General features: G+C 42.5%; 15 protein-coding genes across 23 annotated transcripts in view; 4 read left to right on the forward strand and 11 right to left on the reverse strand.

Moving 5' to 3' along the window:
- erap1b (endoplasmic reticulum aminopeptidase 1b) overlaps nt 1-1,439 on the forward strand; it is a 6,094-nt gene extending 4,655 nt beyond the window's left edge. The window contains 4 exon segments of the mRNA XM_046842147.1: nt 1-101; nt 166-306; nt 611-692; nt 770-1,439. The exon segment at nt 1-101 is cut by the window's left edge and continues 61 nt beyond it. Coding sequence (XP_046698103.1) covers nt 1-101; nt 166-306; nt 611-692; nt 770-955 — 510 coding nt within the window. The 3' untranslated portion in view covers nt 956-1,439.
- Nucleotides 1,440-7,604: 6,165 nt separating this feature from the next.
- On the reverse strand, nt 7,605-12,036 carry gtf2h2 (general transcription factor IIH, polypeptide 2). The gene is made up of 15 exons (XM_046842456.1): nt 11,786-12,036; nt 11,106-11,183; nt 10,992-11,028; nt 10,614-10,700; nt 10,480-10,530; nt 10,335-10,389; nt 10,024-10,129; nt 9,288-9,378; nt 9,119-9,206; nt 8,873-8,980; nt 8,698-8,761; nt 8,438-8,544; nt 8,243-8,345; nt 8,092-8,131; nt 7,605-7,999 (listed from the first exon to the last, which is right to left on the reverse strand). The coding sequence occupies exons 1-15, from the start codon at nt 11,842-11,844 to the stop codon at nt 7,889-7,891; spliced, it is 1,185 nt and encodes a 394-aa protein (XP_046698412.1). The 5' UTR covers nt 11,845-12,036; the 3' UTR covers nt 7,605-7,888.
- A 500-nt stretch (nt 12,037-12,536) lies between these two features.
- On the reverse strand, nt 12,537-20,725 carry oclnb (occludin b). The gene is made up of 9 exons (XM_046841399.1): nt 20,626-20,725; nt 20,068-20,137; nt 19,328-19,982; nt 19,076-19,240; nt 17,950-18,068; nt 15,950-16,054; nt 14,269-14,440; nt 13,687-13,728; nt 12,537-13,590 (listed from the first exon to the last, which is right to left on the reverse strand). Exons 2-9 carry the CDS (start codon nt 20,103-20,105, stop codon nt 13,492-13,494), a joined length of 1,395 nt encoding a protein of 464 aa, XP_046697355.1. The 5' UTR covers nt 20,106-20,137; nt 20,626-20,725; the 3' UTR covers nt 12,537-13,491.
- A 2,515-nt stretch (nt 20,726-23,240) lies between these two features.
- Nucleotides 23,241-29,563, reverse strand: marveld2b (MARVEL domain containing 2b). 3 transcript variants are annotated; one of them, XM_046841396.1, is made up of 7 exons: nt 28,647-29,563; nt 27,062-28,269; nt 26,938-26,970; nt 26,683-26,855; nt 26,115-26,286; nt 24,422-24,472; nt 23,241-24,159 (listed from the first exon to the last, which is right to left on the reverse strand). In XM_046841396.1, the coding sequence occupies exons 2-7, from the start codon at nt 28,232-28,234 to the stop codon at nt 24,040-24,042; spliced, it is 1,722 nt and encodes a 573-aa protein (XP_046697352.1). In that variant the 5' UTR covers nt 28,235-28,269; nt 28,647-29,563; the 3' UTR covers nt 23,241-24,039. The 3 variants fall into 3 exon arrangements, with proteins under 3 accessions (XP_046697352.1, XP_046697353.1, XP_046697354.1); XM_046841397.1 differs by lacking the exon at nt 28,647-29,563 and adding an exon at nt 28,522-28,640; XM_046841398.1 differs by lacking the exon at nt 28,647-29,563 and adding an exon at nt 28,527-28,593.
- Nucleotides 29,564-29,698: 135 nt separating this feature from the next.
- ak6 (adenylate kinase 6) lies at nt 29,699-31,817 on the reverse strand. The gene is made up of 5 exons (XM_046841400.1): nt 31,606-31,817; nt 30,690-30,782; nt 30,542-30,600; nt 30,310-30,455; nt 29,699-30,211 (listed from the first exon to the last, which is right to left on the reverse strand). The coding sequence occupies exons 1-5, from the start codon at nt 31,640-31,642 to the stop codon at nt 30,022-30,024; spliced, it is 525 nt and encodes a 174-aa protein (XP_046697356.1). The 5' UTR covers nt 31,643-31,817; the 3' UTR covers nt 29,699-30,021.
- A 207-nt stretch (nt 31,818-32,024) lies between these two features.
- On the forward strand, nt 32,025-37,368 carry rad17 (RAD17 checkpoint clamp loader component). The gene is made up of 17 exons (XM_046841395.1): nt 32,025-32,174; nt 32,646-32,731; nt 33,425-33,676; nt 33,759-33,842; nt 33,925-34,084; nt 34,160-34,299; nt 34,413-34,465; nt 34,540-34,665; nt 34,758-34,827; nt 34,907-35,024; nt 35,133-35,324; nt 35,399-35,484; nt 35,571-35,717; nt 35,938-36,084; nt 36,179-36,299; nt 36,448-36,505; nt 36,759-37,368. Exons 2-17 carry the CDS (start codon nt 32,690-32,692, stop codon nt 37,009-37,011), a joined length of 2,049 nt encoding a protein of 682 aa, XP_046697351.1. The 5' UTR covers nt 32,025-32,174; nt 32,646-32,689; the 3' UTR covers nt 37,012-37,368.
- A 1,421-nt stretch (nt 37,369-38,789) lies between these two features.
- ccdc125 (coiled-coil domain containing 125) lies at nt 38,790-45,438 on the forward strand. Its single transcript, XM_046842023.1, has 12 exons — nt 38,790-39,242; nt 39,902-40,013; nt 40,397-40,693; nt 40,939-40,997; nt 41,819-41,905; nt 42,038-42,115; nt 42,196-42,281; nt 42,372-42,454; nt 42,542-42,654; nt 44,148-44,255; nt 44,329-44,670; nt 44,843-45,438. Exons 3-12 carry the CDS (start codon nt 40,426-40,428, stop codon nt 45,116-45,118), a joined length of 1,500 nt encoding a protein of 499 aa, XP_046697979.1. The 5' UTR covers nt 38,790-39,242; nt 39,902-40,013; nt 40,397-40,425; the 3' UTR covers nt 45,119-45,438.
- A 619-nt stretch (nt 45,439-46,057) lies between these two features.
- fam151b (family with sequence similarity 151 member B) lies at nt 46,058-49,735 on the forward strand. 2 transcript variants are annotated; one of them, XM_046842024.1, is made up of 6 exons: nt 46,058-46,254; nt 46,428-46,562; nt 46,652-46,811; nt 48,106-48,320; nt 48,505-48,640; nt 49,290-49,735. In XM_046842024.1, the coding sequence occupies exons 1-6, from the start codon at nt 46,137-46,139 to the stop codon at nt 49,447-49,449; spliced, it is 924 nt and encodes a 307-aa protein (XP_046697980.1). In that variant the 5' UTR covers nt 46,058-46,136; the 3' UTR covers nt 49,450-49,735. The 2 variants fall into 2 exon arrangements, with proteins under 2 accessions (XP_046697980.1, XP_046697981.1); XM_046842025.1 differs by having other exon boundaries at nt 46,431-46,562.
- Nucleotides 49,736-49,776: 41 nt separating this feature from the next.
- Nucleotides 49,777-54,338, reverse strand: ankrd34bb (ankyrin repeat domain 34Bb). 3 transcript variants are annotated; one of them, XM_046842021.1, is made up of 3 exons: nt 54,085-54,338; nt 51,582-51,863; nt 49,777-51,403 (listed from the first exon to the last, which is right to left on the reverse strand). In XM_046842021.1, exons 2-3 carry the CDS (start codon nt 51,782-51,784, stop codon nt 49,909-49,911), a joined length of 1,698 nt encoding a protein of 565 aa, XP_046697977.1. In that variant the 5' UTR covers nt 51,785-51,863; nt 54,085-54,338; the 3' UTR covers nt 49,777-49,908. The 3 variants fall into 3 exon arrangements, with proteins under 3 accessions (XP_046697977.1, XP_046697976.1, XP_046697978.1); XM_046842020.1 differs by having other exon boundaries at nt 54,074-54,338; XM_046842022.1 differs by having other exon boundaries at nt 51,582-51,791; nt 54,085-54,097.
- A 1,116-nt stretch (nt 54,339-55,454) lies between these two features.
- On the reverse strand, nt 55,455-60,335 carry dhfr (dihydrofolate reductase). Of its 3 annotated transcripts, none has more exons than XM_046841792.1 (7): nt 60,094-60,335; nt 58,995-59,044; nt 58,576-58,687; nt 58,356-58,482; nt 57,379-57,494; nt 56,411-56,455; nt 55,455-56,219 (listed from the first exon to the last, which is right to left on the reverse strand). In XM_046841792.1, exons 1-7 carry the CDS (start codon nt 60,183-60,185, stop codon nt 56,075-56,077), a joined length of 687 nt encoding a protein of 228 aa, XP_046697748.1. In that variant the 5' UTR covers nt 60,186-60,335; the 3' UTR covers nt 55,455-56,074. The 3 variants fall into 3 exon arrangements, with proteins under 3 accessions (XP_046697748.1, XP_046697749.1, XP_046697750.1); XM_046841793.1 differs by having other exon boundaries at nt 58,576-58,681; nt 60,094-60,334; XM_046841794.1 differs by having other exon boundaries at nt 56,079-56,455; nt 60,094-60,333.
- Nucleotides 60,336-60,725: 390 nt separating this feature from the next.
- LOC124380825 (perforin-1-like) lies at nt 60,726-62,196 on the reverse strand. Its single transcript, XM_046842094.1, has 2 exons — nt 62,099-62,196; nt 60,726-61,211 (listed from the first exon to the last, which is right to left on the reverse strand). The coding sequence occupies exon 2, from the start codon at nt 61,201-61,203 to the stop codon at nt 60,799-60,801; it is 405 nt and encodes a 134-aa protein (XP_046698050.1). The 5' UTR covers nt 61,204-61,211; nt 62,099-62,196; the 3' UTR covers nt 60,726-60,798.
- Nucleotides 62,197-65,786: 3,590 nt separating this feature from the next.
- Nucleotides 65,787-68,787, reverse strand: si:ch211-214j8.12 (uncharacterized protein LOC100000539 homolog). 2 transcript variants are annotated; one of them, XM_046842180.1, is made up of 5 exons: nt 68,554-68,787; nt 68,041-68,326; nt 67,796-67,959; nt 66,419-67,434; nt 65,787-66,336 (listed from the first exon to the last, which is right to left on the reverse strand). In XM_046842180.1, exons 2-5 carry the CDS (start codon nt 68,300-68,302, stop codon nt 65,970-65,972), a joined length of 1,809 nt encoding a protein of 602 aa, XP_046698136.1. In that variant the 5' UTR covers nt 68,303-68,326; nt 68,554-68,787; the 3' UTR covers nt 65,787-65,969. The 2 variants fall into 2 exon arrangements, with proteins under 2 accessions (XP_046698136.1, XP_046698135.1); XM_046842179.1 differs by having other exon boundaries at nt 67,796-67,962; nt 68,554-68,786.
- Nucleotides 68,788-69,814: 1,027 nt separating this feature from the next.
- On the reverse strand, nt 69,815-82,122 carry LOC124380963 (major histocompatibility complex class I-related gene protein-like). Its single transcript, XM_046842320.1, has 5 exons — nt 82,057-82,122; nt 80,243-80,494; nt 71,644-71,913; nt 70,492-70,740; nt 69,815-70,247 (listed from the first exon to the last, which is right to left on the reverse strand). Exons 1-5 carry the CDS (start codon nt 82,115-82,117, stop codon nt 70,018-70,020), a joined length of 1,062 nt encoding a protein of 353 aa, XP_046698276.1. The 5' UTR covers nt 82,118-82,122; the 3' UTR covers nt 69,815-70,017.
- Nucleotides 82,123-86,317: 4,195 nt separating this feature from the next.
- LOC124380981 (class I histocompatibility antigen, F10 alpha chain-like) lies at nt 86,318-89,232 on the reverse strand (the record flags this gene model as incomplete). Its single annotated transcript, XM_046842352.1, has 4 exons — nt 89,166-89,232; nt 87,688-87,946; nt 86,952-87,212; nt 86,318-86,361 (listed from the first exon to the last, which is right to left on the reverse strand). Coding segments are annotated over exons 1-4 (621 nt in total), but the record flags the coding sequence as incomplete, so codon positions are not given.
- A 7,161-nt stretch (nt 89,233-96,393) lies between these two features.
- LOC124380968 (class I histocompatibility antigen, F10 alpha chain-like) lies at nt 96,394-101,924 on the reverse strand. The gene is made up of 4 exons (XM_046842332.1): nt 101,833-101,924; nt 99,310-99,567; nt 98,562-98,831; nt 96,394-98,015 (listed from the first exon to the last, which is right to left on the reverse strand). The coding sequence occupies exons 1-4, from the start codon at nt 101,891-101,893 to the stop codon at nt 97,636-97,638; spliced, it is 969 nt and encodes a 322-aa protein (XP_046698288.1). The 5' UTR covers nt 101,894-101,924; the 3' UTR covers nt 96,394-97,635.
- Nucleotides 101,925-103,367: the final 1,443 nt, after the last annotated feature.

Raw genomic sequence — 103,367 nt, forward strand, 5'->3', positions numbered from 1 at the left:
AACTTCCTGTTTGAGAAGTATCGTGAATCGCTCTACACTTCTCTGAAGAGCCGGATCAAGTCGGCTCTTACCATCACGGCCCTCGATCACAAACTGAAATGGTGAGATTTTAGTTCATCTAATCTTTATCTGCTACAACATCTCTAATAATAATCATCTCCGCAGGATGATGGAGCAGAGTTTGGAGGGTTCGGTGATGAAGACGCAGGACCTGCCGTACGTCGTGGTGTCCATCAATAGGAACCCTAAAGGCTACAAACATGCCTGGGATTTCCTGAGGGCAAACTGGCACTCACTGGTGAAGAAGTGAGTAGAGCTTATTGTAGCTCAAACAGGAGGTTCTTACAGCCAGTATGGAAATGCAGTTCAGCCAGTTAGAGTCTGAACTCTACTCTTTGTATATGTTCCTCTAGAAGGTATACCTCCTTTGTTCCTCTAGATTTTGAGGTGAGGGCATTTCAGGTCATTTTAGAGGAGCATTAGTGAGGCCAGGTACTGATCTTGGGTTCACTCAGTGCTCAGGTCAGGTCTTCATGGAGCAGGTGGTCACTATACGCCCACAGATATAAAAGGTCAAACACGGTATAATGTATTCACTCGTGTGTTTCAGGTTCGACCTCGGCTCCCACTCCATAGCGCACATGGTGACGGGGGTGACGGGGCAGTACTCCACCAGAGAGAAGCTACAGGAGGTACGGATAAGAACGTGAATCTCAGTTCTGTTTATTTGTAAGACACTGAACATGATCTCACTTCGGGGCTCCTGCAGATTCGCAGCTTCTTCAGTTCTCTGAGCGCAGAGACGGGCGCCGAGCTGAGGTGCATCCAGCAGGCACTGGAGAACGTGGAGGAGAACATCCGCTGGATGGATAAGAACCTGCCGCTGCTGCAGGCCTGGCTGGATAAGAACCATCCGGTAGCACGGAAGAGCCCCAATTTACACACGGACCTGTGAAGATCCAAAATCAGCAGCACCTGATCACTGAAACAGATAAGAAAAGAAATTAGTCAAAAGTGTGTGTGTGAGTGATTTGGTGGAATACTTGGTGGTGTGTGAGGGTGGGGGGACCTCAGGGGTTCCCCCTATAAATAAATCAAACTGATTGGGCCTTATTTTTATTTCTTTGCACTGATTTGGATCAATATGTTCATTTCATTTGAGATTCTATTTATTTTCAGATCACATACAACGGCAATAAAATGAACACATTTTTGCAGCTGTTTCTGGAAAAAGTACAGACTCCCCTCTGCTCATTGAGCACTCATCTTTATTTAACATAAAATAAAAAGAAGAGTAGTTTTGCACTAAATTTGTACCTTTTTTTTTTTTTTAAGACGTCCCGCTCTCGGTCGAGGCTGCTGTACTACTGCTTTGTGTTTTACTGTACAAATGTTTTGATCGATTTACATAAACGTTGAAATAAAACTTCGAAATTGGACTCCGTCTCCACTGGTAGTAACACTACTATCTCCTCCTGTCCATCATCAAACTCCTCCCCTCACAACACACACACACACACACACACACACACACACACACACACTCATCCAGCAAACACCCCGGAGGAAACAACCAACACCTGCCTACCTACCAGTGATGGACAAAGCATCATTACTCCACGTGTGGAACTGGAGGAGCCACAGAATCTGTACTGAATAATACACTCACTGTCCACTTTATTAGGGACACCTGTTCATTTATGCACATTCAGCAGCCCGACGTCTAAAATCATACTGATACTGGAGAAGAGCTTCAGCCAACCACCAGAATGAAGGAAAAATCTGATCTCTGTGACTTTTAACCCAGTGTTTTCCAGGGTCCTCGATGGAGTTATTTTCAGAAACCTGCTGATCTCCTGCTGGGATTTTCATACAACAGTCTCTAGAGCGAACAAAGAAACGTACACAAAAACATCTTCACCGAGAGCCGGCGGAGGAGAACGATCAGTGAAGAATATGCAGGAGCAGCTGGAGTATATATGTGTGTATATATTGTGCTGTTGTGTTGTGAAGTGCATTAATGTGTGATGTGGATGAACTTAACAAGCTGATTCCACTCATCTGTCGTCTGTAAATAAGAACGAAATGGTGCTCTGGTCAGCTGCTTTGGTGGATCCATTACTTCATCCATCACATTGGTTCGTTAGTGAAAATATCATGCTGCAGTTTTATCAAAATAAGGAACATAGCATGGAAACAGCCACTAGGGGGCCTCAGAGCTTTTTTTAAATTTTTTTATCATGTTTAAATCGATATTAGAGGTGATCAGCTGATCAACATCTCCATGTGTGTGTCTGAGTACATCATGAATATCGTCTCCATGGTGTAAACACTCAAAGCTGCATCTGGTATCTAAGCGACACAGAGACACGCGGGAGCTTCATTCAGATCTTCCTTCAGCGGAAGTGTTTCATACATCGGAGACTTTCAGGAATCACGTGCACCGGGAGCTTGAGCACCGCCAACGTGGGTCCGGGTTCCTAAACATCCAGAGGGAACCGGTGAGAACCAGCACTGATCAGGAACTCCAGAACCTCAGAGTCTTCAAAAAAATACTCCTTCTGTACATTTAAACACAAGCTTCTGCTCTTCTCCTGCTTTTCTATAGCCTTCTCCTGATCTTCTCTGAATCTTACTGTTCTCCTGTCCTTGTTCTGCTGTTCTCCTGCTCTTCCAGTTCAGTGTTATGTTTATTGATGTAACAGTGGAAATTGTCCCAAAGCAGCTTTATAGAAATAAACAAATGACAATTCAATTATTTTTTTATTTGTTCATTAGTTTCTATACATTTATCCATAATAAGTAAAACTCTTCTTCTTTTCTCCTCTTAGTCTCCACTCCCCTCTGTCTCTCTCGTCCAGGCCCTGAGTGTTTGACATGTTGGAAAGTGAAAAGTGTTCTCCTGGACCTGCTCACTATGATGGAATTCTTACCTGGTTACTGCACCATATGTAGATCTGCTCTCGTCTGTAGCCTCTCTTGAACTGTAATGGTGTGGGTGGAGCTACCCATACAGTAGCTCCACCCACACCATAGCACCAGCCACAGTGGTGCTCACACAAAATATTGACACTTTGGACACGTTTTTTACATGTTCACTTAGGGTGTACTTACTTTTGTTGACAGCTATTTAGACGATAAAATCTGTATGTTATTTTCAGAGAACAGTAAATCTGTACAAGCTGCACAATGACTAAAATGTGTGTGTGTGTGTGTGTACACAGTAAACGCAGACCCCTAGCCCTGGCAGCTGGAGTGTTTCCCCAGTCGAGGTAAGAATGTTGTGTGTGACGGCACGGACGTGTCTGATTCCAGAGTGCTCCCTTCAGCTCTTCACTGTGTGTAGTAGAGTCTCGGCTCCTCATCAGAAGAACTTCAATCAATAGCTGCATCTGGAGATCTCACCTGCTTTACATCTCGCCAGCCTTCACGTGTCCTGATTCAGCAACTCTGATTCTTTTCTTGTGTAACTGATTGTGTGTCATCTTCAGTCTGATTTCTTAAATTCATCCAATTGTGTGGGTATAACACCACTACATTATCTTCCTCTCCTGCTCCAGTGTACAAATGTGTTCTCTCTTTTCTGTGCTTAATGATTGTGATGTACGAGTGAGGGAACCGGGGGGGGGCAATTAAACTTAGACTTCACTATAATTTATTGATCCTGTGAGGGAAATTATTGCGTTACAGCGGCGGCAGGTTACACAAACAGTAGTGGGGGGACTTATAACTAAATACTATATTAAAAGATGCTACGTAAGAGTGCGCAACTGACCGTTCAAAAAGAAAGAACATGATTGGATGGTGCAGAATGTGAGTCTAAATGGACTGAATAATGGATATGTGTATAGGTTGCTATTAACATCGGATACATAGAGGCGAGTCGTTGTACAGTTCGATGGCATACAGTGGGAATGATTTCCTCAAGCGTTCTTTGTGACAGCGAAGCTGAATCAGTCTGTGGGAGAATGAACTCTGCTGCCTCTCTGTGGCATCATGTAGTGGGTAGATTGGATTTTCCATGAGGAGTTAAAGACTGGTGGAACACGACCGCACTTATCAGTACTACTGTTATTGCTTTAGAACAGAACACTTTATTCGTCACAAAAATTACAGCACAGAAAGTCTAGTTTGTATATCCCAGCTAGTTCTAAAGCTGGGGTTAGAACGCAGAGGGTGAAGGACCCCAGTGCGGCAGCCTGATGATTCCGAGGCTTGAACCCCCGACCTTCTGATCAGTAACCCAGAGGCTTATCCACTGAGCTATAACTCCTCTGTGCTCATGCTTCAGAACTGAGGAATGTTCCAGATCAGGGTAAACATATATTTTGTATGAATGTGGAGTTTAGAACCTGTATAAGGTCATCAGTGTTTAAAAAACTGCAGCTATTCAAATATTCAGGGAATATTACATTTCATTCTGATGGCTCTAGATTTGGGATTTATTAGAAGCTTTTGGAGCGTTTCATTTTAGAAAATAAGCCCGGTCAAGAAAGGAAGTGTTTCACGCAGGACTTGGTGGCTCAGTGGTAAGAGCCAGGCCTCTCATGTGTGAGGTTCTCGGTTTGAATCCGACACTGTCTGTGTGCCGTCATTGTCTGTCTGTCTGTGTGAAAGGTAAGTAAGTAGTAGGTGGGAGTAATTGGTAGAATATATGAGAAGTGTGAAAAAGGTAAGTAAATGACACAGTAGGTGGGGCAGGAGTGTAGATGGGGTAAGAGTAGATGAGAGGGAGGGACAGGTGAGAGAAGAAGGGGTGGGGGATGGGAGAGTAGATGAGGGAGAGGGATGGGAGAGTAGATGAGGGACAGGAGGAGTGGGTGGGAAGGAGGCCTGAGTTAGGGGTAAGATGAGGAGAAGGTAAGGGGCAGGAGTGGAAGGTAAGAGGAAGAGTAGATGAAAGAGTGGGTGGGAAGGGGTCCTGTCCTCAGAAGCAGAAGGCCTGAACTTAATAAAAAGGGATGACAGGACCCCTGAGAATGGAGAGAGGGACAGGAGAGTAGATGAGATAGGGATGGGAAAGGAGAGTAGATGAGAGGGAGGGACGGACGGGAGAGGGAGTGGGGACGGACGGGAGAGGGAGTGGGGACGGACGGGAGAGGGAGTGGGGACGGACGGAGAGGGAGTGGGGACGGACGGAGAGGGAGTGGGGACGGACGGAGAGGAGGAAAAAACACACAACACCCTCCTATCCTCTTCTCTCCTCCCACATCGACCCCCTCCTTCTCAACCCCACATCTACCCCTCCTTCTCAACCCCTTACCCCTCCTTCTCAACCCCACATCTACCCCCTATTCTCAACCCCACATCTACCCCTCCTTCTCAACCCCTTACCCCACATCTACCCCTCCTTCTCAACCCCACATCTACCCCTCCTTCTCAACCCCACATCTACCCCTCCTTCTCTCCCTTACCCCACATCTACCCCTCCTATTCTCTCCCTCACCCCACATCTACCCCTCCTTCTCTCCCTTACCCCACATCTACCCCTCCTTCTCAACCCCTTACCCCTCCTTCTCAACCCCATCGACCCCTCCTTCTCAACCCCACATCTACCCCCTATTCTCTCCCTCAACCCCACATCTACCCCTCCTTCTCTCCCTTACCCCACATCTACCCCCACCTATTCTCTCCCTTACCCCACATCTACTCTCAACCATCCTATTCTCTTCCCTCACCCCACATCTACTCTCAGCCCTCCTACTCTCTCCCTTACCCCACATCTACTCTCAACCCTCCTATTCTCTTCCCTCACCCCACATCTACTCTCAACCCTCCTATTCTCTTCCCTCACCCCACACCCACTCTCAGCCCTCCTACTCTACCCCTCCTATTCTCTCCCTTACCCCACATCTACTCTCAGCCCTCCTACTCTACCCCTGCCCCTCCTATTCTCTCCCTTACCCCACATCTACCCCCTCCTTCTCAACCCCACATCTACTCTTAACCTCCTACTCTACCCCTGCCCCTCCTATTCTCTTCCCTTACCCCACATCTACTCTCAACCCTCCTACTCTGTCATTTACTTACCTTTTTCACACTCCTCATATATTCTACCAATTACTCCCACCTACTACTTACTTACCTTTCACACAGACACAGACAGACAGACAATGACGGCACACAGACAGTGTCGGATTCAAACCGAGAACCTCACACATGAGAGGCCTGGCTCTTACCACTGAGCCACCAAGTCCTGCATGGAACACTTCCTTTCTGGACCGGGCTTATTTTCTAAAATGAAACCCTCCAAACGCTTCTAATAAATCCCAAATCTAGAGCCATCAGAATGAAATGTAATATTCCCTGAATATTTGAATAGCTGCAGTTTTTTAAACACTGATGACCTTATACAGGTTCCAAACTCCACATTCATACAAAATATATGTTTACCCTGATCTGGAACATTCCTCAGTTCTGAAGCATGAGCACAGAGGAGTTGTAGCTCAGTGGTTAAGCCTCTGTGTTACTGATCAGAAGGTCGGGGGTTCAAGCCTCGGTATCACCAGGCTGCCGTGCTCGGGTCCTTCACCCTCTGCGTTCTAACCCCAGCTTTAGAACTAGCTGGGATATACAAACTAGACTTTCTGTGCTGTAATTTTTGTGACGAATAAAGTGTTCTGTTCTAAAGCAATAACAGTAGTACTGATAAGTGCGGTTGTGTTCCACCAGTCTTTAACTCCTCATGGAAAATCCAATCTACCCACTACATGATGCCACAGAGAGGCAGCAGAGTTCATTCTCCCACAGACTGATTCAGCTTCGCTGTCACAAAGAGCGCTTCAGGAAATCATTCCCACTGTATGCCATCGAACTGTACAACGACTCGCCTCTATGTATCCGATGTTAATAGCAACCTATACACATATCCATTTTCAGTCCATTTAGACTCACATTCTGCACCATCCAATCATGTTCTTTCTTTTTGAACGGTCAGTTGCGCACTCTTACGTAGCATCTTTTAATATAGTATTTAGTTATAAGTCCCCCCACTACTGTTTGTGTAACCTGCCGCCGCTGTAACGCAATAATTTCCCTCACAGGTTAAATAAATTATAGTGAAGTCTAAGTTTAATTGCCCCCCTCGTCCTCTCATCCCCACTCGTACATCACAATCATTACTCACAGAAAAGTAATGGCACCCCAGGCTGCGTGGGACAGTTTATCATACAACTAGCTCACTAACAGGCTCGTTTTTTTTAGTGTCCAACAAGAGATCAGGTCGTTATCTATCAGTACTGTTACCATACACACCCTCACACTATCATCAGAGTCTCTCTCCCCTCTATCATGGACATCCCTTTCACCTGAACTACAAAAGCAAAACAGCTCCATGAAGATCTTCAGTTGACTGATGAATGTTTTATTCTAATCTAATGATTGGTTGTTCACACGCCTTTGTCCATATAGTGCACATCTACACAATGTAAAAGGAATAACACGCTATTTAATAAATATAAAATATAATCTAAATATAAAAAAAATCTTGATTGACAGGAAAGACAAAATAAGTCCCTCCCACTCAGAGCCACTCTGTATCTCTTTGAGATCTCGAAACTGCAGTCTAGACACACACACACACACCATGAACATCATACCATACATCCTGTTCTCAAATGCTGTTTATTACCCAACACACCTAATCCTGACAATCAGGATCTTGAAGAGTGTGTGACGTGTGTGTGTGTGTGTGTGTGTGACGTGTGTGTGTTTAAGGTGATGGGTAAAACCTGCCTGGCCTTCATTTAGTGTAAGGACCATGTGGTGTTTCACTGTGTTCTCTCTCTCTCTCACACACACACGATCAGGATTCAGTTCGTACAGCAGAAGATAGAACTTATATAATAAGTAACAGCAGGTTCTGTGAGCGTGGTGGAGGAACTTGTCCTCAGGACGCTCCCTGTCTCTGGATGCAGCACGGACAACAGTGCAGCGTGTCGTGAATGAAGATGTCGCACTCCACGCAGAACACGCTCACGCACACCGGACACGTGAACACCTGCAGGCAGAGAGAGAGAGTGAGAGAGAGTGTGTGATGAAAGAAAAAGATGCATCTGATAAAAAAAACATGTACAAACATGAAAAACTCACACTTTTGTCCTTCAGCTCTCCTTGACAGGCCTGGCAGAACCTGAGCGGGGAGGAAAGTGTGTTTTACTGTGCGCTCGAATAAAAAATAAGCACATCAACATCATCATGTAAATCTAAACACACACACACACACACACACACACACACACACCTGTCCCCTGTGTGCTCCTCCAGGGGGCGCTCCTGAAACGCTTCCAGAGGAAACAGGTGGTGGAAGGAGCGAGCCAGGTGAGGGGCGGAGACCAGGGTCAGACCTGAGAATCGCACACACGCAAACACACACCTTCAGAGACATGTGAGGATGATGTGTGTGTGTGTGTGTGAGAAATCTTAGGTCAGGCCGTACCACACACTTTACACTCCACGGGCAGCTCTGTGTATTTGGCTCTGCACTGGGGGCAATAATAACCACCGAGACTGAGGCCTGGTCCTTCATCTGAGCTCTCCAGGTGCCTGAGAGTGAGAGCGCGCACACACACACACACACACACACACACACACACACCTAAATATGACGTTTACTGCTCCCACACTCTCGTGTCTACTGCGGTATTACTGAGGACGTTTCTCATTGGTTCAGGATGTGACCATGTGACCAGCACTTACGACATGCTGAAGGACGGCTTGGAGTCCTGATCAGATGCAGAAGCGATGATGTGCTGAGGGAAACCTGGAGAGCACACAGAAATACGCTGTCATGCACATCTTAACAGCGACTTCTCATCCACAGACCCTCAGTGTGTTATGGTGCTTTAATGCTCGTGTTGACACGTGCGCTTACCCATGCGGATGAGCGAGCACTCCGAGGATGAGCTGGCGGGAGGAGGGTTCACGTGGAACGTCAGCAGCTCCTTGAAATGGCTCTCGTCCAGGATCACGTTGTAGATTCCTGTTAAACGTCATCAACGATACGGACAATCAATGTAACCACGGCATGTTCTCCGAGCTCCGCCTTTAATCCTGACTTTATTACACCACACTGAGCACTCAAACTGGGTCAGGAGAGAGGATCAACACACACACACACCTCCGGTTTCCCTAGTCAGAACGGTACACACCCGAACCTCAGCAGACAGTCCGATCACAGACACTCGGATCTTAAGGGATTTCAGCGTCTGTTTAAAAACATTTTTTTATTAGAATACTGAGTGTATGTGTGTGTTTTGCTTTAAAGGTAAACATTCCTGCTGTTGTACCTTGATGAGGTCGTAAATGTTGGCCGGATCGCAGGTGGTCAGACTGCTGAAGATGACCAGAATCTCTCGGCTGGTGTGTCCTGGCATGTGTCTGAACACACACACACACACACACACACACACACACACACACACACACACCAGAGCAATAATTCAACTTTTCATAAACATCACAGGTACGACACAGTGAGGAGATAAAGTACTCCTAAAATCTATGCCCCATCCCCCTACTTTTAGACGTATTTTGAAATGAATTTTGAGGACGTTTTACTCGTATCATATCAGTATTTGATAATGAAGGTCGGCTTTCAAACTAAAAATGTCCCTCGGTTATTAACAGAGGTCGAGGCACCAATAGTTGGAACTGTCGGCTATCTGCAAAAATCCATACCGATAGTTTTTCCGGCTGCCGGTCCTCTGTCATTACGAGAGCGGCCTCTGGCGAACTGCCGAAATCACGTGCTGTTTGTTTTTTAGTGCTAGACTGTGTGCTGCACAGAGAGCGCTATATTAGCTTTATTATTTATTCATTATAGAATTTTTGATGAATATATATATATTTTTTTATCCAGTAACCCCCCAAATTAAAGAAAAGAAAAATGATGAAATTAGAAGAAAGTCTAGGGACCCCTGGAGTAATCTGGTGGTGTGTGTGATCTGAAAGTAACCTGTAATGAAGCACTAAGATGACGTGAGTGTAACGTGTGAGAGTGTAACGTGTGAATTCTCCACCCACTTGAGGGTCTGCATGGCGATGCTGAGGGCGTTGTACAGAGACGGCTCGCCCACACACCCCGAGTCCACAGCTTTCTTCAACGCCGCCGTGTGCTTCTTAGGATTTCCTGGATAAAGTTACAGTTTTCATTTCAGTCGGAATATTTCAGCCTGCATTACTTTATAAATAAATATAATGATCACCATCATTATTATATTTAATACAAGTAGTAATGAAGCAGTTATTTAAATGATGATGATGATGATTATTATTCTTGTTTCTCCACCGCGTCTCACATCCTGGGAGACAGAGTGAGAATCCCGGAGATTCACCTGCGAGCTCAGTGAGTTTCTCGGCTCTTTTGTTCTTGGTGGTGATGATTCCGATCTGCAGGAGACAAAAAACGGCGTGATGAACAGCAGCAAACTCAGGGACCGATATCATTTCTACAGCGTTAAAATAAACACTGACACGTACCTGACTGATGGGGTTCTGATCGAAGTATTCTTCAACAAAATACTCCATGAGCTGAGGAGGACACCAGAGTGTGAGTATGTGTGTGTGTGTGTGTGTGTGTATGTGAGTGAGAGAGAGAGACAGTCAGTCATCACCTTCAGTGTAGATGTGAGTCGGTTGGGCTTCAGGTCCTGATCCTCCATCGTCCGAGATGAGTCGATCACCACGTAAAGGTGACGCATCTGTGGAGTGAAGATTACAGAGAATAGTCAGAAGAGGAAGAGGAAGGAGAAGAAGGAGGAGAGGAAGAAAAGGGATAAGCAGAAAAAGAAGGCGGTGAAGAAAAAGAAGTATGAGAAAGAGAAGATGATGGAGAAGAAGAAGAAAAAGCAGGGGAAAAAAGAAAATTGAGAGGAAGTAGAAAAAGACAAAGAAGGAAAAAAGGGAGAAGGAGATGATGATGATGAAGACGAAGGAGGAGGTGTAGGAGGAGGAGAGGATGAAGAAGGAGAATATTGGTGATGGGGTCTCACCATTCCAAGTCGGACCTGCCCATGACTCTCGAACACCCTACAACATGATGATATTGAACATCAGTCCACGTGCAGATACGTGATATTTATTATCACACACACACACACACACACCTCTTCCTTTTGGCCTCGAACAGAATGTCCTCTACACTGGCTTTCAGAGAGCCGGACTCGTCCTCCTTCAGCACCTCCCTGAGGACCAAAAGAAAAACTTCCATTTACTCAGGAACAGTAGACCTGAGACAGAGATGCACTTCTGGGATTCGATGGGATGAGAAACTACAACATCCCGGTGCTCCATATACCCGAACACATTATGGGACGAACCCAAAGAACCCACAGAGGAGCATGTTATTGGATTCGACGTTTGCTTCAGGATTCTCAGACACTTCAATCCTACTGTTTATGCAGTTATACACTGATGACCAGGAGGTTGTGGGTTCAGATCCCAGAGCACTCACAACCTCAATCTGGTGCCTGTCTCGTGTACTGTAGCTCCGAAACACGAATAAACACTACCGGGATTATAAACACTACAGGGATTATAAACACCACAGGGATTATAAACACCACAGGGATTATAAACACCACAGGGATTATAAACACCACAGGGATTATAAACACTACAGGTTGTTTTATGAACATTAATTCAATCCTACATGCTTTTTTTTTTACAGCATTTGAGGGATTCAATAAACCAAACCGAAACTTTTATACTGAATTAAAAAGTTGCTCAGGATTCAACCGAAATCTGTTTCTATGTTTTTTTGTTTTTGTTTACTTTATTTACTCACCATGTCCGTTCATAACCTCCTTCCCAACGCTTCGTTCTCTCCGGTTCCTCATCCATCATTACACACAAAACTACTTTCCCCGCTTTCTGCTCACAAACTTAAACATTCAAGTACAAAAATCCTACACGGAGCTCAAAATCTTTAGTTTATCAAATTACCAAAAAGCACAATTTTAAATATTGAATTTATTAGCAAAAACGTAACTAGCGCTTCTTTAGGGAAAACCGTGTGTGCAACTCCATAATCCGTCCCCTCAGAAATCAAGCACGCCGTATTTTCAGTTCCGGTTATACGAGGTGGAATAAAAAAAATTTCTAGACTAGTTTTGTAATACGCCACAAGGTGGCAGCACAAGGCTGCACGCACAGTCACAGGGAGCACCGGCCGTCATAATTTAGTGGGCCAAAAGACTATTCTGACACACGTGCTTAAAGATCCAACGTAAAAACTGGTCAAATCTGCCACAGAGACGTGAAAGATGATTTGTTAAGTTTTCGTTCGAGGTGTTTTGAGTCCTTTATGTCGAGGATCATCAACGGTGACAAAACTCGGGTGTACAAGTACGACCCTTCCCCACATTGTGCATTGTAAATTTGTCCCCAGGGGGCGGATCATCAATAGCGAGTTCTACTGTCAGGTTTTAAGGCGTCTGAGGGGGGACATCCGGCGAAAGCAAACGGACCTGTGGCGCGCTAGTCCCGGAAAAAATTCATACCACCTCGTAATTTACTGTATATTCAGAATTTCATGTTTATTATTAATCATAATTATTAGTTTTATTACAATTTCATATGCACCAAACACGACAGAACACAAAGTAAAACTTCATAACGTGTAAAAAAAAAAAAACGGAAATAATACATTATTCATCAGTTGTTCAATACAGAATGGACATGCAAAAGTATTTACCTGAAGAGTCAAATTATGCAAAAAATTATATTAATAATAATAATTATAATAATAATAATAATAATAATAATAATGCATAACAAATCAAAAATGTCACACAAATGTTGTTGAATTTCAGGATGTATTTTTAGTATGTAAGTATGTTGAAAAAAAATAATATTACAATATTACATAATGATTCAATATAAAGAATAATACAATAAAAAAAGACAAAATTATTTACATAAAAGAACTCGAATGTGTTATAAAATACAGTAAGCAAAAAGATATTTTTTTCTTTATCGTGTCATAAGATTTCATTTTTTTCCACATTTTTTCCACACACACTCACACACATACACGCACACACACACACACACACACACACACACACACACACACACACACACACACACACACATGTGAAACACTTTATATTTGGTTTTCCTGATGATTAAATTGGTCTCAATCTAAAAGTGCTTCCTGGATTTGATGTCCTAGTTGGAGGTATAGTCCTGTGGCTGAGATGCACATTTTTGGTCCTCAGCCAGAATTCAGTGGAAAAAAAAAAAAAAAAAGGTGGCAGGGTTCACAAGTCCTGATAAAAAACATCGAGATACTGAACAATCTGGATTCTGCTTCAGCTTCACATTTCTCCCATCACAGGTCACCACAGAGCGAAGAAAACGCAACACAGGAGAAATGGAGGATGTCTCAAAAAAAGACGACTCAGAGACCTGAACAGGAAGACAAACAAACCAATGGAAAGCTTCACACTTTAAAAACAAAAAAAAAACATAAGGTTTCCTCCGAGCTGCTCACGATCTCCGGTCATAATCGTTCACCCTTTTCTTGAGCAGCGAGAGTTTGTCTTTCAGCTGTTTGCATCTCTTCTTCTTCACCTGATAATCCGACGACTGCGAGGGACACAGCGTGAGATGTCGTGAGATGTTTTGCTTTGTTTTTAAAAAAGAAAGTGAGAAAAAAAATTGGAAAAAAAGAGGATTTCTTACCCGTTTCAAGCCTTTCAGTCGTGTGTACACTTCCATGGCATCCTGACAGGGACGAGAAAAGGAATTAATGGAGAGCCATTCGTTTGAAAGACGTCAAGATTCCCGTCAGCTTCGAATACACTGTTTTGTCGAAAATATTTGGACACCTGACTTTCCCACCCGCCAATTGTGGAACGTTTTTTTTTCTATTCTGTGTAATTTTTCCTTCACTTGAACTACGAGAGCCAAAACCTGAACTAGTTCCATGTAGATCTGCTTTCCATAGGTGTGTGGAAGCTCTTGAGTGGCCCTGCTATTGAGCTCTAAACCTATTAAACACTTTTTGGGATGAATTAGAACCACACCCCAGACCTCCTCACCTACATCAGTACCTGACTTGTACACCCTTGCAGCTGATTGAGCACAAAATCTCCAAATCTAGTGAGACATCGCATCTTCCCAGAAGACTGGAGATTATAACAGGAAATGGTGGCCACAAAGGTTTTGTCCATACAGTATTTATAGTATTTGCACTTGTGTATTCAGTAATAAACACACAATATGCAGTCACTATAACTGAACTTCTCTATTTTTTTTTCTCACCAGGAACTGTGGGCTTCCCTCCTGAAGGCCATCGAGCTCCCGGTCCACGTCGGCCAGGCCCTGGTTGATGTCGTCGAGCTCGGCCTGAAGACGCTTGTACTCCATCATGTCGCGGTCAAACTGTCGCTTGTAGTCCGCCCGCTCGCTTTCTTTAACGATGGGAGGGAACTCGCTGTGTTCAAGCGAAAAAGAATGAGTTACACAACAATGTCACCGTAGAAGCCATTAGTCTCGCTGCAGTGTCTCGGATTGGTTTTGTGATTCAAACCGAATCAGATTCGAGGATTCAACAGTTTTCCAACTATCTCAAAATTTGAGCTATTAATAAAACACCATTTGGCTGAAATACAGTCCCTTATTTACAGTCGAACCAGTGCACCGGTGTATACAGCAAAGTGCTGAAGCCAGGAAGATGTTGTGGTTGATAAGGTTTTTAAAAAAAAAGAGCTGAATGCAACCACTAGTATTCCTCTCGTGATCACACGATCACACGACGATCAAACCTTTTCCTAAAAGGCGGCTGAGCAGCGACTTGGAACTACGTTAAACCCTGGAAGGCGGCATAGGTGCCTGCATCAGCCTGGGTTCAGGTAGATCTTAGCCTGGATTTGAAAGCCTTGAACTGCATGAAGAACAAGAACACTATAAAAGCTATAAACATCCTGGCATCTGGGAACCTAGAATACTAGGTTCCCAGATGCCAGATATTCTCTTTCATATAGCTTTCCGCAACACCAGTACTGGTTCTCAAACATGATTGCATCATCATCGCAGTTCGTCCTTTCGAAGGTGCGGCTCGAAACTCGCCACATAAATAAACACGATTTTAGACCCGGAAGCCAAACTACTCATGTGTTAACCACGTTCGCATCTTTACGTCCAGGGCAGTGGTAACTCAGGGTTTAAGGCTCTGGGTTACTGAGCAGAAGGTCAAGCATTCAAGCCCCAAGCTGCTACTCTTGGGCCCTTGAGCAAAGCTTTTAACCCTCTGTGTTCCAGGGGGCGCTCTTTAATGTCTGACCCGTAACATTGCAGAAATATGTGCAGAAAGAATTTCACATTTACAATTTTATTTGCTTGATTGGGGTCTGGATTTGTTTTGATGGTGGTATATAAAACCATACAAGTGTGACAGAATTTTTGAATTTTTCTCCCATTGTCTCCCATAGTTATAGTTATCGCCATCTAATTCACTTCTAACTGTAACAAATGTTAAAAACAAAAAAATAGAAAAACTAAAATCTCAGTCGTTACGTTTTCAGTGCAATATGCACTGAATGCCATGTTCTAAAGAAGTTCTTCTCCACGTACAAAAAACACACAAACACGATTGTTTAGGAACACAAATAACGGTAATGAGGTAAGCGTCAGGTGACAACTTTGTTTGTTGTCAGCCATCTATCATGGTCACGGTGGCACCAAAATCCTCAGCCAATGATTAAACACCAATAGAAAAGAATTCTTCTCTGACAAATTATTGTAACAGCCCAAATGTACCAATCCAACTACTCAAGGGCCTCAATCAAGGGCCCAGGAGAGGCCTCTTGGTTTTGGGATTTGAGCTCACAACCTTCTCATTGAAAAAGTCCAGCAATGAGCTACAATTTCCACTCCTACAGCACAACCATAAACAATACATGTTTTTTTTTCCCCATGCGTGTGAAGCGTGTTTTTAACTTACCTTTCGTAGTCACCCTCCTCCAGCTCGTCAGCTGATTCTCCTCCAGTGTCGTAGTCTCTCGATCGGCCCTTCATCACGATCGTCGTGCTGGTCGTGTCAGAGCCCCTGTCATAGAGAAGAACCAGACATGTTTAAATAAATAAAGAAAAAAAAATTGCACACAGATGAGGTCAGACATAAACAAAAACACCAGGGTTGAAAACATTTAAAAGCGTTTTGTCTATTCACTGGCTGTAGGTTCCATGTCTGTGTTTAAACTGGTTAGAAATATGTACTTTTTTAAACCTTTGTGGACACCTGACCATAAGATTTCACATTTAGTCTCCTGTGAAAATGTTCCACTAGATTTTGTGGTGATTTGCTACTCATTCAGTCAGTCAGATACTGATGTAGGTGAGATAAGGAGACCTCGGGTGGTGTTCCAATTTATCCCAAAGAGGTTTAATAGGGTTGAGGTCAGAGCTCTATAACAGGAGATCTTCCAACCAGTTTCAAACCATAAAAAACAGATCGAAATGGAGCTGGGTTTGAGGGCATTATCATGCTGAAACAGGTTTGGGTCTCCTAGATCAAATGAAGGAAAATTTAATCTTATACATGTGTGTGCCACATCGAGTGTAACGTATGAGCAGGTGTAATCTTCGGGTAACATTCTTTCGCTTTTAGCGTGACATAACATTCTTCCAGTCGTATTATCTCGGTGACTTTTTACATACTTTCCATGAACCTTTAATTACCGTCTGCTCCATTCACAGCTGAGTCGTAATTTCTAGGTAAGGACTAGTATTCAATTCTCCATTTCTCCATTCTGATTGGTCACAAGTTGTTTTGTCCGCTCTGACACTAGAACAGCTTCCAACCACTGGCTTAGATCAAAATCCTTGTCCTAATACGTTTCTATAGCAAAAGCTTATTGACATAATCAACGAGGAAATAACGCGCTATATGAATAATGTGGTATATAATCAGCGACGTCGCCTAATTTTCGAATCCAAGAACGTTTTCAGTTTAGGACGTCAGGACGTTTTACACCACAGTGAAATTTTCAGGGTGGGCAAGAGACGCATTCACCTTCAGAAACACATTCAGAAAAACATTGACCGCCAATAAATGTTTGAAAAACCGGTTTCTGACAGGCCACATGGCTTGCTTCTTGTGGAGCAGGGTATTCGGGTTCGAAGGATGAACAAAACTTTTGAAGACTTTCCACATTCCACTGCTTGCGTTAGGCTGTGCGGTAACAGGTCCCAATCCTCCTTGATACCAAGACTGTTACTTTTTCTTAAGTGCATTATTCGAACAACACCTGACCATAACACTGGTACTTTTTTGCACATCCCATTCCACATTTAGTCCCCATTTTCCTGCGTAACCTTCACTTTTCTAGATCTATGTCCTCTAGGTTTTTTTTTTTTGTGGATATTTGTTCTCATTCAGTAACAAGGGTGTTAGTAAATTCAGGTTCTGATGAATTGCTGAGGAAGTCTGGTTTGCAGTCAGAGCTCACATTCATCATGTTCAGTAGGGTTTGAGATCTATAGCAGGCCAATTAAGATCTTCCACACACTTCCACACACACAAGTATATCTTCATGGACACGGCATTTTTTTTTTTTTCCACACAGTGAATACTTAATGAGATATAGTGATTAGATCAAAGGAGAATACTTATTCAGGGTGGAGTTAAGTTTGTTTTGAGACCAGAATGCTGGGGGGGGGAGGTACATCTTTACCTGTAGAATACTATTTGTACTTCCAACTTCATGTTGGCATTGACTTCAGTCCACATTCATCCCTCCAGATAACACCTAGCTGATCAATCATAAATACAATTTCTCCAATACCATGTTGTTCACAATATTTTCACCCAGGTCAGCTGTGTGCAAAAACTAATTTGCCCAACATGAAATTGGAAAGGAAATGGGGGGGGGGGGATTTTAAACTTTTTTAAGTGGTAACTCACTCCTCCATCAATCTTCTATCCTTCATGTGCACACTCACCCAGGCAGATAGAGCGGTTTCCCAACGTCCAGGGAACGGTCAAGATAATTCCGTGAACTTCCAACATAGTCATTATGCTCGTTTAAGTAAGTCTCTGGATCCCCGGACACATCAGTGACCTGCGAACAAAAATTTTTACAGATTACAACACTCCAAAAACCTTTCCTTCCAACAACCTTCTAACAAACTTCTAACAACCCTCCAAACACCTTCCCTCCATTGACCCTTTAACAACCTTCCAAAAACTTTCCCTCCAGCAACTTTCCAACAACCCTACAACATCCATCCAAAAACATTTAACAACCCTCCAACAACCCTCCAACAACCTCCAACCTGCCAAAAACCTTCAACAACCCTCCAACAACTTCTAACCTGCCAAAAACCTTCAACAACCCTCCAATGACCTTTCAACAACCTTCCAACAACCAGTAACCCGGATTTGGTGTGTTTACTAAACAGGGGCCACTCTTTAGAGAATTCCTAGAATATTTTAAAGAATATTCCGGCAACTATCAAAACATCATTATATCAAGAATTACATTGCCAACACAAGGCAAACTACTAAATACAGAACCCTGTTTATAAGGTCTCGTTTGTTGGGCGTTCCTCTGTCACTATTGATTCTGTTTTCTGTTGTTGTCATCATTTCTCTCTCTCGCTCTCTCTCTCGCTCGCTCTCTCTCTCTCTCTCTCTCTCTCTGTATTTTTCTCGATGGTAAACAAAATGCAAGAACATTAAGCCCTGGTAGAACCGGTTCCTCCAGTTCCTATCTGTAGATACCAGGACAAAAAGAAGGAGGACGAAACTGCCCCAGCTTGTGCTGACATCAAAGTCCTCTCAGGCCCAAGTGCTGCCTCGAATGTCTAACGCAAATATGAAAGGAATTCAAAAGAAAAAAGAAGGAAAAGTCCAATAGTTTAATAATTAACACAGATACGTCTGATTAAACTTGATTTACTTCAAACAATAGGCGCTTTCACTGATTGTAAGTTAAGATGTAGCTAAGGCATTCAGGTATCTTGGCCACACCCAGAAGCTTTACCCATGATGCCTTGTATATCAGATTCTTGAATAAGATTTGCTTTGGTTGTTTACCGCCGCAAAGCCTTAAAGCGTTCGACTCACCCATTTTTCAACTCCATGAGACAAGCCGTCATTGAGAGATCGGGGTTCCTCCCAAAGCACGCGGTGTGGCCCATATCGGTTCATCTGGGAACGGGTTCTAATAGCAAACACCATCATAATGATGAGCCCGATGCCCACCAGGAAGCCCAAAACGATAGCAATGGCCTGGAAAAAAGAACGCAAGACTCAAAAGTAAGGAATGCGCCTTTTCAGGGGCTGTCATGACCTCTGGTACAACTGACGACTGCTCACCTCCTGAGGTTCCACAACACAATAGTGGTACATGTACTGGTTGATGAAGAGGCCCGTGGCCTGCTGTTGATTCTGGTACTGGGAACACAGCTGCCAGATCATGTTGTACATCATGGACCCGGTGCCCTGTGCCGTGGGGTTGACAGCCACCAGGTACACCACGCTGCCGATGAGCATGAACAAAGCCAGGATGGCACAAATTATAATGCTCGCCAGGTAGAACCTGGGGGATTTGGCTGTGCTCTGCCTCGAAATCACCAGTATAAAGATGATGAGCATGGCAAAGAACGTGATAGCGGAGATGCCAATAATGAAGCCTTTGCCCGTTGTAGGGTCCATGTAGTATCCGCCACCACCGTAGCCGTAGGACCCACCTCCAATGCCGCCTCCGTACATGTTGTATCCTCCTCCTCCATAGGAGGAGCCCCCCATCCCGCCCATGCCCATGCCCATTCCTAAGCCCCCGAGTCCCATGTTATCCATGTCATAGTCCCAAGCCAGCGTTGATGCCACACACGCGAACACTGCCACACACATGATGATGATGATGATGCTCAGGATCTTAATCACGCCAGGCGGCGAACCCCAGCTGTAGAAGTGGAGCAGCTTATCGTCCGGGTAGTGCGAGAACGTGTGTTGAGACATCCGGTGAGGACTGGAACAAAAATGAGAAACCCAATCACTCATGCCTTCTACGTATACATTTCCAAATCCCGAATCTATTTATAAACACAACTTACGTCCTCTTACTGCTGCTGCTGTATTTATGTGAAGGCATGATGGGTGTCTTCTGGTGGACGTGTGGAATTCCTGTTACCACAACAAAATTATTTCAGACAACAAACAGCAACACATGAGTTTACTCCCTCAAACACTGTTCTGGACTTCAGATTTTTGAATCGTATCCAGGCTAGAGTTATGAGCCGTTGGAGAGCCCTGAGGGATGTGTTTTACATTCACCGCCGCAGAGTTTTGCATGAACGATGATGATTCTTCGCGACAAGGCACAGAGAATGTGGATGCTCCTTTGAAAGTGTTTAAAGGAATAAGATCCAGATAGACTAATTCACGCCCTCAAGTGCTCATAAATAGACTTTCACAAAGAGAAAGAGAAAAACAGAACATAAGGGAGGCTTGTGCCTTTAAACAAATATAATACACACAATCCTCAGATACATATTTGTTTTTTTTTACATTTTTCAGTATTTACATTTTATAGAATATAGATGATAGAGTGTAATCACCGTGGATAAATCCGACATCACAACCAAACAGAGCAACGTAATGCGATTACTCACCTGTTCACCTGAGACAAGCTCTCTCCCTCTCTCTTTCTCTCTCTCTCCCTCTCTCTTTCTCTCTCTCCTTCTCTCTCCTGCTGCTGCTGTGAGACAGGTGAGCAGTGTGCAATAGGTATGTACAGGTACACAATCAAGCCACGCCCACTCGGGGACGGCCGCATCCCTCTCTCCGCAAAGGGCGTACACTCTCGCGCATGCTAATTTCATCTCCTTTGTGTTGTGCAAAATTCACGGCCTCCCCTGTATATTTTTCCCCACATTACAAATGATTATCAAATGATTTACTAAAATTGACTTTTGAACACATTTGAATGAGAATAAACAGTATACAATTATTGTAGGCCCTCGTATCTCTGAAGAAAATTAAACACTCCGATCGACTGATTTCATGAAAAGTTTTGATAGAAGCGTTTTGATTAGATCGGACAAGATTGCGCAAGTTACTGTAGAAGGCAGAGTAAAAATATTTACATATGTACAGGTTGATGCGAATAAATAATGAGAAACTAATGAATATGAAATGAATAATATGATAAATAAATAGTACACAGAAAGGGGCTTTCCTTAGACTCTACTACTGTCCCAAATGGTCCAAATCACAAAATGATTTATGCCGTTAAACATATTCTTTCAGTTTTCTCCTGTTTTTTGTTTGTTTGTTTTTTATGGTTTCAGGGTTTGACATCGATCTTTAATTTTTCTCCCTGTGTCTGTTTTGGTTTCCTCTGGTTTCCTCCTACTGTTCAGAAAATGCTTGATTGTTATGCCAAATTTCCTCTATAGGTGTGTGTGTGTGTGTGTGTGTGTGTGTGTGTGTGTGTGTGTGTGTGTGTGCGAAGCTCAGTATTCCCGGGATTGGATCGGGTGTCACTTCAATCCTGACCAGAACATGTGAATGTGTTGTGAGGTTTTCATTTCCCTTTGTCAGAGTGTTTGGGTTACATTTTTTTTCATGGTCCAGATGGCTGATTACAATGAGGTAGAAACTAATGTACTTCCTCTTGTGTTCACGGCCATTTACCACTATAACACACACACTTCGAAACACACTGCATCCACAACTTCGGCTTTAAAGTCTAATAGAAGATATTTAGAGCAAAAACAAACGTGTGTATCAAACATTTGAAGCTCTGATGGATCATTATGAAGGATGTCTACTAATATAAAGTACATTACTGTATAAATCACATTTCCAGATGAACGATACATATATTAGGCTTTCTATATAATACTTCAGTTTCATTTATGATCAAAACTTTATTCATGAGGTATCAAGAGCATTGTAGAAGCCATGTTCCCATCCTCTCTCACACTCTCTTTTTTTCTATCACTCTCTCTCCTATCTCTCCTTGAAACTAGTTGTGGGTAGTAAGGTGAAACTGGTGGCTACAAACCTGTCAGACCAGTCAATACACACACACACACACACACACACACACACACACACACACACATCTCAAATTCCTTCATCACAACTCTGGCATTCTCAACACATCATAACACACCACACACCGAGAGCATGAGTACGCTGACAGGGTTGTTTTTAAGATTAAAGAAACTAAGAGAGAAACTTCTCTGTTGTATCATGCAACATATATGGGAGATTCTGCTCATCGAAGATGGAAAATATTTCCGACCTGAAGACATTCGCATGTTTTTCTTTCTAAAAACTTGATATCCTTCTTTAGTGGAATTTTTTTGATTTTTGAGGTCAAAAACATCCAGAATTTTAGGACGTACAGGTACTCCAGCCTCAGAATTTGAAGGATCTAAGGGAGATTAGTCAGTAGACGAGAACCTGAACCATCACAAATCGCTTGGGTCCTGATGAGATTTTTTTTTCCCTTACAGATCAGCGATATCTTTTCACAGTGGGTGGATAGATAGACAGAGAGACAGAAATACAGACTATATGGTCAAACTCTATGGGACATGACTTATCCAGCCATGTGTGATTTTTCCTTAAACTGTAACCACACAAGTTGGAAACACACAATTCTATAAAACATCTTCAAATGCATTAGCATAATTGAATTTTTTTTCCTCCGCATGAAGTAGGAGACCCAAACCTGTTCCAGCAAGACAAAGTGAACAAAGCCAGCTCCATGAATATTTAGATGCTAGCTCTTGGGTGGTCTGCTATAGAGCTCTGAACCTCATTCCTATTGAACACCTTTGGGATGAATGGGAACGCTGACCGTCCCTCAGGCCTCCTGCGCCCTCACCTACATCAGTACCTGACTTTACCAACACCCTCATGGCTGATTGAGCACAAATTTCCACAGAATTCAGTGGAACATCCTCAGCAAATATGGACTGAATGTGGGATGGTCAAAAAAAAGTGTCCACAAACTTATATAAGTAATGGGAGTTATAGCACTGTTTTATTTATTTATTTATATTAATACTTTATTTTAAAAAAATCTCCTTCAGGGTTAAAGCATCACCCATTCATATTGGTTATTTGGATTCGCTGAAATTTAAGACGGAAATTTTCTTTTGAAACGTCGGAAGTGAAAAGTATGTGGTGAAAGTTTCGAGAAAAAAACCTGAAAGTTTCAGAGATGATTTGTATAAATAAATAATGATAAAAAAAAAATACCACACACAAATAAGATTCTGCATTTTTACTCTCCTGACATAAAAATGTACAAAAAAAAATTATAATTGATAAACGTCTAAAATCACCTCAGTGCCAACATTATGGTGAAAAGTGAAAAGAAAAAAAAAAAGAAAAAGAAATTAATGATGTAGAAAACATTTTTTGGCTCAAAGGAAACAATTGAACATGAATCTAAAATGGAAACAAATCTTCAATCGTAATAAACAATTACAACACGTTCACATTTTTCAGAACCGGCAGCTACCGCGGGAAAAAAAGCGATGAAACAAATGAAAACATTGCTAACATTCTAACAAAACACGGTGATTTTTAGAAGCACGATTTCACGCTAAGCCACGCCCATTTTCATAATCGTACGCTTTATAAAAAACATTGAGAGCAAAAAAAAGTGTAAAATTACAGTTTTTTTATGGCAGCTATTTACATAAGATTGGACAAAAGTATTGGGACACCTGACTAGCATGTATGTGAATCGGCGATCACAAACTTTTGTATGAATTGTGAAAGTCGGAAAAAAAAATCATTCCGCAAAAGACCTTGTATAAAACGTTCTTCAAAACTTCTCTTCCGCTCCAGACGGGTGTCTACGCAGTCGTTCCATCTTTGGCATGGAAATAAAAATCGTTTTTAATGTTTTTCCTTCAAAAAAAAAAAAAAAAACAACTTTGTAAAGCGTTATGGTGTTCTGGATCTCCATGACCAGTCCTCGTGTTTAATATTGTTTTTTTAAATGGAAGTGAAGCATCGGGTTTCACACACTGATGATGCTGTAGAGCAGAGCGACGAGTTTAGTGGTAGCCATCGTTCCATTCCATCACTTTGTCGTATTCCTGGATCTTCAGCTTGATGTGCGAGAGTTTGCTCTTCAGGTACTCGCATCGTTCCTTCTTCTCCAGGAACGTGGGGTCCTGTGAGCGCCCATGCACATGCACACAAACACATGTATGTAAATTTCTGATTTCTATCAACAGTACGAGTTCCTGATACTTGGCGTCGGTTTTCCAAAACATACAAAATGGAACATTTGCGCCCTGCGCAAAATCTCAACCTTAGAGTGTAAAGTAGTGCAGATGATCTGAAGCAGAAGGATTCAGAAAATCTAAAGCTCCAGAATCATTCGAAATACCAAATATCCTATAGACACGCTGCGTAACAGTGAAATAGACTTACGTTCTTTTTCCTCTGGTACTCCTGCACAAGTTGACTGATCCGCTCTTGTTCCTGTGGGAGTGGAAACAAAGGTCACTAAAGGAAGCAAAAATAACAGAAGAGCGCTTGAGCTGCAGCCGAATCTCTCGTACGGATCGAGGAAGTAAAGCGCTCGTCGCTTGATGAGAAACGGCGCCTCCGTGACCGGAGATCATCGTGTTTGATTTGGAGGTCATCAATGGAAAGTTCATATCCTGTAGCAGATCTCACACTGTTAGAAATTGCTGTTAATTTATGGCAGAATTTCAACAGTATAATAACGTTATGTTCGAAAGCAGTAGATTATTGTTTTATTGTTGTTGTAAAATGATGTAGACACAATATAATGGCATTTTGCTGTATTTATTACTCAGAGAAAATAAAACATTACTATACAGTATTTTTGTAAACTGCAGTGAGCACGCGGGGACTTTTATCCGTCTTCATAACATTAACAGGTGAGTTCCCTTTTGTTTGCGCGACAAAATTCATTACATTTGCTATGGCAGCTAACATGTATGGTGGATATTGGAAGTTAATCGATGTTCTATTTGCTTATTTTCAGTGATTAATACGCCAAATGCATCACTGTGTTGTGCAGCTGGATTTCAGAATCGGGTTGTATTATTCCCAATAATCCTTCTTTAAAGTTAATTTTTCAAACTTCATTGCACTGAAATCACATTGTCTTTGTAATTTCTTTCCGAAATAAAAACTGTTCTTTATACAAGAATATACTTTGCTATATGTTCTCTGTGAGTAATCATTTCCTCTCCACACTAGTTTTAAACACAAGTTGTTTTTCAGGGGGTTATTCGGGATAAATCTGGAAAAGAGCACCAGCCCGTAGGAGTATCAAAGCGGACGTGTCTCCAGTCTACGTAAAAAATTTTTAGATTTTAAGTGGGACTTTATATAAGTAATACACACCACAGACACACACAAACATCACATACACACACATGCATATTCACTCAAAAATACTGTATATACTTGGGTGTTTTCTGTCATTCACTTCGTCTTTCTTTCCAGAGTATTTTTTTTTTTACATTTAGATGTATTTCTATACATGTAATAAGCTTTGGGCTTTTGGTTGACCATTGTTTTTATTTTATACAAATGTTCTGTAAATAAGAATCTGTGTTATTTTCTTTAATGTTATTTAGGATTTATACTAAGACAGTTTAATAAAGAAAAGATGTTTTAAAACAACTCTTTAAAGCTGATTCACTTCTGTTAAAGAGTACATTTATACATGGTAGTAATGTGGTGTTTTGTAGTTAAACTGGGGCAATTTTTTTAATCACAAGGTTTAAAAAAAACTGCTAATTATATTTTCAGAAATATACTTTAATGTATAAACAGTGTTATGTTGTATTTGCAAAAACAGTAACCAACTGTAAAGACGCTGGTAATTTTACAGTAAGTTGCTGGCAACCGTGATGCCAGTTCTTTACTGTTTTTTAACGGAATATATTTTAACAGTGCAGGTCAGAAATCCAGTTGCTAAATGGCATGAATGTAAATAAACCGAAAACAGCCTGAATGCAAAGTTTAGGATAAACATTAAGGTTGATAAACTCGTCGTAGCAGAACAAGAAAAGGAAAACCTAAAAACCAGGTCCAGGATCGAAACGCGAATCAGGTCGGGTTTTGGAACACGAGAGTTAATTACCATTTGACTGGACGGCTGCGGCGGCAGACTCTTAATCAGACTGTCCATCTCATCAAACTTCTTGGCCAGCAGCTGAACCTCGGCATGGAGCTCCTTATACTCGGCGTACTGATCGTTAAACACAGCCTTGTACTGGTCCCGCTCCTCATCGGTGCGGATGGTGGAGTATTTCCTGTATGGGGGAAACAAATCATCAAAATGTGGATGGAGAAACTGCTACACGTTCCTTAGAGGGACTCCGAAGACATGACCAGCATCATGCAAACTCAAAAATATTAAGACTTGAGTATATACAGGTGTGTAAAAGTACCAAGAACAGGCACTTCCTTCAATACAACCTCATAAATCATCGTCGACATAAAACTCAGAACAAGAGATGCAACAAGAGAACCAATGCTGCAGGGAAATCTAGCTAGGAATAAAAATGGCAGGTTTTACCCATTGATAACTAAGAAATGCCAGTTTCAGTTAACCATAAACACATCTATCCATCTTTTTCTCCATCAAATATTTAGCTACCCATAACCAACTTGTTAAATGCGCAACTGACGGTTCGTTTGGAACTCACGCCACGTAGTCTGCGATCACCACCGGTTTAGGGATGTGCCCTGCTGGGATGTGACCCCTCAGGTACTCCGGCTCAATCGCAACCGGCAGAGCATTCATATCCCCCCCACCATCAGGGGAAGCCATCGCATGAGACTTAAAGATCGGTCCTGATACGCTCGATCCGGCTCCAATCTGGGGATGAAGTGGATTAGTGCCTATGAATTTAACCGTTTCAATTGTAAACGAGATACTTTTAGACCGTGAAAGTATTTACCATCGACAGCGGTAATGACGCGTCAGTCTGACCCTAAACAGAAAAATTGAAGAAATGCCATCAGACTTCATAAGTTAATTAACTGAATATTGCTCGAGAAGCTCATTCCACCCAACTGGTTTACCTCTTGCGCCAGGGCCTCTCGGCGAAGTCGTGCCCTTTCATGCCTCCACATTTTGAGACACACCCCGGCCCCCACAAAATACAGCAGCATAGTGATGAAAAGGAAGATGATGGCGGCCGTCTGTCCCGCTTCGGTTCGACAAAAGGCGGCGCTGGGGCCGTTGTTGAAAAACGGCGAGTAGCAGAGGCCACCGCGTACCGTGTCATTCACGTAGACTATCGCCGAACACATATACAAGATCCCCAGAACTATGTTTATGACACACTCCGTCACCGGCCACCAGTTGGAGTCGAGCAAGATGGTGCGGTAGTACATGGTCATCCCCAGCACGAGGAGAATGACCGTGACAATCCAGGCCAATCCGGCCACCACAAGGATGAAAGGTGTCTTTGGTCCCCTGTAGTTGTATCCGTAGTTACCATACATCCCGCCCATGGATCCTCCGTAACCGGCCCCGAAGCCGGCCTGATTGTAGCCAAACATGTTATACCACTCGTTATCCTTGTGCACGTACGCGCACACGCATGCGAAAACGGCAGCGCCAAGGAGGAGCTCGGCGCAGCCGAGGATGCGCAACAATCCCGCCCACGACTTCATATATGCGTAGCGCAGGTGATAATCCTCCACCTTCTCGCTATACGTCATGGCTGTACGTGCCGATTGACCAGACACCGATTCGATCGGCTCACCCAGCAGCGCCATCTGCTCCTTACGTGAGGCATAGCTACCCCCGGAGCCCCCGTACGGATCAGTGTAGGAGCTGGCCGCATTCGGGGAAGGCGGTCGAGAATGCGGGGGCGAACATGGTACACCGTTGCTCGTGCTGTTCACGATTTCCGATGGCGGCGGTGGAAACGAGTTGGTTTTGCTGCTCCGGAAGCTGCCCCCACGAAAGAAGTTCTTCACAGAGTCAGGGATGAACCGCCGCACTGGTTTAATGTCCATCGCTTCGTCTGTTTGCTCCTCGACTTCGTTCGGGTCGAATCCCGGCCCCACCGGCAGCTCGTAGGGAAGAGGAGGAGGTGGCAAAGGATCGGCGCTGATCGCCGACACCCCACCAACGAGGGGGTACGGGAAGTCCTGCTCCCGAGCCAGGGACCCCAATGGCACTTGGTCATAGTGAGGGCCTCGGACGTGATCAAACCGCCCTGCTGACCCGTACGCTGACGACATCGGTTTCGCTTTTGTTTTTTTCTGTATCTCAGTTCCTTAAGATTGAAAAGAAGAAAATATCAGATTTAATAGTAAATACAGAGCCCAAAATCTATCAAAAAACAACTTTCAGGCTTAAGAAGGAGTCGATTAAACGTTCTTTCAATCAAATAACTGTATTTTACAGCTAAGGGACAGGACTCGGGACAGGACTCAGGACATGACTCAGGACATGTCTGCGTCCTGGAGTGAATGAGAAACTACCGGAAAAGCAACGAGACCAAAAAGAAAGAAAAAAATCCAGATACTTTACGATGAAGAAACGTTTCTCACGAATCTCATTTCAGCTTCTATTCCAGCACAATGTTTACTCATATCCGTGTTTGTTGAAAAAGAAAACGATATAAATAACAACAACAGCGCGCGCGCTTACCTTTAGGGTCGAACACTCCTCCTTCTACCTGGTGGGCAGGTGAAATCGGGCCGCGTCACGTGACCGAAACCGGTGATGTCATTGGCGGTGTTTAAACAAGATGTCGTGCAAGAAGAGCAAAAAAATGTAAATTATTCATAATTATTTATAATATTTTGCGGATTTGCGCGTCATATCTCACGTGTGCGCTTTTACCTCACGAAACACGTTGACGAAATAATTCTACATCCGTTTATTCATGTGTATGTGTATTGCGGTAGTGTGTGATTTGGGACGCGGCCGCGCAGAGCAATGGCCTCCTTTTTGGAAAGGTTCTCTCACACACACACACACACCTACACCTTTAGCACATATAAAACACGTCTACAATAAACTTTTGATTGTTTATTAGAGATATTTGGGTTATTTTTTGCTCCAAGCTGCAGTTAGGCTGTAAAAGTGGCTGTGTCCCAATCCCCACTTACGTACACTTGATGTCCTTCAGTAAAAACACCTACACTATATGGACAGAAGAATTGGAACACCTGACTTTCCCAGCCTCTTATTTACATGACGTCTTTGGATACAGGAGCATGAGGTTTTCCTTTCACTGGAAGTAGAAGACCCAAAGTGCACAAAGCCAGCTCCATGAAGATCTGCTCTACATGGGGTTGAAGTGTGTGGAAGATGTCCTGCTCAAGAACTTTACCCCTCAACCCTACTAAACCCCGCCTCACCTCCATCAGTACCTGACTTTACTTACACCATCATAGATGAATCTCACACAAATCTCCACAAACTCTAGTGGAACATCTTCCCAGAAGAGAGGAGCTTATTCTTGAGGGTTGACACGTGGTTGTGGTGAAGAGGTTTTGTGTAGGATTCCATCACTGGGATTTTGATGCTGCCAGATTTGTGGAGTGTGTCTAACAGCAGATCATCTTTTCCTCCGTACTCAGCATTATTTTTTTTTACCGATACCCCCCACGTGACCAAATGTCACCTCAAAACGTGGAGATATAAATTCAAAAATAAAAATGATTTCTCGAATCCTAAAAGCACAAACACACAAGTATTATGGAATCGATTTATTCTGAAAAAATAGAGGTCCTGCAGAACACTCTAGAACCCTGTTGGGTTCTTCGGCACGCCGGGAATCCTCAGATCGTCTACGCGTAACCGTACAGCGTTGGGTTTCTGAGACTTTGAAACGCCTTTTTTTTTATTGAAGTGTGTACTGTGTCTCACTACATGATGGTTTGTTTCATCTCAGCAGTTTTTCCCTTCCTGGTGCTCGATCGCGGCTCTGAGTCACACCGGTTTAATGGAATAATTGTGTGTGTGAAGGTGCATCAGTGTGTGTATATATGTGTGTGTGTGTCTAATAGTGCGTCGATCAGTTGTTGTCCTTCATCCATTGCTCGATCCACTGCGATATCTGCTCCAGGTTCCTCTCCAGGTCATCGGGGTCGTTGCTGGGCAGCTGGTGCACAATCTCCTCTTTGTACGCCTCCATGGCTTCCTCGTAAATGGTCTGGAAGATCTCGCACTGAACGTTGTCCTGCAGCTTCTTGCCCGTGTAGCCCCTGTACGAGAAAGAAAAAGAGACACGGAATAAGGAGGACGCAAGAATCATCACGAGCCGATATGCGTAAGTTTTCTGTTCCGCGGCAACGCCTCTGACCTGCTCTCGAGGCGGTTATAGAGGTTGGTGTTGTCCGTGCGGAGGACGAACACGATGTGAAACCAGCGCTCGGGGAAGAAGTCGCAGCCGTGGTAGTCTACGATCACGCCTCCCTCAGTCATCCTGTCCTCCAGCTCATCTACAACCTGGTGGAACAAACGACTCGAAGTTAAAGGAACCCGAAGCAGCCGAAGCGCGTCTCCGCTGCGTACGTATGTGTCCATGTACTCACGCGGTCTTCGTCCAGAATAGGACACTGGTATTCGTCGTCAAAGCCATCGAACAGCTCACCTGAGATCACAATCAAATGATCATCACCATGGACATTATTCTTTAAAATCGCTCCGCACGTTTATATCATACCAGTGACATCAGCTCACCTTCCTTAGCCAGATCTCCAATGTTCACATACGCCAGTCCGGTCCTCTGTGCCAGCTCCTTGCCAAGCGTGGTCTTCCCTACGCCCGGCGTTCCTGAAAACACACTCGATTCAAAAACAATGCAAAACTCTTCTGCTACAAATGGCCGGTAAAATAAATCAAACGTGACACCATGTTGCTTTACTCCCTCCAACCTATTCACTACTTCGATTTACTTTCGAGATCTTTCACTTTTTCCCTTTGAGCCAGATCTTCATCTTTATCTTCAGGAAGTATGATCATGTTGTGTCTCGTGAGAAACTCACTGGACTCCCAATGTACACAGGACCATGTCTTTCTGCACACTGACTTATGAAGGGCGGTGCTCCCTGTGACTGTGCAGGCTGCTGCCATCTGTTGGCGTGTTACGGAACTACTCTTGAAACTTAGTCTTTAGATCAGAAGGTCATGAGCTCAAATCCCAGCCTTACCCAGTAGTATGAATCGAGACAAATGTAAGGCAATTGTCATAAATGTAAACATAAAGGTGATTATTGTGGGATTAGAACCAACACAATCGAGGCAACTGAAGCCTGATTTGTCAAGAATAATAATAATAATAATAATAATAATAATAATAATAAGATGGACATCAAGATTGTGTGTTATTATGGTTTTGGATGTTTCCATGAATCCATGCCTGGATCCCTGATTCTAATAAAAAGCTCCTTCGACATCACAATCCTGGATCCCTGATTCTTATACATGCCATTTAATTTGCTACTACTTATAATAATTTTTCCTATAACTTTAACATTATATGTATTATAGTGTCTACATGCTGTAACACATCTCTATAATCAATAAAATGACAAAAACTCTAAAACCATTTCCACACCAATGGAAGCACATTGAGTTGATGTATCTGAAAGCTCACCGGTAAGGAGGATGTTTGGTCTCTTCATGATCCTCATCGCACGATTTCTACTTCACTAATCTTCAGATTTCTTCAGCAACAAGGCCAGTCTTGAGAACTTGCGAATACTGATAAAAGAACACGCAGGTTTTAGAGATTTCACATTATATACTCGACTCCTGGATCAAAACAAAAAACGTGCGCCGCAATGTGCTCAGTTACGTCATCAACCCGCGACCGATTCGGCGAGAGAACATTTATTTATTTTTCGTTATCATATTAAGATAATTTTTTATTATTCTAAATAATAAAAATAACGAATAAATAATAATAGATTGCATAATAAGAAAAATAAAAGCTATATTAAATTGTTTTTAATGATAGCCAATCATCATTTAGAAGGGTGGCAATGTCAGCCAATCACAGCACAGGAGGCGGGTCTTATGACCAAAAACCCCCTATAGATAGGCGGACCGTTGGAACTTTAAAGGGATATACAACTCATAGGTATATAACAATATATTAATGTTGACGTCATCAAAAGAGCACAAAAGAGTTAAGGCTTTTATTCAGCGCCGGAAATGACTGCGGTGAGTTCTTATTAGGTGTAAACTTTCATTTAACACGATTAGCTTAGCGTCACTAACCAGCATGCTAACTCAAACAGGCTAACGGTCAACAGCAGGGGACCAGAAAATGTCCTCAATGTGTGGAGAAAAAGGGCATAAAATCATTTCTAGAGCAGGTTACAAGATAAAATACGTTTTTAAAGCACGCATTTTGTGCACATATCTCTTGTTTGTTCATTTGCCTGGTAATGGAAACGAAACCTGTGGCTGTATTCCAAATTTCGTTTTATTCCCTATGTAGGAGCCCTAACGAGTGAACACTCAGTATTTTCTGTACACTCCGTATAGTCCACTATATTATACTCAGAGCGCTGTTTGGTACTCGGCCCACTGATGCTCAGTGTAATGCACGATTTTCCTGTCAGTTTTTGTTGTTATGAAGGACTGAAATGATTAATTCTATCTTGTGTATCTTTAATATATATTTTGCAGTTTCAGACTGATTGAGCCGCCTGTGTGAATGGGAAGAGCTGATAATGTCAAAACTTTCTTTAGGAAGAAAGACGTCCTCTGGAAAAGTGAGTCAAACTGCTGCTTCTTCATCAGCAATCATTATCATGAATCACGTGTTCGATCACTTTAGCAAAAATATTCACGATATTATAGATATGCATTGCTGACGCATCCTGTTCTAGCGTTCTGCCCGTCCAATCAGGTTTCTAGAATGGATATGCCCCGCCCCCTGGCCTGTGTCTTGCTCTACAGCAGCAGCTCAGCAAAACAGCTATTAAATCCACATGAATATATATGAGCTTGTGCAATTTGCTACAGACGCAGATTGACTAGTGATGGAGAACGTTATTGGACACCTGCTAGATGGCCCCTGGTGTCACCAATCTGATTGGCTAAAGCTACAGCTTCATTGGTATAGATTTGAAGCTCCAGGCGCCCCCAGTGGTGATTCTGAAGGATCAAGACAGATGTTAGCGGACACTACAGAAACAGCTACATAATAAAGATAATAGACTATTGGTAATAATTGAATGCAAAGTTGGCCCTGACCGGGCAATTATCACTAGAACTCCAGAATCCACGTGGTGCGCCATGTTTATCAAGATCACTTATTTGCTGTCAGGTTTGTTTCAAATGGGCTGGAGGTGCAGCTCGGCGCATCTCAGATGCTATCGGCTGTGGGATAAGTCACTCAAGCCGAAAGAAACGAGATTCTATGACGACTTTGATAAGATTTCCTTGCATTTCATCGTCTTTAGTTAAGCAGCTGGGTCCAACCATCCTTCGGTGATTTTTTCGCCGGCTCCGGCTTGAACAGCGTCCCGTCGTCGAAGGGACTTTCCGGAGAAAGCAAGTCCAAAGCGCGATCCTCGAGCACGGACGTCGGCGGCAAGAAGCCAAAGAAGAGAAAGGGGGAGCCTCAGAGTTCTAAACCTGAGCCTGGCATCTTCTCAAACAGACAAGGATCGCAGGATGAACCCTGGGTGGACGTGCATTCGCCCCAGACACAGGTGAGGAAACCACATGAGTACATGGAATATAGATCACGTGTGTGTATAACAAGAGTCACTGAGGTTTCTTTCCTGCACTCAGGCTGAACTGGCAGTCCACAAGAAGAAAGTGGAGGAAGTGGAGACTTGGTTGAAGGATCATTTGGACACAAAGAGTGGTAACAAGGTGTGAATGGGTTTTTTTGGGGTTCATCTTTATATATGAAGAAATATCTAAAAAAAAAAAAACACTCTACGGTTCTGCGCAGGGCGGATCGGTTCTGGTACTGACCGGCCCGTCCGGCTGCGGGAAAACGGCCACGCTTCATGTCCTGGCTAAAGACTCATCCTGTCACATCCAAGAATGGACGAACCCGACTACGGCGGAGTACAGGACGGACGAGTCGTTCAGGGACAGCTTCGATCCAGGTGTGTGTGTGTGTGTGTGTGTGTGTGTGTGTGATTTTGCGAGCGTGATTTTGTGACGTGACATTCCGCTTTCAGCCTCCAGGTTTAACAGCTTCCACAGCAGCTCACAAACGGCAGCATTCCAGGAGTTTCTGCTCCGAGCCAACAAATACAACCGGCTGCAGATGAGCGGAGACGATGCAGGGGCTCCGGAGAGGAAGATCGTCCTCGTAGAGGTGCAGTGGCTCAATACAAGGCCATGTCTGATCTTTTTGGGCTTTGGGGCACCTGCTTTGAGCCCCCAGACCGCTTTCCCGTTATTTATCCTGGTCTACTTGTGCCCCCGCAGGACTTTCCAAACCAGTTCTACAGACAGCCAGGATGCTTGCACGATATCCTCAGGTATGTCGTTTTATAAGCAGTCTGAGATGAAAAAAACAACAACAGACAAACGAGGCTGTGTGTGTTTCCTGCAGGCGTTACAGGCGGACAGGGAGGTGCCCCCTGGTCTTCATCGTCTCCGACAGCCTGAGCGGAGACACCAGTTCCAGACTTCTCTTCCCCAAAGATGTGCAAGAGGAGCTGAGCATCCATAGCATTAGGTTTATATTCTATCTATCCATCCTTCCTTTTTGAAATCCATCCACCCATCCATCTAAGAATCAGAAGGGCTGCTTTTGTTTTTTTCCCCCAGTTTTAACCCAGTAGCCCCCACCAGCATGATGAAGGTTCTGAGCAGGATCGCGACTCTGGAAGCGAGCAAGGTAACGACCGATAAACCCTCTGACTCATTTCTTCACCGCCCACTTTCGTCTGCTTTTGCTCACACAGTTTCGTTTTCAGAGCGCTGGGAGGAACTCGGTACCCGATAAGGCGACGCTTGAGCAGCTGTGCTCCGGAAGTTCGGGAGACGTCCGGAGCGCCATCAACAGCCTGCAGTTCTTCTCGTACACCGGCGCAGGTTCTAATGCGAAATGTTTTGTTAGTTTGTTTAGTAAAAGCTTCGGAGTGAACCCTGAGTTATAATAGTAATTTTTGACGATCTTCTTTTCCGATCGTTGTTTTCCAGACTTCTCGCTGGAACAGAGCCTCTGGGCATCTAAGAAGGGGAAATCTTCCACAGCCGCATCCAAACCCAGATCCAAAGGCAGGGGCCGGCCCGCGAAAGCCAGCACCGCCCTGGAGGAGAGCCCCGCGATCGGCGGGAAAGACGCATCCCTCTTCCTGTTCCGGGCGCTCGGGAAAATCCTCTACTGCAAGCGTCAGTCTTTCAGTTTCATTTCTACTGCACCGAGTTCTGAATTTCATTTAGAGTGACGTCGGTTATAATTTCAGGAGAAAGCTACGAAGAAGGTGACGTTCCTGAGCTCCCAGCTCATCTTTCTGAGCACCAGAGGGATAAACTGCTGGTTGATCCTGAGGTACACAGAGAATAGGAACCTCCGAACCACTGTGAGAAAACAGTGCGATTCTGATGCGTCTCTCTTTCTCTCTCGTCTCTCATTAGCTTGTTATCGAGCGCTCTCACATGTCAGGCGAGTTCTTTAACCTCTACCTGCACCAGAACTACGTGGACTTTTTCTCAGACGTGGAGGACGTGGCACGGGCCAGCGAGTATCTCTCAGACGCTGACTTCCTGACAGCCGAATGGACTGTGAGTTCAAATCTGACAAGGAATTTTCAGGATGCACCATATTGGGAGAGATCTGCCACTCTTTAATTTTCCCCCAAATTTCTAATGAATTCCCCAAAATTCCCATCAATTCCTGGTGTGATGCTAAAAATAAAACTTTCCAGAACTTAAAATACCAGACGTTTTCCACCCATTCTTGACCCCAGACACAATATATAATAAGCACCCTGTTTCTTCACAGTCCAGGTCCACCATGCTGGGGTACGGATCCTCAGTGGCCACCAGAGGGCTGATCCACTCGAACGCCGCCCGCGCTCAGGCTGCCCACCAGTCGTCCGTCGGCTTTAAGCCACTTCACAAGCCGCACTGGCTGCATATCAATAAGACGGTAATGAAGAAAGGCAGCGCGCTCGTTCTCCGTTCGCTAACGAACGAACGCCACGCATCTCATTATTATGGTTTGTTTTGTTTTCCGGTTCAAGTTCCGAGAGAACTACCTGACGGCCCAGTCGCTCTTCATCAGCTTCTGTCTGACTCCTGTGAGCCTCGTGACAGAGTTAGTGCCCTACTTGGCCAAGCTCAGCAACCCTATGAGGAATCAGGGTAACACACACACACACACACACACACACATTATATCCTGGATGCCATTGTAAGAATCAGACTGAACAATACTAAAAGCAAGTCTCGTAAGAACAAAGTGCATTCGTATACAGGAAGTATACCATTGTTAATCTTTTTCCTCCTTCAGCTCAGATAACCTTTATCCAGGATGTTGGCCATCTGTCCCTCAGGAGATTCCCCGGCAGGTAAGTAAACGAAGTGACTGTGAACACTTGAAATGACTGGGATCACTGGAAGGTCCAGAGTAGATGGAGATGGGGGCATGCGGAGACTGAAAGGTGACCCAGGATGGGGTGGAGATGGGGATAAGGTCTGTGAGGAGATGGACATGGCTTAGAGAGCTGGACTGGAGATAGGGATAAGTGCAGAGATATTGTTTGATATGAACACAAAATTCCAGGGTCTGTAACAGATAAATCCATGTCGGGTTTCTTTCAGATTGCAGCTTGAAGCACTTGGTGATAAAGACCCCGGTCTGCTGGACCTGGACAGCGATCACGAGGACACAGGAACTAAGAGCACTGAACCTAGCACTCAAAACCCTCTGTCGGGAGAAACCATTGCTGTTCCCACCCTCCCAAACAGCCAGGAGCCAGGGGGTGACCTCCCCGCCAGCCAGCCCCAACCAACCACCTCTCAGGCTTTATTGGATGAGGAGGACCTTCTAATAGAGGAGTATGACAGTGACTGATGGAGGGAAAAAAAGTCACTCCTGTTTTTCTCCACATCCTGCACCATAGTTGCCTTGAGAAGATCCGGTTTAGGTTTCACTGCCCTCTTTTTGCGGATGGTTTTATAATGTGAATAATGAGGTGGTTTAATATTTATTTGGTTCCGCACAAACCATTGTGTTTGTGTGTACGTCTGTACTTCTTGGTTCCTATCAGACTCATAGGGACATACAGGAAGTGAGTGTTGTTATTTGTTTTGAATGAAAAAGCATTTGGACTTTGCTGTAATTCTTTTTCAGTATACAGAATAATATAATTCTGATGTGTCCTTTAATACGTGCCACACTGGAGTAGGCAATAAAATTTATGTTTTGCAACTGTGGGGTCTGGTTTCGGGGAAGCACATTACAAACGTGTTTTTGTTTATGAATTTCATCCGTCCAGCTGCTGCATAAACACATGTAGAACGCATCACAGACAGTAGAATCTTTAATCATAACTCGCACTACAGCCGGCCGAAATACGGTCTGTCCAATACCAACATGCGCTTAGCCCCCTAGTGGCTGTCCAGGAACTTTCTCTGTCACTAAATTGTTTGTTCAATTGACACCCTAACTATAAAAGAACAGGTCTTGAATTGTGTAGTAAACAAAAAAAACATGTTAAACAAACCAGAATGTTATATTTGTCTTCATCTCATCAGAATTATGAGATCATCACCTGGGATGGTTTTCCAACAATTTTGTGGAGTTTCCAGAGGTATCGAGTGCTTGTTGGCTGCTTTTCTTTCACTCTCCATTACAAATTACAAACCATCTCAACTGGATTTAGATCAGGTGATGGTGGAGGCCAGGTCATCAGATGCAGCACTCCAGCAATCTCCTTTTCGAACAAATAGCTCTTAGAACTGTGTTCCGGGTCATTGTCATGTTGGAAAACAGATTATAGTCCTAAGTGCAAAACATATGAGTTGCCATGTCACTGCAAAAATGCTGTAGTAGTCACGCTGGTTAAATGTGACTTCAATTTGGAGTAAATCACCAACAGGGTTACCTGTAAATCACCTCCACCTCCATGCTTCACAGTGGGAACCATACATTCAGGAACCCCAAAATAATTTCCACTGATCTCAAGTACATTGCTTTTGTAACGTGGACTAAGCAAGTCTCATCTGCTTTCTATTCTTCAATTCAATTCAATCATTCAAATCAACCACAAAGTCAAGACTCATGCAGTCTCCTCCCAATCGTGGATGTTAAAATTTACAGTTTCTGGGGCTGATCATATGAATAAACTTATCCTCTGAAGCAGAGGTAGCTCTTGGTCTTCCATTCCTGGGACAATCGGAATTTTCAATTCAATAATTCAAATCAACCACAAAGTCAAGACTCACGCAGTCTCTTCCAAACCGTGGATGTTGAAATTTGTCAGACATGAACTCCGGAAGCATTTATGTACATCGGCGGTTTCTTGGGCTGATTATATGAATAAACTTATCCTCTGCAGCAGAGGTAGCTCTTAGTCTTCGTTTCCTGGGACGGTCTTTATGAAAGCCTGTTTAATCATAGCGTCTGGCGGTGTTGCAGACTGCATATGGAGATACATCAAAAGTTTTTTTCTTTCCATTTCCTACATGTTCTTTCAGTGTTCTCTATTATGTACAATGTTGAAAATAATAAAAATAAAGAACAAAAGACACTGAAGGTGAGTGTGTCCAAAACTTTGACTAGTACCTTGTGTGTGTATATGTGTGTGTGTGTGTGTGTGTGTGTGTGTGTGTGTGTTGGCACTCACAAAAAAGATTCGACTCAAACAACCGACTCCTTCGTGAAGGACACATCACCTCTGGAAGTCTTAATGGACGTCTTCAGAAACAGGAACATCTTAGAGAAAAGCACCAGGAGGACTGAGTTATAGTGTAGTTATAGTATAGTGTATGTTGTGTAGTTTGTGTTTTATCGTTTGAGAAGGAAATGTTTAAAGCAGGGGAAAAAAAACTCCTGTAGATCCGCTTTACTCAGATCCTGGTGTTAACAGTCGGGCTGGAAGTGTGTGTGTGAGAGAGAGAGAGGGAGAAAGAGCGACACACCCGTGTGTGTGTGTGTGTGTGTATGTGTGTGTGATCGCAGTGGTGTGTGGATGTGGACATCCTGTAAGCTTCACAGAACAAACACTACTTCTGTTCCATGCTTTTATTTCCGCCATCGTCCATTTTTTTGCTCTGCTGCTCGGACAGGTGTTCGGACGACAGGTGAGTCCCGCGATGTTCCTCGCGCGCGCACACACACACACGCTTTGATCGCACTTTTCTGACCAGGTGGCTCTTAAAGCAGCTGCTCAGTCGCCATTCTCCTCCATACCCTTCACCATGATCCTGTAAACCTTCTTACAGGAACCTCCACATCATCTACAAGTCATTCTTGAGTTTCTCAATTCCATCTACGGCCAAAAGAATTAAAAGAGTGCACACTGGAACCGTGTATCTTCTCTGAAGGAACCATAAGAAGGTCCTGTATTATACACAGTACCAGGAGAACCGTGTATCCGAGTTACTAATAAATCATCCTGTAACTAATAAAACACTCCATGTTGTAGGTTGTGGAGTAATAATTAACGACGGTAAAGGGTGGGATGAATAGAGCTTCAGGTACCACCCCCAGAGCTTGTTACGTTACAGATCATAACATAAACCACAGCAATTTTTTTTACTAACATTTTAGGAAATAACGCCGCCGCTTTCCCTCCAATCCAATGCACTCCCTGTCGCTTGAAGCTTTTGTTTTAACCAATCAGATCGCGAACACCGGGGCCATCTAGCAGGTGTCCAACAACATCTGCAATTTCATGTTGGTAGTTTTTTTTTTAAGTTGTGATGATTTAATAGCTGTTTATTTCTTCCACAATGACTAGCGGAGGAGACGAAATCGATCCGGTCGCACTTACGAAGACATTCACAAGACGGACTTTTCAAGAAAAGAAAGCTGGACCTCGTGAGGAAACGTCGGCCAGACAATTCAAAACGGTTGTTAAGCTTTTTTTCATGAAGCATTTCTACTTTTGTGTTTTGCGTTGCATTTCAAATTTTCCACCAGCAAAAAACCGGGGTCATTTTATGAGGTTAATCTTGATTCTGCTTGAGCTGGTGTACACGGATGGAGCAGACGTGGCTACAGTGAAAAGAGACATGTTAAATTGTGTCCATTGGTTTACTTGTTTTAGTAATAAGAGGTGCATTAATATAAAACTGATTTGGTAGTTGTAAAACTGCCAGAACTGCTGTTCCAGAAAACCAGTCAACGCTCTGACCAATCAGAATCCAGAATTCCGTCGCCTCAACTCAATTGCCAGAAGTCGTTTTTTTGCGCGTCTGTGAACGTAATCTGGTTTATTGATCTCGTTCTACAGGGCGGTGATTAGAGGTCAGGCTGGATACAATGCAGGCAAGTCAAGAACAAGCGAGCAACACTGATCAGGTCTCAGAAGACGACATGGCCGAGGGAGATCTCGGGGACGGGAGTCAGTCACGGAACAGGAGCAAAGGGGACTTCTCGGATGTGCTACTACCCCAGGCTAGAGGCTCGAAACGGGGCAGTGAGTGCAGCGGTGGATCTTTCTCCTGGACGTCGTGCAGTGCGATGTACACGGCTTTCAGAAACGAGCTGGAGGCAGAGAGGATCTCTCGGTGGAGGGCCAGAGACTCAGGTCAGTGTGAATCACCTGAAAACACTGTATCTCTCCATAGAAATGACCATTTCAGGGGTTTCTTGCTTAATTATTTGTGTTGAATTAAGTATCCAGAAGGTAAACGTTCATGCAGTTCTCCCATTACTTGATCATAAACTAAATGCTGAAATCTGAGACAGTCCTGAGCTACTGCAGTTTGTTGACTTTGGTGCTCTTTTTGCGAGCACGTTGATGTTTCTCACATTCTAATGTTACTCCACCAGAGAGCAGCGGTGGTGAGTCCAGCGAGGAGCTACAGAGGAGACTGCAGGAAGTCACTGAGGTGCAATAACACTATCACAATGAAGATCTAAAGCTGATTTCCCTCAATAAACTCTGCAAAGCAGAATCCAATGCTTCCAAGCCGACCGTTTGGGTTTCATACATCTGGCAACCGTCTAGTCAATAGAACAGAACCTGAACCCTGGAAACATTTGATATTATTTGCGTCTCCGTTGTTAGCAGGTACACGGACAATTTGCTGAGCACCGAGTGTGTGTTCAGGTGGTGAATGTGGATCGTGTAGATAAACGATGAGGGAAATCAGTGATTGTTTGAAGTACACGTAGTTCAGTTTGATTATTTGCTCTGTCTGAAATTGGGAAACGTACCGAACCGCTAGGGGAAGTTTTAAAGGACCTGGGGATCAGATGTATTACCCACAATGCTCTGCAGGCACTCATGTTTCACAAGAGAACAGAACAGGTTTAACATCTAAAAAAAAGTGTGAGAAAATAGAACACAAGGACTGTTTTTTGTATCGGACGTCTTTAGATGTGGTGGCATTCAATTTTCACTTTCACTGGACCCAAAACCTGTTCCAGCATGACAATGCTCCTGTGCACCAAACCAGCTTCCCAAAGTTCTGCTTTCCATGGTCTAGAAGTATATAGAAGTTCTCCTGCATTAGCGCTCTGACCCTCAACCCTATTGAACATGGATGTGTGTGAACACTGACGAAAGTTTGAAAGTCGAGGTCAAAGACGAAATATGGAATAGGATGGTGAAAGAAATTCATAGAAACCATATGTTTAGATGTCAGTGAAATGATGGATGGATTGATGGATGGGTGGATGGCGCATCTTATCATGTGCTGTTTTGTAGGAAATGGAGCTGTTGAGGACCGAATTGGAAGTGACACATCGACACCTCGAAGGCAAACACGAAGCTCTGAGAATCCTGCAAGGCCAAGTAACACACACACACACACACACACACACACACTCTATTCATTGTACACTGTATCCTGACTATATTATATGCATTTCTTCCATTCAGTTTTTCATTCATTAATTTCTTTCTTTCTTTTTCTTCCCCTAAAAGGCGATATTAGATAAAGCCACCAGTCACACCAAGATCTTACTGCAGAAGAGTGAAGAGCGGAACAAGGCTCTAGAAAAGGTGACTCCAACAAATATCACATTATTATATATTCTTAGATCTAAGCATCTGATCTGATCTTGATGCTCTCCGATGTGCAGGAAGTGAACGCCCTGCAGTGGGAGATCACCTTCAACCAGGTGCGGTTTAAGAACGTGGAGCAGGCCTGGGAGCTCAAATACAACCGGTACGATCTCGCTTTAAAAGTGACGGAGAGGTAGAGGAAACCTGTTGGAATAAGTATGGAAAATAATACTAAAACAGAAGCGTGTTACAGCGTGTGTGCAGAGAACCAAGCGTTGAGGAAAGCCCTGGATGAGAGGCTGGAACAGTTCCAGGAGCTGCACAGAGAGAACGCGTGTGAGTACAGAGAAGCTCTGACGCTGATGTCGCTCAATATAACCACGTTTGAAATTGAATGAGTGTGTGTGTGTGTGTGTTTACTAGCATTGAGTCAGCAGTGTCTGGAGCTCCTGGGCTTACTAAGCTCTCGGGAAAGAAGAGACTTCCAGAAGACGCAGCCACCCTGCAGCCAACGCAGAGAGGGATCTGCACTGGAGGTACCATGAGGGATGAGTGGAAAGACAGAGAGCAACCTCGATTTATGGATGGATGAATGGATGGGTGCAAGGATTTCAAGATGGAGATATGTCTGGATAGAAACCTGGTGGATGGATGGATATAGGTGAATCAATAGAATTATGGATGTTGGATAGACTGGTGAAAATCTAGAAGCACCATAATGGTCAGATTTCAGGACGAAGGGATGTTGATAAAGGTATATAATGGTATATGGATTCAATAGGACACATTTGTTGAACAGATGTTTGGATGGATAGATAAATAGGTAGATGGATCTCATTTTGACATGGATTTTGAGATGGAAAGACAGTTGTGTGCCATAGATAAATCATTGGAAGTATTAATGATAGAAAGGTTAGAAAGATGGACATTTATCAACATATACAGATATCTAGAATGATTGGGGGCTAAAGCATGACTGAATTATAAATAGAGTGAGTGGATGGATGGATGGATGGATGGATGGATGGATGGATGGATGGACTGATAAGGATTTCAACTGAATGATGATTAAATGATGATAAAAAATATAATGAATTTAAGCATGACTGGAAATTTGAAGGTATACAGTGGTTGATAGACAAACGGACAGATGGATGGATGGATGGATGAATGGATGGATGGATGGATGGCAGGATGGATGGATGGATGGAAGGATGGATAAAAGAATAGGTAGATGAATCCCATTTGACATGCATTTTGAGATGGACAGATAGACTAGCCTTTGATCTATAATATGAAGTATAAAAGATGGAAAGGTAAAAGTTTATAGATTTCAAGATGAATTGTTGTACATCTGTCTTCTGTGTATGTGTACAGATAACTAAAGTATATGATTGGGGCTCTGGGATGGATAGATGGATGGATGGATGGATGGATGGATGGATGGATGGATGGATGGATGGATGGATGGATGGATGGAGGGTGATTTGTTTGGGTAGAAACCCAATGAATAGATGGATATAAGTGGATGGATGGAATTATGGATTCTGCATAAACTGGTGCAAACCTAGAAGCACCATAATAGATGAACGTATATAATGGGTAATGGATTCAGTAGGACACATATGATGGATAGACAGAAAGTGAGTGATAATTAGATGATGAAAGATGGATAGACAACAGTCATCTACTGGTTATGTATACAGACATCTAGAATGATGGGGGATAAAGAATGAATGAATCCTAGTAATGTAAATAGATGGATGGATGGAGGAATGCTGGATAGACAGGAAGTAAGTAATAATTAGATGATAATAAAAATATAATAAATAGAAGCAGGACTGGACATTGGAAGTTTAAATGGATGGATGGGTAGACGGATGGATGGGTGGATAGGAAGATGAATTGTCCATCTTCCTTCTGATTTGTCGTTCCATTCTTTTATCCTTCCACCCAGAGGAATGATGGATGCTTAGACAGATAGAGTAAAAGTGATGAAGGTGTAGGAGGTGTATGTTGTGTTTTCCAGCTGGCCGTGTACGGGGCGTGTAAGTGCAGCTCCGGTGCAGGAGAGCCGTGTTCCTGCGCTAAGAGCTCAGCTGCGAGCCGAAAGCAGGTCCTTCAGCTTAAACAAGAGGTGTGTAGAAGTTAGTCGAGAGAGTTTGTGTTTTTGTCTACATGTTAAAGTGTCTGTATATATATGTGTGTAGCTGGAGCTGCAGAGGAGAAGGAAGGACGAAGCGTATGTGATGGTGGATGCATTCAGGATTGCGTTCGAGCAGCAGCTGAGGAGAGGGAGCGAGAAAGTGCTGCAATTGGCAGAAAGTGACGTACACACACCGGACAGAGGTGTGTTTACTTACACACACTTCTCATCTAATATTAATGGTGTACTCATTTTTGTAATATCACCGTCTAACGTACCGTCGTGTGATCGCAGGGAAGCAGGGCTCGGCTGGCGTGACTCGGGCCCTCAAGAGGTTTCTGCCGTCTCTCCGAGAAGGAAAGGTCCTGAGCAACCGAGAGAAACCCTGCAGCTGCTGCTCGACCTGGTGTGTATTCCATCCAACACACTCTGTATTTGATCTGCATAATGATGTGGGATATTTACACACACACAGCATGTTCAGTTGGGAGTGTAGATAAGGCAGGAAGAAAACATCGAGAGAGCGACTCATTTCTCCATGCAAACACGAAACAGCAGACGTTTATCTTGTGTTTCAGCTCAGCGATAAAGAAGAGGCTTTGGCCCACCAGAGGAAGGTCAGCTTTATGTTAGCACGGAGCTACGAGGACCTGGAGAAGCGTCTTCAGGCACAGCTCAAGGAGTCGGATGTCTCGCACCAAGGGGGCGACCCGAGACCACAGTCGGAGGAATCCAAATCCACGGCGGACTCCGGTCATCCGTCATGTCTGTGCGATGACACACCGGTGGTCACGGATGAGCAGGAGGAAAAGACAAAAGCGGAGGATTCGCAAAATGAAGACGAGGACGATTAAACAGGGCGTTATACCACATTGTTTACAGAGTTCAGAAGTTTCTCCAAAGACTGAGTTTTAATTATTTTTATGAAAAATTAGACTGAATCAGCTTTTTGTTTCATCGTCATCACACCAAATCACAGGCCTGATCCAGGAGTTAATATCGAGCTAGAAACACTTCACATTGTGTTGTCTTGTTTTGCACATTTATCCAGTTTGTATTTGGCTTCACTTCACAATCGAAACATATTTGGATCCAAATGAAGTTCAAGTGGTTTTTGTGAGTCCAAAGCAGATTTACAGAGAGATAAAGAGGTTATAAAGTATGAATTTATATGTTTATGACTTATAATTTTATCCCCAATGAGTGAACCGGTGGTGACTTTGATTAGGAAAAACACCAAGATGGTACGAGGAAGAAACCTCGAGAGGAACCAGACTTCAGAACCTCATCTTCACATGGACAACAAATATCTGTGTTATTACAGCTGTATAAATCTAAATAGGCCCCAATATCGAACCGGAAATATATTTTAGACTTATTAAACAGATGACTGTTTTAAACTGAATATTAAGAATCTACTGTGGACATGTTTGGGGGAAATATGACTTGATTGGGTTTGTTGTGGTTTTCTGAGCCCTCTGAGGGTCTAAATAATATCAAATCAATATTATTTTATTTCTATAAAATGCAGGTAGGTGTGAGTATTAAATAAAACCTAGTATTTAAGTATAAACACCACAAAATACTTTAGTGTGGTAATGGAGATATAATTCATCCTGTGTGCTGAAACACAGACCCACACAGAACTCAAAAGCCCTTTTTAATGAGTTAAATGCGCTCTGCAACACTGAATGAACTTTATAAAATATATATATTGAATTAATATTATGATTTTTATGTTTTTAAGTTTCAAAAATCATTCGGTGGACCAAAAGCGGAACGAGGTGCCGCAAACCGGAAGTGCGTGCGCTCCTTTTCCGTCCGGGCGGAAACGCAGATGTTTTGCACCTGATTTGTGTTTTGAGCAACTTTATGGGATCAAAGCGACGCGATTTGCGCCTTATTTTTTGTCTATTATCGTCTCTCATCGTTGCAGTTACGTTATGGACCTTGAGCTTTATGGGCTCTGAAACTCCATCAAGCAACACAGGTATCTGGAGCTCAGTTCCAAAATCTCAGCCACTACTTTTGGTTGTGAAATTTACAGTTACACCAATATAGGTGTCTATTCCATTGATAATCATCTCATTATTACTAATCATTGCTTGAATCTGTTAAATTGATAATGTATGCACTGGTTTTGATGTAAACCATCTTCTCCAGCAGCTGCAGGACCCATGCCTGATCAAACCCTGGCCTACTTCCTACAGAAAGGCTCTATAAAAGAGCCCAATGCTGCAGATATCCAGTGGTACCATGCAGCCAACAGCAAGCACAAGATCACAGAAGCCCTCAGAGGTCAGAGTGTAAACACGTTGCTTATTTTCCACATACCTCTATCCAATAAGATCTTGTTTGGATTCCTGATCTGTGCACTCCTACGTTAGACAGGACACAGATGATCGAAGCCGACGTGCTGCTCCGGGGCCGTGACCCGAAGGAACCCGTGATGGCACACCCACCACACGATGACAGTGACATCACGCTGCGAGAGTGGCTGGAAATGGTGGGGAACTCGGACAAAGGGATCAAATTGGACTTTAAAAGGTTGGGAAGGTTTCAAAAAAGTTGGGGGGTGAATATTTTTTGCTCCTTTTTCATCCTTTACTTTTCTCAAAGCCGAGCAGAGGTGTGAGCTGTGGATCATTTGGTACCAGGTAAGTGTGTGAATGAGAGGGGGGGGCAGTGGAGGGGTGTGGTTGCAGGGAGAAGAGGTGGAGAAGTTCAGGTACCTGGGGTCAACAGTGCAAAGTAATGGAGAGTGTGTTAGAGAAGTGAAGAAAAGAGTGCAGGCAGGGTGGAGTGGGTGGAGAAGAGTGAAAGCAGGAGTGATTTGTGATAGAAGAGTGGGAGTGAAAGGGAAAGTTTATAGGACTGTGGTGAGACCTGAGATGTTGTATGGATTAGAGACAGTGGCATTGAGTAAAAGACAGGAGGTGGAGCTGGAAGTAGCAGAGCTGAAGATGTTGAGGTTTATATTGGGCGTGACGATGGACAGGGTTAGAAATGAGTTTATTAGAGGGACAGCGCATGGAGGATGTTTTGGAGACAAGGTGAGGGAGGCAAGATTGAGATGGTATGGACATGGGGTATATCAGTAGGAGAATGCTGAGGATGGAGCAACCAGGAAGGAGGCAAAGAGGAAGATCAAGGAGGAGGTTTATGGATGTGGTGAGGGAAGACATGCAGGTAGTTGGGTTAAAAGAGGCAGATGTAGAGGACAGGGGCGGTGTGGAGACGGATGATCCGCTGTGGAGACCCCTAATGGGAGAAGCTGAAAGAAGTTGTTTATATTTTACAGTAGTAATTTGTTTATTATTTGTTTATTTGTTAAATATTATCACAGTGAATACATTACCTATTAATTAAATTATTGCTTTAATTTGTTAAATTATCAGAGTACAGTATGGAACCCCCGAACCGATGACTCCTGCGTAGGCTAGGCCATGTCTTGACTTTCGATATTTTCAAGTTACAATGATGTAATTGTAACGCATCTCCTTCGTCACTCAGAGCCCACCTGCAGCACGTATATAAGAGTCAGTGGCATAATTGTCTTGCGTGAAACTGGGAAACGAGCACTAATGTAAACCATCCTCACACAGAGGAAGGGCACATGGTGACTGGGTTGTTTACTGACTGGCTTAAGTCCACCAGGGAACCTTCTGTTTTTCTACTGTGTATCAACTAAAATCCAGGTGTGGTTAATGCTACAGCGCCTCCTTGAGGATACACAATACTTTGACTGGGTGTCTGGCGATGTAATTAGCCCCACCAGGACTACATTTATGGCATGTGGCAGATGATCCCTTATACAAAACCCTTGCTTTGTTCATTGTAGCCTGGATGCAGTGGTGGAGTCAATGGCCCTTCTGGACAAGGTTCGTCATCGACTAAAGGGGCCTGTGTGGCTCAATGCAGACATCCTGCCAGGGCCTGGAGGCACGGCCACACCTTTGGACGCTCAGGCCTTTTTACAAGCAGTGGCCACGAAAGAAGGAGACACGCTTTCTTTAGGATGGACCACTGGATGGTCTCCGAATAAAGACAACCCAGGTAACACACAACTTTTTCCCAGTGGCAGGTCTTCTTGGTTCGAAATAAAGAGTAGTATATAACAATTATCTACAATTATGATGTCGGTCTATTCTAGGAAATGTTTCTTTTCATTTATGTAAGGAGGCCTTAATCGACTTATTTTTGATGCCAGTTGCACTTGACATTGAGTTTTATGTCCAAGGTTACAGCTGGGAGATGGTTCAGCAGATGGAGGAGGTGTGCAAGAACCTGACTCAGCAGGTGACATTCCCAGTACGAGCCGCTCTTTTACCTCAGTCCTTCTTTCAATTCCAGTGGCTCCTGCGACAGTCAGACAGGTGGGACTCGTCATTTCAATCTCAACAGCACATCAGTATTCACCATACCAAAGACAATTAAGGCTACATCTGCAGCCTGTTTGCTTCTTAAGGGCTTGTTAGTGCTGAACTATTGATTGCCGGTTTGATTGGATTCGTGTTGTGTAACAAAAACAGTTGATCAGAATGCCGGTGCCACATGTTTGGTGTAATTTGGTGCCGGGCCCCCCAGGTATACTTGTTTGTCACTATAACAGAAGCACTCGACTGAGTCGAAAGGTGCATTGGAAAACTGAAGTGCGGGATCTCAGAGAGAGGGAGGCTTGTTTTTTATCTCCCTTGTTTTGTTTTTTTAGGTCTAGTGCACTTTAGTGGTCTGGTTTCTGTCCTCGAACAGTGACTGTGCAACTTAATGCTGTCCTTGACTGCAACAGCACTTGGAATATTTGTCATTGAATACTTTATTAAGAATACTTTCTTCTTTTTATACTTTATTTCATAATGTTGATGGAGACAGAGTAAGCAAAATCATTGCCGTTGCCTTAGTTACACTACTTTTTCACTACCTGACCATGTCCAACAATGAAGCCTATTGCACACAGGCTTTGAGGTACTAATTTCTTTTTCGTCTTGCTTAAATAAATTACACTCATTTCCATCTCTCTTTCAGATACACTCTGACCATTTGGACAGGTCAGAGTGATGTGCTGAATGTGGAGGATCTGTTACCCTACAGGCAAAGTTTCAGCAAGTCCAGGATCTACTATGACCTCTTAGAAAATCAGATTTCAAAGTTTAAAAGCTTACCCGGGTACACACTGTCACAATAATAATGCAGCTCTGAGATATTCTCCATCAAACTGGGTGCAGGAAGTGGGAAATGTGTGTTGGAGTTTATTCATGCCTCTATGATGATGATGATGATGTGTCTACAAAAAAACAGAAATAGTATACACACTATTATATAGTGACACGTTTTGGTGGGCTAAAGCCAAGAACCAAGTCAAGGGCATTGGTTTTGAACTTTTAGGGCTCCACACAATGATGGCACGTGTCTACAAGACCGACTTGAGCTGTAAAGTGTAGTAAAACGTGTAATAAATGAATATTTACTAATGTTTTTTATTTATAGCGTCTTTATTTTTTTTTTCGGCTCCTCTTTTCCTCCTATATGATGTTTAACAGAGAACACAGAAAAACGATTTTGTCCAATGTCTGACAAATCTGAAGAAATATCGACACACTATTTCCTTTATGTGACTTGATACAATATCGTACATTAGTGCACTTCATTGTCCGTAAATTTCCCCAAAGTTGGCCAGCCGTTTAATCTGCTCCGTTTGCATCGAGTGTCTTCTCAGCAGAGTCTTTTTGGTCTTCTGGTCTCGGGGAAGGCTCGGGGCACAGGGGACAAATTGCCTTTGAGCGGGAGCAACAGGTTTGTTTATTGTTCCGACTGCAGAGGCAGGACCAGGTTTGGTTCCCCGATCAGCGCTCGTGTTGGTGATAACTTTTATATCTGGAATGGGCGCATGTGGGTTTAGTGGCGGCAGGTAGCCCGGGCGCGTCTGTGCAATATGATCCAGCAAAAGAGCCCCAGATCCTCTGCGCTCCATCATCGCTGGGCTTCTCCTGTGGACTATGCTTTCCAGAGACTCCCTCGAGCCAGACAGGGTGGAGGATCGGCTGTAAACCAGCTTACGCTTTTCTGCCCCCCCTCCTCCCCCCAGTGTGCTGGCTTTGCCCACCTCTTCAGAGTGCTTACTCTGAAACTGAGGAAGTTGGGAATCTGAGCTGTAGTGGTCCATCCCGATGTTGCGTCGGCGCACCACATCCTGCAGGCTGGACACAGCTAGGTTGGGCAAGCAGTCCTGGTCTTTATCCATAGGAATGGTTTCGCTGCCTGCAGCTTCTTTGAGCAGGTTCTGGTGTGAGGCGGAATGTGGCAGTGAAACGCCATCATAAGACATTTTCCTGCTCAGCCACTTCATCTCCTTTTTTGGTTCTTTCTCAGATTCAGTTGTTTTGTCAAATGCTCTAAGCAGACCAGTGGAATCCATGCTTTGATGCCGTGCAACTGGCGGTGCCCGTTGAGACAAACGACGCTGGCCGTTAAAGCCAAAAGAGAGCTCTTCTTCTGGGGTGATGTCTAGGAGTTCCTCTGTAAAGGAAGAGGCCTTGCTCTGCTGCAGCAACAGAGATGGTGGGATCTTAAGAAATGGCTCAGAGTGTAGCCTTTGAAGGTGAAGAAGTTTGGCTATGCTGGCTGCTCTCAGTGGACTCGGGTCCCTTGTAGGTGACCCTGCCCTTGAATTAGAAGCAGTTGCAGGGGTAGAACCCAATGCTTGGTTTTCTGCCAGGTGTAAAAGGGCATTTTGTGACTTGCTCATGACATAAGAAGGGGAGAGTTTAATTTCAGAAGGCGACATGCACATGCTAGGGACACAATGCAACCGATCCTCCAAATCTGGCAGTGGAGGGACATTCAGATACTGTTTGGTCATTTGTCGGCCGGAGGGGAGTTTATCTGTAGTAATTATGATGACCTCTTTGCCTTTGGCCTTACAGGCATCTAGTAACACTCGCAGAGCTTCCTTGTCACCGGCATTTACCGCATACACCAATGCGGAGGTACCCGAGTGGTCCTCTAAACTCAGGTCTGCACCACTGGACAGGAGCTGGGACAAAATCTCCTCCCCGGCTCGCTCCACACAGGCGTGCATTAGAGCTGTCTTACCCGATTTGTCCTGGATATTTGGGTCGGCACCATTCTCAAGCAGATACCTACAGAAACAAAGGAATTACCATTTAATTGCGGGAAATCCTACGTAAACGGCAAAGAAATAATTTTTTTATATCCGGTCTAAACATTACTACGACCCCAGTCATGCCGAGACTCAGTGGTCAGTTCAGCGGTTTGCAAATGCCAAGTCAAACAGTCAGAGACATAAACAATATGTACCTGACTATCTTGTGTTTCGGAACACTCTGAGCATCCGTATGGTGAGTCTTGCAGGCGATCATGAGCGGTGTCTCTCCACGCTCATTGCTCTCGTTAATATAAGCCCCGCCTTCCAGGAGCAGCCGTGTCAGCCGCAAACGGCAAAGGTATACGGCCTTCAGGAGGGAGTTGCCGTCGGTCCACACCTCTGTTGAATCCTCCATGATGCTTCTTCAGACAGACAGATGGCTCTATTGTTTAAGGACTCATGGACAAATTGTAAGGTGTCTGAGCTTTGGAGAGCTGCGAGTGGACGACAGTACAGAGAGTCAGGAATGTAGTTCTGATATTGATGTATGTAATATTCTATTAAATACATTGTTCACCAGTGGCATTTTGCTAGCGCTTTATTGCCTCTAAACAAGCACTGAAAAGCTTCAATCACCAAAATGCAGCAGGAAAATAATGTCAAAGATTCAAGCTTTCTCAGTTATCTAACCCCTTTACATGTCTCTAGATTACTCCATTGGTCCAAGGTTGTTGCTTTATTCTCCTCAACATCTGAAAGTGAATATGTTCTGCCTTAAAAAAAACATAAGCAATGATGGAAAAAAACAGGTAGATAGAAGCAAGTAATGCCCTGAACAACCCTGCACCAGTTTAGATTGCACCAGGCATGATCAGACTGTATTTGCTAAGCCCCCCCAAAAAAGAAGAGGAGGGGGGATCAGGAGAGAAAGCATGCCGAGTCGCTGAAAGGATTAAACTTCTCCTTTGGTTCACTGATGGAGTCTATTGTGTTTATGACCTTGTCCTCAAATCTAAAAGTGCAACGCCGAAGCCTTCGCCTTTTTTTTTTTGCTGAAGAGACGGAGAAGCTATTAAATGCAACGGGTTTCTCAGCACAGGGCTTGTGTAGATTGAGAAGCAGTTTTAAAACGTTAAAAAACAAATGGGTAGACGTTTCGGTGATGCGCAGGAGGTGCATGGGATTTGGTTACAGTGCATCCGGAAAGTATTCACAGACCTAATTCATTACTTTCCTCAAGATTCTACAAACAATAATGACAACGGGAAATAAGTGTGTTTAAAATCTTTGCAAATTTATTACAAATAAAAACAAACATAGAAATATATATAATAATTCACCTCTACATAAGTGTTTGCTCAATACTTTGTTGAAGCACCATTGGAACCAATTACAGCCTCAAGTCTTCTTTAGTATGACGCTACAAAGCTTAGCAGACCTATTTTTGAGCAGTTTCTCCAATTTTTCTTTGTAGAACCTCTCAAGCTCCATCAGGTTGGATGGGGAACGTAGGTGCACAGCTATTTTTTAGATCTCTCCAGAGATGTTCAATCGGGTTCAAGTCTGGACTCTGGCTGGGCCACTTAAAGACATTCACAGAGTCTTCCTGTAGACACTTGTTTGTTATCTTGGCTGTGTGCTTAGGGTCGTTGTACTGTAGGAAGTTGACAGTGGTTTCAAAGTTGTTTCCTTTACGGATGATAGAGGCCACTGTGTTTCATTGGGACTTTCAATCCTGCAAAAATGTTTCTGTCCCTTAGACATTCCTTGGACTTCATGGCTTGGTTTGTGCTCTGACACGCACTGTTTAATGTGGGACCTTCTATAGACAGGTGTGTGCCTTACCGAATCATGTCCAATCAATTGAATTTACCACAAGTGGACTCCAATCAAGTTGTAGAAACATCTCAAGGATGTTTCAGATCAATGGAAACTGGATGCACCTGAGCTTAATTTTGAGTGTCATAGCAAACGCTGGGAATTCTTATGTTCTTGCAAAATGTGCATATGTGCTTCTTCTTTCACGATGCCATTATTGCTAGTAGAATTTGAGGCAATGTGGAAAACATGAATCTCTGTGAATACTTTCCGCACTGTATATCGAGATATTCGGCACACTTTGAAAAACTTTATCAGTTTTTATACTGTTTACTAATTACACCGTACCCAAATTGATCAGCATGATATAAAAGCAGGCAGGCAGGAAATGCCATGCGCCAGCCCTCTTGATTGGAGTGCACACACTCGACCGGTAGGATACCCGAGCCGTGGCTCCTAATGCAGTGCACCACTGGGATGGCATTTATAGCCCCGGCGTGCTTTGTGCACTTGTCTCTAGGCCTTCAATCGGTCTCCTGAACAGAGAGAATCCTTAATGACTCCTCTCGTCTTTCTGTCTGCCTGCCGCTGGAGAGCGTGGAACAAACGAGCATCACCAGGCGGATCAAATCTCGAGAATGAGGGCACTTGACGCTCAATGGTGATTAACACTAGATATCGCAATGTTGAGCATTTGTAATACTTTTAGTCGGGGCTTCGTGAATGACAAAGTGCAAAGGTCAGACCTTTGTGTTTGCTCTACGGCTATTTTAATGCCCTTGAATCGGACCAGAACTGGGCTGGATTTGTTATAATGTACTTCAGATGAATATCTGCAGACTCCCACTTTGCACTTTATAATTAATAATAATAAAAATGCACATACCTCCGGCTTACCTTGTTTCCTGCAGATTTTCAATCCTTGACCGGGTTTGCTTTGGCGATGTCGCTCGCTACAGCGAAAAGGCTGAGTGTTATCCGATACACCGGATCAAAAGAGTCAACAAGTTACGGATAAACGAGGCAGAGAGTGGATGAATTCATGTGCGAGACGGAGGAAGGGAGGGAGGAAAGGAGGGAGCGTGAATGAGGGATGGAGAGGGAGAACAGGTGTGTGAGCTCTCAGGTCTGGAGGCAGGCGGTAACTTACAGTAGAGTGTGTGCAAGAGAGAGAGAGAGAGAGAGAGAGAGAGGAACGAGGCAGCAACGTGACGCTGGTATTCGCGTATGTTATTATTCTGACGTGAAAGAGGCGGCGGAGCTCAGCTAATCCGCCCCACAACCGACACGCTTCCACTGTCACCGCATCCCTGACCTAAAGGCCACCGTGGCGTGTTCGCATCACCATGACGCTGTTTTTTTTCCCCCTCCCTTTTCTCCCATGAGGCGGTGATTCTAGCGCACTGGCATTGACTGCGCTGACGAGGAATGCGTTTTCAGAACATGGCAAACTATTCAAAGTTGGGAGAAGTAGATCAGTAATTGTCTTTGACACACTATCAAACATCTCCATTTTTTAACAGTGAACATCCAAAATTCACAGCATACAAAGTTCTATTCATTAGAGTTTCTATCCAATCAGAACTCAGCAGTCACATCACGTGTTGCAGTTACTGCTTTAACTAATACGATTTCAATTTGGGGGCCATCTAGGAGGCATCCGATCATGTCTGCATATTCACGTCCTTTGATTGGACGCTAGTCGGCGCTCGCAACCCTCATCTGTAGCAAACTGCACAAGCGCAATTATTTATGTGTGGATTTAATAGCTATGTTTTCTATTCCACAATTTTCTTTCCTGTCGAATTTGCACAAAATTACAAATTCATTACAAACCCCCAGGAAAACCTCAATGGACCGGAAAAAAAAAATGCACAAAAATGCAGAGAAACTCTGGGGTCATTTCATGAGGTGAATATCGATGCTTCTGCTGGAGATGATGTATGTGGGCGGGATTGTGTTCATTGGGTTTTCTTGCTTCAGTATTGACAATCATTCTCACTGTTCGAGATTCCTGTCTGTTATGCAGCAAATATATATGTATATAAAAATCACAATAATAAAGGGGGCGGAGCTTCCGTGGCTGTTGTGTTTGTTTCAAAACTCTGAAGCATGAAGATCAGTTTACATTTAAATGATATTATAAACAAACAATCACAAAAAAAGAGAGGGAAAAAAGCATTATCAATAACACGGCTGTAGTATCATCCTGGGTGTTTTTCTTAAATAAATAAATAAATAAATAAAAATAATAAAAAATTGCAAAGTTCTTTTTTTCCCTTTTTTTTATATATTTATTTTTATGGATTTAATATGCAAGTATGAATGTAATTGATGAACAACAGAGCAGAAAAAAAATTCCAACGAACTTGATTTCTGACGTGGGGCATCACTGTGTTTGTGCTTTCAAACTTTATATTCGTGTTTGGCTAAAATCAGAGCGTGATCTTTAACAGAGGTACAATATAACAAACACTGTATTTAACACCGCTCCGTACTGGGGGTGTGTTTATGGACCGGAAGAAGGAGACAGGCTTATGTAATGATTCGGTCAGAAATGAAGTGTTGTTTAAGGAGCGAGATGAGGGGAGATGAGGGGAGATGAGGGGAGCTGAGGGGAGCTGAGGGTTTGGAAGGGGCTGCCGATCACACTAATTTTCAGCTTAGCGTTAGCCTCCTGCTGGGACCTGAAACCAATCAGCCTCAAAGGTTAGAGCGGATTGCAGCCTCTGGCTTTTGTTAAACAGGGCTGGGGCATTAATGCAGGATGAAAGTGTGTGTGTGTGTGTGTGAGCATGTGTGTGTAGATGAGCTCCATAAAGGTTTTCATTCAATACGAGGAGCTTTGTTAATCATCAGCTCTCGAGACGAAAGACAGAATGCATATTTATGAGAGGAGTGAGGATGGAGGGCAGGGGAACATCTCTCTCACACACACACACAATGGGGACGAGCTGCTCGGACCAGGTGAGGATGAAACCCAGCCATGAAGATGCTTTAAACGGTGGAAACTAGAACAGAACAGGGGGATTCTGAGAAAGAGAAAATTATGACATGTTTAGTACTTGAGGTTACTTGGCTACAGAGACGGTGCCTGTGAGCAAATCCTGCAAAATCGTCTCACACACACACACACGGATCTCAGTAATAGGCAGGTGTGTGAGGTCTTTCAGCACCACTCTCTCAGCACTGTTCCACACTCTCGTACACTTCAAATACGTACTGCAGCCCGTTCTCCTCCTGCAATCCCGACGCCACTCCGGGGAACCTGCGAGAAGAACCGGGAGACATGTCAAGCCACTGAGAACCTTCTGATCTCGAAGGCAGTCTCGAGAAACACAAGGGTTTACGCTTCACATTTCACATCTCGTTTCTATAGTAACGCCTCACTCACTCGTTGGTGGACGTACATGAATGGGCAAAGTTTTTTTTTTTTGCAGGAGGTCCGTTGGAAGGAGTCTCCAGTGTCAGTGTGATAGAAGCGCTTTAATGGAACGCTGAGGATCAGCAGAATTATTGGCACCCATCATAGGGGGTAAATTCTGTTAAATGACTGGCAACCAAGGATTATTGGTTATTATTAGTTAGTTATTCTAATAAAGCATTGAGAGAAGGAGGAGAATTTGCAGCTGGCTCATGGGGTTTCAGTTTAATGTCCATCAGTGCAGCTAAGCTGCTTATACACACACACACACACACACACACACACACACACACACACACACACACACACACACACACACACACAGGGAACATCTGTTCAGTGAGATAATAATAACCATAATGGCTTGTCAATCCCCCCAGTGTTCCCCTTGAATGGGTGTCTGAGTGAAAGAACTCACCTTTAATCCCACGGGCCACGTTTATGTTCCGTAAGAGCGTTTTTTTTTTTTAATTTATTTTTTTTTCTCTCGAATGGGACTTTCGGATTCACGCTAACGATACGAGCCAACAAATCCATTTGCGCCATTGTAATGGAAAAAACGTCATTTGGAACGGCAGTGTGACCTCTGATATGGAACTTTATAGAGAACCTCTTTGGCTATGAAGCACCGTGTAACTATGGGGTCACTTTCTGCCGATATACAGACAGTTTTTAACCCGTTGGATTTGTTGTTGCGGAAAGATGAAATTGGGCAAAAAAATAAAAAAATAAATTAAAAAAAGCCAATTGGACGAGGTAATACTCACTCGGGGAGGAGCCTGAACTTGTCGGGATTGATGTCGGGAATGAACGTGTCGCAGTCGAACTGCTTCTGGATCCTGGTTACGAACAGACGCCGCAGCCCCGAGCTCTCCATCACCTCCTGCCGGAAACCGGACGTTTCACAAAGATGAGAAATCAATCAATTAATAAATAATTAAATATCTAAATAACACAAATCTCAAATCTCTGCTACTTTTCCGCCATCAAGTACATTGTGTACAGGAGGAACATCTGAGCGTCACGATACACCCCCACCACCACACACACTAATTATCTTTCATTACTAATTAAAAAGGATTTTGATGTTGTTCGGGGGCAGCGGTGAATACCATCGACTCGCAAAAACATTTTTACAAAACGAGTCTCTGAGAGAAAAAAAAGAGAGGCAGAGGGAGGAGGCGAAATGTGAAACAGGACCACGGAGAAAGAAGACGCGTCCTTGAGCTTTGCCGTTGCCGTGCCAACCGAACCGCAGAGTGACTATAGGCAACACATTGTTGTGTGTATGAGTGTGTGTATATGTGTGTGTTTTTAATCAGAAACTTCAATGCTACACAATGCATACAAAAATTTGACACTGCACACAGACACAGACACACACACACACACTATACATAGTGGACCGATGCTCAGACGACCTAGTCATATCGTTTGGGACACGTCCACAGTGAACGGATGTTTATAACGTGGGTTTATATCCATGTGATTTGGGACACACCCACAACCTTTCAGAGAGGTGATTTTGCAGTGGCCTATGCAGTGACCTTTGTGTCATTTGGGTCACAACCGCAGTATATAAAGACACTGAGGGTCCACAATGGACTTAAGACTTAAGTGCATCATTGTAATGGCCTTCAATGATCTGCAGTGTGTGTGTGGTTTGGGACACATCCAGTGAGGTAGTGTGTGTGTGTGTGTGTGTGTGTGTGTGTGTGTGTGTGTGTGTGTGTGTGTGTGAGACCTTATAGAGCGAGCTTCCACCAATAATCCACACTTGATCAGCTTGAGCTTTGAGCTCTGGTTCGTCCAGGAGATGAAGTGCTGAGCTTAAGTCGGACGCTAGGTAGTGTGCTCCCTCAGGGGGCGCTCTAAACCCAACAATAAAACAAATCATTATTGAACAGTGTTCCAGTAAACCGTGAAGTGCACTTGACCGAGTACGCTCTTGTAAAAGTTCTTACTTGAGTTCTCGGCTCAGGACCACGTTGATTCGGTTCTTCAGAGGCCGGTTCTGCACCGGTATCGAGTACCATGTGTTCCTGCCCATGATGACCACGTTCTTCTTACCTGTCACTCACACACACACACACACACACACTGCAGCCAGTGGATACAATAATACTATATATATTTGGTAAAGGTAAAGAACCTAAAACACGTGCAGTGTCTCAGTGGTTCAGATGTTGGTTTTCCAATCAGAGGGTCATGAGCTCAAATCCAACCACTAAGCTGCCACTGCTGGACCCCTAAACAAGGCCCTCAACCCTCAACTGCTCAGTTGTATAAATGAGATAAATGAGACACTCTGGATTGGGCGCATCTGCCGAATGCTGGTGTAAATAAAGGGTGTAAAGAACGTGGTGGATGTTTAGGATTTTACCTTCTGCTGAAGGAGTCATGGTCATCTTCTGAAAGTGCTTGAATTCCTTACTGCAAATACAAAGAGGCGAATATTACAATTATACCATTACATGTTTATACACACACACACACACACACACACATTTGCATTTGCACACACACACACACACACACACACACACAGGACCAGGCAAATGTTTGGACACTTTTTCCTTCAGGGTTTTTATTTTTTATTATTTTCAACATTGTACATTAATACTGAAGACACCAATAACCCAGAGTATGTTTTTAGATTTTATATTTGTCCAAAAGTAGCTCTAACTAAACATTTGTTTGTTACTGAAGCGGCAAGTCTCAAATCGATCCCCAGAATCCGCAATAATGCGCAATTCCGGCAATTAAAACCGTCCGTGTGGAAACATAGCAATGTTCCACTTTGAACACAAGAATATTTTGTCTTCATGCTCTATGTTGAGTTCAGTTTCACTAATATAAACATGCCCATGTTGATTGGAGTATTTAAAACTAAAATTATTTATTTAAGGAACATTTAGAACATAAAATCTCCTCAGAAGAACTCCTGTAGGTCAAACTGCTGAAGGTTCAGCTGGTCATATTGTTATGGCTGATCAGTGTGTAGAAGTTCAAATCCACCACTAACACTGCCAACATCGTCTCATTTTCCTTGTTGTTGATGAAAAAAGCAATCAGAAAATAGATTCTAGATCAGAAATTAGCATTTTCTATTATAAGATTTTACTCCAAAACGTCACCAGTAACAACACAAATCCTCTGAAGTGACAGGTCACGTGACCCGTGACTCAATAATCCTCTTATTAACATTATAAAAATGATTTATAATTAAAGAGAAGCGTCTAAAATAATCAGGTTTTAATATTATTTTAAAAAGAAATAATGAACACATCACAATGTTATTAATTCATGTTTTTTATCTATAATCAATATAATGTAAATCACAGGAACAGTCGGCCGAATACCAAACGAGTCGCTAGTGACCATGTAGGTGTCCTATGAAGGGGTTAAAACAGAAGAGTTCTATATCCATGTAGTGCACTATGTTTAAAAAGCTGAGACGTTTGGGACACAGCCGGATTTACCTGAGTCTGATCGGGTGCCATGGCAGAGTTCCGTTTTTCCCGATGCCCAAATCTGGACAAACCGCAACAATGCAGTTTAACACGCGGCTCATCGTCTGTTTGTTTATTTGTTTGTTTGTTTGTTTGTTGAGAATGAACGCGGTTTCAGTGCGCACGCTCCCGGTTATAAATCTCGCGGTGAAACCAAGTCACATGGAGTAGTATTCCCGCCAACTTTTTTACAACAACCGGAAATGACGTTTGACGTAACGCGGTCTGAGTGTTCCCCTACAGGCGAACTGGTGCAATTACATGAGCTGAATTTTTCTGTATTTCCATTTCAAAACAAGTGCAATTAATATATATATATATTTTTAAAAGATATAAAGCAGCACATTTAATTTATAAACATTATATTTGGGCCAAAGTTATTCTTTAATATGTTAAAATAAAGTACAATATATTTTACCCTCGATGTTCACCTCAGAATCACCTTTATTGCAAAAGTATTATGGGTGCTGGTGTTTCATTAAAACAAGTCCCCTGTGTGTTTTTCTTTTTAATTTGATATCTGTGAAGCTGCAAACCTTTACGTGTTTTCTACAAACATATCACTTGGTCGAAACAAAAAAAGCAAACAATCTTGAGCAAGATAAGTTGCTAAAAAGTGGTTTTATTTATTTAAGACACACCGAGGACGAGGTCGAAAACATCAGATGATTCACTTCACTTGTACTCGTACGAATAAGTCAGCGTGCCTCCTTTGCTCAAAGTGCACTTATAGGTGTAAATGCCACGCTGCAGCTGAGCGTAACAAATTCCCAAAAGGTCGTCTTTCTTAGCATCCTTATCCCAAACCTGCAGTTTCAGGCTGTTTGTGATTTGAGCTTTACTCCAGGTCAGGGATGAGCTCCACGAGGGGTTCGAGTTGCTCTTAATCACGTAGGTTTGGCTCACATACTCATTTCTGACGAACAGCTTCACGTAGGCATCAGGAGCGGTTCCAAAATCACCTTTCAGCCCTTTAGCACGCATGCCGTACACACGCAGGCCAGCACGGACGGGAAGTGGCAGGCAGAGTAAAACGAACATGGTGAGATGCACCAGCCGGGGACTGGAGGAGAACGTCATGGTTTTATCTGTGCGTCAGAAATTCATTGGGATGCCATTAGCGTATGTCATATGTCGACGTTAGCTTTAAATATGCCTGTGAAAAGTATGGAAACGCGATTGTTTTAGGGTTTTTGAGAGGCAGATGAAGATTTTCTTCGACCCAACAAATCTATAAAGTCCAGATGTTCCATATTATTTGCAATGAAAAATCCTAACTAAGCAGCATTTTCTCCAAAGTGCAGCTGATAGACTTTGACGTGCCTCTTGTAAAACTCGCCCAAGATGTTCTACACTGGTTGTAGGTTTCTTGTGATCCAGTTCATCCCAGTGCAGTTCAGGATTTAGGTGCTGTGGCTAGGCAGGTGGTTCCATGATAGATATAACTCACGACTGTTTATACTCTAAATAACAAGTACAGAACTCAGTTGTACGTTTCGGCTAATCGTCTTGTTGTACGATGAAGTCGGCTCCAATGAGCTGCAGTCCAGACGGAACTGCACGGTGTTGAAGTGTGGAACCTTCACCATTCAACCTACATATATATGAGTTAGCGTGTTCTCCAAATATCGACAAAGCTACATTCATTTCATACAAATGATCCTGCCATTGGTCATGGTGAAAGTTTCGTTTTTTTTTTAGAAATTAACACCATTCAATTTAGCATATGAACAAAACGAATATTAGTCTCTTTTAAAAAAAAATAGAAAACGAGGAGTTTCCACACATTTCACAGGCTCACACAGGATAAAAAGTAAATTATTCATGTAAAAATGTTTGATTTATTCATTCTGTGTGACATGACAACTAATTAGAGAGCAAAATACGAGAAAACTTAATATTATATTAAAAATGAATTATGGATTACATAAATACAATAACCCGGTTTGTGTAAAAGTCGCTTATCAGTTCTCACCTGCTTTTGTGAAATAAACCTCTCTCTCTCTCTCTCTCTCTCTCTCTCGCTTCACTTTTCAACGTCAATTTAAAGGCAACACAATCACAATATCATCCTTGACCTTATCAGCTGTTTTTATAGGATATTTATAGGACTACATCTATTGAGGACTGTTTTTAAGACCTTGACAAAAATTTTCAAAACATGTATTTCTTCAGTATTGAAACAGCGATAAGAACCTTGATATCTGGTGCAGTGAGAAGAAACCCAGATGCTGGAAATGGCTGTTGAATGAAGGAATCGAAAAATGCAGACTTTCAGGAGATTTCTTGGAAATCGGTTATTTTTCTTTGGTGTCATTTCATTATAATGCTTTAAATACAGCAAGAGACTTCAATGTCCATTGGAAGCATGTAAAAGCGTTATGTAGCTTCTCAAGGTCAGGATTACATAAAAAAAGAAATGTGGAAAGGTTCAATATGAACGTTTGCGGCGTTTGTAAGACGACATCGCATACTGGTTCCTCGATCGTCCAAGATGGATCTCAAAATCTGTATCATTGGCGTTGGGAAAAGAGTCCAACGTAGAAGAAACCCGAATAATGTGCAGATTAACTGTGCAGGACAAATGAGGAACTCGTAAACAGCAATCACAAAACCTTTAAACGGTCGTTGATCATCAGACGTGTGTGTTATTTGTGTTGAACCAAATCATTGAATGATTATTGCGTTATTATGGGGACTTATTCAGGGCATACGTAAACTTAAGACCTTAACTAAACATGTTCTGGTGGAATATGGAGGTCCTGGTGGTGCTGAACGAAGAGGAGCACGAAATTTGGATACTGACAGCAGGTATTTGACTTACTTTCATGCAAACGTTTTTCCGTATTTGTTGAATACATTGTGTTATATGGCAACATGGTCGATTTCTGGATTCTGATTCAGAAACTGTTCTACGTAAATCGATTTGGAAAAAAATGTATAACGAATGAGTCTCCAATGTCAGTGCTTTGTAACATTATATATTATTTGTATCTGATCTCTTCCTAAGAATGGAGTACATTCCCATACAGGTCCGCCAAAAATATGTGGCCACCTCCGTATTAATATAGAATTATTCCCTTTTCCTGTTTTATTAACCTCCACTCTTCTGGGAAAAGTTTCCAATGGATTTCTGGGGATTTGTGATCAAACCGGATTCCGTGTAAACAGTTGAAATAGGAGCGTGTTAGAAACAAAATTTGAAAAACAAAAGTTTTCATTAAAAGTCTGCAATTTTATTGAACACATTTGGTCACATGACGCACAGAGGTCTATGCCAGATTATATCTGTAATAAAAGGTGCCTTTCTTCAAGGAGGTACACTTCAGCTCTTTCCCAGTGCCGTTCGCACTGGTAATTCTAACGTAACAAATACCCAAAAGATCATCGGTCTTAAGGTCTTTGTCCCAAATCTCCATTTTCAGAGACGCCCCCTTAATGCAGTGAATAAAGAAGCTCGTGTCCCAGGTGGGATTGTGCGTTCCTTTAATGACCTCGGTTTTGCTGACGCTTTGCCCACCGCAAGACACCTTGACATACGGGTCGGGACGGTTGCCTGCGGCGTCTCCGGGCAGTCCGATAGCACGGAGACCCCACAAACGAAGAGGTACGGAGGTCATCACATGAGGCGACGAGACCAGTATGAGAAGGGACACGAGGTGAAGAGGAGACATCATGGTGATTTTTTTTCCTAAAAAAAAAAAAAAAAAGACAAAACTAGATCAATCAAATTACACAATGTGTAGCAGAAGAAGATGCTACAAATAAAACTTAATACGATAGCTACATATAAAGCTGTGCTAAGTGTACGGATTTATATATATGGATATTTAATCCTAATGAAAGTGTTACCCAGGAAAAGCAAAACACCCAAATGCTGTCTGCTCGGCTCTGCCTCATTTTTAAAGAGGATTGAATCTTATGGCAACCTTGAGCTTATCAACAGGTGATGATGTCCCACAAATTTCTGGAAAATCTATTTGCCGAAACACAAATATTATGTAGCTGGGTTGTTGGCATATTCCCAAATCCCAGGAGGACATTCTTCAGTCCCCTTAGGTTTTACCGTTGTAGGTTCATGTTCAGGTAAACTTCTTTACCTTCTTCAGCAAGCACCAGGCTTCAACCTCACCGAGATAAACTGGAAAGTCTTGTGGCTGAATTGGAAAACAACTAGTGAAAAGATTTCCCAGATGAGTAAAGTCTGTTATAACAAGCACATACGGGTGTGATGGTCAGGTGTCCACATACTTTTGGCAATAGATTGCATAGCAGTAAGATTCTCTGAAAAGGGGACCCCGGTATCAAGGAACCTTTCATTTTGATGGATCCCCAACTGGATGTTGTTGCTAGGAATGTCTTCTGCCCTCTAATAATACGCCTTTGAAGCAAAAATATCCAGTTCTGTTGGAGAACCGCTCTAACTTATTGAACTTTCATTGATCACACAGTTGTGAGCTGGGGAACGATTTCATTTCATTAACCCCAGGACGGCAGCATCACGACGAACAGAAGCTCCATCCAAAATGTATAAACAGACCAAGACAGATAGAAACACGTTCTCACAAAAAAAACCCTAAAATTAATCACCCTAAACCACGTAGCAACAAAAAGTGCTATGGTCCAATGGTGTTATGAGACATTCTAATAGCTATAATCACCAAAACATCTCCCAAGCATGGTGAGTTTGTTATTGAAGCTGGAAAAAAAAAATTGCAAGGATTTCATTGTTCACAAATATCTACCTGTGTAGATCTTCCATTTCTACTGTATCGTCGGTGATAACGATTTATACTGGTGCTGTTTCTACAACAGAAGGAGAGATGTAAGGCAACATGTACAGGTAGTCCCTGAGCATGGAGATGCGTTACGATGACCCCATTGCAACTTGAAAATATTGTAAGTCAAGATGTGGTCTAGCCCACCCAAGAGTCATAAAGTATACTGTAATACGTTAATAACAAGTTACAGTTCATCATTCAGCGATAGCATGCGAGAGCATCAGGTTGCAAGTTGAGGACCGATCCCGATGCGCTCCGTTTCAAAAATGAGATAGACAAGAGCCAAAATTAGGCTTTGAACACCAAAAACACAATAAATACTTTTTGTAACACAGGAACAAATGAACTCTGTAGATCGCTGACGAGAGTAAGACATTTCACGTGCTGCATCGTAACGTGTCGTACAAAATTTGCGAAATTTTTTCGTATTGCTATCGTAAGATCAAAAAATTGTAAGTCAAACCCCCGTAACTGGTAAACGTCAACTCATCAAATAAATGTCTAAAAATTAGCCCACTGATTTCCCACCGTCGCTATTCTCATGATACTCAGCTAGTTCTAGCGAAAACTGAAAAACGAACACGTCTAGCTACTGTCCCGTTCTAGATTATAATCTGTAATGCAAATCGGTGTAACTCTGGTCATGTTGCTTACCTTCAATGTAGCTTTTGGAGGCTGGAAACCGAAGAAAATTTGATCTGCTTGTATTGTAATGGGAGCCCCGAATCCTGTGTGAACGTCCCTCAAAACAATGCAACGTGTCGGAATTTGAAACAACAAATAGACGTTGAAATACTGCTGAAGAAATCTTATCATTAAATCTCTTCTGATTCAATCACATGCTTGGTGGTAGAAGGGTTACAAGAAAAAAAAAACAAGACATTTTTAAAATCATCATTTCGTGTTTTAGGTCAAAAGTGCACAGATCTCACACTTTAAATACACATGTGAAGAACGATAGTGTTTTACTGCATGAACGGAACTGCATCGATAAAAAGACAACTTGTTGTCGTGTAAACTCTCGTGGCGAGGTAGAAACAACCGGCGACATTTTATTTCACGGCCTCACGTCCACACGATGTGGAGTTTGCGGTGCCTCCTCCTGACTCGGCTCTGCAATTTAGTGACGTTGCTCCGACTCAGAGACCAGCAGCCGCTGACATCCAGAGTGCTCAGGCGGGGACAGGAGGCCACGAGTCGTGTCGCCGTCTCCATGGTGACGGTGGAGCGCTGCAGGTTGGCATGTCGGAGACGCCGGAGAGGTTGGGCGTGCCGGTCCAGGACCAGACGGAACACGGGGTCTAGGCGACACGGAGCAGCGATCAGAGACAGCGTGTGGAGATGAAGGGAGCCTCTCAGCACGGACCAGAGCACCCCCTTCAGGGACGTCCAGCACAGCACAGGCTTCAACTGTCTCTCTTCCAAGGAGAAGCTGAAACCAAAAATAGTGAACAAAGCAGTCAGTATATTAATGAAAACGAAGCATGTAGTGATACAGATTTAGTGTTTCTTACATTAGTGTTAAAGTGCGGAGGTGTGGTAGACACGGTAAATCCCAGTCTTCAATATCTTCATCTTCGTCGTCGTCTTCCTCCTGGTTGGACCGCGGAGGGTCGATGTGAAATGTAAGTGCGGTGAGTTCAGGGCAGGCACGGAGCAGTGCAATGAGATTTAGGTTCCCGTCGGCTTGGACCCCCTCCAGAGTGAGGGAGCGGAGACAAGACCCGGAAACCTGCAAAGGAGGAACCAGTTCATACAGGGGGCCGGAGAACCGCAGTGAGAGGAAGTGCAGCTGACCTGACCACCGAGCCAAACCACGAGTCAAACGCATGCTCTTGGAGAAACCTTCATGATCATCATCATCATCGTCATCATGGCAGTTTAGAGATACAGAGCGAAGATCAGGGCACAAATCGCTGACGGCGTCCAGGCTGTCCAGGGTCAAACCCTGAACCTCGCGGAGACGTAACGTAAACTTCTGGCTCGGTTCATCTTTTCTCTTGTCTTCATGTAAACTTGAGGATCTGTCCATTTTCTCCTCCAGAGCCACATCCTCATTGTTGTCCTTAACTCTGGCATCCCATAATTCCTGAAGACAATTCACACCCTCCCGAGTGGTAAAGCGATCAGTTAGGGAGAAATCCCGATTCTGGATCATCACGCAGGCGAGTCCGAGACCCTCGATGGCAAGCCGGTGCAGACCAGAGACACCCAGCAGAAGGAAGGCAGCTGAAGCCAAGCCATCTTCCTCGTCCTCTCCCAATCCGATGTCCAGAGCCAGCACGCTGCTAAGACGTTTAGGTCCTCGCAGCGCCAGGGGCAGAAGGGCACCAGGAGGCAGCTGGAGGCACCGAGAAACGTCAAGGTGCTGAAGCAGCGAGCACCGATGGGCCACCGTAGCAATTACGGCACGGTCACTCAGAGTTCCAGCCAGGGAGAGAGAGTGAAGGGAGGACAAGTCGCTTAAGAGGGAACACAAAGTAGCGGAGGAGACGTTCTGCGCTCCACTCAGGTCTAAACTCTTCAGAGACTGAGGACAGGACAGAGACAGTGAGAGACATCAGAAGTCATCAATGAAATATCAAAGAGGCATCAGATGTACATTAGACATAAAAGAACATTAAATAAACATAAAAATTAGACATCAATGAAATCAAAAGGACATCATAAACACCAAGGACACATCACAGACACTACAGAGACATCAGACATTAAAGTACTAAAATGGTAACACGTTAATAAAACCATGACACACACACACACACACACACACACACATTATATATTATATATATATATATATATATATACAATTTTATACTGCAAACATGACACTGTGTCTGTGTGTGTGTGTGTGTGTGTGTGTGTGTGTGTGTGTGTGTGTGTGTTACCTGACAGCGCACAGTGATCAGGCTGCACAGGTTGGCAGTGACGAGGTTACAGGAGTGGGACAGTGAGAGTGTGTGTAGTTGCGGCAGTAGGAGGAGATGCAGCGCGGCACGAGACACGAGCTTCCTGTTAGACAGGACACACAGCAGCTCCTCGATCAGATCTCCTGCTGTAAACAACAACAACAACATCAGATTTCCACTGCTTCAACACTTCTGTGGGAGAATTAACACACACACACACATACGCAGAAGGCTGAAGGGCCCCATGACGTAGCGGAAGAAGTAGTGATCCATGTAGTTGTGAGCGTAATCCTGCGTCCACACGTCCTTCATGTTCTCCGCCAGACTTAAGACACAGAGACGCCTCAGTGATAAAGGCTCGTCCTCCTCTTCCTCTTCACACCCATGCTGGAGACTCTTCTTCTTCTTCATCCTCTCTCTGCCCATCTCTCCATCCTCCTCTCTCTCCCTCTCGGGGGCGACCTCAGCCTGCCGGAACAGAGGCATCGCTCACTTCTCAACCCAGAGACCCTGAAACACAGTGGGGCAGTTACTACACGGTAGTGTCCAAGAGAAAGGCATTAAGACACTAGTGTCCATGAGAAAAAGCACTAAGACACTAACGTGTCCATGAGAAGGGCATTAAGACACTAACGTGTCCATGAGAAGGAAACTAAGACATTAAAGTGTTCATGAAGGGCACTAAGACAGTGAATGAAATAAAAGCGGAAGTAGTGAGAGACAGAGGAGATCCTCACCCTGTGTGTGTCCATCAGTATTACAGAGCAGCGATTAGATTTGGAACGAGTCCTCTATGGTGAAATGAGACACAGCCCGCCGGATATGTCCTAATAAACATCAGCGAGGTTTTTGTTCTAAATCCACTAAAGCGTCCCTAAAGCGCTGTTAGAAGAGTCTCAACTCTGAAGTGTGACTTCCGGAAGACGAAACGCACAAACAGACTTCAAAACCGGAAAGACGTTCCCAAACGTTCTGTAAAGCCCGCCTCCTTTTTAATGATTGGCTATTCCTATTCTTAACCGTCCAATCATCTCCTTTCATAATCAATTCACACGTTCAATAATAAATATATGTATAATAAATATATCAGTTAATTATTATATAATAACTCGTCCATGTTCAGTGTAATATTATCATTAATATACAATTAATGATTTCACACTTTTTCAAATATTAAAAAAAATATTGAAACTAAAGAAAGAGTTTTATTTCACGTTTATAATAATCATCATCATCATCATCATCATCATCATCATCATCATAAATCCAGTGGTTTTTCTGATCCAGTCACAGCTGGACTGTGGAGCAGGACTGGGTTTCTGCACAAACACAAAATCTCCTACAGATCTCAATTTATATTCTCAATAAAGTGGATAAGTGAGAATTACAATTTACTTCATGGCTCCTAAAATTACACACGAGTTTCAATCTCCATGTGTGTAGAATTAATATAGAATTACAGTCGAGCTGCTGATCAGCTTCATCAAAATCCTAAGATTCCCACTTCTTAGTTATTCAGAGTTTTGTAATGAAACAAAGTGAGAAAAATCCTTATAATGTTCTTTATTTACAGGTTTATCAGTAATATATATATATATATATATATATATATATATACACACAAAATAGGCAATTTAATACAATGAAACAAAATGTCTTCACTTTGGTTTTAAACTTGGAAAAAAAAAAAAAGTGCAAAAGTTTAGAGATAAATAAATATAAATATAAAAATATAAAATTCACTTTTAGTGAAAACTCTGCATTATTGATCAGAAGGTCATTGGTAATGTAATAAAATATATATATATAATAAATATAATAAACAATAGATCAAATATTCAGAACCGTTTCAGTTATAAAAATACAAAACATGGTGTAAAATTGCAGCTACACAAAAGCAGCTTCACTTCACATTTCATCCAGTGTGGAAAAATACATCAAATAATCTGTTATTAATAACTAAGTAAACTGTTTTGTCCCCCCACACACACACACACACACACACAACATTCTAAAACACTTCATTTTCTTCAATTCTATTTAGTTATAATATTATTTACATAACTAGTGTTAGAGATTTTTTTCTTCAAGTCATATATTTGTGCTTTTGTTCACATTTTCATCACTATAATAAATAAATCACCTACTATTTCCTGATAAACACTGAAAATCTAAATTAGATTCAGGAATTATGAAGGATTTTACTTCTCTTCGGAATGCCACATAATATCAGGAACGGATTCGAAATCTTGGCATCTTGTGATTGTACTGCATTTCTTCTGCAGGCAGAATGCAATCAAAGCAAAAAAAACAACACCTACAGAAAAAACAACTACAAAAATTATGATGAAAATCAATACTTTCTCTGATCCTGCACCTGGTCCTGCACCTGCACCTGGTCCTGATCCTGCACCTGGTCCTGATCCCTCGCCTGTGAAATCAGCACAGAGTCTTTAATTAGCAATCACCAATAAATCAGCTTTCACTTTGTAAATCTGTAGATTTAGAGAAGGGTTTCTCCGTCCTCTCGGTCTTAGAGTTATTATTAGATAATTATTATATTATCCTGAAAATGGTTACAAATATGAAGGAATCTATACAAGGCACGTGATGAGCTTCGATCAGAGGTCACACAGAGCACAACCCTCTTAACTGCTCACTGTGTTCATTCTCACCTTTAGTTTTCTGAATCTTCTCCACATCTCTTAGATGATGCTGGAGGTCTCCGTGGTCACCTGAAATGCGGGATTTCTCACTTTGCCAGTAATCTGGCACGTCAACATAGATCTGTTTTATCCACTCGGTCTTGGGAATCACCTCTGCATCACTGCTGCTGTAGGACACGAAGATCTCACCGTCCACCTGCCCAGTTGTGGTGGCGTTTAGTGATGAGACGACGGTGAGATACTGCAGCGTGTGGGAGCCTACAATCATATAAACATAATGATGTCATAAGGAATTGATTAAGGAATAAAACCTGTTTGGTACAGGACTGCATGATACACCGGCACTCCGGCAGCTTCACAATGCTACAGCTTCACGATCATCTCCTTTAGCAGTGTGTTTTTTAACAGGACGTGTCGTTAATGCGGGAAATACACAAAGTAACGTCCAGATTGTAGCAGTTAATACCATTTTCCTCAAAACGTTCAATTAGATGTTTGTTTAAACCAAGGTAATTTTTGTGATTTTTCTTATATCTTATTCCCTGGTTTTTGGTCTGTAAAATTGAATGGTTTGGGATGAAACAAGGAAGAACCCGCTACATTTCCGAAGGGGTAAGAGCATCAAACAAATGCCCTGAATGAAAAATGTAAATGACGGGGAACGTCAGCAGTGCATGGACTCTCTCACATCCTCATCATTGCACCAGCTCTAATAGCTTCAATAACATGAAAACATCCAAACTACGAAAGAACACGCTTTTTATTCTCAATTGTCTAAAATCGGCAGGTTTTACATGGATGACAGCTTTGCACACGTTCTCTCAGTCGACCTCATGAGGTCGTCACCTGGAACGGCTTTTCAACAATCTCATGAATCTGATGTAAGAATGCCATGAGTTTGCAAAGCCACGTAGACATGAGGGTGGATAAGGAGAGAGTTGTGAATGAACCAAACGCATACACAAGGGAAACCAGACCAAAACACACACACACATGGCTGCATAAACACGTGATTCATAGAGACTCGCGCTACATGTGGGTACGTCCTGCTTACTTCCCTGAACAGAGCGAGAGGAGAATCTCTTACACTGTACATCATCAGTAATATGAGTAATTACAAAGAAAATAAATTGGGGTGTGTGTGTGTGAGTGAGATTTTACCTTGATTCACATTGTTACTGTATGTCAGATACTGCTTTAACCACTCTATGCATCCAGACTTCAGGTAGTTGGTCCAGTATTTGGCATTACGCTCTGCATGCTCCCAGGCTTTCAGGAACTGCTCAGCTTGAAGGTTTGCTGCAGTCCAGGTTCCAGTGCTGAGATTCAGCCTGATGAAATCTTCTCCATCATAAAGGATCTGGAGTGATCCTCTAGTTGTCTTGTCATCACTGATCTCACATGTGTACGTCCTGGTTAGTGTAGGAGCTCCTGCACAAACACACACATTGTTCATTTAGTTTACATTGAACATCTCCAAATATCATCTATATTAAAACACAAACAGGAAATGCTGATATTCAGCTCGGATTGTTGCAAAGATTTATTTTCTAGAAGAGCAGCTCTGTGCAGGTTTATATTAATGTGCGAGTTTGAAAGAATAATAATAGAAATGATTATGATCACATACAGTAATTGGAGAAACAGAAAAGTTTTTTATATAATGATGGTATATTTTATTTTAGATCTTAATAAACACATTCAGGAAAATCAACCAAGTCAAAAACCATGTCTTGTCTGAATCCATGTCTTTTTTTTGTGTCCCTCACAGGATAAAATGGAACTTAACACGTTTTAATTTACAAACTAGCAGAGTTACAACATGCCCTGGTACAGGAAACCAGGAGAAGGAAACTCCGAGCCGATACCTCGGTCAGATGAACCGATTCATCCTACTCGTGGCGCTGCAGTTTACCGAGTTTTTCACAAACAAAACATCTAAACGCAGGCAGATGGGATTTTTTTTTTTGTATTAGGATTTAATGTGTCACTCCTACTGTCCTGCACAGTAAATCCTAACTAGAATGTGACATTTCCTAACGGAAATGTGTGTAGTAGTAGTGCGTGTCAGTATGTTAGTGTCAATGTATGTGAATGAGAGCTGTTTTCCCATTCATTTCTATGGGGGAGATTAATTGCCCCCAACTGCCCGTCGATCCCGGGGTCATTGACGAACGGGGGGGTGTACGGGTGTGATCCGGTCTCTGCCCCGGACAAGATGATCTGTGGCGGATCTGGAATTCCGAGCCTATACAGCTGCGACCGGCTCCGGATCTCCTACGAGTGGATATGCCGTATGTGCGTGTCCGACGCTCGAGGGCCGAGCCGTGGCTCGATCTTTAAATTCCCCATTCATTTTCTATGGGGCACTAACTGCCACCTAGCTATTGCCCCCTGGGGTCAAAATGTTCGAAAAAATTCCCTCGTGGTGGAAAACTGCGGGACGAGTTACGCGCGGAAATAATCCTGATGATCCACAGCATTGTAATAGTAGCAGCACACCACTAATAAATCTCACAAAAATATCAAAGTTGAGAAAAGATGATCATACCTGTAGATGACACTCCAAAAATAACAAATGTTAAAACAACGAAGACGCCCATAATGTTCATCCCCGCGCAGGATCTCCGTTAAAGCCGTGATGAAGCCCTGCGCGCTCTCGACCTGAATGTGGCTGTGCTTCTATTTATTTTCTCGGGTCACGACGTGCAGCGAAAGACATTGCGAAAGACACAGACACACCCTTTTGGGTGTGCCTGTGCCGTTCCGCACCCTTTTTGGGTGTGTCTGTGTCTGTGCCCTCCCTTTTTTATATCATGATTATTTAGTATGTATGTATGTATGTATTTCTTTCGGCTTCTCCCGGTAGGGGTCGCCACAGCGAAATCCTCCACACGTTTTGATTTGCCACATGTTTTACGCTGGATGCCCTTCCTAACGCAACCCTCCCCAATTTATCCGGGCTTGGGACCGGCACTGAGAGTGGCTGGGGATGGTCCCCTGACCGGGAATCGAACCCGGGTCGCAGCGGTGAGAGCGCTGCATCTTAACCACTAGACCATAAAAGCATAAAAGGAAGAAATGGTCACATCTTTATGACAAATTCAATAACACAAAATAATAGTCTCAAAAGCTTTAGATTTATTCACGATTAATAACAACCATAATAATAATATTAGATAATTAGATAATATAGATAAACAGGGTTTTAAGGGCTTCTTTAAACCTAATTACAACAGCAACCTTCTGTGAGCCATGTGCTTGAAGATGTTTATGACTTCACTGTGATCCACTGGGATGTCCCTCTCTATGGCTATAAGGAGAAGATCTGAGAGTCTCTCCTCTGAGCAGAGGCTTCGGAGTTTGTTCTTAATTAACCTCATTTTTGAAAAGGATCTCTCCACAGTTGCAGTTGATACAGGTAGGGTGGCATATACTTTAAGCATTTCTACCAGTGTAGGGAAAACGTGCTGGCCACTGGTTTCTTTTAGAGTGGAAAGCATACTCTTCATGCCACTTGACTTGAAGGTGGTATGGTAAACCTTCAGCTCTGTCTTCAGTTGCTGCTCCTCCTGGGTTTGGTGTGCCCACCCAGTTGTCATGAACTGTCAGGCTGTGGAATGACTGCAGTATTTTCCCTGTTGGCATAGTCCCATCTACTTTAAATCTTCTTCTGAGTTCCTCTGTGATTGTATCCAGGAAAGTGAAGAACACCTTGGCCCGGTAGAACTCCTCAACAGTTTGGAAAGTATGGCTGTCTTGAGCAGCTGTGGTACTATGCAGGTATCGTGCTGGCACTTTCCTTTTCCTTTCCTGGCCAGGAGGTACTGTGGGAATGTCGATACCTGCATCTTCTGCCTTTTCAATGGCTTGCTGGAATATGGTTTTAAATTCCTCCTCAGACCTCAGATTCTTAACTGTGTCCAGCACACCATCAGTTACTGTGTAGGCAGTGGAGAGATCCAGATCTTTTTGTTGCAGAGCATCAGAGGCCACTCCAGTTACCTGGAACACTGGGGTGGTGATTTCTAAGCAAACAAGGAATTCAAAGTCGATAGCCTTCAGGTACATCTTTGCATCTCCAGCAGCTGCGTCAGGTGGGTCTGACTCAATGATGTCTAAAACCATGTTTTACTACATTTTATACATGTGAGGATGAGTGGAGAGTATACCATAACATGATTAGCCTAAATGTTAATATGTTTAGTGTATCAGCAATCATAAATCAAAGAAGAAATTTCTTATATATGTTATTTAGGTGACGAGGATCGTCGCTTTGTGTAAGTTCCGGTACGAAAAAGCGCGGGGGTGCACCTGTTATGATTTTCCGATGGTAAAAACAAATTATATGTTGTTGTATTACTTATCAATATATCGTTTTTGACCAGCGAATGTGTGCAAATGTGAATTAAGTTTTTTTGTCCGTCATTAAAACGGCGACGGCGCCTCACATTACATTTTCATCTAAACTAGTTTTTGTAGCTATATAGACGGAGCGCTCAGTTTTTCCTGTGGTAAAATGCATTTGGCCAAAATCGCATTTTATAAAAGATGAAATGCTACTGTATGCACAGGCTATTTAAGTGTTGGCTATGTATTGGCTATGACTAGATGGCAAATGCTAGCCCTCTCTCTCAGGCGACGTCCCACATGTCTCAGTCAGTGAGTCAGTCAGACATCAAATAAATAAAATATTAGCCTTTATAGACATAGTGTTTAGTAGTACTTATTCAAACAACAAGATATTTATTTACCCTTCGCAAAAGCTCAGCTGTTGTCTACTGTGCGGCTGCTGTGGAACTTCAGTTGATTCAATGAATATAGAGGGGGCAGAGTTATCAGCGTACTGACAGCTTGAGGATCGAATAAGATTTACACAAGCTCGTTTTAAGAAATTTCATTTGCTAAATATTTGCTAAAAACAGACAGACAGACAGACGTAAAGGGTGACCAATAGCATTGATTAAAAAAAAAAAAAAAAACACCACCAAAAAAAGGGCACTTCGGAGTGTAAGGGCAAAAAGGGCATGTGCTCTGCACAGGTTGAGCCCTACCTGTGCACGTGCCTGTCTGTGTGTATGTGTGAGAGTGTGTGTGTGTGTGTGTGTGTGTGTATGTGTGAGAGTGTGTATGTTCTCACTTATGTTACTTTTGGGTACATTCACCAGAATACACACCGGTGCAATGGGGACCACGTTGACAATAGAGTACAGATTTGATGTCATTTGTGTGACTATAGTGTAGCACTGAGGATGATCTAAAACAGTGTAAAAGATAAAGATCATTATAGAAGATCAATTATTAATTGAATCCAATAATTAATGTTTAATTAAAACATTCTAATTTACACCATAAAAAGCTCTCATTATTTACAGCCATTATTTGTTTCCAACTTTGAACCTTTGAACCTTATATTATATATATATATTTAATGAAATATAGAATGAAATGTATAATTCTGTCCCCTCCCCCACCGCCTGCACAGCAGTTACAGGTTGAGATGAAGTTATGAGAGGAGAACATGGGATGGAATGGGGGTCTGGAATTCAGGTCAGGTTCATATTAATGTGTGAGTTTGTATAACAGTAGAAATGATTATGATCATATACAATAATTGGAGAAACATCTTGCTTTGGAATAAAACCTTTGTATAATGGCTTCAACAATAATGATGGTATCTTGTATTTTAGATCTTAATGAACATATTCAGAAAAATCCACCAAACTTTGACATAAAATGGAACTTAACACGTTTTAATTTACAAACTAGCAGAGTTACAACATGCTGCTGTTTTAATGAGCACGTGATCATCAACACTTGTGTGTTGTAGTTGTACTGGGAATAAAAGTACAAATGGAAAACTTTTATGGCATTTTATTCACCAGATGAAGTCCCACACTGGTGTTACTGAAAGTTTTAGTGTTGTGATACTTCAGGTGGTGGAGTATCTTCCAGTGAGGCCAAATGTGGGTGAAGCACTGGACAGACAAGAGTCCAATTCACACACACACTGAGTCTGAACAGATGAAAAGAATTTCATTCTAAAAAACTTGTCTTGATTAGGAAATGCTATTTTCCTGTTTTTGGTGGTTTTATGTCTCTGAATAGAACCAAATTATCACTTGGTCGTGGGATGAAGTTTCATAGTCAGTTACTGATCAGCCCATTGTGTTTTATCCTGTAGTGATGAGTTCGGAGAAGCACAGTAAATCATCTTACATCTACATCTCACAAAATAAATACAAGTTGAGAAAAGGTGTACAAACCTGACGCACCAAAAAATAACAGCTGCTGTTAAAACTACTAGAACACTTTTCATCTCTAAAGCAGGATCTCAGAGGAAGCTGTAGTGAACCAGATGTGGAATAGGCAGGTGTGTAAGGGGTTATAAAGGGTCGTAGGCGCTACGCCCCTCTCTGCGCTCAAAAAAAGGTTGGGGACCACTGGTTTAAAGAAGTCCACTACGCAAACAGCTTAAATTCAAACATCAGCGTCCACTGTTCATTAAATATTGGTGCGAGAACGCGCATAGCGCCGTGCACGTTATCATGAACGCGCTTGGAGAACAGTCTGCTGTCGTGTCATAAAACAGTCATTTAAAAATCACGTTTATAATAATAATAATAATAATAATAATAAATCCAGTGGTTTTCCTGATCCAATCACAGCGGTTCAGGAAGTGTGATGTGCTGCAGGAACAACATGTGGAAATGAAAAACTCCTGTTTAATTCATGGCTACTAAAATTAGAAACAAGTTTCAATCTCCATGTGTGTAGAATTAATATAGAATTACAGTCGAGCTGCTGATCATCTTTATCAAAATCCCACTTTGGTTTTGTAATGAAACAAATTCAGAGAAAAGTTTATTATTTTTAATGTTTTTTTATTTACATATCAGTGTATAAGAAACATTTTCACCTAAAAGAAATTACTTATAAAATAGTTTTTGTTTAAAAAATCTGGACAAGTTTTAAGGTGAAAAGAATGGGGTGAAAAAAAAAAGAAAAGAAAAATTCCCTTTAAATTGAGATGATTGGTTATTGATCAGAAGGTCCAGGGTTCATTCCCCCCACACCGCCACGCTTTTCTGAGATATTCACAGAAAAACCATTCACAGTGCTGAAATGTACACATGGGACGTAAACTTCTTCTCTTTCCAGTTCATAAGTATAATTTAAGGAGAGAAACTTGGGGGAGGAAATGAAAAGAGAAATAAATAAAAAAATAAACTTAAACACTACTATTATAATTTACATTCATGACAATCTCATTTGATCCTTAAACAGAGTGACCTACAGTTATACAGCTGAGCAGTTGAGGGTTAGGGGCCTTGCTCAAGGGCCCAGCAGTGGCAGCTTGATGGTGGTGGGACTTGAACCCATGGCCTTCCAATCAAATCTATTCCCATATTATTAATACTTGTGAAAAGAAAGAAATAAAACTCAGTAAAACTCACAGTAATAAATCTCTGCATAAGATTTCTAACAACAGGAAATGAGGATGTGCTTCATCAGAAGGTCAGAATCGTCTTTACTGCTAATTATGATGGTTTGCATGTATAAAAAAATGCCATGGTGTGTTTATGCTATAAAAATATAAAAATAAATACAGTAATAAATAAAGATAAAAGCTATACGATAGATAATAAATATATGTTTGTGTTTGTGCAGGCAGGTCAATGCTGATGGTGGGACTTTGCTCTTGTTCATGAGGTCAGTTGAAAATAATCTGTTTTTGGTCCTGATGGTCTGCAGCCAGCGGGAAGTTATTTAAAGTGTGCATCTAATGTGAAAGGGGTTTAGTACCGATCCTAGCTGCCCACTTTTGGTTTCTTAAGGTGTACGAGTCCTGTAGAGGTAGAACATTGTAGCCAATCACTTTTTCAGCTGAGTGGATGTCAAGGTGCAGTGTGATTCTCTTAAGCAGCGTACCAGATGGTGATTTTTTAAATCAGAGCTGATGTTCAGTTCCTACTTGAAAGCCCTGAAAGATTATGGTTGCAGAAAACAGAAGCAGTTGACAGTGTCAGCAGCAGAGTAACACTGTATGGCGATGGAGGGTGGTGCTGGGATCTTCATCAAAGCAGGACTTGTGCACTAATTTAGACTGGAACGGGTTCGAAATCTTGGCGTCTGATGCATGAAGTCAGACACTTGAAGAAACTGCTATGTTTTAGAATTTTGTTAAAAAATTCCTGAAGTCTTTCCCTCTTCATGTAGGACACAATTAGAGCAACAACAAAAAATAAAACCAGGAATGGAGCAATGATGATATACATTATATTATGTGCTCCTTCCTGTGCTCCTCCATCTGCTCCTCCATCTCCTCCATCTGCTCCTCCATCTGCTCCTCCATCTGATCCTCCATCTGATCCTCCATCTGCTCCTCCATCTGCTCCTCCATCTGATCCTCCACCTGCTCCTCCATCTGCTAAATCATCACAGAGACTTTATTATGTGCTGCATCAGTAAACCAGCTTTGATTCTGTAAATGTGTAGTTGTATTGAAACCCTCTCAGAACTAAACTGATAGACGAGACATGAGACAGTAAAAAGATCTAAACGAGGTTATTTAGGTGGAGATTCAGCGACTCTTTACTTTGAATACTTTGCACACGTTCTCTCAGTCGGCCTCATGAGGTCGTCACCTGGAACGGCTTTCCAACAATCTTGAACATTTCCTAATGTGTTGGGTGTTTGTTGGGATTTCAGGTGACGACCTCGTGAATCTGATGTAAGAATGCCATGAGTTTGCAAAGCCACGTGGACATGAGGGTGGATAAGGAGAGAGTTGTGAATGAACCTACGTCATAATATAAACGAACCAAACACATACCCAAGAGACACCTGAACAAAACACACACACACGGCTGCATAAACACGTCTTCATAGAGACTCGTGCTACATGTGGGTACGTCCTGCTTACTGCCCTGAACAGAGCGAGAGGAGAATCTCTGACACTCTACATCATCAGTAATATGAGTAAGAAAATAAGTTGAAGGTGTGTGTGTAAGATTTTACCTTGATTCACACTGTTCCTGTATGTCAGATACTGCTTTAACGACTTGATGCATCTGTGGTTCAGGTAGTGCGTCCAGTATTCAGCTTCTTTTTTCCAGACTTTCAGGAACTGCTCAGCTTGATGGTTGTCTGCAGTCCAGGTTCCACTGCTGAGATTCAGCCTGATGAAATCTTCTCCATCATAAAGGATCTGGAGTGATCCTCTAGTTGGGATGTCATCACTGATCTCACATGTGTACGTCCTGGTTAGTGTAGGAGCTCCTGCACACACACACATTGTACATTTAGTTTGAATTGAACATCTCCAAATATCATCTATATTAAAAAACAAACAAACAACAAGAACTACTGGAATTCAGTTTGAATTGTTCTGAAGAGCAGCTCTGAGCAGTTTTATATTCACGTGTGTTTGTATTAATAATAGAAGAAAATATCGTGATCTTATACAATAATTAGAAAAACATATTTTTTTAAAATAAGAACTTGGTATAGTAACTGTTGGAAAACTGCTGTGTTGTAGGAGAAACATCACATTCAGGACGACATTCAGCAAATAATAAACATCCGTCACCACCCCATCGATTAATATTATTCAATTACAGAAAGTCTTCTCATTGAAATTATTCTGCCAATGGTACAAATATGAAGGAATCTATATAAGGCACAGGTATGAGCTTGGATCAGAGGTCACACAGAGCACAGAGCAGCTCTCTTTACTGCTCACTGTGTTCATTCTCACCTTTAGTTTGATGAAGGAGCTCCTCCACACCGCTTAGATGATGCTGGAGGTCCAAGTGGTCACCTGACATGCGGGATTTCTCACTTTTCCAGTAATCTTGCACGTCACCATCGATCTTCTTTATCCACTCGGTCTTGAGAATCACCTCTGCATCACTGCTGCTGTAGAACGCGATGGTCTCCCCATCCAGCTCCACAGTTGTGGTGGCGTTTTGTGATGAGACGACAGTGTGATACTGCAGCATGTGGGAGGCTACAATAATATAAACAATGATTTCATAAGGAATCAATTAATCCTATAATGCCAAATTTATCATATTTGATACAATCGTTTGTAAAAACCTCTGCACCACCTGCATTAACAATTTCCTTAAAAACCTGTTCAATACAATCTGAGACTTGTCTTCTGCCCCCTAGTGGATTTGTCTCTGCACTGCACGCAATAGCAGGCTTTAGGCAGGTTTTCTTCATGCTGCCTTCATAAAATGACTTGCTCGTGTTTTGCAGGGACGTGTCTTTGCAGGATTTGGCAGTTAATACTATTTTCCATAAAATGTTCATTTTGGACACTTGTCTGTATCCATGTCATTTTGTGTCCCTCACAGGATACAATGAAACGAGTTATTAACGTTATTAACGTGTTTATTTTGAGACCCCTAATGTGTTACCTAATTGCAATGATCCAAAACACAGCAGCAAGTCCATCTCTGAATGGCTGAGGAAAAACTAAATGAAGACTTTGGAGTGGCCTAGTCAAAGTCCTGACCTGAATCCTATTGAGATGCGGTGGCACCTTAAAAAGGTGGTTCACCCTAGATTTCTCCACCACTACTCTGATCACATGCACATTATTCTGATCACATGGACATTATTAACTTGTGCTGTTAAAATCATGAACAGCAGCTACGCTAATTTCTCTCCACTGCTTCTCTTTCTCTTCCCATCCCGAGACACCCTGAGGTTTGGCCAGCTCCAGTCACCTCCCACCTCATGAAGATTACGGACTTTTGAAGAAGTAGATGCCGAACTCGAAAACATCCAGAACCATCTAGAGACGTACCAGTGCCAATTGGATCCCACTTCATGTGTGGAGTTTGTCATTGGACCTCCTGAAGTGTTTAAAGGCTCTGACATGGAGAAACTGATGCTGGATCTGTGATGATCACAAATGTTGAGCTCAGTAGCTCCTACATTTATACCAAAAACTGTAGAAATAACATTTACTTATAATCACACACTCCAGTGCTCATGTTAGTTCTCTCTCTCCAGTGTTCTGTATTGTTGAAAGATTTATGATCAAACTCTTGATGTCACCCAAATGAGGATGGGTTTCCCTTTTGAGTCTGGTTCCTCTCAAGGTTTCTTCCTCATTACATCTAAGGGAGTTTTTCCTTCACTACAGTCTCCATGCTGCTCATTAGGGATAAACACACACCATTCACCTTCACTGTTGATTTGTGTAAAGCTGCTTTAAAACAATGTCTGTTGTGAAAAGCGCTACAGAAATAAACTTGACTTGAAACTTGACTAGCCACACCCACAGTCCCTTAAACACGCGCACGGGGGCGGGCGCACACACACACACACACACACACACTACTCCTTAACCCCTTATTACTCATTAGAAACCTCCGCACACATAACAACTCTACAGCGGCCACACGGAGTTTCTTGAGACCTTCGAGATCTTAAAGATGGGATTTGAATTAGAAACTTTAGTTTTTATTCCCAAAGTGCTGCATTTCTCAGTGCAGTAGGAGTAACACATTAAATCATCTCAAAATAATAATAAAAGTTGAGAAAAGATGAACATACCTGTAGATGCCACTCCAAAAAAAACAACTGTTAAAAAAATGAAGAAGTCCATAATGTTCATCTTCCAGCAGGAGCTATGGGAAAGTAATGAATCCGCACTTCGTCCGACTCACTTATATACCGATTGGGTGGAGTTTCACAAAGTCCCGCCCATATACACAGAGAAATGACTCATTCCTGATCATCATGTCTTCTCTGCTTGTGCTCTTTTATGCAGGATTTTCCTTCTGGACACATTTATTTGGTAACAAAATGTGAAATTCGTTTTGTAATAATTCATTTATTAGGGCTGTGAAAAGTAATGCGTTAAAAAATCATTTCAATGGCAAAATGAAAACCTTCAGCACACATTTATTCTCCACGTCCTCTCTTTTTCCTCAAATATAAAAAAAAACCAACAGAAAAATGCATTTCAATCACTAAACATGTGTTTTACTGCTGCGCCAAGTCTCAAATCAGCAGCAACATTTACAACAGATTCAAGTGAGTTACTTCATGACAATTATGTGAATCATATCAAATCAATATTCCAATAGAATCACAGCCCTAATATTAATATGATGTGACCACCGTGACACTAAAACAGGTAGTAATGACACCTTCTGCATGTCAGACCCCAAACTTCTTTACTTTAACTCGAGTAAAAAAGGACAGTCAGCACTTTTACTGTTCCAAGAGTCATAAAAACATAGATATCTGTCATTAATACTTAAGAGAAGGAAGTGTGCACTTTTACACGTTTATCTCTGTAAGGATCAAACATTCCAAATGTGGACTAAATGATCAGACTGCAGGAAAATCTGTCCTGATTTACACAATCAACACTATATGAGGGAATTCTTTTACCAGATGTTCATCAAATTCAGTCTAATTTAGCACTTTCCTACACTTATAGTGACATTTTACCAAATATGAAAAACAATGTTTTTAACTGCTGATCAGCTTCATCAAAATCCCACTTTGGTTTAGTAATGAAACAAATTCAGAGAAAAGTTCATTATTTTTAATGTTTTTTATTTTTATCAAACAAACATTTTGACCTAAAATAAACTACTTATAATGAACGTATTTAAGAAATAAAATGGGCAATTGAATAAAGAAACACATCGTCTTCATTTTGGTTTTAAACTTCTAATAAAAATGTGCAAAACTGTGGATCTGGACAAGTTTTGAGATGGAAAAAAAAAATGGGGAAAAAAAATAAATTTCCTTTTAATTGAGATTATTGGTTATTGATCAGAAGGTCCAGGGTTCATCCCCCCACACCGTCACCCTACAACTGAGATATTCACAGAAAAAACATTCACAGTGCTGAAATGTAAACATGAGACGTAAACTTCTTCTCTTTCCAGTTCATAAGTATAATTTAAGGAGAGAAACTTGGGGGAGGAAATGAAAAGAGCAATAAATAAATAAATAAATAAACTTAAACACTACTGTTATAATTTACATTCATGACAATCTCATTTGATCCTTAAACAGAGTGAGCTACAGTTATGCAGTTGAGGGTTAGGGGCCTTGCTCAAGGGCCCAGCAGTGGCAGCTTGATGGTGGTGGGACTTGAACCCATGGCCTTCCAATCAAATCTATTCCCATATTATTAATACTTGTGAAAAGAAAGAAATAAAACTCAGTAAACATCACAGTAATAAATCTCTGCATAAGATTTCTAACAACAGGAAATGAGGATGTGCTTCATCAGAGGGTCAGAATCGTCTTTACTGCCAATTATGATGGGTTGCATGTATAAAAAAAAAGTAATGGTGTGTTTATGCTATAAAAATATAAAAATAAATACAGTAATAAAGATAAAAGCTATACGATAGATAATAAATATATGTTTGTGTTTGTGCAGGCAGGTCAATGCTGATGGTGGGACTTTGATCTTGTTCATGAGGTCAGTTGAAAATAATCTGTTTTTGGTCCTCATGGTCTGCAGCCAGCAGGAAGTTATTTAAAGTGCATCTAATGTGAAAGGGGTTTAGTACCGATCCTAGCTGCCCACTTTTGGTTTCTGAAGGTGTACGAGTCCTGTAGAGGTAGAACATTGTAGCCAATCACCTTTTCAGCAGAGTGGATGTTAAGGTGCAGTGTGATTCTCTTAAGCAGCATGTACCAGATGGTGATTTTTTTTTAAAAATTAGTACATTTAAACAAGTAAATTATGGCGTGCCGCAAGGTTCAGTTCTAGGACCCCTGCTCTTCACAATATACATGCTTCCGTTAGGAAATATTATTAGAAGGCATGGAATTAGCTTCCATTGTTATGCTGATGATACTCAGCTATATATTTCATCTAAACCAGGCGATACAGCTCAATTAACCCGGATAACTGAGTGTGTTAAGGAACTAAGAGATTGGATGACCCATAACTTTCTACTTTTAAATTCTGATAAGACTGAGATTTTGCTCATCGGCCCAAAACTAGTATACAGACGCTCCAGCATCTCAACCTGCATTTAGACGGATGTTCTGTAACCACTAGTTCAACGGTAAAAGACCTGGGTGTTATTTTAGACAGCGACTTGTCTTTCAAAAATCACATCAATCAAGTTACAAAAACAGCCTTCTTTCACCTTAGAAATATTTCTAAGCTAAGAAATATGTTGTCTATATCCGATGCAGAGAAGCTCGTCCATGCGTTTATGACCTCCAGAATAGACTACTGTAATGCGTTACTAGGTGGATGTCCTGCATCATTAATAAACAAGCTTCAGTTAGTCCAGAATGCAGCAGCCAGAGTTCTTACAAGGTCAAGAAAATATGATCATATAACCCCGATCTTATCGTCCCTACATTGGCTTCCTGTTAAGTTTCGAATAGACTACAAACTATTACTTCTCACTTATAAAGCACTAAATGGTTTGGCTCCATGTATCTATCCAGTCTTTTAACACGCTACAATCCGCCACGCTCCTGAGATCTCAAAACTCTGGGCTTCTAGTAGTTCCTAGAATAGCAAAGTCCACTAAAGGTGGTAGAGCATTTTCACATTTAGCTCCTAAACTCTGGAATAGTCTTCCTGACAGTGTTCGGGGCTCAGACACACTCTCCCAGTTTAAGTGTAGATTAAAAACATATCTTTTTAGCAAAGCCTACACATAACACACATCACATCATAACCTTGTGCTCCAGAACATCTGATCACATGCACATTATCAACTTGTGCTGTTAATATCATGAACAGCAGCTACGCTAATTCCTCTCCACTGCTTCTCTTTCTCTCCCCATCCCGAGACACCCTGAGGTTCCTCCAGCTCCAGTCACCTCCCACCTCGTGATGATTACGGACCTTTGAAGAAGTAGATGCCGAACTCACAAACATCCCGAACCATCTAGAGACGTACCAGTGCCATTTGGATCCCGCTACATGTGTGGAGTTTTGACATTGGACCTCCTGGAGTGTTTAAAGGCTCTGGCATGGAGAAGCTGATGCTGGATCTGTGGTGATCACAAATGCTGAGCTTATAAAACTCGGAGCTACTAACCATATAGACTGTATAAGACTGCAGAAAGAACATCACTTATAATCTTATACTCCAGTAATCATGTTAGTTCTCACTCTCCAGTGTTCTGTATTGTTGAAAGATTTATGATCAAACTCTTGATGTCACCCAGATGAGGATGGGTTCCCCTTTTGAGTCTGGTTCCTCTCAAGGTTTCTTCCTCATAACATCTAAGGGAGTTTTTCCTTGCCACAGTCGCCACGGCTTGCTCATCAGGGACAAATTCACACCATTCACCTTCACTGTTGATTTGTGTAAAGCTGCTTTGAGACAATGTCTGTTGTGAAAAGCGCTATAGAAATAAACTTGACTTGACTTGACTTAAATCAGAGAGCTGTTGTTTAGTTCCTACTTGAAAGCCCTGAAAGATTACAATTGCAGAAAACAGAAGCAGTTGACAGTGTCGGCAGCAGAGTAACACTGTATGGTGATGGAGGGTGGTGCTGGGATCTTCATCAAAGCAGGACTTGTGCACTAATTTAGACTGGAACGGGTTCGAAATCTTGGCGTCTGATGCATGAAGTCAGACACTTGAAGAAACTGCTATGTTTTAGAATTTTGTTAAAAAATTCCTGAAGTCTTTCCCTCATCATGTAGGACACAATTAGAGCAACAACAAAAAATAAAACCAGGACTAGAGCAATGATGATATATATTATATTATGTGATCCTCCACTTGATCCTCCATTTGCTCCTCCACCTGCTCCTCCATCTGATCCTCCATCTGATCCTCCACCTGCTCCTCCATCTGATCCTCCACCTGCTCCTCCATCTGATCCTCCACCTGCTCCTCCACCTGCTAAAACGTCACAGAGACTTTATGTGCTGCATCAGTAAACCAGCTTTGATTCTGTAAATGTGTAGTTGTATTGAAACCCTCTCAGAACTAGACTGATAGACGAGACATGAGACAGTAAAAAGATCTAAACGAGGTTATTTAGGTGGAGATTCAGCGACTCTTTACTTTGAATACTTTGCACACGTTCTCTCAGTCGGCCTCATGAGGTCGTCACCTGGAACGGCTTTCCAACAATCTTGAACATTTCCTAATGTGTTGGGTGTTTGTTGGGATTTCAGGTGACGACCTCATGAATCTGATGTAAGAATACCATGAGTTTGCAAAGCCACGTGGACATGAGGGAGGATAAGGAGAAAGTTGTGTATGAACCTACGTCATAATATGAACGAACCAAACACATACCCAAGAGACACCTGACCAAAACACACACACACACGGCTGCATAAACATGTGAGTCATAGAGACTCGCGCTACATGTGGGTACGTCCTGCTTACTGCCCTGAACAGAGCGAGAGGAGAATCTCTGACACTCTACATCATCAGTAATATGAGTAAGAAAATAAGTTGAAGGTGTGTGTGTAAGTTTTTACCTGGATTCACACTGTTCCTGTATGTCAGATACTGCTTTAACCACTTGATGCATCTGTGGTTCAGGTAGTGCGTCCAGTATTCAGCTTCTTTTTTCCAGACTTTCAGGAACTGCTCAGCTTGATGGTTGTCTGCAGTCCAGGTTCCACTGCTGAGATTCAGCCTGATGAAATCTTCTCCATCATAAAGGATCTGGAGTGATCCTCTAGTTGTGTTGTCATCACTGATCTCACATGTGTACGTCCTGGTTAGTGTAGGAGCTCCTGCACACACACACATTGTACATTTAGTTTGAATTGAACATCTCCAAATATCATCTATATTAAAAAACACAAACAACAAGAACTACTGGAATTCAGTTTGAATTGTTCTGAAGAGCAGCTCTGAGCAGGTTCATATTCATGTGTGTTTGTATTTATAACAGAAGAAAATATCGTGATCTTATACAATAATTAGAAAAACATCTGTTTTTAAATAAGAACTTGGTATAGTAACTGTTGGAAAACTGCTGTGTTGTAGGAGAAACATCACATTCAGGACGACATTCAGAAAATAATAAACATCCGTCACCACACCATCGATTATTATTATTCAATTACAGAATGTCTTCTCATTGAAATTATTCTGCCAATGGTACAAATATGAAGGAATCTATATAAGGCACAGGTATGAGCTTGGATCAGAGGTCACACAGAGCACAGAGCAGCTCTCTTTACTGCTCACTGTGTTCATTCTCACCTTTGGTTTGATGAAGGAGCTCCTCCACACGGCTTAGATGATACTGGAGGTCCAAGTGGTCACCTGACATGTGGGATTTCTCACTTTTCCAGTAATCTGGCACATCAACATCGATCTTCTTTATCCACTCGGTCTTGGGAATCACCCCTGTGTCACTGCTGCTGTAGGACACGAAGGTCTCCCCGTCCAGCTCCACAGTTGTGGTGGCGTTTTGTGATGAGACGACAGTGAGATACTGCAGCATGTGGGAGCCTACAATCTTATAAACAATGATTTCATAAGGAGTCAATGATCCCTTTAATGACAAATTTATCATGTTCATTTTGGACACTTGTCTGTCACTTGTCATTTTGTGTCCCTCACAGGATACAATGAAACGAGTTAATAACGTTATTAACGTGTTCATTTTGACAACCCTAATGTGTTACCTAATTGCAATGATCCAAAACACAGCAGCAAGTCCATCTCTGAATGGCTGAAGAAAAACTAAATGAAGACTTTGTTATGGCCCAGTCAAAGTCCTGACCTGAATCCTATTGAGATGCTGTGGCACCTTAAAAAGGTGGTTCCTGCTTAAAAAAAAACCCAATGTGGCTGAATTACAACAATTCTGCATAGAAACAGATTCATTGTAAGTTATCGCAAACGTTTTGGATTTTGTTTTCCCTCAATAATAAAAACCTTCATTTAAAATCTGCATGTTGTGTTCACTTGTGTTATCTTTTACTAATATTTTAATTAGTTTGATGATCTGAAACATTAACGTGCCACAAACATGCAAAAAAAATATTAAGAAACTTTATTGTGGAACTTTTTCACACCACTGTAAAACCATGTGTTCAGGAATGTGTGCGTTCCCAGTTGTTTACATCATTGCCCCCCTCTGTTTTATCCAGGTCAACCCACAGACTTCCTGTTTCCTTCTGTCTGCTCATTGTGACCTTCAGAAACTATTCTTCAGCGGTGTTTGAGAGAGACACAGGAAGTTACAGCATATAAGCTGACTGGCGCAATGAGAAAAACAATATTAACATTTCCCCAAATAGATTAAAACTAAAGTAATGAGTCTGTTTTGAAAATGTAGGAAGTAGAAAGTAAAGATATTTGTGTAAAAATCTAATGAATGAAAGTAAAAAGTCCCAAAAAACTTCACCGCTGTTGATCGACTCCTTTGTATGTCGTGACATTTTAGAAAGAGAGAAAATGTAGAAATATCTGTAGAAAAGAATCAAATCTTCCACTTCTTCTGCAGCAGAACGTGTTTGTGTCCCCTCTCTGTCTCTGGTCTAGATTTCTCCATAACACCCCCAACTACTCCTTACACTGAGTTTCTTGAGACCTTCAAGATCTTAAAGATGGGATTTGTGAATTAGAAACTTTTTTTTATTATTCCCAAAGTGCTGCATTTCTCAGTGCAGTAGGAGTAACACATTAAATCATCTCACAATAATATAAAAGTTAAGAAAAGATGAACATACCTGTAGACGGGGAGGAAAAAAAAAAAGCGTTAAAACAACCAAGTCCAGAATTTTCATCTTCGCGCAGGCGCTCCAGAAAAGATGTGATGAATCCGCGCACGTTCGACTCCCTTATATACCGGACAGAGTGGGTGGAGTTTTAAACCCACGGGGCTTTTCCCTTTTATATGAGGGAATTCTTTTACCAGATGTTCATCAAATTCAGTCTAATTTAGCACTTTCCTACACTTATTTATATATATTTATATAGAGGCTATATTAAGTGACATTTTACCAAATATATGAAAAACAATGTTTTTAACTGCTGATCAGCTTCATCAAAATCCCACTTTAGTTTAGTAATGAAACAAATTCAGAGAAAAGTTCATTATTTTTAATGTTTTTTTATTTTTATCAGACAAACATTTTGACCTAAAATAAACTACTTATAATGAACGTATTTAAGAAATAAAATGGGCAATTGAATAAAGAAACACATCGTCTTCATTTCAGTTTCAAAATTTTAATAAACATGTGCAAAACTGTGGATCTGGACAAGTTTTGAGATGGAAAAATGAAGAAATGAAAAGAGCAATAAATAAATAAACATAAACACTACTATTATAATTTACATTCATGACACTCTCATTTGATATCTCAATTGATATATATATATATATATATATATATATATATATATATATATATATATATATATATATATATATAATAAATATAATAAACTATAGATCAAATATTCAGAACCGTTTCAGTTATGAAAATACAAAACATGGTGTAAAATTGTAGCTACACAAAAGCAGCTTCACTTCACATTTCATCCAGTGTGGAAAAAATACATAAAATAATCTGTTATTAATAACTAAGTAAATTGTTTTGTACCATCCTCTATATATATATATATATATATATATATATATATATATATATATATATATATATATATATATATATATATATATATATATATCATCTATATTAAAAACACAAACAAGAAATGCTGATATTCAGCTCGGATTGTTCCAAAGATTTATTTTCTAGAAGAGCAGCTCTGTGCAGGTTTATATTAATGTGCGAGTTTGAAAGAATAATAATAGAAATGATTATGATCACATACAGTAATTGGAGAAACAGAAAAGTTTTTTATATAATGATGGTATATTTTATTTTAGATCTTAATAAACACATTCAGGAAAATCAACCAAACGTTTCAGTTTTTTTCATTGAGTCAAAAACCATGTCTTGTCTGAATCCATGTCTTTTTTTTGTGTCCCTCACAGGATAAAATGGAACTTAACACGTTTTAATTTACAAACTAGCAGAGTTACAACATGCCCTGGTACAGGAAACCAGGAGGAGGGTGGATGGGATTTTTTTTTGTATTAGGATTTAGTGTGTCACTCCTACTGTCCTGCACAGTAAATCCTAACTAGAATGTGACATTTCCTAAAGGAAATGTGACATTTCCTAAATCAAATGTGTGGTAAAAACACACAAAATCCGCGTCACATTTCCTAAAGGAAATGTGTGTAGTAGTAGTAGTAGTAGTGCGTGCCAGTATGTTAGTGTCAATGTATGTGAATGAGAGCTGTTTTCCCATTCATTTCTATGGGGGAGATTAATTGCCCCCAACTGCCCGTCGATCCTGGGGTCGTTGACGAACGGGGGGTATACGGGTGTGATCCTGTCTCTGCCCCGGACAAGATGATACGTCGTACGAGCGTGTCGGGCGAACGCTGGCCGATCTGTGGCGGCTCGGATTCCCCATTCATTCTCTATGGGGGCCTGTTTGACGAGGAATTCCCGGAATTCCGAGCGGATCTGGAATTCCGAGCCCATACAGATGTGACCGGCTCCGGATCCCCTACGAGTGGATATGCCGTATGTGCGTGTCTGACGCTCGAGGGCCGAGCCGTGGCTCGATCTTTAAATTCCCCATTCATTTTCTATGGGGCACTAACTGCCCCCTAGCTATTGCCCCCTGGGGTCAAAATGTTTGAAAAAATTCCCCCGTGGTGCTGGGACGAAAACTGCGAGACGAGTTACGCGCCGGAATAATCCTGATGATCCACAGCATTGTAATAGTAGCAGTGCGCCGCACACACCACTAATACATCTCACAAAAATATCAAAGTTGAGAAAAGATGAACATACCTGTAGATGACACTCCAAAAATAACAAATGATAAAACAACGAAGACGCCCATAATGTTCATCCCCGCGCAGGATCTCTGTTAAAGCCGTGAAGAACCCGTGCGCGCTCTCGACCTGAATGTGCGCGTTCTCGACCTGAATGTGGCGGTGCTTCTCGTGTCACGCCGGACAGCGAGAGACATTGCGAAAGAACTGTTTTTGGGTGTGTCTGTGTGTGTGTGTGTGTGTGTGTATGTTCTCACTTATGTTACTTTTGGGTACATTCACCAGAATACACACCGGTGCAATGGGACCACGTTGACAATTGAGTACAGATTTTATGTCATTTGTGTGACTATACTGTAGCATTGAGCATGCTCTAAAACAGTGTAAAAGATAAAGATCATTATAGAAGATCAATTAATCATTTAATCCAATAATTAATGTTTAATTAAAACATTATAATTTACACCAGAAAAAACTCTCATTATTTACAGCCATTATTTGTTTCTAACTTTGAATCTTAGATTATATATATATATAATGAAATATAGAATGAAATGTATAATTCTGTCCCCTCCCCCACCGCCTGCACAGCAGTTACAGGTTGAGATGAAGTTATTAGAGGAGAACATGGGATGGAATGGGGATCTGGAATTCAGTTCAAATTGGTCCAAAGATTCATTATCTAGAAGAGCAGCTCTGTGCAGGTTCATATTAATGTGTGAGTTTGTATGTATAACAGTAGAAATGATTATGATCATATACAATAATTAGAGAAACATCTTGCTTTGGAATAAAACCTTTGTATAAAGGCTTCAACAATAACGTCTCAAGGTTACGAACGTAACCATAGTTCCCCGAGGGTACGAGACGCTGCGTCGAAACGCTATGGGAACGCCCCTGCGTGACCACGCTCTGACCCACGTGTGAAATCTAGCCAATAGGCAAGCCGTGACGTCATAGACAGGCGACGCTATGTAAACCAGGAAGCTACAAGATGGCTGTGCGGTGGTAGCGACATTAGCTTCTGCAAAGAGAGAAGGTAAGCGCCGCAGGGATGCAGGGAGTGTGGCACGGAGACGCAGCGCCTCGCCCCTCGGGAACTAGGGTTACGTCAGAACCTTGAGACGCCCCTTCAGGAACTCGAGCTGCATCGAAACGCTATGGGAACGAGTGTCCAATCACGCCACACTGACCAGACCCTGCCGAAAGAGTGAGGGCCTCGGCACCAGCACGCAGGACAGAGGAGCCCAGGGTGGCTCCGAGGTAGAGGCCATAGAACCTGACAAAGGTCAGCGGGGTGGACCAACCCGCAGCGTCACAGACGTCCCGGAGTGACACTCATGTGGACCCGGCCGCAGAGGCCGCCACACTCCGGCGGGGCGAGCCCTGACCGGGGACCAGGACTCGCAGCCGAACAACTGCACCGACCACCTCCAAGGACTCGTCCTGTGGAGATAAGCACCCAGTGCTCGCACTGGACACAGCCGGGTCTCGTAACCCCTGGTCGGGGGCTATAACAGAGGAGGGCAGAATGCCTGTAACACGACACATCGTATGGGAGCACCCAGCCTCGTGTAATAACACTCTGGCCGTGCCAGGGGGCACAGCCTCCGGGCGCCGCGGAGGAAATGCGTCACCAATGGGACCTCCCCAGCAAACACGGAAACCCTCAGGGTCGAAGGGGTTAACCCTGCGGCAAACTGTACCTGCAAAAACACCAGAACTGAACCGACCGGGCAGTCATCTGGGGGAGACAACCGTGCCCGCAACTCGGCCGAGTCCCACACCACGCCGAGAAAGTGGCCCTCCGCGCTGGGAAAAGTACACACTACACGGAGTCCCAGTCCGAACCCCAGTACCTTCATGCAGGCGGGAACAGCACCTCAATGCCAAACCGCCAGGTGCTCTAACGAGCCACCATCAACCAATCACTGATATAATACAGAATGCGGATGCCCTGAAGCCGCAGCGGGGTCAGTGCTGCGTTCACGCACTCTGTGAAGGCACGGGGTGAGGGCGCTAGGCCGCACGGAAGGACCGATATTGGTAAGCTTCGCCCCGAAAGCAACCTCAGGAACCTCCCGTGCGCGGCGAAGGACGGCTGCATGGGAGCATGCAACCTCCAGATCTAGCGTATGACAAATCAGTCCTTGGACTTGACCTGAACCCGAGCCTCAAAAGGGAGTGGTTCAAGTAGCTGAGATCCAGAATGGGATGCAACCCACCGTCCTTCTTCGGAACAACGAAGCACGGGCTGTAGCAGCCTGACTCGCAAACTGAGGGGGGGGGAAACCACCTCGATGGCCCCTGTCCCCAGGAGTGTGCGCACTTCCTGTTCCAGGACCAGAGCCTGCACGGGTCCCACCAGGGCGGGACACACCCGGTCGAGCCGGGGAGAAGAAGATGCGAATCGAATCGCGCAGCCCTTCTCCACAGTACGCAGGACCCCCGAGAGACTCCAGGCAGCTCTACAGACTGACAGAAAGTCTCCACAGGGAGAACCAACCACTCGGGGCTGGCCCCCGACCCACTCAGAGCGGCTGGAGCGGTGCTCTGCAGCCGACCACACCTCCTGAGAGGCGGTGGAAATCCCCGTCCGCAGCAATCATACGGGCGGAATACAGGGAGCAAACCGCTGGAGAAGCTGCGCCCTGAACACGACCCGTGGCAGGGCTAACAGACAGTCCTCCTGAACCCGAACGGCAGGAGCAGCGTACTGCGGCCTTTGAAGCCCCCTGAGAGGCGGCGGATGACTCTCATCCGCAACGAACTGTCGGGCGGAAATAAGGGAGTTAACCGCTAGAGGGAGGCAGCGTCCTGAACACCCTGTGGCAGGGCCGACAGACCGGCCTCCCGGTGGTGCCAGGGAGGGACGAGCACCGTAGCATGAGGTGCGCACCGCCCTCCAAGATGCAAGACATCAGGCCTACGCACCACAGCGTCACCAGGTCAGGCCAGGAGGGGACACCATGACGCTCAGAAGGAAGCTCGCATCATCCCCCATAGCAGGCCAGCCTGGTATGCCTGCAACACACTCATCGTGTGGAAGCAACCTGTAGCCTGACCTGCCGCGCAGCGCTACCCACCAGAGCCAAGCGGTGCTTCGTAGGCAAACCGATAGCCGTCACAGACGCAACACTCGGGGAGAGATAGCTAGCTAGCGTCTCTACCACAAGCGGCAACTTCCCGTAGCCGAGCCACGCAGCTCCAATAACATTTGCGATGTCCCGATGTTCTTTCACAGCGAAAGAACATCGGAAAGCACGCGCGCCCACAGGCCTCCCAGGACCCAGACACCTCGGTGCGCAGATCAGGGGAGGCGCTGAGGCTGTGACAGTGCAGGAAACGCACAACCAGCTCATTGGCACGCGTTGCTCCTGACACACGACCGCCCAAGCTAATCCAGCTCGGACCCGGCCCGTGCCACGAACTCAAGGAGCTCCATATACAGCACAGGCTGTGAGGAGTCCGCAGGCTCGCCAGCATCCACCAGCTCATCCTCCTCGGAGAGAGAGACATGTAATGCTGCGCCGCCCGCACCGGGAGAAATTTCCCCTAATTTCCCCTAATTTCCCGAAATTTCATCCACCTCGGAGGAAGAATACGGAGCACCGCGTCACACACACGGAAAAGAACCGATACCAAACGAGCGCCTCCCGGGAACGGAGCTCGGCTAGCAGCCGAGCGCATAGCCACACGGCTAAAGCTAACAGCCGATACCATCGAGCCAAAGCCTCGAGGAGAGCGCTCACCTCGGAGAGCGCTCTCTGAAATTCTCCCACCTCGGAGGAAGAATACGGAGCACCGCGAACGCACCGGGGGAAGAACCGTTTCCAAACGAGCGCAATCCTCGGGGACGGGAGCACGGCTAGCAGCCGAGCGCATAGCCACACGGCTAAATGCTAACAGCCGATACCATCGAGAGCCAAAGCCGCTAGGAAGAGCGCCACCTCGGAGAGCGCTCTCTGAAATTCTCCACCTCGGAGGAAGAATACGGAGCACCGCGTCACACGCACGGAGAAGGAACCGCCAAACGAGCGCAATCTCCGGGAACGGAGCTCGGCTAGCAGCCGAGCGCATAGCCACACGGCTAAATGCTAACAACCGATACCCTCGAGCCGACTAAGCACGCTCCTAAGCTAAGCAAACAACACATCGGCTGCGTGAGATGTTGAATCAGTGTTACGCCAGATTTTTTGCTTGCGTATGTTTTGACAATAGAGGGCGCTGTTGCTAAAATGCAGCTTAAAACAGACCGTCTAGAGCAGCGGTGCACAACCCCCTGACCAGCACCGGTCCATGGGTCAATTGGTACCGGGCCGCACAGAAAGAAGACATAACTTACATTATTTCTGTTCCATTTATTATCTGATTCTGAACAATGTTTTATTTTGGAAAATGACCGGATTCTCTCCCCCACATCTGTTTATGCCTCGGTTGGGGACCGCTGGTTTAAAGAAGTTCACTACGCAAACAGCGTAAATTCAAACGTCAGCGTCCACTGTTCATTAAATATTGGTGCGTGAACGCGCATAGCGCCGTGCACGTTACCATGAACGCGCTTGGAGAACAGTCTGCTGTCGTGTCATAAAACAGTCATTTTAAAATCACGTTTATAATAATAATAATAATAATAAATCCAGTGGTTTTCCTGATCCAATCACAGCGGTTCAGGAAGTGTGATGTGCTGCAGGAACAACATGTGGGAATGAAAAACTCCTGTTCTGTGTGTGAAATCTGGTACAGGAGCCCCAAAGATTGTAATATTTCTTATTTATGGAACAGAAACAAACACAGGGGGACAATCAGAGTCTCAGGAGCTTTAACTAAAGCAGAAAGAGAGGAAATGTATTGAGTAGACACGAGGAGCAGGACTGGGTTTCTGCACAAACAAAATCTCCAACAGATCTCAATTTATATTCTCAATAAAGTGGATAAGTGAGAATTACAATTTACTTCATGGCTCCTAAAATTACACACAGTTTCAATCTCCATGTGTGTAGAATTAATATAGAATTACAGTCGAGCTGCTGATCAGCTTCATCAAAATCCCACTTTGGTTTAGTAATGAAACAAATTCAGAGAAAAGTTTATTATTTTTAATGTTTTTTTATTTACATATCAGTGTATAAGAAACATTTTCACCTAAAAGAAATTACTTATAAAATAGTTTTTGTTTAAAAAACCTGGACAAGTTTTAAGGTGAAAATAATGGGGTGAAAAATAAAAGAAAAGAAAAATTCCCTTTTAATTGAGATGATTGGTTATTGATCAGAAGGTCCAGGGTTCATCCCCCCACACCGTCACCCTACAACTGAGATATTTACAGAAAAAACATTCACAGTGCTGAAATGTACACATGAGACGTAAACTTCTTCTCTTTCCAGTTTATAAGTATAATTTAAGGAGAGAAACTTGGGGGAGGAAATGAAAAGAGCAATAAATAAATAAATAAATAAATAAATAGAAACACTAATATTATAATTTACATTTATGGCATTTTTGATCCCTAAACAGAGTGACCTACAGTTATACAGCTGAGCAGTTAAGGGTTAGGGGCCTTGCTCAAGGGCCCAGCAGTGGCAGCTTGATGGTGGTGGGACTTGAACCCATGTCCTTCCAATCGAATCTATTCCCATACTTGTGAAAAGAAAGAAATAAAACTCACAGTAATAAATCTCTGCAATAGATTTCTAACAACAGGAAATGAGGATGTGCTTCATCAGAGGGTCAGAATCGTCTTTACTGCCAATTATGATGGTTTGCATGTATAAAAAAATGTCATGGTGTGTTTATGCTATAAAAATATAAAAATAAATACAGTAATAAATAAAGATAAAAGCTATACGATAGATAATAAATATATGTTTGTGTTTGTGCAGGCAGGTCAATGCTGATGGTGGAACTTTGATCTTGTTCATGAGGTCAGTTGCAAAGAATCTGTTTTTGGTCCTGATGGTCTCCAGCCAGTGGGAAGTTATTTAAAGTTTGCATCTAGTGTGAAAGGGGTTTAGTACCGATCCTAGCTGCCCACTTTTGGGTTCTGAAGGTGTACGAGTCCTGTAGAGGTAGAACATTGTAGCCAATCACCTTTTCAGCAGAGTGGATGTTAAGGTGCAGTCGGATATTCTCTTAAACAGCGTACAAGATGGTGAAGAACAACCTTGGGTGAAATTTTTTTTTAAATCAGAGCTGGTGTTTAGTTCCTACTTGAAAGCCCTGAGATTTCGGTTGCAGGAAAGGGAAGCAGTTGACAGTGTCAGCAGCAGAGTAACACTGTATGGCGATGGAGGGTGGTGCTGGGATCTTCATTAAAGCGGGACTTGTGCACTAATTTAGACTGGAACGGGTTCGAAATCTTGGCGTCTGATGCATGAAGTCAGACACTTGAAGAAACTGCTATGTTTTAGAATTTTGTTAAAAAATTCCTGAAGTCTTTCCCTCTTCATGTAGGACACAATTAGAGCAACAACAAAAAATAAAACCAGGACTAGAGCAATGATGATATACATTATATTATGTGCTCCTCCATCTGATCCGCCACCTGATCCGCCATCTGATCCGCCATCTGATCCACCACCTGATCCTCCATCTGATCCTCCATCGGATCCACCACCTGATCCTCCATCTGATCCTCCACCTGCTCCTCCATCTGATCCTCCACCTGCTCCTCCATCTGATCCTCCACCTGCTCCTCCATCTGCTCCTCCACCTGCTAAAACGTCACAGAGACTTTATGTGCTGCATCAGTAAACCAGCTTTGATTCTGTAAATGTGTAGTTGTATTGAAACCCTCTCAGAACTAGACTGATAGACGAGACATAAGACAGTAAAAAGATCTAAACGAGGTTATTTAAGTGGAGATTCAGCGACTCTTTTTACTTTGAATACTTTGCACACGTTCTCTCAGTCGGCCTCATGAGGTCGGCACCTGGAACGGCTTTCCAACAATCTTGAACATTTCCTAATGTGTTGGGTGTTTGTTGGGATTTCAGGTGACGACCTCATGAATCTGATGAGTTTGCAAAGCCACGTGGACATGAGGGTGGATAAGGAGAGACATAATATGAATTAACCAAACGCATACACGAGGAAAACCTGACCAAAACAAACAAACACATCTTCATAGAGACTCACGCTACATGTGGGTACGTCCTGCTTACTGCCCTGAACAGAGCGAGAGGAGAATCTCTGACACTCTACATCATCAGTAATATGAGTATTACAAAGAAAATAAGTTGGTGTGTGTGTAAGATTTTACCTTGATACACACTGTTCCTGTAAGTCAGATACTGCTTTAACCACTCTATGCATGCAGACTTCAGGTAGTGCGTCCAGTGTTTGGCATTACGCTCTGCATGCTCCCAGACTTCCAGGAACTGCTCAGCTTGATGGTTGTCTGCAGTCCAGGTTCCACTGCTGAGATTCAGTCTGATGAAATCTTCTCCATCATAAAGGATCTGGAGTGATCCTCTAGTTGTGTTGTCATCACTGATCTCACATGTGTACGTCCTGGTTAGTGTAGGAGCTCCTGCACACACACACACATTGTACATTTAGTTTGAATTGAACATCTCCAAATATCATCTATATTAAAAAACAAACAAACAACAAGAACTACTGGAATTCAGTTTGAATTGTTCTGAAGAGCAGCTCTGAGCAGTTTTATATTCATGTGTGTTTGTATTTATAACAGAAGAAAATATCGTGATCTTATACAATAATTAGAAAAACATTTTTTTTAAATAAGAACTTGGTATAGTAACTGTTGGAAAACTGCTGTGTTGTAGGAGAAACATCACATTCAGGACGACATTCAGAAAATAATAAACATCCGTCACCACACCATCGATTATTATTATTCAATTACAGAATGTCTTCTCATTGAAATTATTCTGCCAATGGTACAAATATGAAGGAATCTATATAAGGCACACGTATGAGCTTCGATCAGAGGTCACACAGAGCACAGAGCAGCTCTCTTTACTGCTCACTGTGTTCATTCTCACCTTTGGTTTGATGAAGGAGCTTCTCCACACGGCTTAGATGATGCTGGAGGTCCAATGCCAAGTGGTCACCTGACATGCGGGATTTCTCACTTTTCCAGTAATCTGGCACGTCAACATCGATCTTCTTTATCCACTCGGTCTTGAGAATCACCTCTGCATCACTGCTGCTGTAGAACGCGATGGTCTCCCCATCCAGCTCCACAGTTGTGGTGGCGTTTAGGGATGAGACGACAGTGAGATACTGCAGCGTGTGGGAGCCTACAATCATATAAACAATGATTTCATAAGGAATCAATGAACCCTATAATGCCAAATTTATCATATTTGATACAATCTTTTGTAAAACCTCTGCACCACCTGCATTAACAATTTCCTTAAAAACCTGTTCAATACAATCTGAGACTTGCCCCCTAGTGGATTTGTCTCTGCACTGCACGCAATAGCAGGCTTTAGGCAGGTTTTCTTCATGCTGCCTTCATAAAATGACTTGCTCGTGTTTTGCAGGGACGTGTCTTTGCAGGATTTGGCAGTTAATACTATTTTCCATAAAATGTTCATTTTGGACACTTGTCTGTATCCATGTCATTTTGTGTCCCTCACAAGATACAATGAAACGAGTTAATAACGTTATTAACGTGTTCATTTTGAGACCCCTAATGTGTTACCTAATTGCAATGATCCAAAACACAGCAGCAAGTCCATCTCTGAATGGCTGAAGAAAAACTAAATGAAGACTTTGGAGTGGCCTAGTCAAAGTCCTGACCTGAATCCTATTGAGATGCTGTGGCACCTTAAAAAGGTGGTTCACCCTAGATTTCTCCACCACTACTCTGATCACATGCACATTATTCTGATCACATGGACATTATTAACTTGTGCTGTTAATATCATGAACAGCAGCTACGCTAATTTCTCTCCACTGCTTCTCTTTCTCTTCCCATCCCGAGACACCCTGAGGTTGGCCAGCTCCAGTCACGTCCCACCTCATGAAGATTATAGACTTTAAAGAAGTAGATGCCGAACTCGAAAACATCCAGAACCATCTAGAGACGTACCAGTGCCAATTGGATCCCACTTCATGTGTGGAGTTTGTCATTGGACCTCCTGAAGTGTTTTAAGGCTCTGGCATGGAGAAGCTGATGCTGGATCTGTGATGATCACAAATGTTGAGCTCAGTAGCTCCTACTTTTATACCAAAGACTGTAGAAAGAACATCACTTATAATCTTATACTCCAGTGCTCATGTTAGTTCTCACTCTCCAGTGTTCTGTATTGTTGAAAGATTTATGATCAAACTCTTGATGTCACCCAAATGAGGATGAGGTTCCCCTTTTGAGTCTGGTTCCTCTCAAGGTTTCTTGCTCATAACATCTAAGGGAGTTTTTCCTTGCCACAGTCTCCATGCTGCTCTTTAGGGATAAACACACACATGGGGGGACATGTCTGCGGCTCTATTTATGTTCATCTCCATTAAGTAGTGTATTTTATTCACTTTAAATAAAGCGATTCTCTTTAATGTAGTTGATTCAGACTCATTCATAAATTAGTTGCGTCAAAAATGCTGATTTCGGATGTAATTTTCCATGAATCTGCTCTATTAGAGATTAAAATCTGACTTATGTAGTGAATGTTAGCTTGTGTATAATAGCGTGTAGCATAGTGCACTGACACTAACACACCAAAACCCTTTCCCATACAGTGTTTTATTTGGGACGACTTGGTATAATGTTAACATTAACACACAATGAGCATATTGTTTATCTGTGCATTTACTAAATTAACACTGTGTTACATCTAAACTGACCACACTGTATTTTTATAATCAGTTTCTATTCTGTTCTTAAGTGTCTTCATTAATTTGTAAATAAAATGTTAAACATTTTTTAAATTCCTTGTTTTTATTGTTGTGATTATTTTTTATGATAATTTTACTTTATTTATGTAAAGCAGTTTAAATTATCATTGTAACTGATGCAGTCTCCGTGCTACAATAATAATGATAGAAACAACGTTTTTCACTGTGGGGACACTGTGTCTTTATACTGGAAGTACAATTTGACTGTATTATTTGTGTCCCCCTTCAAAAATTGCTCATGAGAAATTTTATATGTAATGTCCCTCATACTGTTGATTTGTGTAAAGCTGCTTTAAAACAATGTCTGTTGTGAAAAGCGCTACAGAAATAAACTTGACTTGAAACTTGACTAGCCACACCCACAGTCCCTTAAACACGCGCACCGGGGCACACACACGCACGCGCACGCATGCGCACACACACACACACACACGCACGCGCACGCACGCACACACACTACTCCTTAACCTCCATTAGAAACTTCCGCACACTTAACAACTCTACAGCGGCCACACGGAGTTTCTTGAGACCTTCGAGATCTTAAAGATGGGATTTGAATTAGAAACTTTAGTTTTTATTCCCAAAGTTCTGCATTTCTGCAGTGCAGAAGGAGTAACACATTAAATCATCTCACAATAATGATAAAAGTTGAGAAAACACGTACATACCTGTAGATGCCACTCCAAAAAAAACAACTGTTAAAAAAATGAAGAAGTCCATAATGTTCATCTTCCAGCAGGAGCTATGGGAAAGTAATGAATCCGCACTTCGTCCGACTCACTTATATACCGATTGGGTGGAGTTTCACAAAGTCCCGCCCATATACACAGAGAAATGACACATTCCTGATCATCATGTCTTCTCTGCTTGTGCTCTTTTATGCAGGATTTTCCTTCTGGACACATTTATTTGGTAACAAAATGTGAAATTCGTTTTGTAATAATTCATTTATTAGGGCTGTGAAAAGTAATGCATTAAAAAAAATCATTTGAATGGCAAATGATGCGAAATGAAAACCTTCAGCACACATTTATTCTCCACGTCCTCTCTTTTTCCTCGAATATAAAAAAAACCCCAGAAAAATCCATTTCAATCACTAAACACGTGTTTTACTGCTGCGCCAAGTCTCAAATCAGCAGCAACATTTACAACAGATTCAAGTGAGTTACTTCATGACAATTATGTGAATCATATCAAATCAATATTCCAATAGAATCACAGCCCTAATATTAATATGATGTGACCACCGTGACACTAAAACAGGTAGTAATGACACCTTCTGCATGTCAGACCCCAAACTTCTTTACTTTAACTCGAGTAAAAAAGGACAGTCAGCACTTTTACTGTTCCCAGAGTCATAAAAACATAGATATCTGTCATTAATACTTAAGAGAAGGAAGTGTGCACTTTTACACGTTTATCTCTGTAAGGATCAAACATTCCCAATGTGGACTAAATGATCAGACTGCAGGAAAATCTGTCCTGATTTACACAATCAACACTATATGAGGGAATTCTTTTACCAGATGTTCATCAAATTCAGTCTAATTTAGCACTTTCCTACACTTATAGTGACATTTTACCAAATATGAAAAACAATGTTTTTAACTGCTGATCAGCTTCATCAAAATCCCACTTTGGTTTAGTAATGAAACAAATTCAGAGAAAAGTTCATTATTTTTAATGTTTTTTATTTTTATCAGACAAACATTTTGACCTAAAATAAACTACTTATAATGAACGTATTTAAGAAATAAAATGGGCAATTGAATAAAGAAACAAATCGTCTTCATTTCGGTTTCAAAATTCTAATAAACATGTGCAAAAAAGTTTCATCCCCCCACACTGTCACCCTACAATTGATTCACAGAAAAAACATTCACAGTGCTGAAATGTAAACATGAGATGTAAGAAAGTGTTTGCACTTCACCGTCATCGGAATCAGAATCGTCTTTACTGCCAATTATGATGGTTTGCATGTACAAGAAATGTCATGGTGTGTTTATGCTATAAAAATATAAAAATAAATACAGTAATAAATAAAGATAAAAGCTATACGATAGATAATAAATATATGTTTGTGTTTGTGCAGGCAGGTCAATGCTGGGACTTTGGTCTTGTTCATGAGGTCAGTTGAAAAGAATCTGTTTTTGGTCCTGATGGTATGCAGCCAGCAGGAAGTTATTTAAAGTGTGCATGTAAC

This window comes from Silurus meridionalis, chromosome 27, assembly GCF_014805685.1.
Source record: "Silurus meridionalis isolate SWU-2019-XX chromosome 27, ASM1480568v1, whole genome shotgun sequence".
In the NCBI taxonomy this organism is placed as follows: Eukaryota; Metazoa; Chordata; class Actinopteri; order Siluriformes; family Siluridae; genus Silurus; species Silurus meridionalis.

Bases quoted from the DNA above. Each gene is read 5' to 3' on its own strand.
- gtf2h2 (XM_046842456.1), bottom strand. From the start codon at position 11,844: ATGATGGATGAGGAACCGGAGAGAACGAAGCGTTGGGAAGGAGGTTAT. The intron at 8,545-8,697 runs GTAAGTGCTGGT...TCTCACTCTCAG, and splicing joins AAGCCGTCCTTCAGCATGTC to GCACCTGGAGAGCTCAGATG. The intron at 8,000-8,091 runs GTGAGTTTTTCA...CTCTGCCTGCAG, and splicing joins GAGAGCTGAAGGACAAAAGT to GTGTTCACGTGTCCGGTGTG.
- oclnb (XM_046841399.1), bottom strand. From the start codon at position 20,105: ATGCCTTCACATAAATACAGCAGCAGCAGTAAGAGGAC. The intron at 19,983-20,067 runs GTAAGTTGTGTT...TTTTTGTTCCAG, and splicing joins AGCAGCAGCAGTAAGAGGAC to TCCTCACCGGATGTCTCAAC. The intron at 16,055-17,949 runs GTGAGTGTGCAC...TCTCTATGACAG, and splicing joins AAACCGCTCTATCTGCCTGG to GGGCTCTGACACGACCAGCA.
- marveld2b (XM_046841396.1), bottom strand. From the start codon at position 28,234: ATGTCGTCAGCGTACGGGTCAGCAGGGCGGTTTGATCACGTCCGAGGC. The intron at 24,473-26,114 runs GTAATTAACTCT...CCACTCCCACAG, and splicing joins CGCAGCCGTCCAGTCAAATG to GAACAAGAGCGGATCAGTCA. The intron at 24,160-24,421 runs GTAAGTCTATTT...GGGCGCTCACAG, and splicing joins AGTACCAGAGGAAAAAGAAC to GACCCCACGTTCCTGGAGAA.
- ak6 (XM_046841400.1), bottom strand. From the start codon at position 31,642: ATGAGGATCATGAAGAGACCAAACATCCTCCTTACCG. The intron at 30,783-31,605 runs GTGAGCTTTCAG...GTGTGTTTTCAG, and splicing joins ACCAAACATCCTCCTTACCG to GAACGCCGGGCGTAGGGAAG. The intron at 30,456-30,541 runs GTGAGTACATGG...TTGTTCCACCAG, and splicing joins CTATTCTGGACGAAGACCGC to GTTGTAGATGAGCTGGAGGA.
- rad17 (XM_046841395.1), top strand. From the start codon at position 32,690: ATGTCAAAACTTTCTTTAGGAAGAAAGACGTCCTCTGGAAAA. The intron at 34,300-34,412 runs GTGCAGTGGCTC...GTGCCCCCGCAG, and splicing joins GGAAGATCGTCCTCGTAGAG to GACTTTCCAAACCAGTTCTA. The intron at 34,466-34,539 runs GTATGTCGTTTT...TGTTTCCTGCAG, and splicing joins TGCTTGCACGATATCCTCAG to GCGTTACAGGCGGACAGGGA.
- ccdc125 (XM_046842023.1), top strand. From the start codon at position 40,426: ATGCAGGCAAGTCAAGAACAAGCGAGCAACACTGATCAGGTCTCAGAA. The intron at 40,694-40,938 runs GTCAGTGTGAAT...TTACTCCACCAG, and splicing joins GTGGAGGGCCAGAGACTCAG to AGAGCAGCGGTGGTGAGTCC. The intron at 41,906-42,037 runs GTAACACACACA...TTCCCCTAAAAG, and splicing joins TGAGAATCCTGCAAGGCCAA to GCGATATTAGATAAAGCCAC.
- fam151b (XM_046842024.1), top strand. From the start codon at position 46,137: ATGGGATCAAAGCGACGCGATTTGCGCCTTATTTTTTGTCTATTATCG. The intron at 48,321-48,504 runs GTAACACACAAC...TTTATGTCCAAG, and splicing joins TCCGAATAAAGACAACCCAG to GTTACAGCTGGGAGATGGTT. The intron at 48,641-49,289 runs GTGGGACTCGTC...TCTCTCTTTCAG, and splicing joins CTCCTGCGACAGTCAGACAG to ATACACTCTGACCATTTGGA.
- ankrd34bb (XM_046842021.1), bottom strand. From the start codon at position 51,784: ATGGAGGATTCAACAGAGGTGTGGACCGACGGCAACTCCCTCCTGAAG. The intron at 51,404-51,581 runs GTACATATTGTT...TTGTTTCTGTAG, and splicing joins CCGAAACACAAGATAGTCAG to GTATCTGCTTGAGAATGGTG.
- dhfr (XM_046841792.1), bottom strand. From the start codon at position 60,185: ATGAGCCGCGTGTTAAACTGCATTGTTGCGGTTTGTCCAGATTTGGGC. The intron at 59,045-60,093 runs GTAAATCCGGCT...TTGTATTTGCAG, and splicing joins TGGCACCCGATCAGACTCAG to TAAGGAATTCAAGCACTTTC. The intron at 57,495-58,355 runs GTCTCACACACA...GGTTTCCGGCAG, and splicing joins GTGGAAGCTCGCTCTATAAG to GAGGTGATGGAGAGCTCGGG.
- LOC124380825 (XM_046842094.1), bottom strand. From the start codon at position 61,203: ATGACGTTCTCCTCCAGTCCCCGGCTGGTGCATCTCACCATGTTCGTT.
- si:ch211-214j8.12 (XM_046842179.1), bottom strand. From the start codon at position 68,302: ATGCCTCTGTTCCGGCAGGCTGAGGTCGCCCCCGAGAGGGAGAGAGAG. The intron at 67,435-67,795 runs GTAACACACACA...TCCTGTCCTCAG, and splicing joins TGATCACTGTGCGCTGTCAG to TCTCTGAAGAGTTTAGACCT. The intron at 66,337-66,418 runs GTAAGAAACACT...TTTTGGTTTCAG, and splicing joins CTCCGCACTTTAACACTAAT to CTTCTCCTTGGAAGAGAGAC.
- LOC124380963 (XM_046842320.1), bottom strand. From the start codon at position 82,117: ATGAACATTATGGACTTCTTCATTTTTTTAACAGTTGTTTTTTTTGGA. The intron at 71,914-80,242 runs GTGAGAATGAAC...GTGTTTGTGCAG, and splicing joins GCTCCTTCATCAAACTAAAG to GAGCTCCTACACTAACCAGG. The intron at 70,741-71,643 runs GTAAAATCTCAC...ATATGATTGTAG, and splicing joins CAGTAACAATGTGAATCAAG to GCTCCCACACGCTGCAGTAT.
- LOC124380968 (XM_046842332.1), bottom strand. From the start codon at position 101,893: ATGAACATTATGGACTTCTTCATTTTTTTAACAGTTGTTTTTTTTGGA. The intron at 99,568-101,832 runs GTATGTACGTGT...ATATGATTGTAG, and splicing joins TTTTGGAGTGGCATCTACAG to GCTCCCACACGCTGCAGTAT. The intron at 98,016-98,561 runs GTAAAATCTTAC...GTGACGTTTTAG, and splicing joins CAGGAACAGTGTGTATCAAG to CAGGTGGAGGAGCAGATGGA.